The sequence below is a fragment of the Lacerta agilis genome, chromosome 1, assembly GCF_009819535.1.
Source record: "Lacerta agilis isolate rLacAgi1 chromosome 1, rLacAgi1.pri, whole genome shotgun sequence".
NCBI classification, from domain to species: domain Eukaryota; kingdom Metazoa; phylum Chordata; class Lepidosauria; order Squamata; family Lacertidae; genus Lacerta; species Lacerta agilis.
The window spans coordinates 112752717-112894491 of record NC_046312.1 but is presented as its reverse complement, the minus strand read 5'-3'; the positions used below and the strand labels follow the sequence as shown (position 1 = coordinate 112894491).

Below are 141775 nucleotides of genomic sequence, written 5' to 3'. Positions count from 1 at the left end.
AGTCATTCTCTGCCTAGATTTTTCTCTCCAACCTCCTTCACCCCTTTTAAAACGTTGCCCTGATATATATATATATATATATATATATATATATAACTCTTTTGGTAAAAACAAACAAACAAAAACGAAGGCCTGGATTGCAAAGGCAAATAGCGAGAGCCGCCATTCTCCTCGCCCTCCTCCAACTCCCCTTCCAGCCACCCTCCGTCCCTTGTGTAAAGTTACCTGCCTCTCCGTTTCCTCCTCTCTCTCTTTCTCTCTCGGTTCGGAGAGATTCCGGGGAGCAGCCAATCTCTCTTAGCGCCGAGAGGGACTCGGGGGGCCGCGATTCGCCGGCCCTTCCTCTCGGAAACTCTCTCTCCGGCGAGAACTTTGATGGTAATATAATGACGCCGAGGGCAAACGAAGATAAAGCCGGCTGTCATTAGCATCCTGGGAGCACCTCCTCGAGAGGTACAGTGCCCAACCTTTTTTTTTTTTCCCTCCCCACCCGAGGAAAGCCTTGCTGCCGGGGGGTTTCCCTTCTCTCCCCACCCCCTGTGAGATTCTGCTAAAGTTTATATTTCTGGCTGGGGTGGAATCCGATGGAAATGTCTCAACCGCGATACAGTAACACCTCCGCCACACACACCTAGAAAAATGCACTCTTCTTTCAAACAGAGGGGTGCCTGGTGCTTGATCTGATACGAAAAAGCTTCCTTTGAAAAGAAACAGGGCACGCCAATGTTAAGGCCCGATCCAAACTAAACGAGGCTGCAGTCCTGCTGCATACTCACCGAGGGTTAAGCCCCATAGGACTGACAGGGGCTTTACTTCCGAGTAGATGCGCATAGGCTTGCGCTCTGAAGCGCTTTCAAATCCAGTTGATTCCAACAGTGCAGAGCTAAGCAAGTCCGCCATTAGAATGTGTTTAATTTCTGACTTAGATGTGCTTTTAATGTGCACGATGTTGACCCATTTTTCCCAGATGTTGGGTGTACCCTGGATAAAGTCCAGGGCTCTTTAGCCAGAGGGCAAGTAAAGGGCATTGGTGCTCTCACTTACGCGACCCTGATGCGATCCACTTTCAGTGTGCTTAGGATGGTGATGCCACGGATTTCTGAAGAACACCTGGATCCTACATAATAATTTCCCCTAAAGTGACTCAGAAGTGTGTGTGTGTGTGTATGTGTGTGTGTGTGTGTGTGTGTGTGTGAGAGAGAGAGAGAGAGAGAGAGAGAGAGAGAGAGAGAGAGAGAGAGAGAGTGTAGTTGGTCGAAGGTCCTCTTAAAGACTTAATGGAATATTAATATTAAAATGATTCTACACGTAACCGTCAGATTTATTTTTTAAAAATATCCAAACCCCCCCAGCTCTGTTAGTTCCTGTGTTAAGGCTGTTGTTGCAAAAGGAAAGAAGGCCCAGTGCGCACCGTACCTTTAAAACACATATTTAAAGCACATTCCTCCCATCTCACAAAGAATCCTGGGAACTGTAGTTTGTTAAGCGTGCTAGGAATGTCAGCTCTGTGGTGGGCAAACTACAGTTCCCATGATTATATTTTTGGAGGGCTGTGTGCTTTAAATATAATGGTGCGCAGGCAGTCAAAGAGCCCAGCGGCACCTTAACGTTTATGACGTCATAAGCTTTCGTAGACTCCAGAAGCCAGAGGACTCTGAGCCATGAAAATTTCCTCCACAGCCAGTGTGTTGGCATTTGCGGTGCCACAAGACTCTTTAACCATAGAATTGTAGAGTTGGAAGGGGCCACCAGGGTTATCTAGTCCAACTCCCTGTAGTGCCCAATGTGGGGCTCGAACCCACGACCCTGACATTAGGAGTCTCTTGCTCAATTACTGACTGAGCTATCTTAGTTGCTCTTGCTGGGTTTCTTCCCCTTCCCAGGTCAACTCTTCGAGATCGGTTGAGGCTCTCTAAGGGGGTCTGTTGTTCATTAAACCCCATCCAACCAATTAAGGCGAGCCTTCGGTGGTTCCCCGAAGTGCGAATTTCGCTGTAGAAGCCTGGGTGCGTATTACAACAGGAAAGGATGAAAATGGCAAACAAATTGGAAACAGAGCATGCGCTCCGGCTTGTCCGAAGAGGCATTTGAGAACAGGATCTCCTATTACTGAGCAACATTTAAAGGTGTAAAAATCGCATTTCTGTGCGATTCTCTATTGCTACTATTACAAACCCCTCCCTTTCTCAAAAACACACAAGGAAGCAGAAGCGGATAACGGTGCGGTTAGGAATTAACCTCTTCCTGTCTGATTGACCAAATGCCCCTATCCTGACAAGCGTCCCAGAGCCCACCCGGTGACTAAACTACGACGACAGCAGCATTCTGCTCTCTGTCAGTCACTCTCCCGTTTTAAACTGGAGCAGAAACCAGTTCCGAGTTGTTGTTTTTCTGAGTCCACACAACTCTCCCTCCCTCCCTCTCGTTTGCTGGGATCCTATAAAAATTCCACAGAACTTGGGATCCGCCAAATTTCCGCGTGAACGCTCTTGACTGTACACTAGGCCTTCGAGTTTTGCATATCAGAGGATCGCCAGCAAAAGAAACCCTAAACCTAATAATAATAATAATAATAATAATAATAATAATAATAATAATAATATAAGAGCGATGCTGGCCTCTCTAAACAGACAAGAAACACCGTTTGGCTCTGGGGTGGAGAAGACATGCATATCGATCTCCGAGGAAGCTTCAGCCACCGCGTAGGAGTGAGTAACCAACCAGTTATAAAATGGGAAGCGGAAATCTGCGGGCGGCTTTATTGCTGTCGTTTGGCGCCCCCATCCGTTTTCTCAGCGGCGTTAACACGCGCGATATAATTATTTTGTTTCTTCTCCCGCACCCCCTTTCCTTCGCCATCCCAAAATCTGCAGAAAACCGACATCTTCAGCACCCTCTCCTAGAATCACGAAGCCCTCCCCCCCACACACACCTCCAAATTGATTTCCAACCTAGTTGTCTCCTGGCCCCTTCTCCTTTCGAGGAAAATAGTTGCGGTGCCGAGCGCCGTGCGCGTGTTTCGAACTGAGACCCTTCAGCCAAAGGAGGGCTGCAATCGTCTGGACTCCCCAACTCCCCTTTATTAGTGTTATTTTATATTTTGCACCTTTTAAAGAATAGCAGTCCTCGAGTTTATGTGAGACCCCTTTCAAAGTTTGGCTCTCTTCTCGTGAGAGGGGAAAGTTTAGTGCGCGCCGTAAAAGGCAGTTTAATAATCATCAGCTAAGTAGATATTGCGTAACGACGCCGACCGCAGCCAATGGCAGGTGGTCATTACTCTCCAGAAAGAAAGCAAAATAATACTAATAAAGTCGTTATTTGATGTTTTATATTCCTAGACAACTCGATTAATGGGCTCGAAGGCTCTTTAGAACTATTCTTCGTTTAGGAAACTATTTCTGGGGGTTTAAAGTTGTTGCTCTTGTTGTGTGTGTGTGTGTGTGTGTGTGTTTCAAGACATTTTAGAAAGGGGGAATGTTAGCAGACAAATGTACAGGGCTAGTTTTACTTGCACCGTGTTGACTCAGTTGTCCTTATAAGTTTTATGTAGCTGCTACGGCCTGAAGCCAAGCTTTAAAATCCCCCCGCTTCTAAAAAAAATTGAATCCTGAGACATCAAAGAATAAGCGACCCTTGTTTGTTAACTTTTAATTGAGGAGGTCTCATCCGACTTAATTGAAATGGAGCGCAGGTTTCAAGTGGGACCGAAAGCCCCAGCAGCTTTTAAAGAGTCGAAGTGTTCATAGGAAGGGAGGCTGAGTAAATATTTGTTTTCCCGTCTTTACTGCGGGTCCTTTGAGGTGAACTGCCTAGCGTTGCTGCTGGAGCAGGTAATAAACAGGGCGTCCCCGCAGAGGAGTCTCCTCCACACAGAAGCCTGTCTTGGAAGTTCTGGCTATGTTTACATCTGTCTAGACCCTCCAATGCCAGACCGTCTGGGATGAACTTGGTTTCACCGCGAGTGTCAGCAAGAACAGGACGGGTCAAACAGGGGGTCAAGCTCGCTTGGGTTTCTCTCAACCTTGGGAGGAGGGCGATAGGTCAGGTGCTCCTCCGCCCCCACCCGGAAGAGGAGAAATCCGCGCCCTCTCTGTGCTATTATAGGGTGCTCGTAGGGTTTTTAACATTCACCCTTCCAGGGTCCTGAAAGCGTTCAGATTACAATATGTTTCTGCTTTCTCGTTTCACCAGCGGGGCCGCAGCTGTTGCATCTGACTGACCTACGGTTCTCAATTTATTCGCCAGGGGCTGCGCGTACAGGAGCGCCAGTGCGGGTATGTAGAGGCAACACCCGCACCAACCACGGCACGCTCACAAACACGTATAGGCGCAAAGACTGCACAACAGTTATGAAGGACGGTGGTATAGGGAGGAACACCGGAGCAGACACTTTGTTTAATTAAATAAGCATATAAAACAGACGCATACAAGTATCATATTTATTTATGTTTGCATATGCATATGTGTGCGTGTGTATGAATGAGAGAAGTAGATGAGATATATTATAAATATGATAAATTTGGGGAATCCAGAAACCAATAGAATTCGCATCTGAGACAAGGACCACACGCAAACCTCTCCCACCGCCTCTCCAGCCACCCGGCCTGTCTGGCACCCCTCCCCTGACTTTCTCCACACACACACACACACACACCTCTTATTTCTCTTCGTGCATCTGATGGCGAATGCTGCCCTGCCTAGGAAAGCCACCATGAAACTTCTGAAGCCCGAAGAGGCTTTTGCTTTCTTCAACACTCTGATAAAAAAGGTAAAGGTAAAAGGTACCCCTGACCATTAGGTCCAGTCGCGGACGACTCTGGGGTTGCGGCGCTCATCTCGTACAATACAAAAAAGAAAAAGAAAAAACAACACACCCAATCATAATGCAAGAGCAAAGACTCCAAGTGGAAGGCCGGCCAAGGTAATCCAGTTGATTCCCTGTCCTTGTCTCTCGTCTAATTAGAGGTAAGGGTTAGTTGTGGATGCACACGCGAATATCTATCCTGCAATGCCTGGAGAAGAGGTTAAGGTTTGGTCGACTTATTGGAAGACAAAGGATAGAGAATAATTTCTAGCATTCCCCACCGCCCCGAGAACCCTCTTCCTCTTCTTCCTCTTGCAGTAACCGAGGTAAACTTTGAGGCTTCACGTTTCCTGCTAGCAGGACAGTCGAGCACAAACCGGCGTCCACCAACACTCCAAACCCTTACAGGAGAACTTGTAGGGCCATCTAGTGGTCAGGTTTGGGTACTTCCGGCTTCCAGTGGAATGGTTGGATGAAGGTCCGACTTCAAATAAGAGTCTTCCACCTTATTTTAAGGAAATAAGCGGTAGATATGTATTTGTGCGTGTGTGCATGTACACAGACACAGAGAAAGAGAAAGAGAGACGGAGAGTGTGTGTTGAAGAACTGATGCCCAGGAGTTTTCAGGACTTCTGCGGAAACTTAAAACTGAAATTCGATCAGGGGTGCCAACTTGAATAAAACATGGGGGGGGGGGCAGTTAAGCCCCGCCCCACATAATCGATCGCACACCCCATTCCAATGCCAATGCCGATCAACTTTGGGGGGCCCTGGCCTCTCTCAAATATTTTATTTGGCCCTTAGGAGTTGGTTCCTATGAATCCGATACACAGTTACCTGTGAGAAAGCCCCACTGAACTCAATTAAGTTTACTTCTAAGTAGACGTATATGGGGCTGCACGATTATGTTGTTGTTCAGTCGTTCAGTCGTGTCCGACTCTTCGTGACCCCATGATTATGCTTCTCTATTAACGCGTTCTGTAATAACAGGCATTATCATTGGTTTGCGTGCGATCCGCAAACATTCAGATCCATATCCATGGGAGGTTTTCCTGTTGACTTCTGTAGGACTGGGATCACACTATGTCTTGCAACGCTTATAGATGGAAACCGGTATTAATCAGCAAACATTTTAGCTGAATTATACTAAGGTGGGAATAACTGTATGGCGGGGGAGAAGGCTGCGATCCTATGCACACGGACACGCACACACAAACCCTTTAAGAACTAAAACGTTAAAGAAGAGCCCTACAGGATCAGGCCCGGCGTCCTGCGTTCTCACAGTGACCACCAGATACCTATGCGAAGCCGGCAAGCAGGACACAAGCACAAGAGCGCTCTCCTCTCTGACTCTTCGGCTGATATACACAATAACGCTGCCTCGTTAAATGGCATCAGCGTTCTGGGCCAGAGTCCGCTTTATCAGATGTATGGAATGTTGCCCAAAGTTCTCAAGTGAATGCGTACACGTGGGTGCACTTGGGAACAAGCCCCATAGTACTCAGTCGGACATACTTATGAAGTGAGCATGCATAGAAGGGGGGGGGATATTGCCAGTATCTGCTGCTTCCCGTCACTTCTTCCAGTTCAGTCGGAGTGACCTACCTTAACTGCTAACTTCACGATTTGCGGGCGGACTTCAGTTTGAGGTCACAGTCAGGACGCGCCGTTTTTTTCTAAGAGAGGCTGAAGAGGGCGCTGACCTCTCCCCTTGAAATGAAGCGGCCCTTTGGCTGGACAGTAACCTGGGTTGATCCACTCTTGATATGGCACAACCCCAACAAGCAAAATGGGATTTGTGAAGTTAGGTGGCTTCAATTTTGGAAACCATCCCTAAGTTCTCTTGAATTTAGCTGGGAGAGATCAAAACGCTTGAGAGACTTGCCCATTAAAAACCAGCGGGTCTTGACACCAATGCGTCTTACACCGTTTTACACCGTCAGTTTTGCCATGCACTCCTAGTCTGGTGGTACACCTAGAAACGGTCGGTGTGGACGCGCCTGCCTTAAAAAACAACAACAACAACAACAACAACAACAACAACAACAACAACAACAACAACACAGAGATTTATTCCTTTCTTTAAAAATCAGGATTGCCTACAGCCGCTTGCTTTGGCACAAAACTTACTGAAGTCATCGCAGCCTTCTTCTTAGCAGAGAAGTATAGGATCGCGCCGTAAGTAATAATTCAAACATTGTAATACATATGTAGCGGCAACATATCAGCGACACAAGAGCGCTCGCTTTTCTTCTTTTCATTTTTAAAGTTGTCTGTCCAATATAGTACAATTCAGTTACACCTCAGCGGGCTGGAAGTTTATGGAAATAGAGGTAGTGAAAATCCTAACCACTTCAGAGGGAGAATTCTGCACTGGATTGTAAATAAGCAAGCTCATAAGCAAGCAAGCAAGCAAGCAAGCAAGCAAGCAAACAAACAAACAAACAAACAAACAAACAACGAGTGGGGTAAAGCAACCAGATATTTACAATAGTTCCTCCTCCTCTACCCCCCTTCCTTTCCCTTGCTTACTGCATTATTGAGGGCAACCCATCCTTTCTCATAGGGGAGTTTGTAGTGGTTAAGAGTGGTAGTCTCGTAATCTGGGGAACCGGGTTCGCGTCTCCGCTCCTCCACATGCAGCTGCTTGGTGACCTTGGGCTAGTCACACTTCTTTGAAGTCTCTCAGCCCCACTCACCTCACAGAGTATTTGTTGTGGGGGAGGAAGGGAAAGGAGAATGTTAGCCGCTTTGAGACTCCTTCGGGTAGTGATAAAGTGGGATATCAAATCCAAACTCTTCTTCTTCTTCTTCTCAGCCGTTTTGCCCAAGTAGGACACAAAATTTGGTCGGGGTGGATTCCCTGAATCAGATTTGCTGAATAAACGGAATGACCTTCCTGCGCTGCTGATGATAGCCACTTTCACCCAAGTAATAAATATATTTGAAAAGTCCCATTGACATAATTCCCAAACTAACTTATCCGCAATGCATTTTAAGACGCGGATGATCGAAATTAAGGTCAGGACCTTTCATAAAGAAGATGAATTGGCAGCGGGGAGGACATTCGATCCTCACTTGCGCACGAGGTTATCTGGCTCGGGTTTTTGTTGCGTGTCCCACCAAGAGGCTGCGCTTCCGGGTCCACTCACTTGGAAACGGGTCAATTTAAATGGAGCCATTGGGAACTTGTGCTTAGGAGATAAAAGCTGAGGGATGTGATTGGGGGTGGGTCGCCGAAAGACTTAAAACAGCCTTTAATTAGGAAATGGCTCTGCATAGCGATTAGATTAGGTCGCTGAAGATATTTGGGAGGGAAAATGAGGTAATTTCTCCTCGAAGCACAAATCACAACTTCTTCGCGGGTGTGTGTGTGTGTGTGTTTCTCCTTTCCTAGGAAGCCCCCTCGTTCCTTTCACTACGTCCCCAACAAAATCGTTTCTTCTGATGCCTGCGCCATTTGCAAATGGAAAATGTAAGGCAGATATGATGTCAGCTGCACACAGGTTGACTTAATGCCAAGGGGGAGAGGGAGGGGAACGGAAAGGGATTCCCGAAAGGGGGTGTTGCAAACGGAATAAAGCTCCGCCAGTATGCCCTGGTGCCTCTTCAAATATGCCAGTCTTGTTAGACAAGTTGTTTTCCGAGCATTGCCGCCTCCTCGTAATCTCAGCCAGCCATCCCCATTCTTTGTGCGCGCAGAACCATAGGTCAGCACGACCCGGCCTGTCATTCTACAGCAGCAACCTGCGGATCATTGCAGCGGCTGTTGGCTCCTCTGGAATGAGCCTCAGCCCCAGTCGGAGCAACAGGTTTTCCTCAAATGTGAATGGCGGCTGGGTACTTTCCATACCTACCTTACAAAGTTCGTTTGGCTGGTTGACCTCATTGTTTTGATTCCCACTCGCGGTCTCCCGCACCCCCGTGGTCAGACCAGTGGCGTAGTGTGGGTTGTCAGCACCCGGGGCAAGGCAAGTAATTTGCGCCCCCTAACCCGTGGATTTTAGCACTCGAGTCTCTTCCACTAGATTAGTTAAAGAAACCCTTACCCCCTAAGCACATGTATTGTTTGTTATGAAAATACTGATGTAATTAAAGTAAAATGCATCTAAATACAAGTTTATTTTCAAACACTTTATTGAGTGCGAACCGTCAGACCCTCAGTTCTCCCCACACCTCACAAAGCTACCTTATCACCTCACTGGAATGGATAAGGTCAAGCCGTGTTCGGGGCTTGTGGAATACAGTAGATGGTTCCCCAAAATAGTGTGGGTGCGGGGAAAGGCTCCCCCACCACGACATCTGGCAGCGACTATCTCTCCTGCAATGAAAAAACACTGAAGAACGTATACCAAAATGATAAGACACGACCCAGCCACAATTTAACGCTCTGGGAAGCCTAATGATTCCACTGGAGGAAAGTTACCCCCTCCAAGGAAGACTGCAGTCCTTATGCCCCTAGGAGGAAGCACCATTGAACACAATGGGAAATATTTAAGTCCTAGTAAATATTGCCACCGAGTAAGGCGTCTGAATCCTTTACAAAGGCGGCATCGTGTCCGGAATATATTTATCCTACTTCTTACTCAAATGTTGAGGAGGATTGCAACTGTGTTACATAAACAACTTTATCCTAACCACATACATCCAGGCAAGCCGTTGAAAGGCTGCAGCTTGAATTTGGTGGCAACCTTATTCTGTTCCGATATTTCTATTTATTTCGGGATATAAATGTTTCCTTAACTGTATGCAATTAAGAAAGAAAAGAGGGGAGGGGGATGGAGTTCAGCCGAGTAGATTAAAAAAAAAAATTTTTTTCACGTCGTGCCCTTAGTAACCACTTCCTAATTACCGACTCCTTTACACGTCCTGGAAACAAATAGAAATCGGGTTTAGGCAGGAGTGAACTTTGTGACCTTTGTCAGTTTCACTTACTGGCGCGCTCCGTTGATTAGGAGGATCGGCAGTCAGTGAAGTTAAGCGATCGAGACTTAATGAACGTGAACTTGTGTTTGCTCCCAGCCGGTTGCTGTTGTCGTTATTGGCACTGCTTTTGTCATTCCTCGCTCTTGCCTCGGAAACTGCCAAGAGTTATTAGGAGGGTTGCAAACCATGGCGAATAGACCTCTCGTGACCCGCCCGGCCGGTTTCTGCTTCCATATGCCGAGTGATTCTCAGAAGCCGCGGGGGCAGGTTTCTTTTCTCCTCCTGTTGCACAATACGGCCTCTTTCCCTCGGCACGAATTCTTTTCGGATCGGAAGCCGAACCAAGCGCCTGTCCACCCACACCCTTTGCCGGAGTCGTGGTCCTTTCGCAGTCCTATTTTAGCCTTTCTGCTTGGATATAAATATCTCTTTCCACTCAGGGGGAAAGGAGCCATCCCCCTTTTCCTTACAATGGTTTAAGCACTTTTAAGACATGTTTTAAGGATTGAGTGTCCTTTCAAAGCATTTTGCCATATTCCGGGGATTTCTTTCTTTCTTTCTTTCTTTCTTTCTTTCTTTCTTTCTTTCTTTCTTTCTCTTTCTTCCTACCTTCCTATTCTATAGCCTGCTGATAAGGTAAAAATAAGCAAGGGGATTTATTCGATTCTGTGCGCATCTAACACCCCAGACCTGCAACTGCGCCATGGATCTCCCGTAGGATCTGCAGCTTAAAGAGCGGACTTTAGGAAGATCCCCGGCAACTCCGAAAAGCCAAGGGGACGAAGTAAAGTTGCAAAGGTTAGATTTACCGGGATTTACTCGCGGGTAACCATGCCTAGGATCACAGCTGAAGCACAGCAGCTCGATCCTACGAATTTTGTCTCTGGAGTAAAAAGTCCTGAGGAGGTTTGCAGCCACGTAGGTCGGACGAGTAGAAGCTGACACCGAGTTCAACGGGGCTTGCTCCCATGTAACTTTCTGAGAATCGAGGTGTAAGAAAGGCGTAAACAGAGCCCTACCTCGCTCTTACATCGCAGAAATAAACAGAGAGCTGCGGCACTGTTTTCACTGTATGAAACCGGTGCGCACACTCGCATTTTAACTTTCCTGAGCTCCAGTGTCTGCTTAGCAGCAGGGAGATTCTCCTTAATCTTCACCCTCTTGAAAGCTGCACTAAAGAAGCCCGACGAAGAGACTTGTGACACCTAGAAGACAACTCTTTCGTTGCTTTTAGCTCCAAGAGACCCAGGGCTGAACCCATCTGGAAACTAAGCAAACTCACCGGTTCCTTACAACCCAGTGATTCAAATCCAAAGCCCAAGAAAGTGAATCTTAGCTTTTGCTTGCTAATGCAGGGATACAGCGGGCTGAGAGCTAGACCTGCTGCCGTTTGTGCCTGTGCAATACAGTGTTGCTGCGCAGAGATATGGCTATCATACAAAATACATGTATAATGCTATACGAATTAATGTATAATGTCTTCTCACGCCTATACACGTTCTCGTGGTCTTAACAATTCAGCTCGAAAGTACTTAGTGAAACAAATTGGGGGACGGGGAATTAATGAAATCGGTGCGACTTACTTCGGTGCAAACTGGGGTCGGCTTCAAATCGTGGCGCATTTCGGACAGGTTACGCTTCAGGAAACTCTGGTAAGCACCTGTACCATTAAAACCCCATTGAAGAGTACAGTTTGGGTCGAGGCATCAGAGGAAAGCAGAACTAGGACAGGTAAGCTGTCGTTGAGAACATTTCCCCCCTCAAATTACCGCCTGGTATCTTAGCTGGCCTGGGCGACCTGGAGCTGAGAACCATATCCACATAACATTTAAAGGCAGCGTAGATAGGGTTTCTTTTTCCCGTCTCAGTCTCCTCCTTTATCTATGAACAGATAATTCTACAGAGGTCCTATCCAGGGCTGAAGTGTGTGCGCGCGCGCGTGCGTTCTGATATTCTGTAAACAGGATCCCAAACTGGAATTTCTCCTTGTGAACTGATTCGAAATTGATGTCAGCCCCCTCACCCCCCCCCGCCCGAGGTTGTCAAAGAGAAGGACGGAGGGGGAGGGGCGTCGGCATTTATTAATATTTCAGTCTTATTCAAGCCGCTCTTTTGCTGCCCCCTCCTATTAATCCTCCTCTTCTCCACCCCCACCTCCCAAAAATAGAACAAAACCCCTTATCTGAGAAGCGTAACTACCTAGGGAAACGAAGTTTAGAGAGGGAGAAGAGAGGAGGTGGGAGGGAGGGAGGGGTGATCTCTCTCTCTCTCTCTCTCTCTCTCTCTCTCTCTCTCTCTCTCTCTCTCTCTGGCTCAGTTTCCCGGTGGCCGGGTTACGATCACGTGGGCGTGAGGAGCCAATGGGGGCTCCCTGCTGGCCCTCCCTGCGAAGTCAGGCGCCGCGTCCCCCCTCCCAGCGTGGCCTTAGTTTTTATAAACCATCCCGAGCTGGGGGCGAGCGAGGCCGCCCCGTCCAGCGCTCCGTCCCAGGCAGCAGTCGCCCCGGCTACGGTGGCTTGGCGCGCCATGAGCTGCTGGGGGTCGCCGCCGCCGCTGGGCCGAGGCGAGGAGGAGGGAGACCAGGAAGAGGAGAAGGAGAAGCAGCAGCGGCGGCGTCCCCGCCTTCAGAGAGGCTCTTCGGCGCAGGCAGCATGAGCCGCGCAGGCAGCGGCTGGGAGATGGAGGCGCTGCGGACAGACGCCGGCGGCGGCGGGAGCAGCAGCGGCCGAGGCCAGTGCCGCAATTTCCTATCGCCGTCGGTCTTCGGGGCGCCGCCGCCGCCGTCGGGTCGAGCTGCTGGTCCCGCCACCTCCTCGGGCTTCCCCTACGAGCGCTCGGGCTCGTCGGCCGGGGCGCGCTCTTCGTCGTCGTCGTCCGAGGCGGCCCCTTCCAAGGACTGCTCAAGCGGTGGTCCCCCGACGGCCACGGCCGCGGCCGCCGCGGCCGCCGCTCTAGGCTACCACCCGGGCTACCACCCCTTCGGCAACGGCTACTACAGCTGCCTGCAGCAGAACGCCGCGCTCAAAGCCTCCCCGCACGCCGCCTTCCCCGTGGAGAAGTACATGGACGTGGCCGGCTTGGCGAGCACCAGCGTTCCGTCGGGCAGCGACGTTTCCTCGCGAGCCAAGGAGGTATCTTTCTATCAGGGCTACGCTGCTGCTGCCGCCGCCGCCAGCCCTTACCAGCATGTGCCCGCCGGCTACCTGGACATGGTCTCCACCTTCGGCTCGGCAGCGGGCGGCGAGCCCAGGCACGAGACGTACATCTCCATGGAGGGCTACCAGTCGTGGACATTGGCCAACGGGTGGAACGGCCAGGTGTACTGCGCCAAAGACCAGGCCCAGGGCTCTCACTTTTGGAAGTCCTCCTTCCCAGGTACGGCACGGCCAGGTGGTGATCACAACAGCAGGAGGAGGAGGAGTAGGAAAAGGTCAACCGGACAGGAAGCTGACATCTGGGAGAAGTAGCTGCCTACCTAAAACCACAGGGAGGGGAGGGGAAGGAGGAGAGGAGGGGAAAGGAGGGGAAAGTTCCTCCAGCTGGTTAGCTATACGCTAGACCTACCAGGAGCCAGAGAACGGCCTGCTCTCTTTTGCAACTCCCAGAGACCCTCAAGGAAGCCCCACAGAAAGCCGTGGAGCGGCTCCCATAAGCGTCTGAGCTCTCCATGCTCTCACGTCTTTGCTCCTGGGGCTGCAGGGGTCTTCGGCACGCCTAGCCTATAATCGCCTTTACTCTCAAAAGAACTTCCTATCCAGTAACTTAGTCTTAGGCTGTAGAGAATTCTGTTGAACTCAGTGAGCATTATCTTCCCAGGAAGCCTGTTCGACGGCCGGCTTTTATTTGTACACCCTCGCAAGGGTCCTCTGAAACCTGCGATTCTCCTACCCACTTTCCAGGGAGAATAGCAGACCCATTGAGCTCAATGGGATTTACTTCTGGGTAGGATTGTACTATTAGTGCAATCGTTGTCATTATGGTGGAAACATTTCCTTTCCCCAAACACCCCAGACCTAAAACCCAAATCCAGGAAGGTCCCTTTGGCTTGCATTGGGGTGTGTGTGTGTGTGTGTGTGTTTTTAACTTCCAGAAAAGGCATCGGAACGAGTTCCACTAAAATACTTGCCATTTATTTCTGAGCAGACTTGGTGAGGATCTCAGCCCTGCAGCCTGATCCGAGGCGTATTTTCTCGGAAGTAAAGCCGCCCTTTACGTTACTCTCTCAGAAAGTCCCTCGCGGGGCTTTTTGCAGCCTTCATTCAGCTTTAAAATAAAATCAGATCCGCTGGAAAGGAATCGGAGGGACTGAAAGCCGGAGAGGAAATGAGGATTTGAGGGAGGTGGGTGGGGGTGGGAGGCTTCTGGCCTTAATGAAGACGGGCCTCTCCGAGGCTGGCCGTGATTGTTTTACTATTGTTGGCTGCTGCAAACTTGCCCCAGAGCCCTCAAACCGCCGGGGGGGGGGGCCGCGGGCGCGGAGTATCCCGTGTCAACCATCGGCAGCCACATGCAAATCAAGCAAGGAAGATATTTAAAGTTGCAACTTAGAAACCTGTGTGTGTGTGTGAGAGAGAGAGAGAGAGAGAGAGAGAGAGAGAGAGAGAGAGCGCAAGTGTGCATTTCCCATTTGAACCATATGCACTTGAGGAGATAGAATAAACAAAATAAGAAATCTTCATTGAAATAGCTGCAAACCAGCTCTTGTGTTGCATTGTCTCCAAAGAGAGTTGTCGGACGTTAAGTTAAGGCATAAGTAGTAATGGTAATAATAATAATAATAATTGTGGTTTTTTTTAAATTTGCCCCTTGGTCTCCTCTTTCCGTAGGGGACGTTGCACTAAACCAGCCAGATATGTGTGTCTACCGGCGAGGGAGGAAGAAGCGCGTGCCTTACACGAAACTGCAGCTCAAGGAACTGGAGAGCGAGTACGCCGTGAACAAATTCATAAACAAGGACAAGAGGCGGAGGATATCAGCGGCCACCAACCTCTCGGAGAGACAAGTCACTATTTGGTTTCAGAACCGCAGGGTCAAGGACAAGAAGATAGTCTCCAAGCTGAAGGACAATGTCTCCTGATCCGTTTTGGGGGGATCTATCTCTATCTATAAATATATATATATATAAATATATATTAATTGCAAACCATCCACTATCGGCTCAAAAAAACTTTTGGAAAGACTTGAAATATATTTAATATTTTCCTCCATGGGGAGGGAGGAACCTTGTTGAAGTACTTAAGAAAAAAGGTTCGCAATTTCTTTTTCGGATTTACTTGCAAGTCTTAAATTTCCTCTCCCCCCCCTTTTTTTTTTTAAAAAGTCATTCTCCTTCATTGTATTTTGGTAGGTTCTGTTCCCTTCCCCCATCCCCCACACTCACGAGGCCTTCCTAAAAACCGCTAAACTAGCCTTAAGAATATACCAAGTGCTAAAAGGAGCTGGTGTGATTATAGATAGATAGATATAATCTATATATATCTATATATATAGTCTATCCTTATCATCAGTCTCCCTAATTTTCATAATGGACCAGAAGACAATAATTATGTGCACGGGAGTTGTGATGATGATGTCAGCGCCAAGGTAAATGAAGTCGAGGGTCTCTACTGACCTCTGACCTTAATGTGAAATTACTATTTTTTAAAAGAGGACTGCATTTTTCCTTCCACCTCCTTCAAAACCGATCCCCACTGAGCTTAAACCGGAATCAGGGGGTTCCAGTTTTGGAGACCTGCCGTTCTAGGCCCAAGCAAAGTTCATTTAGGGGAGTATACACTGTAGAAATGAGTTCGAAATTCCTCCCAAGTCCATCTGTTTAGAATGGGGCGGTTGTCAGGTTTATAAATAATCTTTTTGAAACAAACAAACAAACAAATCCCAAAATGCATTGTGATGAGGTTGCCCACCTCCCACACATTTGTTGCGGTTAGTGGGAGGGGGGGAAATAATCGGTCAGATTTCTTGCAGTCGTGAAAGGCAAGATCCGACCGAAAGGAAACCTACTTTACGCACGGCAAAGTTAGTTCCACTAAGTTTCGTGTTGGTTTGCTGCCACGTATGCTGGATTATTGGAACCAAACGGGGTTTTATAAGTGCTTTAAATTTTGGCCGGATCCTGCCTGCAATTTTGTTTGGGGGTGGTGCGTGTGTGCGCGCGCGTGTGTGTGAAGTGGAAGTGGTGATGTTGGGTTGCTTGCTGTTGCACTCGCATGCAGTCTGCAACCGAGGCTTAACACGTAAGCTATTTTTCATTATTGTCGTACTAAGAGCTAGGGCACCTCACGCGCTCGGCTGAATTCTCAACTTAGTACAGTGGCCTGGAGTTCCGGGGTTTTTAAACCAACTGTGCCTAATATGTTTAGTTTGTATAAAGGTGTGTATAAATCGATGCGTATTTTTATATAAATATCGGGGCGTTCTGTTAACTCTTCTGTTTTGTCTCCTTCTCCACAATCACACAAAAAAGCATTCGCTTTTAACCCTTCCTGGGAATGGGCAGGATTCTGCTCAGAGGAGTGGGAGCTTGGTGGGAGCTTTTGTTAACTACAGTACATGAAACGGGTGTTAGTGAAAGAAGCAATAAATGACGAAAAATAGGTTGTTGTTTTTTAAAGAGTCCCAGTACGTTAAGTAGTCCCAAGAGTTTGGTGTTTTATTTCGTCTCCCGGTTGCAACGAGAGTGCACAGCATCGAGCAAAAAATTCCAGGCGCCACGGAAAAGATACAGTGGCGACGTATCTCTTTTTCCAGGTGGGTTGTTGGGTCGCAGCAGATTTGCGCAAAGCCTCAAAGAAGGAAACTCGTTTGGCGCCCGCCTGGTTAGAGGAGAAAAGTTTGCTGTGTAGTGAATCTGAATCCGGCTCCCTGTTGCCGGTCTCCTTTCTTTAGGCTCGAGTAGGAAACGAAAGCCCTGCGACCCGCACTCCTTCCTGCTGCTCCCATACTTAACTACTTGGTAAAACTGAGACCTCGTGCTTCGCTCTGGATAATGCAGATCTTTAACTCACGGGCTGATAGCGTCGTTGAGGAAAGCGCCAGGGGCAGGGAGAGAGTGATCTGTTTCTTGAATGGACTTCAAGGGACTTAAGGCTACACAGCCCTCTGGAGCAGAAGCCCCTGAACTCATTTAATGATAAAGGATAATTGAATTCAGTGGGCGGGGCGGGGAAAAGGAACTAGGCCTACTGAACTTTGGCCCTTGCGTTTCAAAATCGTTTCCCATCCTGCTCCCAAACTCTTGTTCTTCGGCTAACTTTCGTTTTTTACTTGGTTAAAAGGTTTGATCTCACAAGCTGTTAGACATGTTCCTCCTACAGTACCCCGAATAAAATTTATTTATTTTCGATGCCCAGAGGGAAAGAAAACGACGTGTCTGTCTGTCTGTCTGTCTCTCTCTCTTTCTCTCTCCTCTCTCTGTGTGTGTGTTTGTCAGAAAGGGCCTTAAAAGAAAAGAAAAGAAAAGAAAAGAAAAGAAAAGAAAGAAAAGAAAAGAAAAGAAAAGAAAAAAAGAAAAGGGTCTGTTTTCAAATGAGCGGGTGTGATGTTGGGGTTTTGTCTTGTTTTTAAGTATCTAAAGCCATGCCAGTGTAATATGTCTTATCCTTCGGTTTATGCTGAAGTAATAGATGACTCTGAGCACATATGTGAAACACTTGAAATGCAAGTATTATATTTCAAGGGCCGTGTCCGTGTATTTCAGTTCACTACAAAGACGTGGGTCTTTGGAAATCTTCAACGTGTGCGCTGTCCCACTTCCTTCCCCGCGCCCTTGCGTTTTGGACGCCTTTCCTTGGGATGTGGGGTTTGGCGCTGGACGCAAATAGCTGCTTCTTAAAAAAAATATAAAAAAAAAAAAAGAGAAGAGAGAGAGAAGAGCATTTTTCTATGGTCATTTCCCCTTTTCCTCCCTATATTCTGTCCCCTCTCTCGATTTAAATCCCACCCAAAATAATAGTACACTCAACTAGAGCGGATGAAAAGTTTTCCAAGGCCTAAACAAAGGTGTGTGGGGTTTTTTTTAAAATGTTAATGCAGACAGGTAAACATACTCCTGAAATAAGTTGCTTGCAAAAGATTATACTGATGGAATAAATATGTGTTGTGCTATATCACGTTGTATATGAACATAACGTAACAAAAGTTGCACTAGAGAATTATATTAGGCCGATGCAGCTTTTATTGTAACCCAGCAACTCCTCCACTGTGGTCCGTAAGACTCTGTCCAACTCTGTCATGCTTCTTGAATCCACCCTGCGTAGCATATGATCCGGACGTTCTTACTTTGACTGGATACCGTCCATGTTACGTAGCAGCAGTTGGTGGAGGTGAGTCTGGGAAGGTTAGGTATTCGTAGTGGAAGTAAATAATACAATAGTGGTTTGTTTGTTTTTAATTTCTGGTATCTCCTCCTTTGGAGGGTGTACAAAAAAATTCGTAACGTTTTCACTCATACACACACACACACAAAAACACAAATACTCATACGCAAATGAAATCACTGCTCGGCGTGCTGAGTTTTGAAATCTCCTCTTATGCAACGATAGTGTTAACTCTGCCGCCTTGTTGTCACTGAAAACACAAATAAATCCAGACCTGTTTTCGTACTGCGCTAACTCACCTCCTTAACATCCAGAATTGAGTTGCAATTTCTGTGGGAAGAAGCTCCATTGAGGTCATGGAACTGACTTTCAAACAACTTTTGGGGTGCTAAAGTGATTCGCTCTCTACTCATGCCATGGCGCTACTGTAAATGCAAGCCGTAGCTGGGGGGTGGGGTCCTAAAATCACTTTAGGCTGCTAACCGCCCCCCCCCCTGCACACAAGGCTTTCGGGAATTAATGAGTGCCATTCAATTCGGCGCGGCTCGCTCCTGAGTGGGCATGTATAAGGTGGCCCTCTTCTCAGAATCACCCCGCAGGAAGCGCTGGGACGACTCTAGTCCAGAGTAAATGTCCAGAGTAAATGTGGGGAGGGCTGCCTTGTGCTGCGCAAATGCGGAGGGAACCCTGGGGAATGTACTTTGAACTGGCTGCTGAATCAACAGCGTCGAAAGGGCTACCCGCACCCACTTTGCTCATAAAGGAACCGAAAGTGTACCAAATGCCAAATTTAATTAGAAAGGCTGGCGGGAGAGAGCTGGAGGCGAGGGACGCTAACGGGTTAAATTATATTAACGGGTTAAATCTCTATTCCCCACCCCCCCACGAAAGCTAGTACAGTACTGTACAAAATTAAGGCCTCTCTCCGAGCATTGTGCTTCGGCTGCTAAGAGAACACAGCGTGCTTTTTACTCCAGAGAAATTCCTTTGACTTGAATGGGTCTACTCACGAGTTTAAGCGTGGACTGCAGTGCTAAAGTGCAATTCGGGATTATCAGGGGCGCCAAATCTAGCAACTCTTGGCATCGTTTCCAGTTCCTTAAAAATTGGCTGAAGTCTTAACTATCTGGAGTAACTTTTGTGTTAAGTGTGTGGGCAGCTAGCACCTAAGCGGAGGCAGCGGGGGGGGGGGAGCCGTCCGAAAATGCACGGTCGTTTTGCTTGTAATCGGGAATTGTGGACAATATTTTGTAGGGCAAATTACACAAAGACCGCCATCGCGGCTGCGTGGGGTTAGTTGCGGGTTTCCTGCAGCTGCTTAAGCGAGACCGTTCAATGTGTAGAACAATACTGCCATCTGCTGGACAATTGCAGCATAGCCCTGGGAGCCGAGGAGAAACTCTATTCGCAACATTCCAAGTACTGTAATGTATGAACACAACTTTCATGTCGTAATTGAAAGGATAGGCCCGTAAAATGAAAGCGGGAAAGGGGGAAGATGGATTCCTGTGGAATGTTCGCGCTTGGTTTCCTGGATAGCCAACACATTTTAAACTGTAATATTAAAATAAACACTCCAAACAGCCCAATTATGAGACTCTTCTTTCTGAAGCCTCAGCTCAGATAACTGAGGCTCTTAGGCAGCTGTAACTGGAAGTGGCCCATTTGATTCATTGAGAATTACTTCCGAATATGGTCAGGAATATGGCTGGGCCATGATCCTAACCAGGTTAGGAAATAAAATAGCTTTACTCTGGTGCGTGCTGTTTTTCCTGAGAATGTCAGTCTAATTTTGCAATCTGCGGGTTTGCTTACAACTATAGTTAACATTTCACTAATATTGTTATTTCATCCAAGTCCTTGGATCTACCTATATTCCCTTCACATATTATGCCTGAATTGGTTAGCTAAGAGTTTACTGATTCCTTAAGGGTTTTGCTTTTTCAGACCTATAAAAATAGTTTGAAGAGTGAGTCACTTTTCCTTCTGGCAGCGGACTGGGTAGTTCATTAGCATGTGCACTGGGGGGGATTTTTATTTGGCTTTTGATTATTTAATTTCTATACTGCTAAATATATTAAAAATACATCTAAGCGGTGTACAAAAAACTGAAGCAACAACAAAATATTACAAAAATGCACAGCTACGTATAAAAACGTTACCTTAATAATACTAATACATGCACATGAATATCAATTCATTTTCCTTCTGACACATCACCCCTCTCAGCCCCCGGGTTCTCATCCAGGGTCCAAACAAACTCTTAGCTCACCCTCAAAAGTCTCATGAGAAGAATTCCTGGAGACTGCAGACATCACGCTTCTATCTTACTTGGTATTTATGGGCAGCCCCAGAGTTGATGGGGCTTCCTCAAGCTGCCCCATAGCTGTGTCCTCCACATCTGTAGTCTCCACACCCAGTTCCAGGTGCAGCAGTTCGTTGAGTTTCCCAGGGCGAAGGGGTCCAAAGGATGGGGGAAAGGGCCCCCTCTATAACTACAGCAGGCATGGCCAGACTTGGCTCTCGAGATGTTTTGGGACTACAATTCCCATCATCCATGACCACTGTTAGCTAGGGATGATGGGAGTTGTAGTCCCAAAACATCTGGAGGGCCAAGTTTGGCCATGCCTGAACTACAGCTCTTTCTTCACCCTCTGTCCTTTCCTCTTCCATGAATGTGTGTGTGTGTGTACAAAAGGTGGGGGGGGGGAATAAAGAACCTCCTTCACCCACCCCTTTGAGTCAGTTTGATCGCTAGTTCACTGAACTTGGAAACTAAAAAAGCAAAGTGGAAGGGAGGCTGCAATCTTATACACCCTTTCCATGAGACTTATTTCTGAGGAGACAGGAATAGGACTGCATTGTCCTACTACACTGGAAATGACTGTTATTTTCCACTGATTCTGAGTCCATACCTTTAGGATTGTCAAGTCTGTTTACAGGAAGTAAGCCCTGCTGAATCCTAACCATGTCTACTCAGAAGTCAATAGCAGTTACTCCCAGGTAAATGGGGTTAGGATTGCAACCTTACTCTCTCCTGCCTAACATTTAAATTTTGGGACATAAGGTCCTCTAAAAGTCAGTGGGATTTATTTATCATAAAACAATGTAGAGGGTCACATTGGGTGCCTGTGATTTCTGTTCAATAAAGGGGGCCACATTTGTGGATTTATTTTGTGTGTCTGTGTCCGTCCCCCCCCCAAAAAAAACCATCCAAGGTCCAATAGTTAGACTAGAGGAATATGGAACAGAGTGCCTCTGGGCATGTGTTTTGCTCATAATTTTGCGGTGCGTATGCACTACATCTTGGAAGTAAGTAACTGGTAAACGTGATTAGGGTCAGATTATGGACCAGATAAGGCGGCATATTTTTGAGGTAAGAAGTTCTGCCGGACTGTAAACTTGCCAGTTATATAGAACTCTTCGTAATGCAGAAGCAGAATTAATTTTCAGTTTACACGTTGAGTCAGTTTACACACGATTGAGTGAGATGGTTTATGCGCAAATTAAGTAACCTACAGTTTAGGACCTCAGATTATGAGGAGCCTTCAAGCAGGCAGTCTCAGCGACAGAGTAAGGGTGCTTGTTTTGCACGTGGTGCAATTGATCACTGCATAAATAAATGTCCTGTGCATAAAAACAAACTTCACTTCTGCAAATCTGAGTTGCACATAGACTCCCAACACAAATAGGCTTGCTGCAAGGTATGTAATTTGGTTTGATAGTTATCTTTTAGCTGCATCCTCACTGCTGTACCGGTATATATTCAAATATAAGGTTTTCTTATTTCTATTGTCCTTTCTGCTACAATGATCCACATTTTGAGGGTAATGCTCTGGGGCCTCTTAATATTGACATCATTTCACCGCCTCTTAACACCCAGCCCTTTCTGTTTCCCTTCTGATAGAGTGGCTCTATCTATCTAATAAACACACGTCTCTCCTGGGACTGAACCATGACTACTTCTGAATATGTTCAACATTGCACTGTGAGTGTATGGTAATAGTCTCCCTTGCTTCGCGATTTCTCGAGAGTGTAATTAACTTGTTTTAATTACGAGTTCATCAGTATTTTCTCATCGGCATTTCCAATCTAGAGGCCGCCGACACGACGCACCCGAAATCAAACATCCTAATTTATTTCAATGGGAAAGGCTTAGTGGTGACAGCCTTACGCACACTTATTCGGGAGTGGCAATGTGACTTCAGCACTGCTAAGGACTTTCTTTATTATCACTCAGTCCATTGGCTAATTTCCATGCCGTTCTATGGCCCACCTTTCTTCCGCCGTGAGCCCAAACACGAGACGTGAGGTTGCCAGGAGGTCTCCCAGCTGGGCATAGACCAGACCTACTCAGCAAACTGAGTGCCTCTCGCCTACCTTCCGAACATCGCCCTCGGATTCCCACGAATAACTCCCGCGGTTATTCATGGGAGTCAAAGGAAGCAAAGTTTGGTCAATTCGGTACCAAAATATAACACGCATAGACATGAAGTTTAAATAGAAGAATTAAGACTGCGCCCTTTTGCGCCTATGGAACTCAGTGGGTATTACTTCTCAGTAGACCTGCGAGGAACTGCGCCGTTCCATGGATTTGGCCTCCTTTGTTTTGAGCAAGGATAGATGGGATGGACGTTGATAGAGTACGTAAGACAGGGGTGAGTGCGCCTTTTTGTACCTGTGTATTTAAGGCATAGGTGGAAATTTCCTATTTCTGTAAGCGTAACGAGGGGTGGAAGAATTGCTGTCCATTAAGGCTGTAACCCTACACACTTCTTGAAAACCGTGATGGCCTGCTACTGAGAAAACACGCATAGGATTGCACTATCAATTCCTGAAGTTTCAAATCATAGCTAAGCAACACGGACCACTTGCTACTGTGGCAATATCTTCGACGGGTTTCAGGGACTCGTCATTTTCTTGGACAGCGAGCCCTCTCCGGGCCAAGCTTCTCTGATGTGAAGGCGGCAGAAGCGCAAGGCAGCAATGGCTTTGGCATAAATTCCCATGGAATAAAGTGGGATTTAGTCACGGATAAGAGATCAGTGGAAGCGTTTAGGAGAATATCTTAGAGGGCACAATAGTCAACTTAACCTACAAGTAGGAATGAACATATGAGCAGCAGATAATACTAAATAAAGGAAGATTTGAGACGACGGAAATGGGTGGAATAATAGAATATGCAGCCGACAAAGGTTTACCTATAATGCCATGGAGAGATAGACTGGAAGTCCGAGGATAAGGGATAAATGATGGATATTGAATTATGTATATACAAGTTGCAATAACGCACAAACAAACAAAAAATTAAAAACGAATGAAGTGGGATTTATTTTCAAGAATACATTGAAAGAGCCGGGCTGCATAGCCATAGTTTTAAATGTGCACATCTATATGAAAATCTGAGAACATTATTTATATGTTATATCTGTTCTGCCCTTTAAAATAAATTTATGTGATTGATTGCACCCCCTCCTTGCACCAGAGGGTTATCTGTTGCTCTGTCTACCTAGCATTAAATAGAGAGGAATTAAAATACACACACACACACACACACACACACACACAAACAAACAGACGCACGTTTTCTTAAGTAGCAGAACAGTAATAAGTTGTCTTTTAGAGTAAGGTTTTTGCCAGAAACTTCTGAGCTCTGTCCCCCGTTGGATGAGACCTGCTGGAGAAAGCCCAACCCCCCCCAAGTTAATAAGAGAAACTCAATTGGTAGACATAAGTCAAACAATAAAAATTAAATGTAGTGGCGAGCAATATCCTCCGGCGGTGCCTGTGTGGTCTGGTGTGGTCTGCAGCATCATGTGGGGAATAATGATTTAAAGATTTATTTCAAAGCCGAGGGATTTTGTTTTGTTTTGCTGCTCTCTGGCGGGGGTGCTCTTCGGCTGGGGGTGCCTCGCCATCAAAGCAGAGAGGAAAGAGCCGCGCCTGTGATCTCCAAGGGAAAATCCAAGAGAACTTTGACCAATAAGATAATACAACATAAGGAATTAAATCTTCCAGGTTCACCATGTTAGGGTTGGTTTTTTAAAAAATTAAAAAATAAATAAAACAAGCAGACAACAACAACAACAACAACAACAGGACAAGGAGGAACCAATGCTCTCTCTCGCTCTCCAAAAGCTGAACGCGCTAAAAGTTTGAAATTCATAATATCGCAGGCTGGGATCCTTACGCAGTTCAGAAATGCATCTTGGAGGCCGAAATGCTGTCTGTCTGTAACCGGGCTTACATTATTTTGATGCCTGTTTTGGTGCCTGAGGCGAAATGTCCGAATTGTCCCAGATTTGAATTATTTCCCCCAAGTGTTCAGTCAGCCTCTAGGTAGGGCCCTCCTGGACTCCAGATCCCTTGGTCAGCAAGGGACCATCACTCGAAGGCCACCGGCCACAGCCACGAAGCTGGAGAGCGTCTGCGTCTTCGACGGCTAGGTCGATTCCAGCAGCCAGAATCAGGGCGTCTGCGGACAGGGGACAAATCCAGCCCGGTATTCCTTGCGAATCTGTTTCTGACACTTCTTAAGGGTAACCCTCGCATTCCGTTTTTAAACGCGCCACATTTAAATGAGACCGGTCTGGTGACAAATGGCTGCTGCGGTCGACTTGGGGACAATTTTTTTTTAAAAAAAGGCGTTTCCCAAAAACAACATCGAGTCTCCCTTATAGAGCCGTCACAAAGTTTTCTTAAGTAAAAATATACCTGCCTCAAATGGCTAATGAGGAATAGTGTCCTTCCTTTCTGGTCCATTGACGGTACGGTCCAAACAGCCAAAAGCAGATCTGCTTCGGGATGGGTGAGGTGGAGATTCAGCCTCAAACGCCAAAGTCCCCCAGTCATTTGTTGTTGCTGCTCCTGCCTCCCAAAGGAAGATATATTGAAGGCCCCTTCCAGCTTCACCACTTCTAACCAAGATTCGTGTGTGTGTGTGTGTGTGTGTGTGTGTGTGTAATTGCCATGCAAATTAGCACTGTCCATTAGGCAGTCATTACTTAAAAGGCTCGCCATAGCCGCCGTTACGCATATCCGCGCCGAACCGTTAGCAGGTTCCTCCTTTTCCTTCCAGCGAAGCGAAGCGTTAATTTCAAAGCAAGCAGGCCTCGATCTTCGCAGAAGACCTTCCTTAGCAGACCCGCTCCTTTGAGGGAGCTACTTTCTCCGTAAGCCAAAGTCAGTCCCAAGGAAATGGATGGGAGGAACTTCCAGAGACACCTTATCACCCCGAAGGCTTGGAAGTGAGTTAGGTAAGGTTCCATGAGAACACAGGAAAAATTGAGCTCCCTTCCCTTTCAGCGCAATAAATTTTTTCCAGCAATTGTAATTTTTTAAAATGTATGTTCGTTTTATATATTATATCATATATATATGCAGTTTATTGTAAGGAATGGCGTATGAGAAGGAGCAAGAACTCGCTTTTGATGGAAATCCTGCTAGAAAGACGCCAAAAGTTGTAATTTTAAAATGGGGGGAACTTGTACTCTCCCCTGGGTATGAAGGGATAAGTTTCATTAAAATAAACAGATCTCCCCCTCCCTCCCCCCAAAAACCCTAATGTGTTCATTCGATTTCACAGATAAATATGACACTTGTCCCTGCATTCAGTATACAGGTAGAACGTATTAATATTGTACATAATATATCAGTAATGGGAACTGTTAATTCATAATTCAGAACTGCCGAAATTGCATTGTGCCTGTGATCCTACGCATGCTTACCTAGGAGCAAACCTCATTGAACTCAGTACGCCTTACTCCTGAGTAAAGATTGCACCGCACGTTTACAGAAATACCTTAGAGTCACGCGGTTTGTCAAGTTCAAATCCTCATGTATCCGTGAGGGACTGCGGCTCATTCCACTTCCTGCTCCCTCACAACACAGGAGGCAAAATATGTGCGGAATAGCGCGTATGAAATAACAAAACAATTTCCTTGCCGAAGCAGCACGTCCCCACCTTTGTATATACATTGAGGTACTGTACTTAGACAAAGTTAATCAAGGCAAGTTTGTATATTATTTATGCAAATAACAAATATGCAAGTGTGTGCGTGTGTGTAATATACACACACACACACACACACACACACGGTCTTAATTAATTCTTGGAAGGATAAATTATGGTGACGGAAGCCATGATGGAGGTTATAATGCAAACCCGACTAATTTGCGCCTGCCAGGGAGGGAGCAGAGAAAGGAGCGATCCTGCAGGTTGAAGCCCTGAAACGGGGGAGGGGGGGTCTTCTAAAACTTTGCCACCAGGGCATTCCCCGTCCACTTGCCCTCGGGCGTTCCGTGACTGGAGTCTGCCATCTTTCCCCCCCCGCTCCCCCCTCCCTCCTCCTCCTCTCCTCCTCTCTCCTCCTCCTCCGCTGCACTGGGGTCCATCTCCTTCTTTCGAGAAGTTCTCCTGCAACTTTCGCGAAGGAGGCTAGAGGCGCTTGAAATGCCCGGCTTGGAAGCACCCCCGGGCGAAGAAGGAGTCCTCTTCTTCCTATCGTTCCACGCGCACCGCCCTGAATGAAGACGGAGGAAGCGCACGTCCTTCGCGTTGGAAAATGTGCGATCGGAGCCTGTGCCGGCCGGGCTACGTGGGCTCCCTCCTGAACTTGCCCTCTGCCGCCGACTCCTTTTACTTCCCCAACCTGCGAGCTAATGGAAGCCACCAGCTGGCCGCCTCGTTACCCGCGCTCTCCTACCAGAGGAGCCCATCGCGTGGACTTGCGCCAGCTCCTGCCCAGCTCAGCCCTCCAGCCACGTACTCAGCGGCTCGTCGCAGCCTCCGTCTTACCTCGCCGCAGCCACTGGTTCCCTCCCCGGCGTCAGCCTCAATCCCAGCGGCAGCAAAGCCGCCTTGGACGGCCACCACCCCAAGTACTCCGCCCACGAAGCCTCTCCCAAGCAGGACGAGAGAGGCAGGCAGAGCAGGGATGCTTTGGCAGACGACTCGAGTTGCGGGAGAATGGTGAGGATGGCGGGCGGCGGCGGCGGCGGCGACTCAGGCCAAAGGGCTCAGGTATGAGCCGAGAAGCCTGCCCAGCGCACCAGCGTCTCTTTTGAACGCGGATTCTTCCGCCTCGGCTTTATTAAGGAGGACCTCAAGCACGCCATCAACTTGAACCTGACACTCCCGCCCGCAGCAACCCAGCCAAACCTCAGACCTCCTCTGCAGGACGGTATGTGCCTTCTTGCTGCTAGAGGACCCAACCCAACCCTACCCTGCCAATAAAACCCCAGTCCCTGAGCCTTCACAAATGTTGCACCCAAACTCCGGTATACTCGGTGAGATTACTTCCACGATAAAGCTGTTAGGCCTATCTGCCTCACCAATTTCATTTCCATGAACATCTGAGTAGGATCGCAGCCACCAACACCCTAGGCCTGCTCCTGCGTCGGGAGTAAGTCCCTCTGGGTTCAGTGCTCCGGATGGGACTTGTGCAAATTCGGACTGCAGCGCATCACTTCGGTCCCACCCCAAAGCGCATAATCCTACAGGTTTAAATCCTAGAGGATTAAAAACTGCCTTGCTTTCTTGAATTAGGCTTCCCCACCTCCTTGCCATAATTAGGCGCAGCTTCCTCCGCGCTTGCGTGACACCACCCAGAGCAACGGGGACCCAGCTCGGTCAAGCAAGCGCGCCAAGCAAGAACGAACCAAACACAAACCCCTTCTCCATGTGTCTTGTTTGTCTGTTGCAGGTTTGCCCTGGTGCCCCACGCCAGGGAGGTCGAGGAAGAAACGGAAGCCCTACACGAAGCAACAGATCACCGAGCTGGAGAGCGAGTTCCTCCTCAGCGAGTTCATCAACCGGCAGAAGCGGAAAGAGCTGTCCAACAGACTGAATCTGAGCGACCAGCAAGTGAAGATTTGGTTCCAGAACCGGCGGATGAAGAAGAAGCGCGTGGTGATGCGCGAGCAGGCGCTCTCGCTCTACTAGAGACGCCGCCCAGGGAGGGGGGCGTCTTGGGGCTGGCTCTGTTCCTCCCTGTTAATCATGAACTTGCCTCTTGGAGCGGCTGTCTACCGGCTCAGCAGAGGAGCAGCAAAGCGACGCGAAACGAAGCGAAGCGAAACCACTACGGATTCCAGGAGAAAACGCAGGCAAAATCTGGAGCGGAGCGTTGACAGGGTCTAGCCCAAGCAGTCAGATTCGCTCTTCCCGCCCCCCCCCCCCCCCCATCAACCTGCTTGGCTTTGTAAATCTGCAAAAGCCTCACTTCTTGGCTGAAGGGGAAAGGGAGTAACTATAATAAAAAATGTGTGGTGTCAGCTCTCCCCACCCCACCCCCACCCCGTCTGCTTCTTTCTTTTGTTATGTTCTTTAACATTCATTTCACCCTCACCAAGACTTCAGTTTGTGGGAAGAAACGCGTCGAACGCACCTCCCGCCGCCTGGAACTGCGTGAAAGCAAAGGGAGAATATTGTGTGTGACTCTGGCTGAATGGGAAAGGCCCTGAAATTGTTGCATTGGCAGGTAATCCGTGTATTGCTCCAGCTACTTTGCAGTAGGATGCAGGGCGTGCGTGCGGGGGGGGGGGAACTGTGGTGTGGGGTTGTTTTACCAAAATCACAAAACAAGGAAGCGTTGGAACATTTTTTTTTCTAAAGCGGTTCACAATAAAATGTATTATTTTGAAATAGCTACACACAGACACGCACACATATGCGCACACAAGTGTGTATTGCGACAAAGGCACGTGACCTCGCAGCCAAGGTTTGGCTGTCATCTTCCTCGGTTACTTCGCAAGGCATTCCAGCGTTTTGGCCTCGTTGCCTGAGCCCCCTCCGTGGTCTCTGGATTACACGAACAACCCCTCCCCCACTTTTGGAACCCTGATTGTTAGATAAAAGTGTGTGTGTGTGGGGGGTGCAGACAGAGAGAGATGGGAGGTAGATGGGAGCAGAAGCTGGAAAGATCTTCGCGTTTCTACCAGGAATGGAGGTGACAAAACCGCGGCTGTGTCTGCTTGCCCTGAAGCAAAAAAAATAAATCTGTGTGAATTGAAAATGCTCGAGGGGTGTTAGGCTGTTAGGATCCCTGGATCGTTAGTATTTCTCGTGCAGATTTTGGTGGGGAGCGGTGAAGATGTTACGGGGGTCTTATTTTGCGCGTGGCGGTGGGTGGGGAGGGCGGAGGAAGCCGTCTTTCCTAGTGGATCCCGTTCAGGGTTCTTTGTCCCTTGACAGCGAGGAGTGGCTTCTCGACTGTTCTTGCCTTATTGCTTCGGTTTCGAGGCGCAGGCATTGTCGCTTGGTCTCTCACTCCACGACTGCTGCACTGGCACGGAAGGCGCCTCCGCCACAAGCAAACGGAGTGCATACTTGTGCATGCGCGCGCGTGTGCTAATAACCAACGTCCACGCGCCTCCCGTTGCAATCGCTTCCAGAAGGGCCGCCCTGCTAGTCTGTCGCGGGGAGGAGGGGAAACAGAGCGACACCTTAAAAACGACCGTCTGCACTGTATGCTTTAGTTGAGATGCCTGCGTTGCAGGGGGGGTTGGGCTAGATGACCGTCGGGCTCCCTCCAGCTCTGCAATTCTATGACCACCTTTTTCTTAAGGCAGTCCACTTTCTTAACCGTTCGCCAGATACAACACCCAATGGGATCCTATGTCCCAAGAAATTTCACCACCAACGGTATGTAGGACATTGGGCGAAGTAGACCGTACTCCACAGAAACTTCTGTCTTGCCAAATCGTCTGGACTGTTGTCTTAACGGTGTCACGGACGGGTCTCTTTGTTCTCCATCTGCCTCCCGCCATGCCTGAGGCGCACCTTTGGCACCCAGTCTCCTGCTCCTTCTGATTTTTCTTTCTTTCTTTCTTTCTTTCTTTCTTTCTTTCTTTCTTTCTTTCTTTCTTTCTTTCTTTCTTTCTTTCTTTCTTTCTTTCTTTCTTTCTTTTTGGCCTAAGTCTGAACACGACCTAGGCCCGCATATCCAACCCATCTTCGCTTCCTTTCCCTACCACCCACCCTCCGACACTCTGTCTGCCATTTGCGGTTGTTTCTGTTTTGTTCTGCTTCCCCCCCCACCACACCACAAAACCGCCCCTCGCCCCTCTCGCCGGCTGCCTTGGCTCAGCGCTCTTGTCTCCTCTGCTTGCAGCCTTCCTTCCTCTTTAGCTTGACTTTGGCCTTGTCCAAGCCTTCACGCAAATAAAGGGAGGGAAGGACACAAGGAATCAAGGATGCGACTCAATCGGAATATCCTCTGCTCCATCTCGGCCGCCTGTTTCCAGCCCCTGCTTTCACAAACACTCACACCACAGGACACCACACAGCACAAAACAAAACAAAACTCCTCTCCAAGCCAGCAAGTTTTTAAGCACAACTGGCCAGGATCTACTTTTACACCGTGATTCTATAGGCCCACAAGGAAACTATGGAAGCTTATTTGAGTGGAGGTGTGGTATAATTTCGTATTAATCTGATAACTCTGTGTAATAATAGTTTTCTAAGAGGAAGAGCAGAGCGAGAAAGTATTTTTGCAATTCAGACGCCTCGAATGGGGAAGGAAATATAGTTTCCCAACAAAGGATAAAATGAAATCTGTTTTCCCTGATCTCCAAATTAAACCCTGGATCAATTATTTGTTTTGATCCTTCACGTTTCCAGATCTCTCCAGAGCTAAAAGCGGGGCATTCATTCACACACACACCGCTCAAATGAGGAATTTTAAACGACGTTCATGTTTATTGTCTACATTTTCAGTATTAACAAGACGTTTGAACTTCACTTCCTTCAGATGCTTCCCAGCCTGGCATGGTTTTGAGCCTAGATGTTACTTAACTGTAGATGGCCGCTAGCAGTTTTTCAGACGTGTTAAACAATTTCCATTATGCAAAGAAAAATATGAGGTATTGACAGTGCATTATTGTCTTAAAAACGATTATCTACAATTCCCTTTGTTTTGAGAAATCTGAGGCGGTAAGCACGGTTAAGAAGGAATCGCTATTTTAAATATCTGAATACTGCTATAGAGGAAAAAGCTAACAGATAATATTTTTAAAAATATTTAAAATAGGATAAATATTAATGATGCCTCATAATAACAATGATGGTTATGGAATGACTGGGAGATAATGGTTCTTTTTTCAATTATATGGTCGACTCCTTTCCATCTCTATTACCATTTTTTTTTTCCCGTTGGACAACCGAGGCCACAACAGAGCTGATTAGGTAATCAAGGTATTGTTTGGTTTTCTAAGTCGCTAAATAAATGTTTATAAATGCAGATTGAATTAATGAAAATCAATCCTACGAATACAACCAACTTCTTTCCATGTTGAGTTCTTTTCGCTAGCATCCACAGGCGATTTATCTCGCAAATAGCACATCTGACCCAAAAGCGAAGGGTCCTCTTTTTTATTATTATAATTGTTATTTTGCTCTTTCTTTCACTAACTCCTTGCAAACGCCGAGCTCAACGGTTGTGCAAGATTGCAACATTAGCAGCGGAAATATTGAAATGACAATGCATTCTTTATTAAGTTCAATTGGTTTCCATTTGTGGATGATATGGAACTTCCAATTAGTCTGTGTGAAGTGAAATAAAATGAGCGAGAGAGAGAAGCAGTATCAGTATATGCACATTATATGTAGTGTGTCCATGTATTTATTTTTTTATTAAGCCACCGAAATAAATATTCCTAGTATTTACGTGTCCAAACAACAACAGCTGTTGGTTCCGAGGCGTACAAACACTCAAGACACGCAATGGTCGGTAAACTGCTCCAAAAATGCCGATCACTGGAGAAGCGCATTGCGACAGATACTATTCGCTCGGTGTCATGGCCGCTCTAGGTAGGTCGACATCATATATGCCTGTATATGTGATTGTAGCTAGGGAAAAATCATAGGGACGGGGTAGGTCGGGGCTATCTTGCAGATATATATATAGACAGGGTCCTAGACATTAAATTCGGAACAGTTATAGCTGCTGTGGATAAAAACCTGAAAATGGCGATAACCACACATGAGTTAGCTTTGTACCGTATATGGCGCATCCTTACATGCCGATCAGCTGCAATTTACACGCTGTCGGAATCCATAGGTAAATTGCCCATGATGGATTCCGAATGGGATTTGCACCCGGTTCCGATCCTAAGTACGTTTTTCTCGGAAGCAAGTCCTCTTACAGCAGGAATCAATGCGCGCTCAGGAGGCGTGTGAGCTCCCGTCGGAATCAGGACATCTTCCTCGGAGGTAAAAGTGCGTAGGATTGCAGCATTACTTGGCCTAGAGCTTAATCTTGCATTTATTATTTATTTATTATTTAAATGCTTGGTGAGGGGCACCTCAGTGAAAGCCCCCATCCTTGACCGAAAGGATAGAGGAAAGTCGTTTTCGCTGCCTATTGTCTTTCTGTTGATCGTAGGCTACACAGAAAGAAACGGTGCTACTGTAAATGACCCGCATTCAGCGCTGGTTTGTGTGTGTGTACGTGTGTGTGTGTGTTTATGGTGGTGTGGCGTGTATGTAGTGTGATGCGATTTGGAGGGTGGGGTGTGTGTAGAAAATAAGGTTCTCTCTCTCCACCCCTACACACACACACACACACACCACACACACACACACACACACCATGATTGTATGGCTTCATTAGCCACACACATGTCCACATACATCTTCCTCCTAGAGTCAATCCCCAAATCCGCATCTTGTTGGCGTCGCGGGGACGAGTCCTTCGCTCTGATAGGCTAAGCCGGGGGTGCTTTTTGCAATGCCTGGGAGTTTGATAAGGCAAAAGGAACGTCCCTCTGATTGTTTTAAATGGCTCTGGGCGCTTTTGTGTTTCCTAAAAGAGCATAAATAATTAAAGTTTGGCAGGGAGGAAAAGCTTTCTTGCAGAACTGTAGTGGCCATAAATGAAATGACTCAGAATCGCTTCTCCAGTCAGTTTTTACGAGAGCTGCCAGACAGTGTCTGTTCACGTTCTCCAGATACTAGGGGCGCCATAACAAAGTTAAGGTCAAGTTAGTGTCTTATCTTGGGTGGCACAAAAATACAGCACCTTCTCTCCGGGCGGACCAGGCATATTTTCCTTCCTCTCTCTTCCGCCCCGACACCGTTATGCCAGCCGTCTTAATTTTTCACGGAGGCTTCTTTGGAGATGTCACTCGCAGTGGAAAACCGGCTAGTTCCAGGAGGCAACGACGACAGACCTTGCAAGACGCCGAACGGTAAAGCCACCCTTCTGTGCTATGTTGCGCGTTGCGAGGCGGGCGCGGGGTGGGGTCGGGTGTTGGTTTGCTTGTTCCCGGGTTTGAAATGCTACCGCGCCCGATAGAACAAGGCGACCCATTTTGAAGACGCGTCTGTGGAAAAGTCCCAGATTTCTCTTCGCGTCTTAATCAGGGTAGGAATCCTTGAGCAACTCAAGGACACCAGATTCCTCTCTTTTGTTGTGGCTTGTTTAATAGGCATTTCCAGACTGTAAGTGGTCTTTTGCAAGAATCGTGGAGGGCGTCTTTTTTTCCTCTCTCTTCCCGACCCCCCCTTTTCGTTTCCTTTTCCTTATTAACAAACGACCACCGTGTCCTTGAACTTGGAATGGTGGAAACTAGTTGCCTCCTATCCAGATATGCAGCTGATTCAAGGGTTTTTGAAAAGGAGAGGAGAGGTGGGGGTGGAAGTCGACAGGATGCTGGTTATTAGCTGTATGTTGATTTCCTGTGGTGTGGTTACTGGGGGGGGGGGCGTGGATGGGGGGGGCGATTAAGTGGGGAAATCGTTCTGCTTTTGGAATCGTCCTGCTTTTCCCGCATGATGCTGAGGCGCTTGGTCTGGAGGATATCTTGGAGACAACCGCGCAAGCGAGGAAGCCTTTGCCTGGCTCCATTGCGATAGGAGACGCAGGGGCCATTTTAGCTGCGCACTCAACATTTGGGAGGGGAGGGGAGTCCATTCATTGCAGCAAAACCTAAAACCAAGCATGAGCATTCGAAAGAAAGGAGATGGGTCTGTGTCTGGCTAAATGGACATTGGGTGGCGCGGCTGGTTTATGACCGGATCTGTTGCGCTGGTTTGGTGTGAGCTTGTGGTGGTGATTCGTGGATGGGCGTCATACAAGCAAGGCAACCATGGTTAAATGCTGGACGCTCGAAGGAGATCTGGATACCGTTTGGGCATATGATCTTCCCCTTCCTTCTCCTTCCCCACCCCTTTTCTTTTCTTTTCTTTTTAATTAGGAAAGAGGTTCATATATGGGGGAGCTGGAACTTGGCTTGGTGAGGCTTTAGAGATGAAGGTATTTCTCCTGCCTGCTCAGCTTCCTTCCTAGAGCTAAGTGCAAAAGAGGGCTTAGGACTTGTGAGTCACTGCGGATGTCAATCAGGAGGCGCCCTTGTACAAGATACTTGTTCATTTTGGGGTTTATCGAGGACATCAAACGAATTTGTGTCGTTATATATCCATATAAGCCTCTTATTAACGTAAAACAATATAACAAAGTAAATAATAAGAAGAAGAATATCTCGTACTCTCTTCCTATTTGGGAGGTGTATTTTTGTGTGTGTGTGTGTTACACACATATCTTCACACACACACACACACAACACACACACACACACACACAGCTCCGAACCTACACCTATTTAGCGGCTCGAAAGCCCACACTGAACTAAGGCTTTTAAACCCGTCTAACTACGATTAGCCTCGTTGTTTTAATTCGCCTTCGTGCTTCTAAAGGATTGAATGTATAGGACGTTACAAGGTTGAGACCGGAATGCGTGTTGTTGGTTTTTTAATTTAAAAAAATCATTTCCCCCACTTCAGAAGGTCATATTAGATGGCCTGAAATCCAATTTCTTTCGGGGTTTTTTGGTTTCTTTTTCGTGCTCCTGGCTACGGTTCATAAGAGAAAATAAATTCCATCTCATTTTACTATCAGTATCTTGGATAATAATCTTAGATGTCGTCTTTATCTTATTTTATTAATAGCCCTCAGAAGTTGGGGAGTGGGAGAGGACGGGAAATAGACATGGATTTCCAGCTTGTTGTCTTTAGTAAGGCGACGGTGTTCTGGTACTGTTTCGACTAGGAGGGGGAAAAAAGTTGTGGGGTTAAACTTGACATTGTACTACAGCCAAAGAAAGAACGCGGGAGGAAAGAACCGGTCTTTTGTTATTACCTGTTGTCAGAAGAAATGTGTGCCTCTTCTTCAGTGGGGATTCTCGGTGTGTATCTGATTTAATGTGTCCTCGCTCATTTCATGCGCCTTGAATGTGTAGAAGGAGAAGGAAAGGGCAAGGGGGAGCCATTTCAACCGCACAACCGCGAGGTGAAGGTGCTATGTGCGGGTTCTGTGTTTCGGAATTTAATTCTCAAATACTGTGTTTCCCCCCCCCCCCCGTCCCTTCCCCCTTCAAGTGACATTGAAGCTGGGGTGTGTTTCCTGCGTGGATCTGATTGTTGCTTTTCAGAAAGAAGCGCCTGTTCTGGGGCAGTTGCCCCACCCTAAGATGTCTGATGCAGCCTAGGATTCTGTCAGTCTAACTGGGGCTCGGAAACGAGGCTCACACTTCGATGAAACGGGGGTGGCGGTGGAAGTTGATACCAGTATATAAGACTCTGCATCGATTAGACAGATAGACCTAGTCCCCATTCCATATTACCTCCCTCCCTCCCTCTTTCGCTCTCTCTTTCTTTCTTCCCGGTACAAAATGATATAGTGATCTAGGGAAGGCACCCAAGCAACAGAATTCCGAGTTGGAAAAACTACGTTATATAAATGAAGCAGATAAGAGGGAGGGAATTTTCTGCTCGGTGGGGAAACGTCCTGGTTTTGCTACATAATACCCTAGCAAGCTAGCTAGCAAGCAGTGTGTGTGTGTGTGTGTGTGTGAGAGAGAGAGAGAGAGAGAGAGAAAGCAGCAATCTCCTACATGCTTTCTTTTTTTCTAATAAGGAGAAAGGATGCCCCAATCAGGGCAAATATTGGCAGTTGCTTTGCAAAGTTTGGAAAGCGAGAAATATTCTCCCTGAACACCTTATTGGCCCTTAAGCCTTTCCTGACTGCATTTCCCGTGACTGTTTGTTCTTGTCCTTTTTATAGAAATACAAACTATTCCTGTTGTGTCTCAAACCAGGACATGGTGTCATAGGCTTTGCGTGCCTGACTCTCTTCCAGTTCTGTGGAGGATTTTGCTAGGATATATGGGTCTGGGCTGTGCATGTGAGATGTATGCGCTCAGGAATCTGGGCAAAGGATGGCATTCCCAGGTGATTTGCTGCCCTACCTATAGCTCATCGAGCCTCCTGGTTGGGGAAGGGGGGGTGAAACGGGGGAGGAGGAGGGGGAGGTGGGAGGTGTGTGTGTGTGGAGGTGGGGGAGAGAGAGAAAGAGCTGGAAAAGGTCCTATTTGTCCAAACCTGTGCCTGTTTTGCGCGTGAGAGAGAGATAGAGTGCGCGCGCGTGTGTGTGAGCGAGAGAACTGGGAAGCTCTCGGAAGAAGGGGATTCTTGGAGAGAAGAAACCTCTGGCGAAGGCAGGCGGGCGAAAAGGGGAGCCGTTCCTAGATATAAGGACATTTCTACCATCGCCTGCCGTCACGTGACATAATTACCACTCGAATCAATCAAGATGAATTGCACGTCAGCACACGGTGGGATTTTTCCCCCCTTGGTGGTGGCTGCTCCTGCCCAAAGCCTCGCGCGCAGATAGATGGGGCTCCTCCGGCTCCCACGCGCTGGCTCGGCTGCTGCTGCTGCTGCCGCCGCTGCCTGCTCGCCCTCGCCCAGAGGCAGCAGCAGCTGGAGGAGGAGAAGACATGAGTGACTTTGACGACTGCGGCAGCCACGGGGCCTCCAGCATGTACCTCCCCGGGTGCGCCGCCGCCGCCGCCTATTACGTCTCCTCCTCGGATTTCTCCGGCAAGCCCGCGTTCCTGTCCCAGTCGCCCTCCTGTCAAATGAGTTTCCCTTACGCCTCCAACCTGCCTCCCCATGTGCAACCGGTGCGCGAAGCGGCGGCGGCGGCTTTCAGGGACTACGCGGGAGGCGGCGGCGGCGGCGCAGGCGGAGGCAGCAAGTGGCCCTACCGAGGCGGCAGCTACGCGCCCAGCAGCTACTACGAGGAGGTGATGCACGGCAGGGACTTTCTGCAGCCGGCCACCCGCAGGACAGACGTGCTCTTCAAGGCAGATCCCGTGTGCGGAGCCCACCACCACCACGGGGCCGCCGCCGCTTCCGCAGCTGCTGCGGCCGCCGCCGCCGCTGCCGCCAACTTCTACAGCGCAGTGGGCAGGAACGGGATCCTCCCGCAGGGCTTTGACCAGTTTTACGAGGCGGCGCATGGCGGCGGCGGAGGCGGAGGAGGAGGCACCCCCTACCCGGAGCCAGAGGGCGACAAGGGCGACCTCAAGCTCCCCAGCAACACTTGTGGCAAAGCTTCCCCGCTGCCAGGCCAGGAAAAGAAATTGACAAGTGAGGGCAACGCCGAGTCCCCCGTCGGGGGGAGGCCAGACCGGACAAGAGCAGCAGCAGCAACAGCAGCAGCAGCAGCAGCAACACCACTTCAGGTAAGAAGAGGCGCCCAATCCGCAGCACCACACGATCAGCACCGCTTTTCGGAGCTGTTGATTATTTATTTATTTATTTGTTAAGTTGGGAAGGCGGGGAGCGAAAGGAAAGCCAAAAATTGAGAGGGGTGGGGTGGAGGGAGGATGGGGTGATGTGGGTGGGTGGGAGAGAGAAAGAGGGAGGGAGGGAGCAGGAGGCCACCACTTTGTCAAGCCCGGGGATTTTTTTTATGTGAGATTTTATAAGCATCCGAAGGGCTTTTATATATCCTATAAGGTTTCCCTCACGTTGTAAAGCGTGTTTACGATAGGAAACCCATGAGGGTGACTTACAGATATTCTTGGAGGAGGATGTTAATTGTGACGAAATGTGATGGGGAGGCTGACAGCTCCCAAAGTTTTAAATTCAGTGGGGATCATGTCTGGGCTGGACTTGGGACTGACATTCGAGAGAGGCAGGATTCTTTTCCACAAACCATTTTACTGAGGAAGGGAGGGGGGGAAACCAGGGTCCCAACTGAACGCGTTGAGGTGCACTTTGCAAAGTCAGTTTCAAACAATTCCACACATACCCTTCTCTCAGTCCTGTAAATGGAGTTGGGTAGTATAAGTTTGGGATTATGTCCATGATGATGATGGTGGTGATGATGATTATCATCTTTTCTTCTTCCACCCACACCTTCAAAAACCACTTGAGGCAGAAAACTCCCTGGATGTTTCAGTGGTCGGTTTCCCAGGGTTTAAGGAAATAGTTACAGTAAGTCCTTAGGAAGTGTAGCTCTGCTTGAAAGTGTTCTGAGTGGGACAACATATGTCAGCTTCTTAATTTCTTCGTTCTTAATTTTCCCCTTCTGTCTCCCACCCCGCTTCCATCATCATCATCATCAATATTATTATTATTATTATTATTATTATTATTATTATTATTATTATTATTATTATTATTGGTTGTGATTTTTTCCCCCTTTCCTGAATGTCCAGCACTTCCCCAGCGATCCCGGAAAAAGAGATGCCCTTACACGAAATACCAGATAAGAGAACTGGAACGGGAATTTTTCTTCAACGTGTACATAAACAAGAGAAAGACTCCAGCTGTCTAGAATGCTGAACCTCACGGATCGACAAGTCAAAATATGGTTCCAAAATCGACGGATGAAAGAAAAGAAACTGAACAGAGATCGACTGCAGTATTTCACGGGAAATCCCTTGTTTTGAGAGGACTAAGCGGGATGGGGAAGGAGGCGAAGAAGATCTCCCTCCCTGGTCCAACCTGCCGCCTGAGTGCAAAAAAATTAATAATGTAATAATAATCAAAACAATAATAATCAAGAGGTTTACACGACATCCACCCTGCGGACAAGTTCCCTTTATTGTTATTTTTATTGTTTTTATTTCACCCATGCTCAACAGATCTGGTTCTTCCAAACAGCCCTTGTGTCCACGAGAGGTGTTGGGGCGCTTGGCGGAGAGGAATCCTCCAAAGGGGGACAAGAACTCGAGAGGGTAAATCCAACAGTCCATTCTAACCTTGTTGTGTGTTGTTGGAGTTTTGGGTTTGGGGGTTGTCGTTTTGTCTGGGTTTCCACTCCCTTTCCATCCTCTTTTTCTTTTTTTTTGGGGGGGGGGTAAAACTACCCACCGTGTTGCTTTTCCCCCTCTCCACCTCCTTCTCATTAGTTCCTGGCGGAGGCCACTACTAGACCTCGAATGTAGATGGTAGTTAAGAAAGAAGCGCGTTATGAAACAGCCGCGTTGGGCCCGCTTCTGTTGGGTCTGAGATGGGAGAGAGTGACTCCTCTCTCAGCTTCCCCATTTCTTTCGTTGTCGTTGTCGAAAAGGTGGTAATGTGCATTCGGTATGTACCTATATGCACACCAGTGTAGAGAGATATATCTGGTTTCCATTGCATTTTTTTTTTTTTGGAGGGGGGTTGTTTTTAAAAAGAAGCAGCACGGGACACTGTCTTGCTCATGTGAACAAATGGTTCCTACCGGTAGTAAGGTTGAAGTTGCGTTTTCCGCGTGCGTTATCAGCAGTGCCATCTCTGAAGGTCCATAGTCGGGTCCCTGCTGGTGCCAAGTGAAATCGACTAATAGCTGAGAGTGTGGTCCGACCCACCGTTACGTGTCCCCGTCTCCCGCCCCTACATTTCAATGAAAAAAAAAACCTGTTCGTTCTCTGTTTCTTCTCTATAATGAGAATAATTTTAATAACAAAATAACAAAAACAGGAGCAACGTCCCCGGCGGGCTTACCCAGGTTTTGTTATTTTTAGTGGGGAACTCAACATGTCAGCCTGGGGGGGAAATATGTATGGCATTTGAATAAGTGGGAGTTAAAAGGTGTTGCTTTTAAAACTCTGTCTGGATCATACCCTGTATTTTAAAAATGCGCTATATATATATAGTAAAGCACATCCTGACCCGACTTATAGTGGATAACAAATCCACGGTAGTACAAAGTTCTAATGAACTTTTGGGGAGGCGAAGCAAACTAGCATAGCGACTTAGTGTGGGGTTCCAGTCGAAACGCAACTTCCCACTCCAAAACTTGAACTTAATTAAGGATGGGTGACTGGTACTGGGATAAGGAGGGCAAATCTTTTAAAAGATGTCTCCTGATCTTCCACCCTATATTCACACACACACACACACACTGAGGAACGGGGGAAGTAATCTAATTAGCCACCAAGCTGCCCACTCTTCATTATCATTATTATTCTTATAATTATTACTATTTTTCCGAGTAGGGTTTGGTGGAGGTCCTCGCCTCTACTTTTATATTGCGCGACCTAGCTAGGCTGTTTACAAAACCTTGAACTGTCTAGACAACACCATAAAAGCTCAGGGTCTAAACAGCTTAATTGGGTTATATTGTACACCTTCTGGTGGCAGAAAAAGAGATTTCCGCAATGAGCAATAAAGGAGACGAGTGAGAAAAGAATTTGGCTTAAAAAAAAGGGAGGAGCAGGGCGGGGGAGGGGAGGGAGAAGCGGTGGGTCCATTTTGCATCAATTAAAGGCCAAGCTGGACGGATAAAATGAGAGCGAAACATATAAAACAAACGTTAAGCGTAGAGGCTGCAGGTAGGCATGGCCAAAAATTAAAACTTGAAACTCTTAAGCAAGGAAAACATAAGTGTCTGCCTTTGAACTTCCAAAATGTCAAGGTCATCACCTTTAACCTTTCTGAATAATTAGGAGCCTTAAAGGTTCCTCTCTTATTTTCAACCACCACCCACTCTCTCTGTGTGCCTCTCCCCCCCCCGTTTCTTACTTCCTCCCCCCTCTCTCTGGCTTCTCTCTCTCTCTCTCTCTCTCTCTCTCTCTCTCTCTCCTCTCTCTCTCTCTCTCTCTCTCTCTCTCTCTCTCTCGTACAGCCACCCACACCACCCACCCACACCCACAAACACACTTCTTACTGCATAGCTATCCACACCCGCGAATCCATCACGTAGGTCTTTGAAGCACTTCGACTTCCATTAGGAAACAGTTCATTTCATCAGTTCTTGCCAGGGGTATTTGCAGAACGTTTCTCCAGACTAACAGCTTATTTGCTGTGAAACCTTTTCTAATTCCTCATGAAACCATATTTAGAATTCTGTCCCTAGCTGGCACCCCCGCTCCGCAAGGCATAAGCCACCATTTCTTCCCAAATTTTTATTTTTACTGTTTGGTAGTGACATACATACAGAAATCAGGTCAATACATTTTTTAAAAAATTCCCAACAGATAAATAAATAAATAAATAAAGTCAAAGCAACAGTTACAACTCAGTGCCACTAAAATAAATGAGAATTCGTTCATGGAATTCAATGTAACGCAGATTATCCGGGGGAAAAGAATTGACTTGTGATTTGGAGCCCAAAGGACGTCCCAATAATTCAATTCATAGTCTCAAGGCCCCCTGAAAAAATATCCTCTTAACGTTATAGGAAAATATTGTGTGCTTTCCTGATGCCTTAAACTATTTTATTAAAAAGGGGGTGACTTACCTTATCATTTATTCTTCAATCAGGAATGTACCAAAAAGGCGAAACAATTCAAATTCACCAACTACAGTTGTCATAAGACAACTCTGTTGGGTTTTTTCTTCGAAAAAAGCTTTAACATATAGGAATAGAAATATAAAAGCATTTTTTCGAAGGAAAGAACCCAACAGAATAATGTCTCAAAAATGGAAGAAGAAAGCATGCAGGGTTTTTTGTTTTTTTTTTTCAAATAAAAAATTCCCCGCATGCTGGACTGCTAAATTCCACAAGAGGGCGCGCTAATATTCCAGAATGTCTAATTGTCCTGATGTTCAAGTGTATTTCCACCCCCGTCCCCAATCACCCTGCTACTAATAAAATATCTAATATATAAGCAACTATAAGTTTTCAGGGCTTGGGAAATGAGAAAATAGAGCATAAACAGGATTTATTAAACAAGTAACTCATGACCATGACATGAACAAGACGTATTTCAATTTTAAAAAATTATTTTGGGTCATAATCTTTTACAATATGATGCATAAGAATTTTTTCAAAACTAGTAATTTTTTAAGGACGGGTAGTTTATCTCCTGGATTTCCTCAACAGAACGAAATTCTAATTGTTTCTTTCTCAGCGCAATCATAGCGCCCAAAGATACCAATGTGATGAAAGCCAGCTTATATTTAGTTCGAGATTTTTTTTTATTGAAAAGACCAACGCAGGCAGATAGTTCAATGTTAAAAAAGAATGTATACTTTTAATTAGTGGGGAAATGGGCTGCTGAGGTTTTTTTGGGGGGGGGGGGGCAAGACTGCCTTTTTTTCCTAAAGGTTAGCTTTATTTACCGGAGAAGAGTCGGGTATTTTGCTTATGGTGGTTATCATTTCGTCACCTTGACCCGATATTGTGAAACTAATTTTCATTCTCCGAAGAAAGAATACAAACGGAGAGAGAATTTTGTATTCCAAGGACCTCTATAATGTTTTAAACAAATCCTGAACCCCCTCCACAAAAATGGCAACTGATTTGGGAGATCTCATCTTAGTTGTCTCCGAAAACGCACTTTTAGGTAAAAAACACCAAAGATCAGAGGTGGCTTCCTCCGCCTTTCTCCTTCTGCATAATATGGAGTCGAAATTTGGCATTGCGTAATCCAATAAACTAGACACATTAAAAGTCATCCCTACCAAATGAATGTTGGGCGCATTGTTTTCCAGTGGATTTTTAAAATATTTTGTATAAAAAGGAGTTCATTGTTACTCCAGTTACCTAGAATAGCCTTTCCGCCTGAAATAAACGGAAATGAAATGTTTTTTTTTTTAATCATTATGTTGAAACACAAATGAAATTAATATTTGGCATTTAAGATCCATAATAAACGGGATGGTGTAAGATTAATCTATTTTGGGAAAGAATAATGTAGAAAAGGTTAATGTTTGGTTGGGGCTCCCCCCCCCCACTGTTAAATTAACGCACGCCTTGTAAGACACCGCATGAAGACTAAACCACAGGGTTAGAATTCTCCCTCACCCCTCCCCTCCCCTCCCATTTATATTAAGACCTGGTTTTAAAAATAAAAAATGTAACATTGTGGTTGGGGCTATATGCGTATTATATATACTCTGCTCATTAAATTAGTTGGATATTTAAAAATCTCGCCTTTGTTCTTTGTGGAACCTTCACGCACGTGTGATGGACCTGGGGAGGTTAGGGGATGGGGTTTCATTTTTGTTATGATTCTCAGCAATTTCCCAAAGCCTTTTCGATCAGAGAGTGTTAAGATGGGGCAGAAAACGTTGGCAATTAAAAAAATACAAAAGTCTGTCTATCTGTCTGTCTGTCTGTCTGTCTGTCTGTCTGTCTGTCTGTCTGTCTATCTTTCTATCTGTCTATCTGTCTATCTATCCCTCCATCCAAGGTTGCCAAATCTGCGAAAGCTTATGCCGTATTGATGCTTCTATGTTTTAAATAACTGTAACTCAAGACTACGGCCAATGCTATTGTATACAGTACTAAGTCTCTCCGGAGCTTCTAATTAATTGAGAGAGTAGAGGATGTGTGCTGTAATGACATTAACCTGGCCAGACCCTTCTAGTAAAGGCTGCGAGCGCCTGAAATTGAACTCGTGCTTTTGTGCACAAAAGACTTATGATAAACAATGGACAAAACGTGAATCCTCTTCAGGGAAGTTTCGTTTATAACGTGAATCAGCTGATAACATCTATAGATATCTATAGACCTAGATAGCTATAGAGATGCATATAATATCTGCAGAGCAAAAATAAGGGTCTGCGTGCTGTTGACTTCTCCCTCATATCTCATGCAGTATAGTTAATATTAGCTAAATTATGCTCTGTACATTACCAAGAGCGATGGTCTTATCTCCCTCTTCTTTTTTAATCTAAATATTTGGGACGTTGTCCATGCTCCGCATAACAACGTGAGGCTCAGGAAGCAGAATCGTTTAATTGCTGTGTTATGATGGGACGAAAAGCCAAGATATTGTATGGCACTAATTTCCTTTCTTAATTAAAAGGAATACCTTTCAGCGCCTCTGCTCTGCAATGGTATGGAATGAAATAAACTGAATCGATGTGTAAACGCCTCCAGATTAAATAATACTTAGATGAAAGGAGGAAGGCTTCCAGGGTGCCTGTCTGAATGCCAGTCTTTTGAACAATATTTGTCCGTCCAATTCAGAGCCCACAGCTGCAAAATATCTGCCCCCCACTTTTGGGTAGGCTCCTTCCCCTCCCCCATCCCTTTAATAATAATAAGAGAATAAAACAAATTGCAGTTAGAAGAGTAAAAGGTAGGAGGAATATCTTTTAATACGTCCCTACATGCATACCAAAACAAAGCCCAAAAAGGGCATCAAACGGCCAGGCACAAAATCTCGAATAAATCTGAAGGATTAAAATTAAAGTTTTAAAGTATCGACTTTTCCTCTCGGGTTTTATTTTCTATTATTTATTAAGACAGAAAAGGGGGATGTCAACATATATTTTACTGCAAATAGTAATCGAGTTATAAATGGAGCTTTTTTCGGGGGGCTTCACCCCCTTTGAAGAAAAAATATGGGACAGTAAAAGAGGAAAAACCTTTGCATTAATGTAGATTGTATATCTCATTTATGGCACAATATTGATTTATTTATTAATGTTAATTACTACAATTCCATCTTAATATGATTTAAAACTGAAGTGGCGTTAAACACACAAGGTCTGAGTAACCCATTTCCCAACGAGATGTTTATTCAACCTTTAGATGTGTCACACAAATTTTAAGATTTTCCGTTTTCGGTTCCATTTCCCCACCCCACACACACTTTAATATATTTGCCCAAGCCTGCTCAAATTATTTCCCCCCTTACTCTTTTTGTTTTTTATTAAAAGTAGTAATTGGTGATGATCAATGGATTGCTTCAGAACTGGAGAGCCTTAACCGTACACATGGTTTATCTAACAAAATAATTGGAGGTCATTAGATGGCGGCATTCGTATCTTGCGCCTCAAATCTAGCGAAATGTCCTAACTCTAAAGGGAGGACTCGGAGTCAGTTCATTAAACAACACACACCCCTGAGATGGAGAACAGGGGGGAAAGTCTGGCTTGCTTTAACGTTACAACTGGGCAACATATAGTCAAAATAAAATAAAGAGGATGTGGCCATTGGGAGGTTTCTAGGGCGCTTCTAAAAGTGTAAATAAGGATTAAGGAAGGCCGTTTGAAGGTGGATTCTTCTTCTTCTTATTTTAAAAAAACCTGATTAGATTTCCACAGTCAAGTCTTAAAATGCAGACCAGGAAAATAGTATTGGGGGTTGCTTTAAACTCGGTGGATTGTCTGGCGTCTTGTTTTGAGGGGAGAGGGAAAGAGAGGGGGGGGAAGGAAGGGAAATTGCTGGAAAGCACATAAAAAGCCGGCCCCCAAAGAGGGAGCGTCGTGACCTCCACTTTTGTTTGTTCCCCAGCTCAGACAAAATCTTAGCAATGGCTCTGATAATGATCTTAAATTGGAGAAAAGGAGGAGGTGTGTGTTTGTGGGGGGAGAGAGAAACAAAAATCCTCTCTCATACACTGGGACCACCACCACCACGTCCTTGCGGTGCTGTGTCCCTTATTTCTAAGCCCCTGTCCAGGACAAGGGCATGGCTTATGGACCCACAATTTAAAGGGGTCCATGAAGAAAGAGAGAAAATGTTTATCAGGGGTGGTGGGGGTGGTGGAATGTAGCTTATTTTACGAAGGTAAGCTGGAGACTCCCCGACAAACACAGAAGCCATACAGAGAGAGCGAGACAGAGGGAGAGAAGAGAGGCTGGAGCCGTAAAACCCACCGGCTCTTAACCTGACAATGATGTTGTATTTGAACAGCTGCGATCAGCTTTCTCAAAAAGGGTCTGTCTCATTGCCACAGCGAGATTTTAAACTGGGGTGAGGGGGTTGTTTTCGGCAAATGGATTGGGGAGGAGGAAGAAGAAGAAGAAGAAGAAGAAGAAGAAGAAGAAGAAGAAGAAGAAGAAGAAGAAGAAGAAGAAGAAGAAGAAGAAGAAGAAAAGTGAAGCAACCCCCCCAAAAAAGTGCTAAAGACATAAGGGTGAAAAAACCAGGACGGAAAATTAAGCTTCTTGCAGTGGGTTCTTGGAGCTTCTTTGAGAGGCCGTGGGTGCCTTTTCAAAGGGTCTGTTTTGGTTTCCCCGAGGTTCTTATTTCAAAGGAGAGAAAGGAGGGTTTGCTGATAGGGGTGAGCTCAAGGCCTGGAATAAATACTGTATATGGACTCAAGGCAACATTTAACCTCAAGTAGATGGTTCCTGTGTGGCGTGCGTGTGACATTTTATGAATAAAGAGACACCTTTGGAGTAAAAACACACTGCCAAACAAGCGGGGAGGAGAGGGAAAATGTGAATGTTTTTAAAGTCCCGAAGGTGAGAGGTGGGGGCGAGAACAGTCCTTCATTTCAAGGATATGTGTCCCCCTGCGTTTCAAGAAAAGGGAGTGATGCGGGTATAAATATAAGGAAAAGAAAGAATGAACATCGAATTGGGGAAACCTATTTTGAAAGAAGCGTCCAAATTTCTCCATAGGTAGAGTTGCCCACGATTCCGGTGGTCAAGAACTGGGGAGTGGTGGACTCAGGTGTTTATTATCGCCCTTTTAAATAGATATGAAGTTGGGTAATGAAATATTGTAAGAAGCCAGCAGATTCCGTTGTGGGATGCGGGCTACCGCGTTGTGAGTGCATATGTGGGGTTTTTTTGTGTGTGAAGTTCAGCAACATCGTCTACAAAAAACTTTACCTTTTCTCTGGTGCTATTTTCGTGGGCAAAGAGAATTTCTTCACATGTGTACTATGAGAAAGGACCGTCATTTTATTTATTTATTATTTTATTTTAGGAATCTGGTGGAGCTATAAAACCAAACTTATGACCCCCCAAAAAATTCTAGCTTTTAATATTTGACGATTTGTATTAAAACAAAAATTGACCTTCTTGGTTAGCAGCGGAGAGGAAAAATCAATAGTATAATTTTCAATAATTCATAACGCGAACACCATTATGCTAAATCTTAACTATTAATCTTATCCTTTACAAAGTCTCGATTGATTTGTTAATAAAATATCTTCCCGTGTGTGGCAACAGAGGGTATAACTCTTGAAAAAGCTTCAGAAGCAAGAAAATTACCAAGTGGTCCAAGAATGTAGATGAGAATTTTATTGATCGCCCTGATTCTTCTTAATCTGTATTAATAAATTCCACAACCTTTTGTACCTTGCACTTGTCAGGAACCAATGCTTTTACAAAATCCATAAAAGGTAACATTATTTCCAACGCTTACCACCACCCCTTTGTATCTCCCCCAAATTATGACACGTTTGGAGATCTCCTACACTTCAGATATAGTCAGCTGTCCACCCTAAAAAAAAACCCACCAACAACTTTTTTGGAACCTTTATGGTATGTTGTGGCTTTTGTTTTAGAAAGTATTTGATTATGAAGTGAAAGGAGGAAGTAGTGGAGAGAAGGATGTGTTGTCCAGGGCTGAGACTTAGGGACGTCTCTTCTGAGGACGTCAGTTGCCGCCAATTCATGTAACTTGAAGGAGATGTTGGGCAACCATGAGGACTGGAGATGGGGGAAACCACTTTTATCAATATTATCATCACCATTACTATTCACAGGTGGGGAAAATGAGAAGAAGACCCACATATTTCGCCTTGTAGGATTGCATGCGTCTCTCCCCCCCCCCCAATCTATCTCTGTGTCTGCGCGCGCCTCTGCGTCCATCTCCCACCCCTTTCTTCTGATTAAGCCAGCGAGGGATTTTCCTGAAGTACCTGTCTCAAATATATATATATTTATATATATATGCAAAGGGGCACATGGCTCAGGATCAGCCTGAATTCGGACAGTAACTGCTTTGTGTTGTTAAAAACAAACAAACAAACAAAACACCCAGCAGCAACAACGAAAGAGTTGCGAGATTTGTGTGGGGTGTGTGTGTGTGGGGGGGGTCAGATCAGTTCAACGCATTTCCTTGTTTTAAATCAGCGCAGTGCGCCAGGTCTGGCTTTGCAAAAGGACAAAAAAGAAAGGGGGGGGGGAGGAAGGGAAAAAAAAACCAGGGGAAAAGGTTGCTACTAATATTGCTGCCGCCGCCGCCGCCGCCGCCGCCGGTGCTCCCTGTCTTGGAGGAGCGCGCGCACTTTCTCCTCGACGTTCTAGATGTCGCTGTTGACCACCTTTGCGCCGCAGCCCGGAGTGTCCCGCGGAGCACGTGACCGGCGGGGAGGTAGCGGCTCAAGGCCATTTTCAAATCTCATTGGCTTAGCTGTCATGTGGTTGTGCAGAGGCATCCACAATTACACAGGGAATGTTTTCGTAGAGATGTCAGCCTACAAAGGACACAATCTCTCTTCTTCAAATTCCTCCCCAAAATGTCCTTTCCCAACAGCTCTCCTGCCGCCAACACTTTCCTAGTCGATTCCTTGATCAGTGCCTGCAGGAGCGATAGTTTCTATTCCAACAGCGCCAGTATGTACATGCCACCTAGCACAGACATTGGGACTTATGGGATGCAAACCTGTGGACTTCTACCGTCTCTGGCCAAGAGAGAGGTCAACCATCAAAATATGGGTATGAATGTACACCCTTATATACCTCAAGTAGACAACTGGACTGATCCGAACAGGTCCTGCCGAATAGAGCAACCTGTTACTCAGCAGGTCCCCACCTGCTCCTTCACGACAAATATTAAGGAAGAAACCAATTGCTGCATGTATTCTGATAAGCGCTCCAAGCTGGTGTCTTCGTCCGACGTCCCTTCTTACCAGAGGCTGGTCTCTGACTCGTGCTCCATTGAAAACCCCGAGGTCCCCGTCCCAGGATATTTCAGGCTGAGCCAGACCTACGCCACTGGGAAAACCCAAGAGTACCATAACAGCCCCGAAACGAGTTCAACTGTCATGTTGCAGTTAAACCCTCGCGGCGCTTCCAAACCGCAGATAGCTTCGCAACTTCCGATGGAGAAGAAAATGAATGAGAACCACAACAGCGGCAACGCCGCCACCTCCACCAACACCAACACCAACACCAGCAGCAGCAGCAGCAGCCACCATTCAGACAACTCTGCCAAAGTCTCTCAAGTGGAAAGTCCCGAGTCTAAGTCCACGCTGCAAGACGACAGAAGCTGCCTGGCTGAAGCCTCCGTTTCCAGCCCAGAAACCCAAGAGAAGGAAAGCAAAGGTCGGTATGATCGCAGAAGTTGGCGGCTGTGGGGGGGGGGGGGCAGATACCCGAACGTGGTGGCAGACTAACTTGGGCACGCCAGTCTCGTAAACCACAGGAGCTAATGCTTTAAGCTCAGCCATAACTGCTCAGCAGAAAGGGTCCCCTCCTCTCCCCTCTTTCTGCTGCTGCAGGTGCTGGGGTTTGTTATTTTTGCAATTGGAAAAACAAAAAGAAAATAGAAGGGAATAGATGCCTTAGGACATGGCCACAATGTTGGTGACATCCATCTTTTCATGCCTTTGAATCCCAGAGATTCAGCCAGGAAAAAAAGGTGTTTTCGTTTCTCTTTTTGCCAAGGCTGCTGCGTTATAACTGCTTCAGCAGCTCCTTCAGATTATAGAGATTCTTAAATTACACCCACTGTTACTTCCCAGCCCCCTTGGTCAAATTGGGATCAAATATTTCCTGTGGATCTTCTCTGTGAAGAGCACAGTCGATTGCTAAGCGTGGTAATAAAAAGTTGTGGGGGTTGTTGTTTTTCTTTTGACGAGATAAAATAAAAAAAAATAGGGAGGTGCCGCAGAGCCCATATAAAGTGTGAGGAGAACAAGGCAAGGCCCTTTCTTCGAAGGAAGTCTAAATTTGGGATAAGGTACTATAGATAACCACGTTTGGGTCTCCTAATTTCACTAGGCTTTGAAGGTTGTTATGAAATAATGGAAGGAACTGCATTGTTTATTTCAAGATGGGGGAGGACCACAGGGGCTTCGTTTGGAGAGGGGAGAATATGGTGGAAGAGCGGGGCGGGGGCCCCTCAGAAACCATGCCTTTAGTAAAAATTAACTTGTCAATCTCTACTGTGCATTTGTTATTCGTAGTAAGCGCAGAACAATACAGACCATGATTATTAAGCCCAGGTCTGGCATTTGCATCTAATAGGAGACGGGGAATTAAAAGTGGAACGATAAATACAGTTGATTTTTAGGTATTCGCCCCCCTCCATATTGGTGTTAGTTGAGGACTAAAAAGCCCACTTTTGGGTGTTTGCTTAATTTCATGAGTAATGCAGATGGATCTCTTTCAACATGACTGGGGATAGTACTGTTTTTAACCGAGGCATTTCCCAAACAAGTGGCTTTATAAAGGCGTGGGTTGGTTTGTACAGTTCACATCCACTAAAATGCGAACCACTGGGAAGAGGACAGTGTTCATATTGCTTTCCCAGTGTGAAATATGTGGATTAGCAGGGAGAATGCATAGAGCTAATGTGTGGGAAAGCTGCAGAAATAACCCAGAGAATGGGAAATAATGTTGCTGCTGCCACTGTTTAACTCGAATGTGGACACCATTTTTTGTATCATTATCATTATAAAAAAAAACCGCCCTGCCCCAATATACACACCTCCGTTAGCAATGTTTAATACCCACAAGCCACCATATCTGCCAGACACAATGGATGTAGTAGGTTCATGGCCAAGGGTACTCTATAACAGACTGAGGTGTTTTCTTTTTTCTTTTTCTTTCTTATTTTCCCTTCCTTCCTTCTTTCCTTCTCCTTTGATGTTGCTAGAGGAAATCAAGTCTGATACTCCAACCAGCAATTGGTTAACTGCAAAGAGTGGCAGAAAGAAGAGGTGTCCCTATACTAAACATCAAACACTGGAATTAGAGAAAGAGTTCTTGTTCAATATGTATCTCACTCGAGAGCGCCGCCTAGAGATCAGTAAGAGCGTAAACCTCACTGACAGGCAGGTCAAGATATGGTTTCAAAACCGCAGAATGAAGCTCAAGAAGATGAGCAGAGAGAACCGGATCCGAGAACTGACCGCCAATCTGACCTTCTCATAAACCGGTTCAACTGGGGGCTTGAAAGGATTGAGACCCGGGCTCAGTTACCACCAGTTGGTATATATAAATATATATATATATATAATAAATATATATATGTAGGAAAGACTTTGGGGGGAACAGAGACAGAGATGGGGGGGACAAAAGCAGACCCCTTTCATTTCCCATTTTTTTTATTTCTGATAGAATGTGACCTTTTGTCATTCTTTTTAGTGCTGCAAGTGTTTATGTATGTTCCTACGACATATATATATATATATATATATATATATATATATATATATATATATATATATATATATGGAGCCTAGCACGTGTAATTTATTATTATTATTCTCATCGTAATGCAGGGTAAACACTGATTCAATATGATCATTTGGTCTTAACTTATTGGAGCTGTTGATTATCCAGAGAATGTGACTTTTTCCATGTTGTTTTTTTTTTTTTAACTCACCACGTGGTATTTATGTGGGGGCTGTTACACGGGCCACGCCATTTTGAGTAGACGACAATACTTTTAATAATTATTTAAAAGAAAGAAAAAAATAAGCATTTTTTTTTCTTCCTTGAGAGGTGTGGGGAGGGGGGAGGCAAAGACAGTGAGAGTGAGAGAGCGAGAGTGAGAGATAAAGGAATTTTAAAAAAGCACATTTTAAGATGTAACACTCCCCTTTCTCCCGTGTGCGTCAAACTTGTCCTTCGTGCGTGCAATGGAATCCTTCGTTCTTCCTCAACTGTAGACATTTTTTTCCCTCTCTCTTCCCCTTGTGGTGCATACGTGGAATCGTAGTGGTATAACAAGCAATATGTCTTCTTCTTCTTCTTCTTTTTCCTACGCCTTCTTCTTTGTGCATGAACTATTCGCATGTATAATGCAATAAACTCTGTAAAGTTCACGAGGCTCCTTTGGTTGGTCTTTCCAAATCCAAATCAAAACCGAACCAGAAAACGCCACCACGACGGAGAGCCCATTTCGCAGCTTCTCCTTGCCATTCCCTTGCGCTCAAAGACACTCTCTCCCTCCCGCGCACCCCACCATCACCCCACACCCCCAAACCCTCCTACTAGTGTGGGAGCTCGTAGATTTAAAAAAAAGGGGGGATTAGATTTTTCAGTGTCAGCCACTCCTAATAATACCTTTAGCAATTGCTAGGGTCGTGAGGAAATGGCCTAGGGCGTCGGGAACAGACAGCCTTGACAAGGGAGCGCCAAAACGCTAGTGAAATGTTATGACCGAAAGTGGACACCTTTATCCCATCCAATCATAAACGGTAAGTTGACTTTTAGGAAGGAAAACAGAAGCCGTAACGAGCCTTCGCCCAGAGCCCCGATTGCCAGCTTAAATGTGCTCTGATTGCAAATCCTTACTGCAGTTTGTATATATCGTTACAAATACAGCTTGCGAGATAAATTCGGTTGTTTTATTCCATTTCACCTCCCTTGCTTTTCATGCACCCTAGACACAATTATTATTATTATTATTATTATTATTATTAGCTTCCTACTTGCAGTGTTGTAAAAAAATAAAAGAAGAAAGAAGCCATATTGCCTAATCTCTGTCTACAGAGCATTTCCCCCACTTTTGACTCTAAACGCTCACACGTTTTGGTTTCCTGACAATCCTGGGTTATTTTGCTTTGTGTGTGTGTTTGTTTTCTGTGGTTCCTTCGTTGTAGCCTACATCAGGATAACGAAGTTCACGACTCTCCGCAACGCCCTCCTCCGACATCGCTGCGAAATCTTGCTCACAGCCACTTTATCTTGGGAAAGGGGTTAGGAAGGCGGGGTGGGGGTCGGGTGGGGAGATCCGAAGCAGAAAGTCCCTTAAAAGGAGTTTGCAAATGAACATGACTCCCGGCTGAAGTCCAAATACTTGGGAATGCTTTCACCTGAAAGAAAGAAAGAAAGAAAAAAAGGGGGGGCCTTGAGAAATTGCGGCCTCAGCTTCTGGAGAAATGAGCTCGTAACTAACAACAAATGCCCCTCCTTGACTTCCAAATCAGGAAATTGCCTCTAACATGTTGGAAATATTTTCTTGCCTAATGACACCCAGACAGTTCATGAAAGAACGAGTGACATCACATCTCTCCAACCCGACCCCAGTGTTTTGGTTAATTGTCTGATAAAGTTGTTCTTATATAGATAGATGCTTTTTGGGGTACTGATTTATCAATAGTAAGCTGTGTGTATCTAAATTCAAAGGGAGTACAGAAGATGTCATGTATGTATGCAGGCGCGCGCACAAAACCTATGTATGTATTTGTAGCCTATATAGTCATGTACACAGATGATAGGTATACTCTCTCTGTCTTTGCTAACACCAGGTCGTTGGGTATTTGTGAGATGTTATGCAGAGCTGTGACTTTGTGTTTTCGTCTTGTAATATCCATAACTTCAGTATAAAAGCGTCTCTCCCTCACTGAGAAACCTACAGATATTTGGAGGTTTTTTTTGCCCCTTTCCTTTTTACTCGCTCTCAATAAACACTCAGTGATGTTGCCGTGAGAAAAATGGCACTTAGGGCTATGATTCAAATTCGTTTTCCTCTGAAAGTGAATCCAGCTGGAATCGAGGGCAATGGCTTCCACATCCTTATGTTGTTTTGAACTGGTATGTGAGCATGAACATTGAGTGTATGTAGACACACAGAGAAAGAGAGAGAGAGGTAAGGAAGTGGGCGTGAGTTCCATCGCACATAAAGAAAACAGTAAGTTACAATAAATAAAACCCAAAGAGACCAAAGAGTGAGAGAGGTGGATTCCTACAAATCTGGTCCCAGCGTCCAGAGAACCACCAGATATGTAGGGCAGTCCTGTCTGCTTCCCTCGCTGCGTTTCTCGTCTTCCTTTGTTTTCTTCCAAGCAAAGATTTGGATTTGAAGTAGCCCTGCACGTTCTTTCATCAGTCAATCATATTAGGCTTTCTCAGAATCAAACAGCAGAAGAAGAAGAAGAAGAAGAAGAAGAAGAAGAAGAAGAAGAAGAAGAAGAAGAAGAAGAAGAAGAAGAAGAAGAAGAAGGGGGAAAAGAGGAATGATAATAAATGGCTCAGTTGGCTTCAAATCCTCGGCGTAGCTTTCGCTTCAGGTTCAAAACCCACCCTGGATACAGTACTTGGTCTCTGCGAGTAAATAATAAAGGTGGTTGAACCAAATTGAATCTCCTTGACTTCTATGGTGGGTTGGGGGTTGGCGGAGGAGGAGTTTGTGCTTACTAGGAAATATCCAGGAAATAAAATTAAGGAATGGAAGGTGTTGAGGTGGGGGGGGGGGGGGAGAGGGATAAGTTCTAGCCCCTAGTGCCTCGAGTTTGACATTCTCGCAGAATGTTTGCAAAGCAGGCTCGATTTACAATGAGATCTTGTCCAAAGGGCTGCGGCGTTTTGGGGCTCGTTCATTCATTCATTCATTCATTCATTCCGTGCATTTTAGCCTCCCAAACTCTGGAGTACCTTGGAAGTAATGACAACGCCCCCGTTTGAATCCAAAGTTTGAAAACTGTAGTAAAGACTGGTGGAGAGAGAGAGAGAGAGAGAGAGAGAGATTTTCTCGTGTGCCATCAGTCCATTTTATTAGAAGGACACATTAATCTATAATCAAATGCACCTCATAAAATTTTTATTGAAAGGCATAAAATCATTGCGGAGAGGTCTTCCACCTGTTTTAAAACAACACAATGGGCAGCTCTTTCCTTCCTCTCTCTCTCTCTCTCTCTTTTCACTCATTCAATTCTGCCCCTGTGTTGCTGTTTTTCCTTTCCTTTTTTTTCCTTTTAAAGGAAACGACACCAAGAGCTGTTCTGGAAAATGGCCCTCTCCTGCATTGTTGCGCTTTCTTTTCTTTTCTTTTTTACTGTAACATTTCCCTGTTTTATGAGGAGTCGTTACACACTCTCAGTTTTTGGCAGGGTTTGTTTTCACAGGCGGGGATCTCGCTGGGCTCCCCCTCCCCATCTCTCTCTCTCTCTCTCTCTCTCTCTCTCTCTCTCTCTCTCTCTCTTATTATGATTTCAATGGGGGTTTTCCTCGGCAGCTTCCAAAGACAAGGACAAGCCAAGCCTTCGCAGAACTTCCGTGCTTGAGGCTGATGGCAGAGGAATGAATGGCAGGAATCTCTCAAAGGAGGCGAACAAATAGTCCCCGAACTTGCTTCTGCTAGTAGCGCGCCACGCCCGCTTGGAGTCCTGCTAAGGCAAGAGAGTGGAAGGATTCCCTCTCTCTCTCTCTGCCTGTATACAATTACACGTTTTGGAGACTAGTGTTTTCCTTAGAGGATGGGAATGAGGGTTTTTTTGTTTTGTTTTGTTTTTTAAGGCGGTAGGAGGTTGTTGTCTTAGCTTGTTGCCTTCTTGGGTTTTTTCCTTTTCCTTCTTTCCCCACCACACCAACTCCGCTTGAATCACAGCAACCCCTTCAGTTTAGCGGATTGATTTACTTGGAGTATTGGTAAATATGATCACGTGGGCGGAGGGACCAATGGCTGAGCCCGGCCGCCTGCAAAATACTACGATTGTTCTCCGGGCCAGGCGATCATCTACAGTTAACAGAGTAACCTTTTTTGCCTTCCCCCCATCATATGCCCTGCTACGGAGGGAGCCTCCAAAAAATGTCGACCGGCGGCACCCTCAGTAACTACTATGTCGATTCCCTCATAGGCCACGACAGCGAGGAAGTGTACGGTGGCGGCGTCGGAGGAGCAGGAGCAGCAGGAGGAGGCGTCGGCGGCATCGGAGGGGCTGCCCGGTTCCTGCAGGGAGGTCACCATGCGACCCCCAGGCCACCCTCAGGTGTGGTGGCCGAGGGCTCGGATTTCTCCTCCTGCAGCTTCGCGCCCAAGTCGGCCGTCTTCCCAGCCTCGTGGCCCGCCGTGCACCCTCAGCCTCCTGCGCCCATGCCCGGCATTTACCACCCTTACATGCCCCAGCCGCACTTAGGCGGACCGGGCGAGGGCGGCGGAGGCGGCGGAGGCAGATACGTGCGCTCCTGGATTGAGCCCTTCGCCTCTTTCCCCAGCAGCCCCGGCAACGGCGGCGGAGGCAACAGCAACGTCTCCGCCGCTGGTGCCGCGGCTGCTGCAGCAGCGGCGACCAGCATCGCCTCCAACGGCGCCGGCGGTGGCTCCTCCAGCGCGCGCCACTATGGGATCGTCAAGCCGGAGAGCGGGGCAGCAGCCGCCGCCGCCGCCGCCGGTCCGGTGGGGCCCTCTCCTTCCTCCTCCTCCTCTGCCACCATCTCCTCTTCCTCCTCGTCTTGCAGCTCCGATTCTCCTTCCAAAAGAACTGAGTGCGCGCCGTCTAGGGAGCCCTCGGGGGTCAATGGGCCCGAGTACACGTGCAATTCCTTCCTGGCAGAGCCCCGCGAGAAGGCGACGGCGGCAGCAACAGTGAGCAACGGTTCTTCTCACCCGGTTGCGGCCGCCGTAGCTGCAGCCACCAGCAATATCACCAGCAGCAACAGCAGCAGCAGCAGCAGTACCGCCACCCCGGCCAAGCCAGCGTCTGGTTGCAGCCGCAATGCTAGCCCCAGCAGCGATCTGAAGGAGGAGAAGCCTCAGCAGCAACTTGACCCAAGTAAGTTTAAAAAAAAAAAAAAAATCCCAGCCAGAGAGAGAAAGAAAAGAAATTGCACCCGCTTTGATTTATTGCCCCAACCTGTAAGGCTCCAATGTGCAAAACCGATAGTTTTACTAACCTATAAAAACGTCTAGACGCCTACTCGAGCGCAAGCGGCAACAAGCACCCATAAAAAAGGCTCCCCATAACCACCTACGGCCATCAAGAAGACATCATTTGTACAGTAAACAGACCGGGCCATTCAAGGTTTTATGATAATTCCTCCTCAATTGTGAAAAGAGCAGGCATCCTCCGTTAAATTAATTTAACGACCTCCCCTACTTCAATGCCTGTCCCTCTTCTCCCTCAGAACCCTGACCTTCTCTCCCCCCCCCCTTCTTGCTCTCCCTTCTCCAGATAACCCCGCCGCGAACTGGATTCACGCTCGTTCCACGAGGAAAAAGCGTTGCCCTTACACAAAATTCCAAACTCTGGAACTGGAAAAGGAATTCCTCTTTAATATGTACCTCACCCGCGACCGCCGTTACGAAGTGGCTAGGATTTTAAACCTGACCGAGAGACAGGTTAAAATATGGTTTCAGAACCGAAGAATGAAAATGAAAAAGATGAACAAGGAAAAAGGAAATAAAGGGGACTAGCGCCTTGAGGGTGTCCGTGCGTGCGTGCGTTTGTGGAAATGTGCTGGGCTTTCTTATGAAGATACACACAAAAGTATCGATATTAATTATTATTGTCATTATTAATATTAATATTAATATTATGTTGCCAGGTCCACTGGCTCGAAACTTCCTATTGATCTGGTGGGTTTATTCTTTAGATAGCAGTAATGTGGTCGATGTCAGGTATTTTGGAAAGGAAAGGGTTCGGTGTGGAGAATGTATTTGGTAAAAGTTGCTTCTTTCCCCGCGCCTCCAAGTTTGGTTTTAAGATATTGTGAGTGCACGTTAGGTTTTTTTTTTGGGGGGGGAGCTTTATCTAAATACTAAATGTTTGACATGCTACTTCCAAGTAACCCTAGACTAGAGAGAGAGAGAGAGAGAGAGAGAGAGAGAGAGAGAGAGAGTGGCGGGGTTGTAAGGTGGGGGGACAGTCGGTTTTCCAAACTGAAGGCAAAGGCGGCGATGAAGACGATAATATTGAATGACTGCGAGGATTACCTTGATGGCAATAGTGCGTTTACCTCGGACTTTCAAAAACGTAAAAGCGGAGAGGGGGGAGGGGAGAACTCCAGACCCATCATCGCTTTTCTTCTGCAGATTATGCATAGCAACAGTCTTGCCAGATCGAGGCTGTGAAATGTTTTTTTTTTTTAATATAAAATATTTTTATTATCTCCCCCCTGGCTGCCCGTTTCATCCTCTCCAGTGCACTGTATTAAAAGCGGTACTTGAAACAGTATTAACTTCCACAGGCCCCCGCAGTTCTGCGGCTTAACAGTTCTGAGCACCCGTCCCCATTGCCTGAAGGCCTGGAACTCTACCTAAGGACTTAATTTTTTAAATAATAATAATAATAATAATAATAATAATAATAATGTAATTGTCATAGGTTATTATAATAAAGGCTGAGCTGGTGAAATAACAGTAATAATAAAATTCCCAACGTTTGGGTGACTGGGAAGATGGGTTTTTTTTGCGTGTGCTGGGGAATGACATGTGCAAACGCGCCCGCGGTTTGCCTTTGACTTCTGTCTACAGAATGTAAATAAACAGACAGCGCCTGGCTATAAACGAAACCGCCGCCCCCTCCAAAAAGAGAGAGAGAGAAAGAAAAGAGAGAAAAGGGAAAAAAAGAGAAAAACCCAGTCTTTCTGCGCTCTCTTTTCTGTTTTAAAGAAGCCTTGCCTATAACCCGCAGGAAGCCATCTGCAGACGAAGGGACGCTTCCTCTGTTCCTAGAGAGGCAGGAGGTCTCCATCGACACAGGTTCATCATTCTCCACTCCTGAATACTATTATACAAATCGTGGACACGAAGGAAGGGTTTCAGCAGGTCAACTGTATAACAGCTAGTATAGAAGCAGGCCTGCATGACCCCCGCCCGCCCTGCTTCCTTTCCTTCCCCACTCCTCCTTGATATCTTTTCTATTTGAACCTGACTTGCTCCCAAATCTCTCCCCACACCTCTGCCATCAACCGAGCAAAAGAACTGGTCTTTAAGCAACGATCTAAATATGCGGAGATACATACTAGGGCAGGTCGAGAGCGTTTGCCCCGGGTTCATAGCCTGTACGACCTTCTTTCCCGAGAATATTTCCTGATTGCAATTGTGAGTGGTGGATGGCGGTGCGTGGCTCGAACTTTGTTGTCTTTCTTCAAAAAATAAATAAATCCCAAACATACCCAAAACCGAAAGGTTCATGTAGCAATTTCTGGGGTAGGGGGTGGAGTGGGGTGGGGTGGGGATCTGTAGGGACAACATAGGGCAAAACCCGCTGTCCTCAAATAAGACTGAAGTTGGTTCATAATTATGACACCATGTCGCCCATTCAAACTCTTGAACCTTAAAGACACTCCATAGATAGACATGGTGATAAGCTCTGTCGGTATTTGTCAAGAGCTGCTTCAGTATACGTCCTTTTCGATCATACCGTTATCGGCACATATCACCAGATATACGCGCGTTATGTGTGTGTGTGCGCGCATATGTGGATTTCTGATAAGCACTTTGAAGCCACCCTGATGTAGAGATTTCAGCACATGCATAACTCCTCGATGGAAATAAATGGAACGTCCAAGTGTTAAACTTTAGCTGTGTGTACATTGTATTTAAACTTTAGCTGTGTGTACATTGTATTTAAATACACCAACACACACACACACACACACACAATGCACATTGAGGGGTGGGCGGCAGGCTTCTAGGATATTTTAGAGAAGGAGAGAAGCATTGTTCTGATGTGAGACACCATTTTAATTAAGCGTCTCGAGGAAAACATGGCCTCTCAAGCCATTTGAAAGAAGATTTAAGGTGAAGGGAAACAGGCACAGAGACCTGGGGGTCTGTAGATGCTATCACTTCCCCCTTCCCCTCAGAAAGACCCACAGCGATTAAGGCCTAGGAAAAGGTGTTGCCTTGCTTCCCCATTCATTGTCAACCCTATACCTATAATTCTTTTTAAAACAGGAAGAACCGAGGCGTAATAAAACCATTGAGAAGGCTAGACGTCTGGACCTAATGAGTTTACGATATGAGATGGCGCTTTTCTCTCTTTGAGACCATCTTATTTTGATGTTTGCGTTTGTTAGGATAGAACACCGATGCAGACAAAACCAGGTCTTAAAATCCGTACTATAAATTTCAATATGTCACCCCGGCTGGGCGAGACGGCAGTTTGGACGCCGCTGAAGACTGAAAAGTGGGGAGATTAAGACCAATTCGGCTGGGTATGCCAATGGACCTGGAAGTAGCCATATATTAGAAAGTCAGGGATTCTTTTGAAAACAAAAAAACAAAAAAGACGAAGAGCTTATAGGAGGAACCTTGGTGTGCAAAAAGGGCAAGAGCAACAACACCCGTAAAGGTTAGGGCAATACATAGACCTTGAAACGGGCGACACTTAAGCGTTGGCCGGAATGCGACCGAATCTAAACTTGCCGAGGTTTGAACCCAAGTCCACGTTTATTTATTTCAAAATGCCACTGCAGCCCAGTTTATGTAGCTGGATTTGCTTGGAAACATGGAAATGATGCCATACCCGAACCACTAGCCCTCCCCTTCCAATAAGCCGAGTAACATTTACTTAAGAGTCCGTTTCTTTTTGGATATGTTGAGTGTCACAATAAAGCAGAAACGTGGATGTTGTCATGATTCCAAGTGTAAGCGCGTAAGCCGAAACTGACCAGCACTCCGATGGGGAAAGGTAGAAATAAAATGACATAGGCAAGTTCAAGGCAGGAAGGTTTCTGAGCTTGAAATCGAAGAATAGAACAGAAGCAGACAGACAAAACAAGAGGTTTGGTTTTTATGCAAGCTGCATTGGAACAGCAATGTGCTTCCTCGTTCGTGCTTTCACTTAATCTGACTTCATTAGGCTTAAGAAGTCGTTTCTTTGGTTAAGCAAAATTCCTATGATTAAAGTCATGTGGTCTTGATAACAAATGGCAGCATTGTGTATTTATTGTATAAACATTTCCCCGTCATTCAAGATGTAGGACTTATTTGTAAATATGAAGGATATTTCTCATTCTTTGTGACAATTGCACGCTCCTTGGAATTTTTTTTTTGCATGACTTTAATCGTCTTTAGCCAACGAAAAAGAAATATTTTATTAGAAACAACAACCAAGTGTTCCTTGCAAATATCTTTCTTTCACATTCATTGTAGAAAAAGCATAAACATGTGGCCTCAACCCGGGTTGCCGAACAAGATTTCATCTCACCACTAGAGGGCGGTGTTGCTCCATATTCTGATAATTTTCTGTATTCGGCCAGGATTATTTGTTTATTTAAAATATGTAGAGGCTGTTTCTTTTAATCAATGAATTTTGTGTTTGTAGCTAAAAATAAACGAACATGACCGTTCTTTACTATGATCTAACTAATTAAGTGGCGAGATGTACGCAGTCAGCACCTGAAAAAGTATCCACCCGTATAAATTTGCCAGTGACACCAAATTTAATTTCTGCAAACTATGGGCGTGTAAAATAGAAGCGCGGGGGGGGGGCTATTTGTGTCTACAGGCGAAATCAATTCATTATTTTCATTTTCAGAATTTATACAAAAAGTTCGACGCGAACACGTCATTTCAATTATAAATATGTATGCGTATAGAAAGCACGTTTTACATAAAAGGAAGAATTAATGCTGATCCAACATCTTATGGCCGCAGCTTGTTTTCTGATTGTTATTCTAACCACCACCAGAAAGTGTTCTATATTCAGGAAGGTACTCTTTTTTCAAACCCAGGAAATATAGAGTCCGATTAGGTTTATGGGACCTCTCTTTTTCTAAAAGAGACTCAGCTGCAACGAAAGGGTTTTCCATTGCATTGCCATTAAACTTGTATTTGATTTCCTCACACACACACACCCATACCTCCTACCACCTAGGTAGGATTTCAGAATCTAAAAAGATGCGCACACAATTATGCATCTTAACAAAACATCTCTAAAGGGTGTTATCTGATATGCTTAATAAACAGAAAGGGGTTTTCTTTAGACTAAATAGGAGAAAATGAATTCACTGGAGAATTTGGATCTCCCCTGTATCCCAAGAGACCACGCCAAGAAAGCGCTGGATTTGGTCTTTCATTCCGCGCTTCAACATTTGCTCTGATGAATCTGAAATAGTTACAACTGAGGAGACCAGGTAACTCCACTCGAGCAAACTCTACACTGTCAACACTGGAGAAAAGCTTATAAGGCCCGGATCTATTTCTGCAGATAAAAATGATTCCATCTGTATCAGTAGGGTGCCTGTTTTACTGCATAGACGGGAACGTATTTTCACAGCGTAAGTAGCAGAGTTTGGTTTATCTAAGATCCAGCACAGCAGTGATTAAGCAATACTGCAACCTTCTTTCCTCAACACAACTGGATGGGGAAGCTTCCTCAAAACGCTCTTCTTCCTCTCGCATCTCCCAAGTTACACTCCAATGTTCGATTCCTTAAATTATTGTGGAATTTTCTTTTCCCTACCCCTATGTCTTTTGTTATTAAAGTTAAATACATTTTAATCATTATTAATAATAAAATGTGTATACCGCCTTTCACCCGAAGATCACAAGGCGGTTCGTGAATAAACGTGGCGGGCGGGGGATAGATGCTAGAATTTGTGAAGAAGAAGAAGAACTTATTGTGAGAGGACAACGACAAAGAGACATATCATGTAACCACAAGAATTTTATTGAACTCACACCAGACTGTCGTCTCTGTCTTCTCACGCTTCTCTGTCTCTGTGTGTGGTTAATAATAATATTAATATTAATAATATTAATAGCCTCCGCTCCGCCCCTTTCTCCCTTCCACAAAAAATGAGGGCAAACGCTACTGCATCTCGGAATCTGTCCACACTATTGCATTCCACACGGGGAATGTTCAGCCGCTTTGGTTCTAACCACAGGGAAACTGCTCCCCGCACCCGAAAAGAAAGGTCGTGTGTATTCGAATTCCTACATCGGATCTAACAGGCTGAACCACCCCCGTCCCTTTCACCAGATTCCTCGGTCCACCCCAAGTGTCAGGGGGAAACAGGAAAGTCCCGCGCGCCTTTCTCGGGTGGCTCCCCAAAACCAAGAAAAGAGGAGCCAGCCTTGGCCCTCCCGCTCTGGAAAGGAAGGCGCTTAAATGCGGGCAGCGGCCTGTACTGTCCGGGGAGTTGGGGGAAAGGCTACTGCGGCGCGATCCCTCTGTCCTCCTCTTCCTCAGCCTCTTCCCTCTCCCAGTCCCTTCCACTTCGGAAAACATTCCTTTATTTGGGATTCCGGCCCCGCCAGCTATGCTAATGCTCGCCGGTGTTGCACCCCATACTCGTTCACTCAATGCCATCCACCCGCCACTTTCCCTCGCTTGGCTTGGCTTGGCTAATGACGTCCACCAAGGGTGAAATGATGGAAAGCATATTCATGGACATGACTTCCATTAAGTATCAATTAATCCGGGATCTGCAGCCAGGCGCGCAGTGCGTCAAGGGTAAATGGGCATCGCGTTTGAAATCGGCCTGCTAGCCTGAGCTGGCATTCCATCCCCTCGGCCTCATTTATTTTACTTATACTTATTTACTTGCTCACCTAATGGAAATCCACATTCCATTGAGATCAATGGCAAAAACACCCACTGATTTCGCCTAGTTTTGCTGCCCAACATCTCCGCCCTTTGCCTGGGCCTCCCCCTGCCCTTGCCCCCTCCATCCTTTGATGGTTTATGACCTTCTGGGCCTGGACTTTACCAATACCATTGGATTTGAGCGCAGGAACAACACCCTCCCTTCTCCAATGCCGGTGGATAATGGCTTTATGGGGGTGGGGGTGGGCAGCGGCACCACTGCTCAGGGCTTGCCTAAAAGCCGTGCCCTTTGATTCCGGAAGTGGAAGCTCTGGTCCCCTATCACCCCTGGTGTGTGTGGGAGTTGGGTCAAAACTCTGTACACGTCCAGAGACACGTGTCCTCCTTTATGATGTCTTCATGTCTCAGGGCTCTAAGGATCTAATGATGGCTTATGCGACAACCCCGCTCCCCCAGCCGAGGAGAGAACTATAGAACTTTTTTTAGAAGACATCTGAAGACAGCCCTGCATAGGGAAGTTGTTCAATGTTCAACGTTTTTATTATGTTTTTAGTATGTTGGAAGCCTCCCAGAGTAGCAGTCAGATGGGCAGGGTAAAAAATAATAAAATAAAATAAAATAAAATAAAATAAAATAAAATAAAATAAAATAAAATAAAATAAAATAAAATAAAATGATGTCCCTATTTTCATCGGAGAAACGTTGAAGGGTATGCTTCAAGGCTTGGCCTAGGAATAGTCTCATTAAAAAAATAAAAGTAGAAATTACAGCAGGGGTTGTCACCATACCAGCCAAACCACATCTACTCCCTCCCCACCACCCCAAGCTGGACTCCACTAGACCTCTCAATCCAACAGCCCAGTGCTAATGCCCTGATCTTTCCTACTTTCTTTCTGCTTGGTGAGTTTTCGAGAAAATATGCATACGGCTGAGGGTGTGGAGGCTGAAGCGGGTGGGGGTGGGGAGAGAAAGGAAGGGAGGGAGGGAGGGAGGGAGGGAGGGAGGGAGGGAGGGAGGGAGAAAGAAAGAAAGAAAGAAAGAAAGAAAGAAAGAAAGAAAGAAAGAAAGAAAGAAAGAAAGAAAGAAAGAAAGAGAGGCCGCTTGCCTGAACAGCCGGTGGGGCAAGCTTTGGCTGCATGGATGGCTGCATGGGGCTGCTGAGTTGTTATTTATTTATTTATTTCCCCGGGCTCGTTTTCTGCCTCCGGGAGGTGAGTGTAAACCGAAGCCAACAGGCTCTCCTGCCTTGCCCTGAACTCCGGCCCATGTGAGTGTGTGGCTGCGGCGGCGGCGGCGGAGCTGCCTGTGTGTGCCTAATAGGAAATAGTAAAAGCAGTGAGGCAGGTCAGTCAGTCGGGCAGCGATTAGATCCCAGCTCCGGACCTCCCCAGCGCTGCCGTCCGCAGTGGTGGCAGCGGCGGCCCGGCTGAGTAAAGTAGGAGTAAGGAAGGAGCAGTGAGGCAGTGGTTCGTGGGCTTCGGCTGGCCCAGCTGCTGCTGCTGCTGCTCCTCCTTCTCTTGCTGCTGCTGGTGGTGGCGCCTCCGCTCGCCGCCCCCCCTGCCGCCGCCCTCCGATGAGCTCCTACTTCGTCAATCCGCTCTACTCCAAGTACAAAGCGGCGGCGGCGGCGGCGGCAGCTGCGGCGGCAGGAGCAGCAGCAGCAGCAGGAGGAGGGGGCGAGCAGCCCATCAATCCCGCTTACTACGACTGTCACTTTGCGCCCGCCGCGGCCGCGGCCGCCCTGCTCTACGGGAACAGCGCGGCTGCAGCGGCCGCCGCCGCCGCCGCTGCCTCGGGCTTCCCCCCTCCGCAGCCCCCACCTGGGCCTGGCTCGGGCGGCAGCGGCCCGGATTACTACCATCACCAGCAGCACCACGGGCACCACGGGCACCTAGCCGGAGCAAGCCCCTCAGCCTACCACCACCACCAGCAGCCGCCGCCTCCTCTGGCCCCGCAGGGCCCCTGCGCCGGCCTGCCTTGTCCGGGAGAGCCTGCCAAGTTTTACGGATACGATAACTTACAGAGACAGCCGATTTTTACGACACACCAAGAGGCCGAGCTGGTCCAGTATCCTGACTGTAAATCGTCCAGTGCTAATATTGGCGAGGACCCAGAGCACTTAAATCAGGGCGCGTCTCCTTCTCCAATGTTCCCCTGGATGAGACCACAAGGTTGGATGCGAGCGAAACCCCCCGCTTCCCTTTGCCTTTGGCGCCGCGGCAACCCAGTCGCTGCGTCCTTTCTTTCTTCTCTTTCTCCCTTTCCCCTCCTGCCCATAGCTGTCAACTTTCCCCCTTTTTTTAAAAAGGGAAATTCCCTTATTCCGAATAGGATTCCTCGCAAGAAAAGGGAAAAGTTGACAGCTATGCGAGTCCTGCCTTTGTTACAACAACCCCATTTTCCCTCTGTGCGTCTCATGCTTTTTCTCTCCACAACAAATTACAACCCAGCATCTACCCCTAAATTCAGATCCCCGCTTCTCTCTCTCTCTCTCTCTCTCACCTATAACTGACATGCAATTATTGCTTTGCCGTTATAACTTCCAGGTTCCAGCACACTTTCCACGATTCCCTCCACCCCCTCCGATAATCAACCCCACCACGTACTGGAGGCCGTTAAGCCACAAACGTTACGAATCGTGGGATGAAACAAAAAAACAAACAGTTAGACCAGTCTTCAGAAAATAGTCTTGTTTCAGAGGGGTGCTGCGAAGCAAACAACCCTAGAGCAGATAACTCGGAGTACTTTGATTTAAAGGGGATTCCTTAACCACCTCCCTGGAGAGGAAGCCCTGCTGAGTGCAGTGGGATTTATTTCTGGATAAACGTGCCTGTGCTAAATTTGTTCGCTGGAATACAGCTGGATCGAATATACTTGCCTCAGCCTCTGGTCATGCAGTGGAAAGTACATCCCACGGAGTTAGATGACATTTATTCCCTAGGGCGTCACGAAGACCCCCCGTGGGACTTATTTCCTAGTAAACCAGTTTAGGATTTTCTCCAGATCTCTAAGCACGCGTCTTGTGCGGGGTGGGGGGCGTTCTACTTGCTTTCAGTTTATTTGAGGGGGGGGGTTCGTTTCGTTTTAAAGAAACGCTGTGCTTTTTTTTGTTTTTGTTTTGTTTTGTTTCGTCTCAAATAGCAGCTCCTGGTAGGCGAAGAGGGAGACAGACCTACAGCCGCTTCCAGACTCTCGAGCTGGAGAAAGAGTTCCTTTTTAACCCCTACCTGACCAGGAAAAGGCGGATCGAGGTCTCCCATGCCCTCGGACTCACGGAGAGGCAGGTCAAGATCTGGTTTCAGAACAGGAGGATGAAGTGGAAAAAGGAGAACAACAAAGACAAGTTCCCAGCCGGCAGGCAGGAGGGGAAGGAAGGAGAGGAGGCCAAGACAGAAGCCCAGGAGGACCTTCTAGAAGAAGGAGCAGAAGGCCCGACGAATTGAAGGTTCTCCTTAGCGAAAGACAATGCCTGGGAGAGCGGGCGCGCGAGAGCACCAGCGGCCTCTCCTCCCGGCCTTCACGGGTCTTACTCAGGCACCTTTTTCACAAGGGCCCGACCTTGTCTGTTTGTTTGTTTTTTAAAGCTACCTTATGATGTTTCTATACTTAGGTGAGAGTTTTATTTTATTTGTTACTGCACCCGGGGCGCCCTAAGCGGAGTCCCAGCTGGCTGCTGCTGCTGCTGCTGCATCTTTCTCCATTTCGAACTTCACGTGGAATTTGATACCGAAAAATATATAGCGATTTTGTACGCGTCCCCTCCTCGGTCTTTTCCTTCCTTCCTTTCTGTCTTTTGGTGCTCTCCTCTCCTGTCCCCAAGCACAGAAAAGCCAAAACCCAACCCAAATGCTCGAATCAAGCAAGTGCACTTGTAATCTCAAACTTTCCTTCCAACTTCTTTCTTGTAAAGTAAATTAATTCAGACATTATAATGATTTTTTTTTTTTTTTTTGCTGGGGTGTGGGAAAGGAGGGAGGAGAAGAAGGAGATATTTTAATGGCACATTGATACTGAATGATCGGTAATTGATCGAAATAAAGCAAAAGTGATTCCACTGTAATATCCATGGTCAGGTTTCTTCCTACTTTCCTGTTGTTGGCTGATTGGTTTGTTTTTAATAAAAACGACAGCGACAACCTCTCTGTGGAGCCCTAAAGTGCAGCAAGACTTAGAAAACGTAGGTCAAATGACCCCAAGCAAACTTGCGTGGTTTTGCTGAGGGAATAGCCCAACCATCCAACAGCTATGAGGCCGAGGCGTTCAAGGATACAGCGTTCGCTGTTGCCTGCATTGACTGCACGAAGGTTTTCCCTTCGGCGCTCAGCGGGCAGGATTTGGGTACAGCTCCAGCGCGCAGATTCATTACGCATTTGCTGCAGCATTCCCCGAGTTACATTAGCCTTATGGTAGCTACTGAAAAAATGAAAAAGTATCCGAGCGTTTAGTTATCTGCTATGGGAGGCTTATTCGGCTCTCTGTGGAAAACATCTGCCCTGTACACATGAAGTGGAGTCCTACTGTTTCTCAGTGCACTTGCTTCCACAGACGTGTGTGTTTCAGGTAAATCAGGTTTTCAACCGGGTTTCTTTCCAGGAAGCATGTTTTAGGCTTGACCCTTGGAAGTGGTTGCATTGCCAAGTACAGGAAGATGAAGAAGGCCGGATCAGGTCGTTCAGGTAGCAATCTTAGACTTGGAAGTAAACCCCACTCAACCCAACGGGGCTTACTTCTGAGTAGACGTGCCTAGGATTGTGCTACAAGGCACCTGATGTTTCCATCCCGAGTATGGCACGGCCCCAATCCAGTTTAAAATGAGTCATAAATAAATTCAATACGAAGCAATGGAGCAATGTTGGTCTCAGTGGGGGGGGGGCTTAAGGGGGCAGCCAGCTTTCTCTGCGCTGGGTCCCAGAGGCTGCAGTCCTATGGAAACTTGCGAGTAAGCTGCAGTGAGCACAGTGTGACACCCATCAAAGCAAGGAGGTTTAAAATGAATGGAAAGTCCTAGTCTGGTGTTGCAGAAACCTTCCCCTCCCATCCCCTTCATAAGGGAGCAGTCTACCATATTACTAGATAAACAACACGAGATGCCTCTTTCCATTTCTGCATGCCTTGCTTGATGTAAACTGCTCAGACCGCTGCTGAAGGAACTATAGCGGGCTAGCTAGATGCAGCAAGACGATTCCCCCCGCCCCCCCCATTATGCTATGTCATTCGTACAACACCCATGCGTATGTCTAGTCTGGGTTGGAAGTGAAGAGGAAGTTTGATTAGTAGCATTATTTTTTCAACTGACCACCTAAAACTTTAAGGATTTACGAGAGGTGCCTGTGCTATATTTATAAAAAAAAACTTGCCGTTCTTACTACTAACACTATGGCTGAATTATTATTATTATTTTTAAAATCATGTATGCAGCAGTGACTGTCTTCATGTTATTCCCATCGTTTGGAGAGGTGCAATTCCTCATCCTCATCTTGGTCAGACTTTAGCTGCTGAGATAATTAGTGTTTACAGGAGTAATAAAAATCACCCTGAGCAGTAGGCTTTCACAGGCTGTCTGTGCCATACATACAGCAGCAATGTAAGGCAGGAGGACGGTATTATCCCCACAGTAAAAAGGAGATGAGACTGAGAGGTATTAGTGGCTGCGATGGGATTGGAACGAGGTATGAGATAACTGCAGGGATGGGATGCCGCTCCAGAAGCCAAATCTGAAATCGCTGCAGATGGATGAAACTTGCGGGGGGGACACACACACACCGCTATTTGGGTTCATTAGTTCATAGAATCCCAAGATATAACAGGCCTATGCGATGTTAATGCCTATAATCCCAGGATGAAGATCAGAGTGCTTAAGCGCTATAAATAAGGCACCTGTGCAAGAGTACTTAATTCATCGCTGGATTGTGGCCCGCGTGTGCAGTACACTTGCGATCAGAACTCCATTGATTCCAGTGGAGTCCAGGTGTGCCAGCATTCTATGGATTTTGTCCAATGTCTGTGGTAGGTTTGTTGTTATAGCTGTTATTCAGCAGAAAACGGGCAATCTAAGACTATCAAAGCATGGAAGTCCTGCAAATGACTGAAAACACTGCACGGATAGCAAAATAACAAAAAACCTATCCCAGGTTCTGAATAACGCGTGAGATTGCCACTGGTTTACACATTTTTTTACACATTAGCTTTATTAGCTTTATTTTCGACATTTTCTCCCCAGTAAAAAAAAATGAAAACAAATAACACACACACACACCGCTTTGTTGGTGAGAAAACTAAGGGAGGGCTGATTTTATTTCTCGGCTTTTGGGTGATCATGCCTGCCCTTAATGGTATCAAATCCCATTCACTTCAACGGGATTTATTAAGGACTTTCACACAAGGGCGCTGGCTTGAAGCCTCTATCTCCAATCAGGTAATCATATCTCCACATCAAAGTGCAAGGAAACCACCAGAATTCTCCTGGCAATTTCAAAAGGTGGCTTCTCAATATTAAATCATGCAGATAATTAAAAGGTAGAGCCTCCCCACGCAAGAAACCTCAAATTGTCTGTTGCTGGAAATAACGGCCTTCAAATGGTGTGGGGAGATCCCCCCCCCGCAGCCCCCAGAAACCACACACAGAGGCCTAAGAGGAATTGTGTATGAAGTGGCCCATATATGCAAAAGAAGCCACACTTCATCAAAAATTAGTAGGATAAGAATTCGACTTCAGTTAGTTACAACTAAGTGCAGTTCTGTTGCTTTTCCACGGGACCAAATCCTGTTGATGGGTGATAACCATTGTAGACAGAAACCCCGAAAGACCCCAAAGGGCAGGAAATCAGCAACCTCTTGGTAGCTCCTTTTATATGTAACATGTAGAACAACAGAGTTCTCAAAACTGAGAGGCATTACATTTGCATCAGTCCTTCATCATCGTTTTGGTACCCTGTCCACCACTTCATCGAGTCTTTTTCTCGCTGCAAGGGGTGTTAACTCGGACCACTTTTATCAGCCAAAATTAGGTCTCTGTAAGTCCTAAGGACTTCTCCGTGTGTGTGTGTGTGTGTGTGTGTCAGTTAGAACTGAAATGTGTTGAAGTCCTGTGGCTGAATCGCTCCCATTGTTCTTATTATCAGTCTTGGAGACAGTCAATAGTTTCTTGTTTGCTCATATCAAAGCTCCTGAAACAAATTCACTTTGCTATCCTGCTCCCAATCTTTAAAGAGAGGGTGAAGTGGAATAAGGCGAAATGAGTGAATAGATACTAGGTCAAAGTATCCCTTTCTCTCTCACCCTCCGGGTGTGCGTATGTATGTGTTTGTGTGTATCTAACCGTATGTATGTGTTTGTGTGTTCTCATCTAACCAGAATCCGGAGGATTTAGCCTTAACTAGAAGATTCCCCCATAGACATACACACAAACACATACATACGCACACCCGGAGGGTGAGAGAGAAAGGGTCTTGTTCATTTTGTTTTGCTTGCTTTGTGCATTTATGTGTTACCATTCGCTCTGGTCTAATTATTTCCTTAGTATATATGTACATTTCAGCAGTTATGTTAGCTATGAAATCAGCTAGCTAAGAAGAAAGCAGAATACAGCCTACTTTCAGCGCCTATAATTTTCGGGGCTCTTTTCGAATTCAGAAAATAGCCCCTCCCCGCCGGAAACGCCTTCCTTGGCCACCGCATTCCTCTACAAGCGCCATAGTGGGCTGGGAACCCGTTCACGTAGAGGAACTGCGGCAAAAACTGTGAGGCAAAACAATTTGGTGCATTGATTTGCATAAATGCGGCAAAACGTCTCAGTGGTCAGTCTGGGATCGGTATGCGGGTCTAAGACAAGCGAACTTCCAGAAACCTATATAGAAGGGATGGTGGTTTTTATTTTATTTTAAATGTAAATATACAAGTTAAATATTTGCAGACATTATTGGTAAAGTAGCAGTACCTTTGCAAGGAAGAGCAAAGCCTTAGTTCAATTGAGCCCTAGCGGAGGGAGAGGTCATTTTGAGCATCTTAAACCATAAACCCTTTCAACTAGAAAAAAGGTATTATCCGATATTTATCCAACGCTAATTCCAAAACTGGATTAAAATGTCTGAAGACAATTGATTTTGGAGAAGGGAAATCCGAATATTTGCTGCACACATTCTCCTGAATACATTTATATGTAAGTGCACATTGTAACGCAGTATGCTTTATAATGTATTTAATCAATATATTAACATCCACAATTCATCATGAATGACGAATCTAATTAATACCATCAAACATAACACTGTCCTAGAGTTTGTCGATCCTGATTATTTACGAGGAAGCGGCCATTTTGGAATCGGGTGGAATTCATGCTTGCGGAGTCGCTATATGCGGTCCTTCTAGGCAAGAAACCCACATCTTAGATATTTAAACGGGCCCCAATGACATAGCAGACTTGGAAGCAAATCTCAAGTGAGTCTGAACCTGTCAGGCCGCCCGGAACGTCGCTTTCGAACAGAAGGCGCTTAAACCCAAATCCCACATAAATGGCCATAAATAATTGGATGAATTTGCCAGTTATTAAAGGCGGCCTTTGGGTTACGGAGGGAAGCAACAAAAACCAAGTAAACAGAGTTTGGATCCCTTACTTCCGTGGGATCCACACAACAGACAGCGACAAATTTTCCCACCACTTCCAGCCTATCTTCAGCGGAAGAAAGTGAATCGCACTGAACATCCAAATAATGCAATTTGTACACACATTTGCTCAGCTGTAAATGCGCAGCAGAGTCCGGGGGGGGGGCTTACTTCTCACTCAGTGAGTACCCTTAAGTGTGCAGTCAGTCATTCCCAATTGCTGCATGAAAGAGAACGGAACCAGAATAAACGTCCCTGTAACATGTGTGGACAAAATACTGGGTGTATTTATGTCGGTTGAGATTTAAAATTGAAGAAGGGGAGGCCGATTTAAACACGGGAGGCAGGCTTTGTCTCCCTCGCCCACCCTTCCTTCCATGTCTCGAATTCTTTTGCCATCGCAGATCCGGCAGAACGTCTGGTTACTCCTTCAGAGCGCAGAACTCCCAGCGCGTTCTAGAACGTTACAAATCAATGGATCAGCAGCCAAGGGTGGCTTTTGTCTCTCTCGTCAACGTTCCATCCGCAGCCGGGGCCGGAAAAGCTTCTGGAGAGGCTTTTTTCCTGCAACAAGGAAGAGACGCTCATTAACTCGCACAAGCGGGTGGTTTTTATTTGCTACTACAAACGGAGCTTTCAGGAGCTCCGGAACGTGACGAGCCTTTGGAGTAAAGTAGATTCGAGATTTGCAGGAGCTGAGTTTCACTGGGATGTTCCCCATTCCCAACCCCTTCAGCCTTCCCAGCGCAGGGCGAGGAGGGTCGGAGTGAGGCAGTGCAATTCTAAAGCCCAGCGGCCTAGACATAATGTACACCTTAGCAAAAGGGGCCTTGTCTGCTGCTGGACTTCCTCCCACCCCCGCAGCAAATGGACTTCTATGCGCTTTTATGTTGCTCACAGGCAAGGCGTAGGGGGTGGGTTCAGGCCCCTATGTTTGGACTAAACGCTTCCGAATCGAATCAGGGCCTCTACTCAGCAGCATTTGGCCTCCGGGCGGGGTAAGGGGGCTGTTGACTGGACTGCGTCAATCATTCAGACGATTCCCACCGATCTGCTGCTCCCTGAGACAGGCCAAGGAAACAGAAAGGTGGTGGTGAGCCTTGGTAGCGTGTAAAGACAAACAGCGGAGAGAGAAAGCAGAAAGAAATAAACCCAGGAAAACAAAACCCGCGGTTTGTAGCAGCCTGGGTTAAAAAAAAACCAACCCGCAAGGAATTGCAGTAAATTCCTTTTTGTTTGAAGAGAATTTACAACTCGTAATAGACCTTTTATGACCTATTTGGGCACGTGATTGGCTGCGCCTGGTCATGTGCGAGCGCTGATGACTTTCACGGCCTCCCCCCTCCTTTTCCTTTCCTGATTTCCCCGGCGAATCCCCCCCCCTTTTTTGCATTCTGTCTTTCCCACAGCCTCAACCCTTCTTTTTCTAACCTTTGTCTCCGATAAGGTGCATTGCGCTCGCTATGATATTTGAGTACCGATCCAGTCCGGTCCAAGGGTTTTAAAAACAACACGCGCTCGCACACACACACGCGCGCACACGCAAACGCCCACCCTCCTCCGCTGCTACCCTGCCAGTTTCCAGTCATAGCAGAGACGCGGAGTGCGGTGAAGGGTTAGGGTGGGCGGGGAGGGACTGGGAGGGGGGGCAGAGCTCCCTTGTCTTTGCCAGCAAGGCAGCTTGTTTATCTAGCGAGCTCTCTTTCCTCCCAGCCCTACCTGCCTGCCTGCCTGTCTTGCCTGCCTCCTTTGGCTTTTCCGATCGGGATGGGATTCGGATTGCTACCGAACGCGACCCCTAATGGATTACAGGGATGCGGCTGGGCTCCACGCCCTTCCACCGGGGCAGCGAACGGGTAAGGGATTTTTCAGCTCTCTTTTTCCACCACCACCACCTCCTCCTCCTCCTCCTTCCCCCCATTTTATTCCTGACTCGTCTCCATCGCTGCAGGGCTTCCTACTTTCGCTCAGGCGCCGGAGAATGACTCCTTAAGTCATAAAAGAAAGTGGGCAAGGCGGGCGCCCATCACTGCAAGCGCCTGTGGTTTTTTCTTCGCCCAAGCTGAGGCAACAGAGGCGAGGAGGTGCGATGGGTTAGGCTTGGAAGCGCTTCGCCGCCTTCTGCTGCCACCTGTCTGGCTTTTGAGGCTTCCATGCCACGGAGAACAAGGCGGAGGAGGCACTCTCCGCCACCCCCACTAGCGTGGCTCGCTAGTGAAATTGAATGCCTCTGAGGTTGGGGAGGCAAGAGTAGGTTTGGAAGCAAGAGGAAATGCCGAAGCAGAATTTAAAAAAAAATCCCCAAACAAAAACTATTAGCAAAATTATTTGGACCGAGATGTCCTGCAATTTCTTTTTGTGCGCTGTTGCCTCCCCACCCCACCCCCTTTAGTGGTTTTTCTTAACAGCAGGATTCCATCCTCATGCCTCTCATTGTCAACAGGTGGTGTGTGTGTGTGTGTGTGTGTGTGTCCCCATCCGGGTCACTAATAATGAGCAAAGCTGAGCGCTCCTTGGCCCAAATTTGCTGCAGGGAGACGGACTTACGATCTGTGGTTTCTTCTGTGCTGAGGAGTCCGACTTTTCATCCGATTAATCCTACCAAGATGACTGGGAGGGCGGGGAGGGGGGAATCCTAAATAGAAAACAAGACCCTGTTTTGGAATTTTAGTTGTAAAGTGAAGGCCAAATGTTTGCAGTCGTGAAAACATCAGGGGATTGTTAAAACTGTACTTTGCGGGAGGGATGGCGAGGAATGGTTGTGTCATACTGTCGGATATATATAACAGTTTTGGAATGGATCGAGCAGCGGCTAGATGGTTTTTTTCTAGGGCGGTCAAAACACTTCCTAGTGTGCATTGTCATAAAGAGCAGACGCATGTGGCATGTTCCACGGTAGCTACGCGTGGAAGGTTTAAGCAGACACCAATATGGCTGCAATGTAGCAGGTACTTACTCTTATGCAGCAAGACAGCGACTTCTGGAGTAAAGGCGTTGCGAATTATTGTGGTCTAGAGGGAGGATGACATCACCGTGGTGCTCAGACTTTTCAAAAATATATTTTATATCGATCAGGCCTAATTGAACCAAGGGAGATTATCTGTCTGTCTTTCTGGCTGTGAACGGGGTGACATGAGGATTCAATACGTTTATTTTCATAGCAACAATTATGGGAAGGGGAATAATACATATAGCTCAAGGCAGTCCAATCTTATCCATGTTTACTTGGCAGTGAATAAATTCCTTACAGTGGGAATTAATTGTTAAGTAAATATGGCATAAAATATTGGCAGACTATATTTCCCCTATAACTTTGTTGTTGTTATTGTTGTTATGTAGCCTTAAGCGTCTTTATTTCTATTTAAAATGTTATGCTGAATTATTACCACATTTATTTATTTATTTTTAAAGGAGAGCTGTTGTCCGGTCTAGGCAAATCATTGGTCTATTATCTCTTCCGGAATGTATTTTATTATGTTATTGTGTTACTGAAAACTGGTTTGCATAATATGATTTATACATGCATTAAATATATTAATGTAATGTTGCTTTTACAAGAGTTTTGTTTAAGGGCCGTACTGCTATGCATAAATAATTGATCACCCCACAATTTAAAATAACTTTCCGGTGAGAGGAATAAATTTCAATTTTGCTAATGCACTCAAATTTTATTCTGTAAAGGATGACTACTTGCGTATACCGGTATCCTTTTTGCGACTTATTGGAAGTCAACACATAATCACTCGAATCCGGTTTCCCCTCTTTTTTCGATCAAGTCTACAGAATGTGGAGTTCTGGATTTCTAGCCATCAGTCTAGGGAAAGTTATTGGGCTGGGTGTTGGGTGGGAGTAATACACCATCACAATCTTGCAAGGCGGTTGCTGATTACAGTTTAATGGCTACAGTTTATAGCAGAAAGTCGCAAACCACCCTAAATAAAAATAATCATGTGTACATATATAAGTCCGCCCACTTCCCCCTCTGGTATATTGCTTCTCCCTTTCCCTCCCTCCCAGTTAGACTGCATTTATTGTAGCTAAGTTGTAGACACGTTGATTGGTTTGTTTGCCTTTGCATTCTTAAAATCTTAATTTCCACATCTTTTTTTAACTATAAGATCTACTAACCCATCGTAGATCCGTTACCCAATATAAAGTACTTGGATTTAAAGAAATAAAATAAAACAAAACAAAACCAAATCACGTATGCTGGATGACTGTTCTTTTTACAGAATATATTCATGTTCTTCGACTTAAAGTGCCAGAGTGCTTGGTGCTGAAAAACCCAGACTCTTGATTCTAAATACATTCGATTCATTGAAAGAAAGGGGCACTGATTTCAGCACATTTTCGCACCTTAAACCGCAATTTTAGGCATACAGCTTTAGGCTCGACGACCCTACCATTTTGAATTCCACTGAGTTTCATGAGAGTTTTCCCCCAAGCTCACTGAAATAAAATTAATTGGGGGGTATTGTATTTGGGGCTGCTCATTTCATTTCCCCCTAAAAATGCAAAGGGTTCATAAATAGACACGTTAGGACTGCCCTCAAGAAAGGAGAATTCATCCAGTGGTCAAACGTGGATAGTTTAATCACTTCTCGGTGCAAATGCAGAACAAGGCAACAATTTGTGTAAGGAAAAATAATCTCAGAAATGGTCATGTTCTTAGTGAAGAAGAACCCACCCGTTCATATGTTGCTTAGATCTTTTGCACATTGATGGTGGGTTCAGTGCCCTTAAATACCCACTCACCCAAAGCTCTAAAAATCTAATCGTGGTGTGTGTGTGTGTGTGTGTTCACACACCCCAGTGAACTATATTTCTCAGGGGCTGCTGTATGAGTGCTTGGAGCTGGGGGTGGGAGAGAGAATCCGAACAAAGACAGTATTTCACTCTTTGGTTGGCAGGCAGCTGTTAAAGGTATTTACAGCTCTACTGCATTGCGGCACTGAATGCTGCTACTGCTAGTGTTAAGAGCTAAAAAACAGGAAGTGAGTGCGGAGTGGTGAGGGGGAGAGGAAAAAGGAATCGCCATAAACAGTTCATTTGGTCAATGGGACAGAGCTTAAGACAGAAAATAACACCACATTTGGGATAAATATCTCCCTAAAAATCCTTATGCCGAATGGCTTTTGAAAACCTGCCTTTTCCTAAAGAGGAAGTATAGTTTAATTGGATGCGAGGGAGACAATCTCCCCTTTCAAAATCTTCCAAAAAGGAAGCTGAGGGCAGCAAACATGAAACATGTGTGAGTTAAAGTGTTGGGGGGGGGGAGGTGCGTGGGGAGGACACAAATACTTGCATGATCTCAGCATGGGAAGGGGGGAAATGGGTTGAGGGGCTTTCATTAAAAAAAAAAGGTGGAAGTGAGAGGAGGGGCCAAGCACTTTAAGGAGAAGGAAAAGCAAAGCATTGTTTGAGACTAAGCTCTTTGTGGCGATAGCTAAAGCTTTCTTTGGAGAACATTATTGCCCTCTCTTGTTTGCAGACATAAAAGTGAACGATGGATGGGTAGCTGTATCAAGGTAGGGTTGCGGGTTTTGGGTTGGCTCCTAGGATAGTCATCAGTTTTTTTTCCCAAACTGACAGCAATCTGCGCTTTGGGAATGAATCAGCCGAGCTTTGAGATTTAAGAAGAATAAGAATCGGAGACCTTTTTTTATGTTGGACCGTTTCAAAGCACCACCAGGAAGACATAGACCTAATAATGCGGAGGCAGAAGCTATGTGGGGTTAAGAACAAGGTCGGCGAAGTTCCTTTAAATCCATGTGGCTTCCAGGCTGCAGTCACCGGGTTTCATGGAGCAGCCCTTAGCCACAATCCGGCACAAGGGTAGGCCTGGGTTAAAACTCTTGGATGCCAGACCGATTGTACTAGATCTTTAGCTAGAAAGAGATAATGGGCCATCAATGCTGGCTTGTTGGTTTGTTGTCTCTCTCTGTCTGGCCGACTGACTCTGAAATCGGCCAAGCAACAGGCCTCTCTTCACTGAGCAGAACAGAGAACTCCCACACTGTTAGTCACCAACCGTGCCTGGACGCATTGCTATTGAGGCCAATGGTTGTGCTCAAGGAACCAGCCAAGGATCAGGAAGGATGTTAAGAGCCTGGGGTCTCGCCTTGAGTGGTGTCTGAGGCTCGTTTTGCCTTTGAAACGTTGCCAACCTACTCTGCCTTCCTGTTTGCTAGTCGCTCGTTATGTTCCTTCTTATTGTGTCCTTCTGCATTCCTGTGCTGGACGCAGAAAGGCCTGGCTAGCGCAATCTCCCTCATGCAGCCTCAGATCTCCGTCCACACTGCCAGCTTCCTTTTCTCGCATCCCTTTAAACAACCTCCACATATTCTCAGCTGCTTTTCTCATACCCTCAGCCTGGGCCCAGAACAAAACAGCTCAGCTCCACGTTTCCTGTGCAGCACCGTCTTGGAGCAAACTTATTCAGAGGCGGGGGTGTGGGGGTGTGTATGCGCGCGCGCGTGCCAGGCGTGCTTTTCAGTTTCAGCTGTTAAATAAATAGCTCTTTTAATATTGACTTAAAGCGGGATGCCTCCCCTTCTTCATAATCAAAACATTGTTTAATATTATGTATACATGCTTTATGTAAGAAGATCCCTTGAGAGTGAAGCCTGCAACCGTGCAAGCGCGCGCAAAATCGCATGACTACGCTCAGGATGGTAGGAACCTTTTAGAGTCTCAAGGGACACTATCTACACAGTAATCAGAAGGCCTTCTGCACACCTGATATTTGAGTCGACGGGTGCCACAAAGGTGCGGTTCATCCTTGTCGTTATTTCCCAGAAGGGATTCCCTACTCCTTCTAATTTCCTTTCCTCTCCCCCTCTCCCTAATCCTCTTCTATCTGATTTGGGAGCAGATGTCACATGGAGACCCTGCCCCTCTCCTCCCTCCCCCTCCCCGCCCACCAGTCCCTGTGATGTGAGGAGTCACTTTGTCGTCTGGCCGCTCGTCCAGGAGAAGGCGCTGTAGGACAAGCCTCGCAGCCCTGTGCATCTTAAGACCTGCCATCAGCCAGTGATCGGCTGCAGTGACTCTGCTGATCTATTACACGGCAGGGACCCGCAATCTGCAAGGGCAGCCCAGAAATTAACCCACCCCGCGCAAGCAGGTTCGAGGAAGAAAATGATCACGAAATTCTAGATCTCTGTGACACTTTCTTGCCCTCCGCAACCCAAGCAATTGTCACAAGAGATCAAATGGGGGGGGGAAATAGTCCCTTTACTTGGCCTCATGCTTAAACTACACGTTTAACCAGTTTCACATTTGGGAAGTTGTAATTTCATGAGAGGCTAAGGCATCCTTGATTCTCAGCATTCTGGAAAGCAAGCTACAACCGTTTTAAGGAAGGGGCGGAGCCTAAATAGTTTCGGAACGCTCTACATTTCTTGACCCTGATAGAACCATAGTGTTGGAAGGGAATATTGAAGCTATCCAGTCCAATCTCCTGGTCAGTGCAGTATCTGCAGTGCAGGATTCTGTGACAGGATCCCTGCCAGATGGCAGTCCACCCTCTACTTAAAGACCTCCAGCAGGGGCTACCCCAGATGCTACCACCTCTGGAGGCAGCCCATTGCACTCTTGAACAGCACTTGCCATCTTAATGTTTAGATAAAAACTACTGTACTTCCTTGCCATTTCCACCCATGAGTTCTAGTCTGGCCCTCTGAACCAACAGAGGACAGGCCTGCTCCAGATCTTCTGCATGACAGTCCTTCAGATATTTGAAGGCTGTGATCATTAATTCTCTTTTCTCCGGACTAAAACTAGACAACTTTTCCTATGGTTCCTCATGAGACTTGGATACCATGGTACTCACCATCCTATTCCCCTTTCTCTGGCCATGCTCCATTTTGTCATTACTCCAGTTATAGCCTGACCAGCATGGAATATCGTGGAACTATTGCTTTTTTTATCTGGACATTATGCTTCTTTTAATATATCCTAATATTGCATTTAGGTTTTTTCGTTTTTTTTTTAGCAACTGCATTATACTGCTTATGTTTAGCTTATGATCAACTTATTGATCCTTTATTGATCCTTTCTCTATGTACTGCTGCCAAGGTAGGCTGCTTCGATCCTATATTTGTGTCTTTCATTCTTGGTACACAAATACAGGACTTTACTTCTATCTCTGTTGAATTTCACTTGGCTAATTCTGGACCAACATTTGAAACTGGAAGCCAGCTGCACTCTACTCAAAGAAGTTGTATTATTAACAGGGCAATCTTACGGATCCAGAAATGAGTAATAGTCAGTTCAGAGCATCTTACTCTCAAGTAAATGGGAATAGGATTGCAGCCTAAATCTCACTGAGTTTGCGAGACTGAGATGGAAGGCTATAATCCTACATACACTGCATTGAGAGTAGATCCCAATGAAAGTTACTTTTGAGTAACTATGATAGGATCAGTCAGAGTTGAGATCTTAAGGGTAGATCTGCCAAGGCAAGCTACTGAGGTCAATGGAGAGCTACATATTTGTTCGTCTGCTAGGCCTTCATGCACTTCACAGCCTGATCCTATCTATGTTCACTTGAAAGTAAATCCCAAAGAATTCAAGGGTGCAAAGGACTGCCCCACAAGTAGTGCTCATATTCCATCCCTTCTTTTCAGTCTTACGCACATACCTGTGGGTGCAGCCAGTCAGCCAGACCTCTTTAGACCAGACAAAAGACATATTACAGCTACCTATTAAAAACCACAGTTGAAATGGCCCATAATCATCACACTACACTCCCCGGGTCTCCCACAGACCAGTGCCATTTAAAATACCATCAGCCAGCCTCCTCACCCTCAAGTGCAGTCCCTGTTTATGGGGCTGTATAGACAGCCTTTTGTACCATAGCAAACAAGTGGTCACAGCTAGTTACTTCAGGGGACCATCATCTGTCTGATCTTTGATGTTGTTGTTCTTCTCCTGCTTCCTTTGCTTTCCCTTTGATCTCTGATGGCCCCTAAAATGGTAGCCATTCCTCTCAAAAGTCTCTTACTTCTAACAGGGCTGAAAGCATCCAGTCCATTGGCTTGTGGTCTTCCCAATTGTATGTGATAAAAGCAAATTGCATGTCTAGCTTTTTATTTCTGTCTGCCATCCCTACCCCCGCAACTCCCAACCTCATTCACTGGACTCTTTCAAGGTTCACCTTCCACAGTCATGACACAAGTACTTGGCCTAGATTGACCTTCTGTGCCACACAACCATCTCTCCCCCCCCCCCATCTGTTTCTCTGTCTCCCTGTCTCACATTGGCATGTGCAATAGATATGCAATGCCCTCCTCTTCACACTTGTGGTCTCCATCCATGGTGCCATCTTCTTCTTTCCTGAGTCAGACCATCTGCCTTCATAACACAAACTTATACAACACAATACTATACACAGGGAAAGGCTATGGCTCAGTGGCAGAACATCTGCTTTGCATGCAGAAGATCATTGGCATCTCCAAGAAGGGCTAGGAATGTCCCCCGCCACTCCCAGGCAGTGTACCCAATACTGAGCTAGGTGGATCAATGGAATGACTCAATATAAAGCAGCTTCCTGCATTCCTATGTCTATTCAGAAGTAAGTTAGACTAAGTTCAATGGGGCTTACTTCAGGGTGCATAGGACTGCAGCCCCATGATCTTTAAAATGTCACATCTCACACTAAGTTGGCTTTCTTTCTTCATTTATTTGGGTAGGCACTGCACAACTATCTTTCTAGCTATGTGAAACTCTCCATGTTCAGACAGCATACTTCCAAGTACCAGGTATTGGACCAGGTGCCTATGAGACATGTCAAAATTTTAATCCCTTGGTTGAGTTTTCATAGCCTGGTTACTGTTGAAAACATAATTTTTTAGTCTAACAGAGCAATGCAGTTCATTTGTCCTCAGAAAGTGGTCTTGATCAACATGAATGGCTACCACAGTCAATACATGATTCTACAGTATATTGAAGAAATGCAAGGTTCCTTGCCATGTGACAGGGTGATCAAAACAAATTCTTGTTGGTCAAACACACTACATTTTGAAGTTATGAATTTAAAAGAGGCTTAGACAAATTCATGACGAAGAAGGCTGCCAACGGTTACCGGTCACTGCCTTCACTGTCAGAGGCATCATCATCATCATCATCATAATTTATTATTTGTACCCCGCCCATCTGACTGGTTTGCCCCATACACTTTGGGTGGTTTCCAGCATATATAAAAACATAGTAAATCATTAAACCTTAAAAAGCTCCCCTATACTGTACAGGGCTTTTGTATATGGGTTCTTCTGAATATCAGTTGCTTGGAATTGCAGGTGGGCAAAGTGCTCTCATGCTCTAATCCTGTTTGCTGGTTTCCCACATGCATCTGGTTGGCCACCTTGAGAACAGGATGCTGGACTAGATGGGCCAATTGACCTGATCCAACAGGCTTGCATTATGTTCTTATGTCTCTTATGCTGCCTTCTTATCAAAAGTTCTTGGAATGAGAAAGAGCTCTATGAAGTCCCAAACCTGCCTAATATTTTCCAATGAAGAAAGGTTACCTGTGTCCTTCTTCTGGCTACAGAATCCTGCCCAATCAGCCATGCACATTCGATCAGAGGCTAACCCAATTGCCTCAAATGAACCTATTCCCATATCATTCCTGTCGTGGGTCACCATCCTAGGAATTGAAACCCATTGAGTTTACTTCTTAGTAGCTAAGATTGGGTTGGCAGCACACCTTTTTAAGGCGAATGTGTATAGCTGATGAAATCAGATTGTAGAATTTAAATCAGGGGAATGACAGCTACCTGAGGTGAAATCAGGTCCTACAAAGGGCAAAGGAAGCAAAAGACGCTTCAGTGGGACTTTCACTCAACTCATCCCTCTTTGCAGCTGTAGAAGTTCTTCAGAGGCAGCAAAGGATCTCAGAGTCATGGGTTACACCACGTTGGGCAAAAACAATTCCTGCATTGCAGGTTATTGTACTAGATGACCCTCGTGGTCCCTTCCAATTCTACAATTCTATGGTGCTATGAATGCACACTTTGGATTTGGGGTGATATCTAGCGTTACTCAAGAGTAGACAGTTTGAAACCACATCATTAGAGTCAAGTAAGTTAAGAGCATTGATTTCAGTGGTTCTACTCGGAGTATGACTTAGTTGGCTACATCCCCTCTTTGCTACCCACCGCTCGCAAAAGAAGAGCAGGTTTTAAAGCTGAGGTGCAAAATCTGAAGTTTCTGACAGCAGTTAAAACCAAATGACTTATTTTCCAGGTAAGATGTATTCGGGATGGAGCTACCGAGTGGTAAATAAATGTATCATTCTCTTGAATAACTCTTACTTTGAGTCATGTTTACATTAATTGCAAGTTATTAGCTTGACTCGAGTTTGACTCGATCTTGTGTTCATATCCCGGGGGGGGGGGTGAGGGGCTTCTGTTCTGCTTCCTTGCAGAGAATCCAGATAAAAGCGAAGTTATTCTCTCCTTTGCGCGCGCCTTGTCTGGGGCCAGGACTTTTGAAGGCTCCGCATAGCACTAACCCGCTTTGAACCGAGCCATTTTGCAAACTTCTAATTTTTCACCTGAGAACGCTCCCAGTTTTCCCTCTCTGCTGATGTATCCTTGACCACATTTAATGAAAGGCCACGTCATCTCCTCCTACAGCTCATTTGCCTTATTTCCTCCTTTCTGTGGTTTCGGGGCATTAAACCCCTTGCCAATTTCCAGTGGATGCATTTATCCTAAATTGTATGGGCTAGCGCCAAGGAGCTGAAACCGACTTCTTATGCACTTATCGTTTTGAGAAATAACCAAGTAATCTGTGCTGGCATTTTGATCACGGTCCAGTACGAGTTTATTTTGATTTAGTGCAAAGTTTGTACAGAAGAAGAAGAAAGGGGACACACACACACACACACACGGAGGAATCTATTTCTGGCCGTATTTCTTCCTGCCTGTTAAAGAAGGCTTTGCACCTGTGAACTGGACCCCGCCGTTCCTAATCTGATTTTCTATGCTCATTTCCGTACTAGGTGCATATATCGTCACCAGTGAAGCCTATGTTATCTTTGATGACCGCTTAAAAAATGGCAGGTCATTTCCTTAGTTGTGGCACTCAATGTAAAATGTGTGTTTTTTCCTGTTTCTTTTCATTTTTTTGCGGATTAAAACTTTTTACTAGCTTCGTGATGTGCTTCCTATAACTTTGAGAAAACAGAAACACGTCTAAATGCTATTTTATACTCACAAAGCATTTGATTTGAGGCCAGTCTCCAGGGCTGGAAAACAGAACTTTTTGGTGAGCCAGGATTGTCTCTCAACATGTGCAGAGCACATTTGTTTAATCACTGAGGAACAACTAAACAGTACAAGTATGAGTTTAGGAAGTGGTGATTCTAGGGCAGCGAGTGAGTTTCAAAGGGATTTGAAACCCAGCGCCTCTAATTTTAGCATTGAAGGTAGGACAGGCGCACAGGCCTGCCATTGGATACAAGGAGGCAGCAGCTGATTTTGGATGGCATGAAGGTTCAGCAAATTGTTTATTTAAAATATTTACATTGTTGCTGTTATTGCAAGGGTGTGTGTGCTTGCGGAGTTTCCTGATTCAGGTCCAAAAAAACAAAGCTGGTCTTGGGTATTAAGTAATTTCACTGGGATGGGGGAGTGGGAACTGGCAAAATGCTGCTGTGCAGACCAGGCAGGAAGATATCTTGGGCTAACCCTAAATGAAGGTGTTCTGCAGTGCCTTGTATGGGAGACCTAGACTGAGTGACCAATCTCTGTGTTGTGCAAAAAACAGGAGACAAACCAGCTGCTAGCCTTGTGTATTAGATAATTGATCTTACTGGCTTTGTATTCGCAGACTGTACCACTTGACTCTTCTACTTATCACAGTTCTATTGTACCGTTTGACTCTGTTCTACTTATCACAGAAAGTAGCAAACTTTCTTTTGGGTCCTAGCATTTCAGGCTGCAGGCAGGAATTCACATGGAGCAATACTGCTTCCTACAAACAACATTATTGGAATTGGGGGGGGGGGAACAATGTAGATTTTTTGGAGAAAGTTACTACACAGGTTTTGGGTGGAGGGTATGGAGGTATGTTCAATCACTTGAGCCCCCATGTGATTGGGACTCTAAAGTAGTACAGCCCAGACACAGTTTGAGCATTGTGGCAAGAACTTGGCCTATTGAGTAAAGCAGGAACCAAGCGCCTCAGGTGTCCATGTGTCCACTTAGAACAGGGGTGGCCAACGTGGTGTCCTCAATGTGTTATGAATGAGAACTCCTATCATCTATGACCCTTGGCCATGCTGGCTGGGGATTATGGGAGCTGTAGCCCAAAATATATGGAGAGCAGCACCTTGGGCACCCTGGCTTTGAACTTTGATGTCATGGGACCTGGACCACAGCTTGAAGGATTTTTGTTTGCAGAAGGGACAAAATACTATTTTTTTTAAAGTGGTCGGGACACACTATCCAAATGAAGATCAGGAAAGAGGGCCACCATTTAGAATCTATGTCCAATAGTAGAAACCTTAGTGCAAATGTCAATAATACGTTCTCAGAACAAATCCTCATCTTCAGGACTGAACACAGAATCAATAACCAAGGTAAGAGGAAGTACCTGAATGGAAACTGTATTCTAAACTTGTGTCATTGAAACCAGGCACACTGAGAACAATTTTAGTCCTTCTCACAGTTGCGCTGCTTAAGTCGAGTTGTAGGACTCTACCCCAAGAGAGGTAATTAGGATACTAGTGCAAGTCACTGGAGCTTCAATTCAGTTTGATAGCTAAACTAAAGCAGCTCAACTAAACGTCAGACGCAAGCCTTTTTAAGCACACTTTTCTGAAGGCAAGTTCCATCAAAATTAAAGTCTAATCAATCAATAATGTCCGTTAATGCCCATGATCCACATGGATCGTGTTTAAACTGTCTTTAATTCAAGTATTCCTGATTACCAATTTTGGGGATTTAACAGGGGGGCTGATTTACAAGGCAGCCTTGTGGCGGCTTACTGATCCGAATCCGTGCCCCATAAATATTTGCTTGTGTTTTTTTCTTTTTGTGTTCCCCGTCCCTTGGAAAAAGTTTCTATAATTTTGTCCCGTTTGGCTTATCTGTGTCTTCATTTGCTTTGGAAAGCTGAGCAGACTTTCGCTTGGATTGGAAGGATATTTTTTATTTTTTTCTAAAATGGTATATTTATACCATTTGAACAACATCTTAGAAAACTACGAGAGCCCGAAATTCTGAACACGTATTCCACGGTATTACCGAAGGTGTCACGTAAAGCAAAATTGGGATTTGAGTGTGGCTACTTTTTCAACATAAGTGGTTGGTAAGCCTGTTAAACCAAGAGACCTAATTTATGTTTTGAGTCTCTGCACACATTGCAGTGAAATAACACCCTTCCACCACACATGAAAATCCCTCTTAATTCCCCCCTCCCATGGGGAGATTTACTATTTTAAAGTAGGCTAATGTATATACAGGGGTGGGTGTGAGAGAACGTTAGTTTAAAATAGTATGTAAACTTCAAAACCACTTTGCCTGAACTAGATGCAGGGAAGTTGTGCTGGTCCGAGTAACCTTAAAAAGAATCTAGCCTTTCCAGCAGGTGAACGTAAGTTGCATTTGTTCCTAAGAATCCTGGCCTCCCCTGGAGGATATGACAAAAGTCCTGCTCACCTAAATGACTTCGGATACCTTCCTCTGAGGCTGAACCTTACAGCCTTACAGCGACGCAGGCACACACATGCTTTGGAGTCATTTTCATAAATCATTTCCCTGTAATAATAAGATCAATTCGCATGGCAGGAGAGCCAAGTGGAGGGCGGGGCCTTCTCCATTCAAACATTTCTGCTCTGCTCATTTTAAATGTCAGAAGGTACTTGCTTTTCTCTTGCCTTGCCGTTTTATCTTATTTGTTTCATTTTGGAGTATTGTTTACAAAAAAAAAAAAAAATTCGTCAATTGACCTACACAACTGGAAAAGCATTTATCCCGGCCACCCCCAGTTTTATATCTGTATATCTATACAGATTCTTTCTCATACTCTCTCTCACACACACAACTTTGCATGCAAAAGGTTATACCTTCCCAGGGACATTTGACTTCCGGTGTCTCAGAATTTTAGTTTCTTTAAAATCCAATTTGACTTACTCACCCGCTCCTTCTCTCCCCACCTCTCTCTGCTCCCTCCTACCTTTCCTTCACACCAGACTACTTTTTATTGCTTTATGACTCCCCTCCTTAAAGCTTCAGCTATCAAAGTTTTCGGGAGGCGGCGGAGGGGGACGACGACACGAATGGGCTGAGCTGTTTTGTCACTTTTACAAGTCCCGTGTATCTCCTTGCGCTGTGAAGCAGTTTGGTTAGTGTGAAGGGGCCCAGAAGAGGTCGCCTGATAAAGAGTTGCTGAACTGTGTTGCTAGATCCATTCTGGATCTCACGGTGGCCAGCCAGATCCCTCTTGGAAGCTCCCAAGCAGGAGCTGAAAATGATGGCCTTCCTCTCTCTTTTGCGCCCACCCAACGTCTGGTGCGCTGCTCCTGCACATGGAGGTTTTGCTATCGGTCAGTTCTCCACCTCACCACCCCAGCACTTTCCGTAGCTGCTTAGCAAACAGACATAGATAAACACGTTCTTCCTGTGACAAACCCTAGACAACAGAACCATTTATCCTGTACAACGGCACCATTCCCTGCAAAGTTGTGTGTGCATCGCAGCCGTCTGGATGATCGCGTAACCCGAGTGTCTGGGGCCTGACCATAGAGACGAGGCTGGGCGTGGGCTAGCTGGGAGGATCCCACAAACTTGATGGCCTTTGGTGTTGCTTAAAATCGTCCTTCCCGCCCTCCCTCCCTCCCACCACTCCACATGCATATTCATTCAAATAAATTTTGAATCTGTACTCACAGCGAAATTCACACGTTCCTTTCCTCATTAAAGGGGAGATCTAAACTGCCACTGGGGCCTGTCCTCGCACAACTCGTTATTATTATTTCTAATTTTTAAAAAAGAGCCTGGCCTAAACGCTACAGACACGCAAGGCCTCCAGTGCCTTGCCCTCGCTATTTTGGACTACTTTAAATTTCATAGAACGCAGGGTGTGTGGGGTTACCCCCTTTCCCCCCTTCTCTTTCACCCCCCTTCCTTCCAGGCTCTCTTTATATAAGTGAATAAAAGTTTAAAGCTAGAGGTTATTTATTGTTCCGTCGAGATAAGTCCTGAGTGGTTCTTTCGAAGCACGTGATTCCAATAAACTTTGTTTTATGGCTTGAGAGTTGACAAGCCAAAATATAATTCCCACCATAAATTAGTTTAAGAGCATACAAGTGCAGATGCTTTAGTTCCTGGGAGCAGTGACAGGGAAAGTGTTAGGCAGGAGACCTCTGCCTGAAACCAAGCGCCCAGGACCTTTGCTTCTTTCTCCCGGGGTTACCTTCCTCTTCCCTTTGGCAAAGCTCACAGTAAGTCTCTTCTTGCGCTCCATATGTGACCGAGTCCCTCTCTCCAGTGACCGTGTCTCTGAGTGTTCCCTGGAACTTTATATGAATGAAAAGATCAGATCCAGGGAAGCCCGGAAGTATTATAGGAGTAGCATTTCCTTCGGATTTGCTCCAAGTTTTTAAGAGAGCTGTCAGTAAATCGCACGTCGACGGTTTTAATTTTAATTTTGTAAAAGAAACCAACCTCGGTTTAAGCCGGTAGATCCTTCATTAAGTGTTTAATTTGCAGAGATTTCAAGGGCACTGCGTTCTGGCTGTTATTCTAGAAGGAGAGTGAAGGGGGGAACGGAAAGAGAGATAAGACGATACATCGATGGAATGATTGCTCCCTGCTTTAAGCTGGTCTGGGTGTCTGAAGACCTTCTCAGGGATAGCGCAAGCAAAAGTGAAGGGGGTGTTTTGCAAAATAGCTCAACCTTGGTTGTTTCTCTTTGAAAACATTGTTTAAATAGTCTCTCTCTCTCTCTCTCTCTCTCTCTCTCTCTCTCTCTCTCTCTCTCTCTCTCTCTCTCCACGTGGGTGATAATGTAGAATTTATTTGTTACAATAAGAGAAGAAAGACACAGACAGAAAAAGGGAAATCTGTTTAAGTAAACAGTAAAATAGATGTCCTATAATAATGATGATATTTACAAGTTCATGTTGGGAGAATGGTATGGATTTTTAAGCAAGCGGGTTACTGACTAAATACTGGCCATGGTGCTTCAGGGATTCACTACGCTGGTAAGGTTTCTGTCACTTTGGGATTAACCCAGTTGGAGGAAGAATCCTTTATATCTTTATCATATAAAACATTTTATAGATACATAGTCGAAACTAGTAGTAAGGATGGCCGTATACAATTACATGATAACTCTGACTGAAATGTTTAATTTGGCTGGCTTTTATTACAAAAACAATTTAACAAAAGAGGCAAATCAGCAATGGGGGGGAAGTGTGTTTATTTGTCACCTTTATAGGCATGCCTGCCTGAGTCCTTAACATTCTCATATCTAAATTGAGATGCAATGCATGCATTCCCCCCGCCCCCCCGAACTATGATCAGTATCATCTATACATGGAAAAAATAACAATACGAAATAGTTTTGTTTATTTTCTTTCTCCTCTTTCCCCCCCTTGCAACAGGTTCGGGACAATGGAAGGGCGTCTACAGTAAGTGCACTTTTTTCCTCTCCTTATCGTGTGTGCAAAATTTGCTGGGGCTTCCAAACATCGCCTTGTAAACGTTTGAGTTTGTAAACAGAGATGGTGTGTTTCTGATGTTCCTGCAAGGCTGTTTTGTACTGGACGGCTCGTGGGGCTTCAAGCTTGCTCTCTCTCTCTCTCTCCCTCACCCATCCTCCTGCGGTCCGTGGCTGCAGATCACAGCAAACGCTGATTGTGCAGTTTCTGGGGCGATAATTGCAGGTGCAAGGTGCCCATCTTGCGCCTCTCTTAAGCTCTTTCCTGCAAATGAGCAGGATTAGCATTTTAACAGGATAAAGTAATGCCGCGTTTCCCTGTGCAAATGTTGAATCTATCATGTACCAGGGCAAGCTCTTCTACTGGTTGGCTCCTCTTTTGGTGGACATCCAAAATACGGATTGCGCTTGCCCTCTCGGTACTGCAGCCTTTGAGGATGAACTAATGTTCCAACGAGGAGTTATGCGCTCTAAATGCTGTTGTATCTCCTCCCCTTTTATTTTGGTCATAAAGGCCTGCTGCTTGCAATGGAAAGGTGCACTCCTAGTCAATACGCATAGGATCGCAACCAAGGCTGTGTTAATGACGTTATTCTTAGGTGTCAGTGAAGTGTTGCCGAGATAGAGCGGTTGACATTTATACGAAATACTGGAAGAAAACAGATACAGATAATATTGCTGTCTGAACTTAGGGGAAACAGGGGGTAAAAATAATACAAGAGGGAGGGCTGGATTTCAATAAAGTGGAAAGGAAGAAAGGCTATGATTAGTTCAATGGTTGCAAGTATATGTGGCATAATTGTATGTGGAGCATGAGTTCTAGCCTGCTGTCCTGGGATACAATACATTACCTCCCTATTTAGAAAAAAGGGGAAAGCAATATAACCATATGTTACTCAACCTCTAAAAGCGATTATTTCCGGCACAGCATCTTTCTGTCTCCTTTATGCTTTCCTTCCTTAGCTCTGAGCCATTTACTTTGCTAATTTTAAATCCCAGCCTGATATATCGATCTGCCCGTTTTAAAATCACAATATTGTGCTGTGTATGGCTTTAAACCACTAAGAGGGTGCCTGGGATTTCCCCCTACTGAAACTCTCCCCCTTTTTTTTGCCCTTGCCTCAGTTTTCTTTGGCCAGCCTTAAAACTTAACAAGAAAATAAGCACCACCCTTTCATTTTCTATCCTTCCTCCCTTCCTTCTTCTTCTTCTTTTAAAAAATATTCCTTAAACTTAGCTGCAGCATACTGATTATGAACCAGAATACAAAAACGGCCTGGTGGATCAAAAGAATTTGTACGGGCAGTTGAGCACGAGGTGAATGTTTAACGCTTTTGTTCATCAATAACTCCTTTGGCTTTGACCTGTCTGAGCAAGTCGCGCAATAAGGTGAAACACAGGTCACAGCGTCTAACAAATATGAAAATCTGGGCTATTGCACAAAATATTCGAACGTTTCTTTTTTTTTAAAAAAATGTTTTGTTTTGTTTAAATTAAAGAAAGCTCTTTCTCCGATTAGTCCCAGGCCACCCCTTAATTCTGCTTTCCCCGAGAAGTAACATATTTGAAAACGTATATTCTGTAGAATTGGACCGTTTTGCATTTCTTGCTTAAATACTTACTCATCAAAGGGAGCAAGAGTGGGGAGTACCCACGCATTCTTCTCATTAGAAATAAGAATGCCTCTTTAGCCAACTCAGAGAGCAGGTACTGATTCAGAAATCCGTAAAGTGATCCACTTGCTCTTCCATTTCTGCCCCAAGGAGACCACCTTCTGGAAAGAAAAAGCCACCCCTAATTCCATGAAAAGGAGCAGGTCGTTGCTTAAAAAGCCATTTGCTCACAGATGCATATATATAATATATATGCATATGCGCATACATGTCTATAGATACACACATATACATATATGCACACACACTCAGACACGTACATATATTCCCATTCACTCTCCCTCTGATTTATCCCAAGTTGGTTGGTTTGCTTAGAATACCCAACAGAGGGAGAATGGAAGGGAGCTGACCGCAGGACAACACAGAGGAACCGGGTCAGCCACAATGCATGAACTTTTGGAATCCTGTGTATTGCCGTCGACAAAGTAGAAATAATGAAACGCTGTGATATGTTTGTAAATGATTTAAGCTGACCTCTTGCCCTGCCCTTCACCATCAACACTACTGCATGAAAACCAAAGGACAGTGGTGTGGGGTTTTTTTCTTTTCTTTTTATAAGGCTCAGATACTCTCCGCAGTTAGGAGAATATTCAGCTTGATGGTAGTGGCATAAAGGTAAAAATGCAAAAATTGAAATAATTCCATTTAGTTGTTTTCAGAAACGAATAGTTAGCTTTCTCCTATATAAAGGTCCCTTTGCGCAAAAACTTTTATTATGGGATTATAAAGTGGATTGTTTTGATCAACATCATGTTATTGACAAAAAAGAAATTAGCTGACAGCATTTCTTTTTATTGAAAGTGTACGGTTATTATTTGAATTGTGTTTTTTTTAAGTGCAAATGCTTTAAATGCTGAAGAATCCAGAACGATTGTCACGTAGATTATCTGAAAATCCCGTTGTGAGAACTCGTTACATCTTGAAAAAGAACAAAGTCACAAAAATGACACTTTTTTGGTATGCTTTCCTATGAAATCATTATATTTTTCAAATCCATAATTTCAGACCTTTACCCCAACAGAGAGTAGTATGAATTCCTCGGGAGCGAGCCAGAGGGATCAGAACGCTACAGTGACGCTGCCTTTGTTACCCACCCTCTGTAGACGAAAGCAAAATGTTATTACGTTGTCTATATATACCCTGTAGAACCGAATTTGTGTGGTGTTTACATAGTCACAGATTCGATTCTAGGGGAATATATGGTCGATGCAAAAACTTCACCTTTCTGCAAATGGTTATAAGTTATAAACATAGAAGATGCTCAAAGACACATGCATGTTGGATGCTATTGTCTCACTCTGGTATACTAGGACATTAAAAAAAATAGTTCTATATTTATTGCTTATTCTTTTTTAAAAAAATTATAACAGTTATTTATATCTCACCATAAAACTGTTCGTATTAATATAATTAGTTTGCAAAGAATTTGTGAAAATGCTAATTGGCCAGTTAATACGTGCTTGCAGATAATAACAAAGGGTGGCTAAAGTAACTTTGATAATACCGATTTCTGTATTCGTTCCCATTCCCCAATTTTCTCCAGATTTTTATGTTAACGTTGGACGCCAATAGAAACAGTCGCCTCGTTTTCTTGTACTCTGAAAGAAGGCTATGAACAATTTGAATATTGGAATTATCTTATTAAACTTTTTTTAAAAAAAACAACAGCCATTTTTTAAAAAAACAGCCATTAAAAAAAATTAGGTTGAACTTTAGAGATCTCAGGATAGTTTCTTATCTGTATGGAGTTTACAAAAACAGATTGTTTCGACACTTGCAATGTAAATTCGAAGCTAGTTACTTATTGCCTAATTTTGTTCTGCCCAACTAGATGCTGGTAACTTTTGGTTGACCCCTGCCAAACAAAGGCAGAGGAGATCCATTGTACATCATATTGCCCTCTTGTTTGATGTCTTCTTCTGATTTTCTGTCCTTTCCCTGGTTTTCAACGCTTCCTTCGCTCCCCTTGGCTGAATTTAACTCTTTGGCTCTTGATTGCTGAAATGTAACCAACTAATGTTTTCATATGATCCCCGAAATTGTAAACTAAAGGGCACCAAAGGTTAAGAAAGTCAGATGAGACAAAAGGCTTTGATTTACCTGGGGGAGGGGGGGAAGAGGGCAGATGGGGTTGGGGCGTGGGTGTCAGGGAGACGGCCATCTATTGATGAATCGTGTTTTATGGCATTCATATCTCCTTTTGGAGGGGGGGGGAACCACGCGAATCATCAGACACCATGTGGGTCCACTTGATTATCCGTATATTATTTAGTGAAATTTGTGGAAATTATGAGGTGCACACACAAATCCGGTGATAAACCTCTCTGCCTCCTGATTGGCTGAGCAGGTCACATGGGCGCCTAACTTTATTCAGTTGACAGCAAGTAGGAGGGCTCTCTGGAAGGAGAAAAAAAGACAACACGAGAAAAATTAGTATTTTCTACCTTCCGAAATTAATGGCCATGAGTTCGTATATGGTGAACTCTAAGTATGTGGACCCCAAATTCCCCCCTTGCGAGGAATATCTGCAGAACAGCTACCTTGCTGAGCAAAGCGCAGACTATTACGGTGCCTCGCAAGGCTCTGACTTCCAGCACCAGGGAATCTATCCACGGTCAAACTACAGCGAGCAGCCCTACGGTTGTAGCAATGCCCAGGGCTCGGCAGTGCAGCCGCGGGGTCACGGGCAGGAGCAATCCGGCCCAGCGAACCACTTCCCCGGGCAGGCTGAGCACTGTCCCCCGCCTCCAATGCCCGCCACGAGGACCTGCAACCAGCAGCCCAGCCTCAAAAGCCCCAACGGGTCATCGCCACCAACAGCAGCAGGAGCAATGAAGCAGCCAGCGGTGGTTTACCCTTGGATGAAGAAAGTCCACGTTAACTCAGGTAAGCATCCCCTTCTGCCACCCACCTCCCCCACTCCACTCCACTCCACCCCACTCCGCCTCCCCCTTCTTGATTCATTACCCCACCCCACCCCTCCAAAGTCCTTTCCAGGCTTCGCGACGCGGGTTGAAATCGAGGTAGCCAATTACACTCGCCATAAATTTTTATGGCCGAGGACATAGGCCTCTTGGTCATGTGGTTGTGGGCATGAGAATATTCCATTTCAGAAAGATGCTAGAGATATTTAAAGGTCCGCTGTTTCTATGAGAGAAGGAGGGGGTTAGTGTGTGTGTGTGTGTGTGTGTGTGTGTGTGTGTGTGAGAGAGAGAGAGAGAGAGAGAGAGAGAGAGAGAGGAAGAAAGCATGCCCATCTGTTATTAGCAAATGTAATGGTGTATATAACGGCCACATGGTTACCAGAGACTCCTTTCTCTCTCTCTCTCTTCCTTAACGCCTAATGAGAAAGTCAAGATTAGGCTGTGGGTTTGCTGCTGCTGCTGCTGCTGCTGTTGTTTTGGAGGGTTGGTTGTTAAGTCCTGCCTGTGATTTTGTCTCTCCCCGCTCAGTGAATCCTAATTACACCGGAGGAGAACCGAAGCGCTCCAGGACAGCCTACACGAGGCAGCAAGTCCTCGAACTGGAGAAGGAATTCCACTTCAACCGGTACCTGACTCGGCGCCGGCGGATCGAAATCGCCCACACGTTGTGTCTCTCCGAACGCCAGATCAAGATCTGGTTCCAGAACAGGAGGATGAAGTGGAAAAAAGACCACAAACTGCCCAACACCAAGGGCCGGTCCTCTAGCTCTTCCTCGGCCCCCAGCCAACACTCACAGACTGTCTCCAAGGAGCATCAGACTGACTTGACGACTTTGTAGGGAACTTGGAAGATGGTCCGTTTCAGACCCGGTTGAATCGGAACTGAACTGTCCAGGATACACAAACAAACAAATATACAAACAAGCACCCAAACAAACGCACATGCCGGCTAAGCAGAAACCTGCACGTAGCAGCCAACAACTCCCAAATTGTCCTCATCCTGCTTTAAGGTACTGAAGACAAACCCAACGATATTATGGACTTCGTAGGAATAATGCAAAACAGCACAACCATTCACACTCAAACAAACTCTGCATCCAGGTGGTGAGAAAGTGATAATTATAAATATAAATATATATATGTATAGGCTACAGAAAGAGAGAGAGAGAGAGAAAGAGAGATAAAAAATATTTTTAAAATAAAACTCCTCTGCCGGCACACAGCTATTGCACCATTACAAACGGAACTGTATTGTGTTGTTTCGTCTGGGATCTCCAAGGAGAGAGGTTTTTTTGGGTGGCGGTGGAATTGATTCACTTAATTTCGTTATTTCTTCCTCCCCACCCCCTACCCCAATGCCATTCCGGGTTGTGCATTTGGGTAAATCCTAAACTGAAGTCTCTGAAAACCTGTGAACTCTTCCCCTCGTCCCCCGCTCTTCTCCGCTGAGTTACCGTTAATTTTTTTTTGTTTGTTTCTTAAGGGGAGGGGGAAGCGTTTCCATTCTTCTAACTTTTCAGAAATATTTAATACAAATATGATGTGAAACGGGTTATTTTATTGTTATTTTTTGTACTGTATTAGCGTATTTATTTATTTCTTGTTTAGGAAAAAGAAAATGTTTAGAGAGACAAACCAAAAAGAGAGAGAGAGAGAACGCAAGCGTGTACTCTTCCTGCCTTTCAATGTTATTCAGTGTTTCTATCTCCCATAAAAATAGAGATCTTTCTCTTCCCCCCCCCAACACCTCACTCCCTGGCCCCCCTTTTTTAATTCTTCTGTATATAGACAAATATTTTCTAGCTTTTAGAGACGAGGAGCAAAGCATTATTATCGTTTTTAAATGAAATGGATTAAAAACGTTTCCTTTTGTTCACGCGTTATACTTTGAGCCAAGGCGGGGTTGAAGGGAGGGGTGTTGTGTGGGAGGAGGGACAGGGCAAATTATAAACAAAAGGAAACCAAAACGGGGGAAATGAAGTGAATATTCCAAGGGATTTGTGATATCAGGGGAAAAAAGCAAACAAACTAAGTGGCATGGTGTTTACTATTACTATAATGTTTTGAATTAAACCACCGTGTTGGTTTTTCAAAGCAAAACAGACGAAGCAAAAGCCCAGGAATGAACTGCATGTTTGGGATGGAAATGCTTGTGTTTCTTTTTTACTCACACCCAAATGGGAAATATTGGATCTGTTTTTAATATAATTTCAGAGGAAGCTGGTAGGCTTAGTGAGGGAAGAATATGCTCTAATAGCATACCTCGGCATGCATTCATGCCTTTTATACTATTGTGTAGATCAACCCAGATTTGGCGGAAAGTATCTGAACCAATGCAAGCCTTTCATAAACGATGCTAATACTGCCGTCCCTTCCAATTACAACTTTGGATAGGAACGAAGTAAATATAACACGCCCCCCCCCCCTAATCAGTAGGCTAAGTTTCGGACTATTGGAAAAAGAAGAAAGGTAGATGAGCTTGTTTGTCAAGTTCGCATCCCTCTTAAATGAACAGCCACCGTCCAGGCATGTTGATTTCAACGGGAATTGTAGCACAACCCTAGACCTGCCTACTCAGAAGTAAGCCCCGCAGAATTCAATAAGGCTGACTCTCAGGTAAGGGTGCATAGGATCGCCAGCCCACTCAGCCTACCGAGTGTTGCAAGAGAATTCTGATTTCAAAAAATTGACATTTCTGTGTTCTAGAATGGGATCTTAGCGTGGTCTGTATTGTTTTCTCCATGCCAAAGAGCCACATTGGGTTCATCTTATAATCGCGTAGCCCCAGTTCTGAAGGCTTTCCTTGGGAAAAAGCGATGGGAAGGGAGGGGAGAAGAGAAGAGAAGAGAGATGGATGTGTCTAAATAATAGGACGAGAGGCACATATTTAATGTAGTGGATCATAGAAGTCACCGCAGTTTGGCAGTTCCTTTTGTGCTTTCTTTCCACCAAAGTAAGCAAGCAGGCTTATTTGGAAGACAGTCCTTAGACGATCAGTAGGGCTTACTTTGAGGTATTTAGGATCGGGGTCTTAGAAGGCTGTGCTCTTTTGTGTTGGGTCCTGAGCCCCTTCTTTGTTCTCTCTCTCATCTCTCTTTTTAGTTGAGTCTACTTCTCAGACTCTTACAGGGGCTCCCCTTGAATATCTGCCCGTCCGTGATATTAAAGATGGATATTCCTGCATTCACCGCGCGTCATTGTCTATGACAAAAAGCGCCCAGTTCATACATAGTGGAGACGTCTTCTTTTCTGACGCCTTCACGTTGAGAGGCTGAAAAGGTATTTTACTGAAGTTCGGGCTAAATTGTAGAAACAGGTTCATCCAGAGGACACGTTTTCCCCCCTTCGATTCGCCGTATTTCAGCCGGGAGGAATGACCTCTGAACCCTTAACCTCTTGGACCTGGAGTTCCCCTTCCTTTTTTGCTGGCACCGAAAAAAGTACCAGGAGAAAAACAGGGCTTGTTGTCCAGACATGGCCTCAAATTTGGAGATCTAAACCCTAAAAACATTTTTATTTTTTAAAAAAGTGGGGGGGGGAAGCATCCTCCCTAACCCCGGATTTTCACTGTGCTCAGATTTCATCAAGTCCCTTTCGAAATCGTCCTCTCAACAGAAGCTCTAGATTAGATTGATTTAAGAACAGGGAAACCAACCATTGTTTACATCTGGCCTGTGTTGAGTCGTTTGGTCCCATGGAAGCGTGTTGTTTGGGGAAAACCCTAGCTTCCTTACAGTCTAGCCCAAGGCAAGACTGCCTGAGCTTAGTAAACGTCTGATCCCAGGGCACGTTGATTCGGAAGAAAATCCTGCGTTCAGTGGGGTATTCTCTAGTAACCGCGCAGAGTAATATCTTAGAAAGTAAGTAAGGTTGTTGGTGGTGGGGATAATCTGAGAAAGGGGAGGGAAAGAGAAAATGGATTTCCTTTGTGTGTCTGCGCTCTCTCCATCCTGAACACGTTTCACTGGGAAGTTCTGGTCCATCGACTTTATTGGCCTTAAACGTGCTCAGGATTGCGTTCGCGAATCCTTTGTATATTTACTCAGAAGTAGGTGTCACTGATTTCAATGGGGCTCAATCTATGGCAAATATCGTCACGCTGCCGCTCAAGGTTGGTTTAGCAAAAGGAAATAGGCAGTAATGTTCCACTGCTTGCAAGGAAACAATCCCTATTAAACCCAGTGGAACTTGCTTCCGAGTAAACATGTTTCCAGTGGGGCTGTCAGTAGGACAAATTTGACTTCACAATGTAGCTCATCCATCCCCAACCCAAATGACGTGAACTGAAGAACGTGTGAAGAAGAAAGGGGTGGGGGCAGAACTCAGCCAAAGTCCTTTTGTAATGTAAATGTCCTCTGGACAAATGTTTGGTTCAAACTCTTAAAGTTGTGTTAGGGGGAAAAAATCTGCTTTGAGCTCTTTCTTCTTCTTCTTGAAGTCTTAAATCTTGGTCGCAGTGATGTTGGTCCACTCTTGAAAGAGAATGATGGAAGTGGGAGAGTATCAAAGGGTTTCTTGCTTGATGTAAACATTTGGCCAAAAATGATTTTAAAAGAAAACTACGCACTCAACCTCACCATCCCATTCATTTCCTACAAACTCTTCTCACTTTTCTGGGGGTTGAGTGGAGTTGTTGATGAAAGTAATTATAATGAGGGTACTTGTTTTGAACTATGCAGAGATCGTCCTGCTACCACACTGAAGATTCTAGGGGAGTCTTTTCTTTTCCCCTTAGAAACACGAAGTTGTATATTATTACCACGACCTCTGTGATTAAGCTGCGTTGTCTCTACGGCAGTTGTGACCCTGAGATGTTTTCTAGACTTTGCCAATGTTTTTTTGCTGCCTCTGATTAAAGAACTATTTATACAAATTGTTTTCCGTCTAAGTCCTTTCTAAGCATACATGTTTGACACGCACACAGGGAAATAAATACTGGTATTCTATTGTACCTCGATCAAAAAAGTTTTGAATCGATAATGACCCAAGAGCAGGCATGATATCTTCTAATATCCTCCCTTGACATGTTTGCCATCTCATAGTAGAACTCCACAAACAGTAACTAATGAAGTATGCAGGAAGAACCTATCTTATCCTATCCTGTATTGTGAAGTAAGTATCGCTGATTTCAATAGGGCTTATTTCCAAGTAAGGGTGCAAAGGCTTGCTGCCTTACATTGGAAACCCAATTATGTTTATATTAAACCCATTGGGTTCCACAGGCTTACTTTCAAGTAAGTTTGCATAGGACCTTTTACAGTTCAACCCAAGCATATTGACTCAGAAGCAAATTTCACTTATCCCAGCTGCAGTTGCTTCCAAATAAATTTATTTAGCGACACAGTCAGATTTGGAATGAAACCTCACTGTTTTCAGTGGAGATTATGGCTGATTAATTGTGGATAGGGAAAGGGGGCATGTGTTTCAAAAGCTGTGGCAACCGCCATTTACATTTAAATGTGTTTTTTTTTAAATATTTCTATCCCGCCTTTTAGCAAGGCTCCCAGGATGGTTTACAAAAATAGGAGAAAGGAAGGGGGGAAAGAAAAATATATAATAGGTGACAGCATGTTAAAATAGGTTGTGACTTTGCTTCCTTTCATTCTCTTTTGCTAAGCCTTTAATATTATCATATATATTTGACAGTATCCTACTTATTTCAGTGGGACTTACTTCCAAGTTTTTGCCATGATCCCCAAAAACTTGTAACTAATTCCTTAAGTGCATATGCAGCTTGGGTGGCCTTTCTCAGACAGCAGGCCCTCCTCCAATCTCATAACAAGCTGATAGGAATTTTGAATGCATTTTGTATGTGTTTGTACGCAAACTCTCCCAACTTAAAAACAGCAATTTCCCTCCAGCTCAACAAAGCACCTAGGTGAGATTAATTAAGCTCTTTGGATCTGGTCCAGTGTGTTGAAGGTTAGAGTGCCAAATATTTCTAAACCCTTTTAGTCAATTCTTAGGGCATCAAGACTCAGTTTGAAAACCCATACCCACTTACCTTAGTTCTGAGTATAGTTGGTTTGTGGGTGGGTGGTTGTATTCTCGGTATTGATACACTGTAAGGCACACAAGTAGCCTGCAAGGGTAGGCCAATATCATTATTCCATGTCACAGATGGGAGCCTGAGGATGAAAGGTGATGGCATCCCTAAGGCCTCCTGAATACTATGGTACACACCACATCTCATATTTGATTGGCAAAAGATGCAAACGCACACACTCCCTCAGACTTAAAAAGTTTCGCTTCCCTGCTCTCAGGTGAATTGCTTCCCAGAAATGCATTCCTATACATGTCTTTTTAGAGGTAAGTTCCACTGGGTTCATTTGTACTTATTCCCAGGTAGTGCATGTGTTATAAGTAATGGATTTTAATAGGTGTTTTTTCCAGCTGAGAACCCAATGCCTGCTTACTTGGGTGGTATGTTTAATTGAATGCCACTGAACTCACTTGCTTGAGAGTAAACACACACAGAATTTGGCTATTAGAATTCCAGCAAAATTAACTAATAAGTGGGATTGATTCTCCAGGTGTCTTTTAGGACTGCAGTTTTAGACAAGAATCCACAAAACTGAGAGGTAACCTACATGTCACTGAAAAGTATGGCAGAACTCACCTTGGCTTTAATGGTTTTAATGGGGCTGGGACTAGTCTCACTCAATTGATGAACGGAGTAGTTCAAGAATTAATGTGGCTTAATAATGTGCTGGCAACACAGGAGTCCCAATCAAAAATGGAGACCTCCAACACATTGATATCAGTTGCCTTCTGTTTAAGAACACAAGTTTAAGAGCACAAGAATAGCTGATCAGACCAAAGCCCCACCTAGTCCAACATCCTGTTCTCACAGTGACCAACTGATATGACCTGGTTGCATCAGCACTCTCCCCACTTGAGATTCCCAGCAACTAGCATTCAGAGGCATACCTGCTATGACACCAATGACAGTAACATAGCACATGGTCATCTTGACTAGTAGCCCCTGATAGCCTTATCCCACATTATTGTTGCTGCGTTAACTGATAGAAGGTAAGGTCAATTGGACCCATCGTGCTTGTTTCTGTATTACTATATAGCAGGGTTTCCCAAACATGGGTCTCCAGCTGCTTTTGGACTACAACACCCATCATCCCTAGCTAGCAGGACCAGTGGTCAGGGATGATGGGAATTGTAGTCCAAAACAGCTGGAGACCCAAGTTTGGGAAAGCCTGCTGTATATGAATCAGAATCATTCTGTGGAGTAATAACCGTCCAGACTTGAAGTCCACACTCTGCAGATAGAAACATGCCTCCCCCTTTTTTTTGTTCCTAGGAACCTATTTTCTTATATTCCTTAGGAATCAATCTCTAGACGACTTGAGCACTCAGAAAGTTGCTGTAGACTTCTAACATGAAAGGCTCCTCCTTCCTTCCGACATAAACACCCCTGACAGCAATAAAGCATTTTTCTGTCTAGGAGGTCGATGGCGCTATTTTTATCGGATATATTTTGATTTGTCCCCCCCCCCCGCTCCCCCGCCTTTCCCCCCCTTTTACACATGTTGGCTTGTCTTCTCTTGGAAGAGCAGCCAAAGCTGGAGTCCAAAACCAAATCACCCAGCCTAGAAGAATGAAAACAAGGAACCCCCATCCATGTATTGGAACGAAGTATGATTTTTCCCTTTAGACAGGAGAGACTGATGAGGGATTGTTGTGTGTTTGTTTGTCAGCGCACCGCCACAGCCACGAGTGGTAAAGATTCAGGACACAAATTTACGCTGAAGGCTTCTCAGCTGCCTTGTGCTCCTCCCGTTGCCATCAATTCCAGTTTGTATATTGCCTCGCCGCTAGTCCTTATGGTGCGGAAGCAGGGCGGGGCGGGGCTGGGGGGGGGGAGAGGCAGGATCCAGAACAAATCCTCTCTACAGTATAGTAAACAGGGACTTTTCAATGGAGCGCCTCAAGTAGCTTCCATCGGCCATGTTTGCCAAAGCTCCCCCCCCCCCCCCGATTTCTTTTATTTTCTTTCGTGCGTATGTGTGTCAGGAAGATGGTGGTGGTGGAGGAGGGGGAGGAGGAGGAGAGGGTTAAATCTAACCATGTAGACCCAAATCATCTTTTGCTAGGGAAGAGTCACAGCAGACAGCCTCTCAAAGTGCAAGGAAGATGATAAGAATAGATTTTTCTCCAAGTCCTGACCACGTGATGGGCGAAATAATTAATTCAGCGCGTCCCTTAAGAAACACGGAGTCGTCATTAATCTGCCAAGCAAAGGACTCTATCAGACTTGAAAACTGAAGAGATCCCAAGAATATAATATACAAAGGGGCGCAGGCTCTTTCTATGCACACCTAGCTCTTTGGCTACAGCCGAAGGGGGGGAAATTACCAATAATAAAAGAAAGAAAGAAAGCGGAGCTTGGTAGGTACACATTTTCTTTCTTTCCTTTTATATTTCGAAATCCTTAATGAACTTAGCTGTCAAATGTTTGACAAATAGGGGCCCTTCTCCTCCTGATTTGCAACTCTGCCCTAGTCAGAAGCTGTACTAGGCAAATTGTGCTGGTGGAGAGACACCCCAATGTTTACTCTTTATTATGAGATATTCTGGTACTGAATAAGGAACGGATCTTTCTGTGTTCCACAGCAGAGGAAAGAGAGAGAGAGAGAGAGAGAGAGAGAGAGAGAGAGAGAGAGAGAGAGAGAGAGAAGGGAGGTCTGGCCAAAAGCTGCTTGTGTGGGGAAATGGGTGAAGATTTACTGGTTGTTTATATCTTACTGGGAACAATGATAGCTGTCAGGGCATCTGCTGCCCCATTCTTAAATGGTGAGAAAAGGCCCTGATCTTCTTTTCAAGCGAAGGTCGTAAATTTTTTTTCTCTTTGCGTCATAATAGAAGGCTATAAAACGGAGTTGAAATTTTACCCAAGGCAGACTTTAACCAAGAGATAATGAATTCTAAGGGCACTCCACCGCCGCCACCCTCCCGACCCGGCTAGGCTATATACTATGGTGCCGTCACACAAAGACGTGGGTGATTTCAGATGTTCTGTTTGGCAATATATTTGTGGGGAGGGGTGGCGTTCTGGAACCATTGGGGGGGGGTGGGATACCTGAAGATGGGGACAGTCCCACTGGAGTCTGCATATAGTATTTTGTAGAAGACCCCCAGCCAGTCTGGGTTTTGGTTTGTTTTGGGTGGCGGGGAAAAGACTCGCTTTAGCAAATGGGAATTTTGAACTGCAGTGCGTGTGCCTGTCTATGCATTTGTGTGTGTGCACATAGATAGAACTATACACGCAAATACATAGGCTCACTTACATATATGGGTGTGCATATCACAAAGGCAAGAGCTATCTTCCTAAGCCTTTTGCTGTTTGGAAATGCTTTGCTTTGTTTCTGGCAAGCGGTGTGGTCTTTCTTACGCGTTACTTGGAGAGCTTGTATAATAATAATAATAATAATAATAATAATAATAATAATAATAATACAGATTTTTTTATTACTTCCGCTGTGTGTCAGGACAAAGACAGAGTTTCCTGCGTTATGAATTATACATTCAAACAATAACACATTAATTCAGTTATTCAAAGATGACAAATGCTTTTGGTTTGGGATAGTGACTTAAGAATCAGATTTGCTCTTTTCGAATTCGTGCGCGCGCGCACACCCACACACCCACGAGCAAAGTTTATATATATCTTTCTGGTTTGTCCCAGAAAGAACCCCAAACTACACAAGAGACAGAGCAAGAGAGACAGACACACACACACACACAGAGAGAGAGAGAGGCAAAGAAACTCCGAACCTAAACGGAAAAGGCCCTTTAATGATAACGCTGATTCCTGCGTATCGCCCCGTATATTTTATCAGTTTGACAATTGCCGGGTTTATTGTTATAAATCATCGTAAGTAATTCCTGGAAGGGTGCGATGCTGATCGCCTGCGTTTGTGTGTGTGTGTGATGGAGGGGTGGTACGACGTGGAAGGGGGAGAAAGAGAAAGAAGGAGGCCCAGCAAGGACTGTAAATCTTTCCATTTTATTGCTCCATGAACATATGCTTGGACTGAAAAAGCCTTAGATCCTTTACCGAGGCACATCTCGGCCAAACTGGGAGTCCCCCTCACCTCCCGCCCTCTCGGTGAGCTTCACACTTGGCTTGCAGCGTTTTCAGCCTTAATTTCGTAGGGTTGTTGCTTGCTTGTTTGTTTTAGCCGCATAATTTATAGGTGGCCCTTCTGGAAGGTGCGATCTCCCCCCACCCCACCCCCGAAGATATTTAGAAGTTGCTTCTCCCGCTTTTTCTTCAGCATCCTTATTCCTTTTATCTCTGCTTGATTTTGTTAGTATGTGTTTCTCAGGTTAAATTATTTTTGCAACCAGCTTTCATTTCCGACGCCCACAGGTTTTACAGCTAGACTAAGAGACATCTGACAGGAAAGAGCAGAGAGCTCCCAATTCAGCTCATATGCTTCGTTCCCATTGGAACCATCGGAGGCAATGGGGTGCAATCCTGAGTACCTGGGATTTACCTGGAATTATGTCTCACATTCAGGAGCTTACTCCCCTGTAAGCATGCATGTAGTCAGACTCCAGAAATGCAAAAAACGCGGCTGGATCCTGCTCTCGCAGGTTTTAAGAGACAGCAGGTTCTCGAATATGAGTTTCTGCCTGAGCTTTGATAACAGGACTACAGTTTATCTCCTCTTCCACCACCCACCCACCCACCCCGTGTGTGTGTGTGTGTGTGTGTGTGTGTGTGTGTTTAAAAAAAGACTGGTTTGCAAAGTCAGGATAAAGCAGAGTAATTTAGATAAATGCTACCACACACTTATGGTGCGTATTGTAAGGTAATACATTACTGTCAGGTTCCCCATGCTTTGGATGGTAATGAAATCTTAGGAGATTCTAGATTAGGTTGGGCGCTTTTATAGCTCCAAGTTACTTTTAGAGACACCAGACAAAAGAGCTGTAATAGTAATAGTAATAATCATCATCATCATCATCATCATCATCATAGTAGTAACAACAACAACAACAACAACAACAACGCTGCGCAATAATCTGACTTGCTTCGGACATTATTTGTGTGACAAACTCGCGAGATGGCTGTATCTGAAGAAGGTTTCTACACAGACATAAATACAAGCGAGAGTTAGGATAGAGCAGGACAGAGATCAGATGCTTCCCCAACACCAGGAGCTTTCTATTAAGCAATGAGGACAAGGTTGATCTTCAACCTTCATCGTAGACCAAATCCAACTTTACCGAATTTGTTTGTCCCCTACAACAACAACAAAAAAGGTGAAAAGAACGAGATTATTCTATACAACGCAATGGTAACTAGGACAGAGTTACAGCCACCCTCTATCGTCAGTGGATTTTACAGAAATACCAAAGCAAGGCAAGCCCACACACCTTCCTTCATTATGAAACTATAATAATTATTTTGAGGAGCAATAGGGAACAAGCCCCACCCCTACTATTAACATGAGCCCCCCCCCCATTCGTTTTGATCTCGGGTTATTATAACCCTATAGAGATCCTGGAGCCAAATTTGCTGTGATGTTGGTTCAACTTGCCGCGAACACCCGACAAGGTCTGCAAACCCCCCTCCCCAACCTCAACCCCAATCTCTCCCTCCCTCCCGCCGCCGCCGCCCCCCACGCCCTCTCCTCCTCATCACCATCCCTACCTACTCTGTGAAATAGTTTGCTAAGGTGATGGAGCCAATGTGGATTTCTAAAGAGGGCTCTGAAAACTAAGCTGTGTGTGTTATGCCCCTGGGCACTTGGACGGTGAATGGACACCTTGAATAGAGCAGGTTATTACGACTCGCTCCCCGCCCCACCTAGGAAGGTTTGTGGGTGCCTTTGGCCCTGTGGGTTAGCCCACCCCAGCTCCGCAGCCACCTAGACCGAAGATACATGGGGGAGGATTTACAGAGGATAACCCGAGTGAAAGTTCCAGCCTTAATCAGAACCATCTTCTCTCTCAGGATCACGTGAACAAATATGCTTATATTTTAAGGCAGCGCCTGTATTTCTTATTACCGAAGGCTTCCTCGGCGGCTCTTTTTTTTTCCAGATAAAACATATATATAGCTATAATTGAAAAGATGATGCGTATGTGGCCTCATCGCTTGTTATTTACAAACAAAGCAAAGCGATAAGCTTGACCAGCTGGCTTTATTTTATTTTATTTATTCCATGGGGTTGATTGTGAAGGATTTTCGAAATTATTATTAAACCTAACGAACTCAGAATCCATTCGCCCTCTTTTATTGGAGCTGCAATCTTGGCTTGCACTTAAAAAAAAAATATTCTACCGGGAATACTGGTCTATGGAAATGCTCGAGCAGACCCGCAAGATCAGGTTTAGGAGTGTATTGTCTGCAGAACAAAGGAGGAAGGATATATCTTCCAAGCTGAAAGCGCGCAATTTGTGACCGAAGAGGACAGTTTTAGGATACAGGTAAGCGACTGCATGAGCTTGAACAAAGATGGATTCCTGAACCCCAGATCTCTTTTTTTTTCCTGCCCGCCCCCCACTCCCCACCACCACGGTAATGGGAGATGAAATAGAACGTGCTAGTAGTCTATAGAACTATATATATGCATGTATAGACGTAATAATAGGTTTTGTTGTTGTCGAGGCTGTAGCAGTAGTGGTAAACTTAGGGTTTTTCTGCGTTGCATTTCCCCAGCCCAAGACATCAAGTGCTGGGGTGACCTGGAAGTGGGGAAAAAGGATTTTCCATTAGGCACTTCAAAGGAAGACATATATTTGTGTTCAAGCAAGAAACCAAAAAAGTAACAGTTTGGGTTAGGATGGCAAGCATCCTATGTATTTCAATGGCTCTAGACTGCTCTGTTAGTCTCGGACTGTCAGACTCAATGGAATTGCCTCTCATTCACTGTGTGTGTGTGTGTGTGTGTGTGTAATATTTTAAACACAACTAGTGGAAATCGTGTCACTGCTTATTGCTTCTGGTGGCTCTTTCTGCTTATTGTTTCTGGTGACTCGCCCCTCATACTTCGCGTTTGTTTTACAATTAATCTGCCATCTTCTCCCGCAAGAAACAAACAAAAGCAAAATGCTTGGGGGACACACGGGACGACGACACTTGTTTGTCATACTTCTGATATATTTTTCATGGTTCCATCTACAGCGGCGTTTCCTAGGGTCTGTGTATCTGCCTGTGTGTATGAACCACCCCATAACTGAAAGAAATAAGAGCTACAACCCATCAAAGTTAGGCGCACCAATCACACATATGGTAAGGAACAGTGCAGCCGCATCTGCGCAGCCTGTTTACTCGGAAGTAAATCCCACTGAGCTCAACGGGACTTACTCCCTAGGTGCCTTTGGGACTGAAACACAGGTGTACTGAGCTCTGTGCTGGACTGCGGCCAATTGCCATCAAGCAGGGATCACATTATTAAAAAATATCGAGTGGGCAGATAGCTCATTTGTCTTTTACTCCGTTTCTTTACATCCCAAGAAACTCGATCCTGTTTAAAATCAGGGGCCTTAAAAGCCACTCCGGTTTTAAATTCACTTTGAGAGCAATCTTGCACATTGAACTCAATGCAGATCACTCCCAGGTAAGTAAGGAAAGGATTGCTGTCTTACTTGGATTTCAATTCAGATAATTTAAGTAGGGATTTACAACTAGCACTGCGAATAGCATCCCGGTATTATTGAATCCACAGCATTTTTACCTGGAAAAATCGAACTGATTTCATTGAAAACTTTCTGCATCGTAAAGGTGCAGCGTTCTGCTCATGCAGCCTAGTCTTAATGGACGTTTACTCAGACGTTAAGTCCAACTAAGTTCAGTGGGACTTGCTCCCTACCTAGGAGTTAATGCATAGCTTTCAGCTCATCGTATGATAATAGAGAAAAGGAATGTACAGACAGATAATCTTTTTGTCGCTCCCCCCCCCCCTCAAGTTTCCACCACCCCGCACATCCTACACATAGTGTTAATTCGTATTATTTTCGCCAAACAATGGAAAGGGGAAGAAAGCAGCACTTTGGTAAATGTTCTGCGCTGGTCTCGATCAGAAGAGGTTTCTAAGCAAGGAACTCCCCCCCCCCGCCCAATTCCACGCACCTTTAGAGTCCCTTTTGCCTCCAAGCTGCGGGCCTGACAAGTTAGTCCGCTGAATCCAATTACGACAAGAGGCATTTCATTTCCTTACGCGACGGAGGAGTCTCCTGCTTGGAACTTCACCTAAAATTTCAATCATCTCTCTATATCTTGGGGTGGGCGCGCGCTGGGGAATCCTCAGAGATCGTCCCTGGGGTCTCAGCAAATCCCTGACAGCCCTTGGGGAAGAGCTCAGGCTGAGGTCTCTGTTTCTGGAAGCCGTTTCTGCTCAGGAGGCGCCCAAGGCTGCGGCAGAAGACAGGAAACTTGGGCGACAATTTGCGCATCAAAACAAACCCCAAACCAGCATGTTAAACCTTTGCTTTTGCTTAATCTTTTTTGTTTTTGTTTTTTTTTGTTAAAGAGAGAGAGTTTCCAATCAGCATCTTTCTGCGTTGTCCTATTGCTGCTGTAGAAGGATTCAGAAGTCGATAATTAATTAGACACAAAATGAAAACTTACCACGTTAATCAACAGCGGGTAACAATGTCTGCCTTTTTTGTATGTGCAAATAATGATCCTTCAGCTCAGGAGCTTCTCTGATGCTGACCACCCCCCCCCCCTCAACTTAAGCTTTCTTCTTACACTGTACACACAAACACTCTCTCTCACAGACGCACTGCTTATTTCTAATGAACTGCGTTTTTAAACGGGTTAGGGCGGAAAAAAATAAGTAAAACCACTTAAAGTTGACGTCCGCCCACGTGGATGTATTATATAAGACGTTTGCTGGGCACAGGCCTTGGAAGACCAAAGACCTGGTTAGAGCATCGTGTGTGACCAGCCAGCTCCACTTCCCCACAAACTCCACTTTGTCGGCATAAATTAGAGGTGGCTCGGGGAAAGAGGGAAGGAAGGGGCTGCTTGCTTCCCAGTTGGGCTTGGAGAGGGATAAGAGAAGAAAAGTTGGAAGCTCGATTCCTTGCCAGCTCTTGGAGGGGGCTTCCGCTGGTTGTTCATTAAGTGGTGAGTTATTGCTATACAAGCCAAAGGTCATTTCAAAGGCTTATGCTTGTTAGATATTTCTCTTTATAATGACCCAGGCTTCATCGAGGAGGGATTTCCCCCCCCCCAAACTTGCCCTACCTACTAGCTCTGTTAATGTTCTTCAAAGTTCTTAGTTGGCAGATTTCCGATGCGAAATGGTAACGGTAGCCCCAAATTAAAGGCGCGAGCTGGTTTTCTGGGGTGGCTGGGTGGGTAAATCACTCTTTAGCATCAGCAAAATAATAATAATCTGCCTGCGTCCTGCATGGAGCAGCCCTCGTGTGAAAAGTGAAGAAGGGCTGCCAAGATTCTGGAAGGGGTGTGTGATGGCCGGGCTTTTCTCCCTGTGACATAGTACCCAAGCTCGCTACATCCATACATAATGCATGAGCCTTGGGTTATGGCGCGGGGGTCTCCCTGCTAGCTTTCCATTCTTCGGAGTAGAATGCTGTTGCCTTCAATCCTATTTTCCTTTCCTTAATACGCCTGATGCATATATGGCTTTTTGGGGCGAGGGGTGTACTGGAGCTGGAGTACACCAAGCCCGCTTTTTGTGGGTGCTTGTAAAGTTGCTGCTCACAACAACTACAATTTTTTGGGGGAGGTATTTCTTCTCCATTCTCACCCGGACACATAGAGATGCTATGGAGCCCTGTGCATGTGTGCGTGTGAAAAAAGATTTTGAAAGTTTGAGTTCTGCAATTCCTTATTTCCCCAAATGGTTAAATATTAAGGGGAGGGGGGGGAGGGGAGAGAGAAAGGCATATATGTGTGAGCGGATGCATGTGACTCTGATTCTCTGTAGATTTGCACACAGAGTATATCCAAAGCTCAAAAAGTTGCCCCAGCACTTTCGGTATAATATTTCAATAAAAAGAAAGTTAGACATTATTTTTAACAAAGAAAAAGGAACCCGCTTATAACCATAAAGTCAAAGAGGACTGCAGTCCCTTTGCGCATCTATCTGGGAGCATGTCCTATTGCATTATACATGTAAGAGTGAATAGCTCTGCCTAATATATACATTATTTATGATGCCCCTGGTTAAAAAAGCGGGGGGGGGGCTGGATCCATTGAGTTTTCCCCTTTGTTCCAGGTACATCTCCACGTTTTTTCCAAAGGAATCTGAAGATCCTATCAAAAGTGTTACAGATAAAATACAGTACAAGAAAAAACGTAACTGTGGTGAGTGGTGTTGTTGCTTTTTTTAGTATGGTTTCGGCTACATTTGTTACTTTTCCTTCTCCACGTGAGGTTTACCAGTAGATGATGGATTTTAAATGGAGCAGGAAGCGTATATTTGTGTGTGTGTGTGTGTGGGGGGGAATCCTGGCAGTTCATCCCCCTAGGAGCACTAATACACATGATATAATGTAACTGACAATCGATTTTCAAAAAAAATGTTAATATTCAGTGGCCTCAAACAAATACTTGGAGTACATAGATAAAAGGTTATTGCCACGGAGGTTTTTTTTTTTTTTTTTTTGCCTAAGCAGAATTGATATCCTATCATGCCGCTTCAGTAGATCATTATTAAAGATGGTGGTGGGCCAGGAAAATCCTTTGATGAAGCTGTACCAGAAGGATCCTGCTCGGTCCCACAAAACGCAGATGCCAGCGACCGTCTAAGGACATCAAATCAAACCCTGGAGGAAAATGTAGCCATGATTCCGCACTGCCGTTGAACCCTGTTGGGCTTTAACGTGCTCCGTTTTTTTAATGGATCATGCCACGTTCCCCCAACTCGAGCTTTACAACACAGTTACGCTCGATGTAGATTTACTCAAGGAGCTCTTAATATGCGAGCATACCTCATCTTTAGTGTTAAAATAGCTCTCTTCACAACACGACGTATCTTGCCCAAGGCTACAGATGAAGTATATGCTTATTATATACACTGTATATATATATGCCCTTCGAGCCAATGTACTGAGAAAGCATGACTATATTGTAAACTGCGAATTACTGGAAACAAACAGATGAACAGAAGGAAGAGGAGAAGCATCTACATAGCATCATAACGCATGAGCTCCTGTGTACAAGCTCATAACACCGAATATACACAATGCGTCTGCCAGCATGGCGGTGATAGCCAAAATGATCCAGTAGGACGGTGATAGAATATGGCAGTTATGGTCAATTTACATCCATCACCCATTTCTCTCTCCCCCTCCCTCGAAGAATAGCTCATTTCCTCAGGCTCTTTCCTGGCGGCCGCAGCAGATCACTCCGTTCAACCCTGCATTTCTTCCAAGCAAAGACCCGGAGAGTCCTTCCGTCCGTAGAAAACGGCTCCTTCTGGACTCCGAACATACTTTGAGGTTGCCACTGCACGGTGTGAATATCAGCCTTGCTTTAGAAGCGGGGAAAGCGCCAAAAGGACAACGGCTCGGCCCTTTTATATACTGATCTCCCCTCTCGTAGGCTGCAAGAGAAGGGAAATTTTCTGCAGACTGGGGCATTCTTTCGCCGTTCTCCCCTTCCTACGCAGCCTGTCTTTACACTCCGCCGTGCCCAGGTCTTTCCCCTCCCACCCCCACCAGCCCCCTTCTTTTACTTTTTCTTTTCTCCTTCTCCTACTTCTTCTTCCCCCCTTCGCTGCTTTCATTCCTTACTGAAGCGTTTACTGCCCTAGCGCCAGCAAGTCATAAATTTTGCTACACAGCACCGTGACAGGTGCATTGATATGCGCAGTGAGAACTCCGGCTGCTTATTAACCACTCCTCCGGCCTCCCTCTCCCTCTCTCTCTCTTACTGCTTTTTATTTATTCGGGATCATATTAGGTATTGATCCCCAGCAGAATTAAGTGTAGTGGACGCATTAGTAGAGGACTTGCTTCGTATGAATATGCGGGTTGGGGATCCGATCGAACGCAATTGTCAGCGCCCGGGAACTTGTCAGAAGCGGAGTTTGGGGGCTCTTCTGTGGCACGTGGTGTTTTGTGCGTGGTGGTGGTGGCGAGTGTATGAGAGAAGGGGGTAGGTAGCTGCTGAGACTCTCATTCTCCGCCCCCACGCCCCGTAGTCAGTTTGATTTGGAGAGATTATTCCTCGCAGTGGATTGAGAGCACTAGTAAGGGAACAATGGGATCCATTACTCTGCCTAATAGCACAACGGTTCAGACAAGGTTAACCTCTCTAGATGCTTGCAAAAGGAAATTCGAAACACGGGCACGGATATTTTGTGGCTTCCTTAGGCTCCGGAGCGTATTCTGCTCCTTGCTCTGCCTCCCACGCAGCTTGTAAAGCATTCGGGCCAAACCACTAAGTGCTTGGGTGTCACCTACGAAAAGATCCCCATTGCTTTTAGCGTATGACATCCTGGCAAAAGCAAAACGTGCCATTAGGGTTGTTGTTGTTGTTGTTGTTGTTTTAAAAGAGAGAGGGGAAGGAAAGGAAATAAGGAAAGAGGGAGAAAATGTGTGCGTGTGTGTGTGTGTAGATCTAAAAAGATGAGCCACCAAACAGTAGAGCATTGTCCATGTGATTTATGGCCCTTTGCCTCCTTGTTAGGTTCAAGCAGAGTTCACGAACAGTTGGTATTTCAGAAAAGAAATAAAGCTTCTCAGTTTTGCAGCAATATTCTCTCTGAAGGCTTCGTGCGCTATTTGGGAGAAACCTGGTTTTGGTGAATGAAGCAGGAGGCAGAGAGAAGGTGCTGGTTTGGAATAAACAAATACAATTCAGAGCAGACTACCCGTGAATTTGTAAATGGCTGAGGGTTGATATTTCTTATTCTAGATGATCATTCGTGAATAAATAAGTGATTCAACGTTATTAGATACATGGAAGGAAATATGTAACTCCTTATTGGTCTTTCTTCATTTTCGTTAAAAATAAAAAAAATCTGTATCCTTTCATGGCATTTTGCAACAAACAGTGTGTGTTTATAGATATAAATTTATTCCAGTGTTTGAGGATAAAACTTCATGCATCTGATGAAGGGGACCTTAAGACCAAGAAAGCTTTAGGCACAATAAATGTGTCAGCCTGAAAAGTCCCACGAGACTTTGATGTTTTTGTTGTAACAGACTAACACTGCTACCCCTTCTAGAAGTGCTCACTATATTTTAGATTTCTGAAGGAGGTGGAATGGATATATGGAATGTGTCTTAAATTGTATTTTATTTAAAGTTGCCTTTAAAAAAAAAAAAAAAACCACCACTCTTAGGTAAGGCAGTATTAATTTCAGCCTAGGAACCATTTATCATTTATCCTAAAAAGGTCTTTCCTCTGAGTGGACATGTACAGGATTACACTGTAAGGAACCTAACTGGAAGAACCAAAATGTGTCCAAACCAACCAACCAACCAACCCAACTATTGTTCTCCAATTTAAAATACAGGCACCTGGAATGTTTTGTAGGTCAAACTGTGGGTAGTAGATTATGACAAAGATGAGAAAACATAGTAATTAGGAATATTTTAATGATAAATATGTTGCGTGATAAATTAAGCTGTAGCTATGACATCCATAAGTGATTATTGGGGAGTCAGAAAACTTATAAGGTGAAAAGAAACATATCCTATAAATACAAACCATGCAAAACTGTTTTAAGGAGGCTGCTAGTGACATACATCAGTTTGTCTGGTATCGTTATCAGAACACTACATTTTGTGATCATAAGCTGATTTATTGAGATGTAAACATTCAGATTCACCAGTACTCAGTCAGCTCCCACAGAGATTTTAATTTCATAGGATTATTTGGGGAGCAAAAATGCAGGGGTTGAAAGCTGTAACCACACAATTAAATAATTGGAAATTGTGCCTTCAGGCTCAAAGGCTTATGAATTGCATCCTTTAGCAAACTTGCTTGATGAGTAAAGATACTTTAGTTAGGGGAAACTCCCATACAAACTCAGTAGAGATTCTAAATAAAACAGGGATAGGACTGGACTGTTCATCACTTACTTGTGAGTAAATTTAATTTGAATTAATTAGGTATTATCTCTGAGGAATACATTTATAAGTGAAGTGCTAGGAACCCAATGATCACTGATTGCAAATGACACTTTTCATCTTTGGAAATTAGGAGTTTCAGAAAATATTTCCTAGACATCTCAGTTATAAGCACTCTAATCAGATGTAAATTCAATGGATTGGCCTATTAAAAATATACTGTATGTTTCATACAAGGCATCCAAACTATACACTGATAAGCAATTATCTATTTATCTATTGAATTCTGCTCCAAAAAGCTTGGGTCTCCATACATTCCATCTCCAGAATTTCCCTATAAAGTAGTTTAGTTTGAGATATAGTGGCTGGCCCAAGTTACCCAAGGTGCCTCTGGGCTTAATGGAGAAAGGAACACAAGTTTTTCCAGTCTAAGCCCATAACTCTAAGCACCACACACATATTTTTATATTTTGACCCACAGATATGTCTAAGCATACTCATCAGAATCTAGAAAATGAGAAAAAGTGGCCTTTCCCCATAATTGAAGGACAATCCCTTCTTCCAACGCCCACAAAATGCAGGTTTTTATATACAGGAAATAGTGGAGATCTAATGCTACATAATACAGTAATAAGGGATATCCCCAACCAGGAATATTTCCTGCATGGTAACAAACAAACAAGAGACCCTTGCAGCGAAAAACCCCGCCCTGGAAATTGCTTCTCTCTACTTTAGATAGCTTTTGCGTCAAAACAATCTGCAAGAAACCTTAGTTGAAATATCTCTAAAGACTAGGAGCTAAGGTAGCTGACCTATGTATTTCTTCTTTATATTGCAAATGAAAGTTATTGAATGCCCTTAGTTACACTTTAACTTCGTAGAAATCTTCCCAGGAAAAACAAAGCAAAACACCAAGAGACAGGATTTACAATAGAGATGGAATTTTCTCTGGTTTTTCAGGTTCCAGTTCTGGTTCAATCCATCATGTCACTCCTGGCTCACAAATAGTCGCGCGCATGCGTGACTTGAGGAAAAAATAAAACCGCAAGGGTGGGGGAGTGAAGAGACAAAAAAGCAACAACAACAAAATGTTGGTTAATATTTATACCAAAATGGCACAGGGTTCGAATGTAGAGCACATAAAAAATGCCTCCGGGAAAATAAAGAGATGCATAATAATATGGGAGAAGAAAATAATATTGCATAAGTGTTTGGTTTTCGAGCACAGTAATAATATATATGCAAAAGCAGTAAGAATTTGAAGGCTAGAAATGAAATCACTTGAACAAACTTATTTTTGTAACAGCTGATCCAATGTAATTTAGCACACCAAGCTAAATGATAATTATTCCTTCTTTGCAAAAGACCTGTTCCTTTAAAAAACAAACACCCACACACATTACATTGGGAGTAACATCAGTTTATTGTAATACTAAAATAAAGTTTTGAAAAGCCATCCTTTAACACTCTGTTTTTGGGAAATCAGGGACAAACATTTCACTCCTCCTCATCCTAGCTGGACAAAGGGAACATTGTACGGAAGGATCTATGCCTTCCTAACTCCTCAGAGACTCGTTTATCCATTACTGTATTCGGCTTGGTTTGGGCATCTCTTTTAGTTGTCGAGTCACCCACCTCCTACACTGTTAGTTGGAGGCCGGTACAATTTATTTCAGAGTTGTACACTTCCAGCTGCCTGTGCTCTCCATCGAGGTGCAAGAGTTCAAAACCCATGCCACTGTAGTATAATGGCTCTGGACCGCTCCTTTTTGTACATCCGATTCTCGAAACTTATACCTGGAAGAGAAGAAAACCATTGATTCCAATGGATCGTGCACCCCAGTTAACTGTGTTTAAGAGCGGGGTGCATTGCTAATTGTTCTGGAGAGAAGGGAGAAATGATTGGTTGTATGGAAGCGAGGCCAATGGAGAAATGCACTACTGTATATTAGAGAGCGTGCAAAAATCGACCATGGGAATTGGCCACCCAGTTACTTTCTTGCTACGGGAGAGGGAGGCGCAGTGATGAGGAAGAGGGGGAGTCATATGATAGTCTGGGCTGGGCAGGATTTCCGACAAGGGACCAAGCGGAAGAGGCGATGCAAGGATACTGTATGAGGTTTGTTTACCACGTGGTGCATGTATGAAAGAAACCGTGGGGGATGGGGACGGTGTGCAGGGAAGAAATAAAGGCTACCGTTCTGTGTAGAGTTATGCTACTTCACTGTCCTTACGCAATTCCTGCTACAACAAAATGCTCTTCTAGGGCACTACGCTACAGCCGAACCACCCTTCAGAACCCTGGAAACAGGGGTGCCAACATGAATAAAATATTGGGGGGGGGGTTGCCTCACGTAAACCCCGACCCACATAATTGATCACATGACATGGCGCACATACACTGTTTAAATGACAATGTTTATCAGCTTTGGGAGGAGGGTTGACTCTCTCAAATATTTTATTGGGGGGCTGAAGGGACCTCCTCGGCCCCTAGAAGTAGGTTCATACGGACCCTTATTGGCAAGACAGAATGGGTACGAAGATCATGTGTATGCATGTGTGTGACAAAGCAACTTTTTTCCTGTGTTGGGGAGATCGCTCGAATCTCAGAACACAGCTGAACCACTATTTTTGTGAGCATTATAAATAAGTTTGCGCCTGTTCCGAGACAGCACTGGTTTTGTCCGTTTTGTGCACGCTTGAGAAGGGGCAAGGGGATGCACGGATTGCCTCTGGATTCCATCCAAGTGTACACGTGTGTGATTTTCATGGCGCGGTCAGTTCCACATGATCAGAAAGTGTGCAAGCTTGTGCGCTTGGCCCTAGTATAGATCATGAATGTATGGAGAATCTGTAGTGGTTCCCAGTTTGTGGAATGCTCTCCCCGGGGAGATTCGCCTGGTGCCTTCATTATATATTTTTAGGCGCCAGGCTAAAACGTTCCTATTCAACCAGGCCCTTGGCTGATTAATATTCTACAGCCTTTTAAATATGTCTATGGAAAGGTGGAGTTATTGTTTTGATGTCTTGGTTTAATTATTTACTCGCATTTTATCTTGTATTTTATTCTGTGAACCGCCCTGAGATCTTGCAGGAGGGCAGTGTATTAATTTGATTAATAAATAATTAATAAGACTTGTGAGAGCCTTGCCAAGTGAGGCCAGGGAAGTGTTTTATGAGGTACACTTGTGAACATATGACTGGCATATGTTTGTGTGTGTGATGTGAAGGTGAATTCAGAAGTTTGTGTGGTGTGTGATGGCGAAACTGGAACGGAGTGTGCGAGAAGGTGAAATTGGAATGGAGTGTCTGTGTGTGGTGTGAAGGTGGATTTGAAATGGGAAATGTGTGTGTGAAGGTGAAACTGCAATGGTGTGTGTGTTTGCGTAAGAGGGCAGTCGTTCCTGGGCCCTTGCACCCCTAGGAAGTTGTCAACGTGTGAGGAAACCACTTCGCACTTTCCCCCCAGGCGCGCCCTCTCCGCTCCCTCACTGACGGTTGTCTCTTGTCTCTTCAACCCCCACCCCCCACCCCGCTTCTCTCTCCTCCAGGTGGCTTCTGGGGCAGCGACTGGCCGAGGCCCGTGGCAAGAGGGAGGCCAGGCCGCGTGACGGGGTGGGCGGCGGCCCATGTTATTTGAGCGGGCTGCCGAGGCCTTGGCGACGGCGGAGCCCACCATGCAGAAGGCCGCCTACTACGACAACGCGGGCCTCTTCGGGGCCTACGGCGGCTACAGCAAAGCGGACGCCTACGGCTACCCGCCGGGCCCTCCTCAGCCCTACGCCCAGCCCGCCCTGGACACTGACTACCCAGGCTCGGCCTGCTCGCTCCAGGGAGCCGCCGCCGCCGCCATCCGGGCGCCTCCGGCCCACAAGAGCACCGAGCTGAGCGGCAGCTGCATGCGCCCCGCCGGAGGCGCCCAGGGAGTCCCTCAGCAGCCGCCGGGCCTAGCCGAGCAACAACAGCAGCAGCAGCAGCAGCAACCGCCGCCTCAGCAACAGGCTCCGCCCCCCGCGCTGCCGTCGCCCTCGCCGCCCAGCATCAACCCCGCCCACTCGGTTCCCGCCAAAAAGGGCAAAGGCGGGGCCAACGCCTCGGGCGGCTCCGCGGCCACTATTAGCAAGCAGATCTTCCCTTGGATGAAGGAGTCCCGCCAGAACTCCAAGCAGAAGAGCAGCTGCGCCCCCGCAGGTACCCAGTCGAGCTCCACCTCCTGTGACCTTCAAGGGGGTTTCCCTTGGTTGCTCCAGTTCAGACACACCGCGAATCAGAGAGCAAGAGGCAGGGAAGATAGAGCAGCAGGAGGAGAAGTCCTGCCAAGCGAGGGGGCTGTAGCCCCGCTTTGCATGGGGGGGGGGTCACAGGTTCGATTCCCGAGTGCCTCGCTCCGTGATGCTATGCAGAGCCGCTGCCAGTCAGGGTTTAGGCAATGTCAGGGGTGCCAATTTGAATAAAATATAGGAGGGAAGGCACCCATGTAAACCCTGCACTGCATAATAAATCACAAGATGCGGTGCACACACACCATTTGAATGGCAATGTCCATCAACTTGTGGAGGCAGCCCCCTCAAATATTTTATGGGGGGGGCAAAGGGACATTGGCTCTTACGAGTTTGCTCCCATGGACAATGCTGTGAGGTGGATTGACCCCGGTGTTCTGGGTTTGGGTTGGATGGACCCAACTGGTCACCTGAAGATCTCAGGGCGGTTCAGAAGCTACAAAAAAATAATAATAATAAAGTAAAAGCACAAAATACATTTTTAAAAAACCCTGGAAACAATAACAACAAAAGCCAAGCCTGGATAGTTCAGTTGGTGTGAGCATGGTGCTGATAATGCCAAGGTTGCAAGTTCAAACCATGTATCAGACAGCTGCTGGTCTTGCTAGTTAGGGATGATGGCAGTTGTAGTCCAACAACAGCTGGAGACCCAAGTTTGGGAAGCCCTGGTCTGGATGATTCTCAGGGTGCCTTCCAACTCTATGGGTCTATGAATCTAATCCCCTTCCCCTCCACCAGCACACCAAAGGCCCATCTAGACCAGCATGCTGCATCCTGCAGTGTCTAGCCAATGACAATGGGAAGCCTCCAAGCAGCACAGAGCAGCAAGAGCCTTCTTTCGCCACCTTCTCCAATAACTGGCAAACTGTTTCTGAATTTAGAGGTGGTGCAGAACCTTCATGGCTAGTAGTCATTAATGTGGGTGTACCTAGTCCCCCTTTTTAATGCCCCGCTCTGCCAGTATTGAAGGGAGGAGACCTATCTCTCTGTAACATCAGAGACCAGGCTGTGACGTTTATCTGACTCCCCCAGCCCTGCAAGATACAAGTGAGTTGGAGACATCTTGCTTGTCTCTGAGAGAGCCATGTAAACTGAATGACTTGTCTTGTCAACATTTATTTCCTTCCCCCCTCCAGCTGTCATTTGAACGTTCAGCCAGAGGGTGAATTCTTTGCGACTTCAAAGCCTACATTGATAATTTCATATAGAAATTGCACCAGTCTAAAGATTTCCTCCTTTAATATTGCCCTTCCCTTGCCCCTTCTCAAAGAGGTTAGTTACCCAAGTGCATTTAAGGGGTAAAGTCTCATTTAAATAGATGGGAATTGGTTTTCAGTAAGGATTTTAGTCTGGGGTAGGAAGAGGAGAATTAAATAAAAGTGCAAGGGTGGGGAATGGAATTTGGGAAACTCCCGCTCTTTTGTCATTTCAAAGTTTAGGCTCTCAAGGATCCCCACTGCAAAACACATTGCCAGAAGTCTTATTTTAAGAGGTGTCTTCTTTACTGAAAGTGTCATTTGTTTTAAGAACTATAAATATCGCTAAACATAATATCCAAAAAGTGTACCAAATGCAAATGCACAACACAATAAAAAATGAAAATCGATACAACATACAAGATCACCAATTTGCATTCCAAGTGTCCAGCTTTCTTCTGGCACATTGCAGTCACCCACAGACCCTCCATAGAGCTTCCTTCTTCCCACAATTCACACCATTTTGCAACTTATCCATGGTGCTTTATATCAGATTCTAGGAAAACCCTTCTTTTTCAGAAGTTGATCTGGGGAATCTATAAAGCCTGTAATGACTATCGTTACGCAAAAGGGAGGGAGAAACAATGAACCAATAAATCCCCGTCTTTATTCTAGCAGGCCGGTCTTTTCTCCAGATCCAGAGTGGACCGACCACCCTCCCTCTGTCCCTTTCTCCCTCCCTCCCTCCCTCCCTCACTTACTTACTTACTTACTTACTTACTTAGCGTTTAGACCACTCTTCATTCTAAAAAAAACGACAGAGCGATTTACAATAAGCACAATAAAGCAATAAAAGTATCAAATCAATTATAACTCCCCCATCACAAATAAGCAGCAGCGGTTCATCACCTTCTGAAACCTTCTGTCTCCAAGCGTGTGTGGCCTACTTTTGGCGACTCTGTCCTCTGAAACCATCTTGGTGGGAACATTTCTGACAAGGTGGAGACCCAAGCATTACTTCCCTTATTTGGCATGCAGGAAATTTACAGACTGTCTAAACCCAAGCAATGTCAAAGGTGTGTACAAAATGCAAACACGCCGTCTAACAAAACATGTGTTTATTATGCAGACACGCTGGTGTGGTCGCAAATCCAACCACTGCGACCTCCTCCCCTGTCTTAAAATGGCTGCTGCCAACTTTCCTGGGGAAAGGGAGCGTGGAGAGTTGTAAACCCGGATTCCCCCCCCCCTCCCGCGTGCCCGACGCTCTTCCTATGGGAATCCCCACTTCTGCTGTCCTGCTAGTTAGAGCACCACCTCAGAGCTAATAAACGTGCCTGATTTCCTCTTGTTAGCTGTACCAGAGGCGGCGGCGGCTGCTCCATTGTCTTCCAAGTTTGGAGGCCTGGGCCCTGCTCCTATTTGGGACCAGCCAAGAGAACCTTCCTGGGCTCTGTCAGGGATCGATCGATTTTTCCAATTAAGTTAGATGATTTACAACTCTCCCATCTGCAACTGTAACTTTCCTAACCCTCTGAGAACCCCGGAGTTGGGAGATCGAACCCCATTCTCATTGTAGACACTGGGCGATGGAGGGAAGGAGGGAGGGAGGGAGTGTTGTCCGCAGCTGAAAACCTCGGCTGTAGAACCTCCCGTCTCAATAAAATAAAATAAAATCCAATGAAATCGAAGGATTTGGGGGGAAAGTGTCGTTTGGATCACCCTGTCCCTAAATCAAGCCTCTCCCGTGCGCATATGAGGCAGCGACCCTCGCTAATTAATGGCAATTGTGCGCGGGGAGGACATATCCCGGTCCTTTTCTCGTCGTGTTTCAGTTGGCTTTGAATGTCCAGATTTATACTTTGGGGAAAGTGTGGAATGGTGGGGTGTGGGTGGGTTAGAATTTCAGGAGGAGAGGGACCTTCAGGAAAAAGAAGATCGTGAACAGCTGAAGATGTTCCACAAACAGAGGATAATACCAATTCGGGCAGGTCTCCCGCAGTGTGCACATGCGGCTAGATTCGAACTGCGTGATAATAGCGATTTGTGTGCCTCTTTCCCTCCGCGCCCCACAGAATTGGCACCTAGTCCTCTGCTGCCCCAGAGTGCCAAAGCATTTCCCCTCCCTTCCCCGTCCCTCCCTCCCCCAGCCGCTGCAATGTTAATACTCTCAGGCTTTGTAAATTAGCCAGCCAGCCAACCTCTTCTTCTTCTTTCTCTCCGTTTTGGACAGGAGAGAACTGCGAGGACAAAAGCCCCCCGGGCCCCGCTTCCAAGCGGGTCCGCACCGCCTATACCAGCGCGCAGCTAGTGGAGCTGGAGAAGGAGTTCCACTTCAACCGCTATCTGTGTCGCCCTCGCCGGGTCGAGATGGCCAACCTGCTGAACCTGACGGAGCGCCAGATCAAAATCTGGTTCCAGAACCGGAGGATGAAGTACAAAAAAGACCAAAAAGCGAAAGGAATTATGCACTCCCCGGTAGGGCAGTCCCCAGACCGGAGCCCGCCTTTGAGCGGGCCCAACCATGTAGGATACTCGAGCCAGCTGCCCACCGTCAACAGCTTGAGCTACGACGCCCCGTCGCCGACGTCCTTTGCCAAGTCGCAGCAAAACATGTACGGGCTGGCTGCTTACACGGCGCCTCTCAGCAGCTGCTTGCCCCAGCAGAAGAGATACCCAGGCGCCGAGTACGACCATCACGCCATGCAAGGCAACGGCGGCTTCGCCAACCCCAATTTGCAGGGCAGCCCCGTCTATGTCGGAGGGAACTTCGTTGATTCCATGCCAGCCTCTGGCCCCATGTTCAACATCGGCCACCTCTCTCATCCTTCATCTGCCAGCGTGGACTACAGCTGCGCTGCTCAGATCCCAGGCAACCATCACCATGGACCTTGTGACCCCCATCCCACGTACACAGATCTCACTTCTCACCACACATCTCAGGGAAGGATTCAAGAGGCGCCCAAACTGACGCATCTGTAGTAGACTGGAACGCATTCAGAAAGAAAGAGAGAGAGAGAGAGAGAGAGGAAGAGAGAGAGAGAAAGCGAGAGAGAGAGAGATTGAAATGCATTCGCGTTTAAATTACCTCACTTTGCCCCTGACGTTGCAGTATTACTTTGAGTATTATAGTGGGGGTTTTTTGTGTGTGTGTCCCTGGTAGAAGCTACCTATTTCTTGTTTTCTTTGGCGACCGAGTCCATGAAAATTATTTCCGCCCCACCCCGTTGTCCTCTTAAATGTTTTAGCCGTTTAAAAGCATGGCAGTGCAATATCCTTAACAAAAAAATTAACTAAATCTAAACATTCCCTCAAGGGAGTAATAATTGGTAACGATGTACTGGAAGGTAAGTTGTAGAAATCCATTAGAACTAGGCGAAAGTGAGTCCTGATGAGGCGTTTACAACATTTGGGACCAAAACGGAGACTTATTTCGAGAGTTATAATTTATAATATTTTTTCTCCAGCAATGTGAAAGATTGCTTTGGACTTAAATAAGATGTATTTATTATTTTAAGAGGGACCATTTTTTTTTGTTTCATTGATTATTTAATGCTGGTCTTCAGTGTATTTATGTGGATATTTGTAGAGTTTCTTCACACACCCTTTCCCCCTTAACTTGGGAAGATTGATTCAGGTCTTTGGTGACTATACATTTTCACCTATTTAGTATATTTGGTCTGAAATAGAAAGAGTAGTTTTGAACAGTTGTAACAGTGGCTGGTGTTTGTAGTTTATGTAAGGATTAAGCAAATTGTAAGTCATAGATTAATACAAAAACTGAAACATTACACAAAAGAGCCGATACATTTTTTATTTTAATATATATATATATATATATCACATGTTTATTTATTTCAGATTGTTTGGTATGGTTTTAGTTAGCATTAAAAGCTACCTTATATCTCATATATTGTTATATTCTGCTATATAGTGGCCAGTCAACTGTTTGGTCTTTGACCAACTTCTGCATACATAAATTGGTTCCTTCCTATCTGTTGCACACACCATTTCGTCTGGTTGCTTGTTGTTTATAATTTTAAAGTCTAAAATATGAAACACCTTCAGACTGACGTTTAGGAACAATATAATACTGTTGATGTAATTAGGATTTTCTTAGCAATTCAGGCTAAAACTGTTGTTTCAGTTATTATTTTTGTTATTATTATTATTATTATTTATATGATATGATATTTATGCTAACCATAAATCAATTTTGTACAAGTCACTGGAAACCCGAACTTACTTTTGCTGAACAGGGAGGGGAGGGAAAGAGAAGAAGAAGAAGAAGAAGAAGAAGAAGAAGAAGAAGAAGAAGAAGAAGAAGAAGAAGAAACTTTGAATGAAATATTGACAATCAAGTATCTACAAAGGAAAGACTGCATAGGGTTTAGGAGACGAAGTCCTTTTGAAATGCTCAGAATGGCTTTCGAGATAGGAAATTAGGTCTATCAATATTTAATATAGTCTTCTGTAGCAGACATTGGTACAATCCTTGTGTAAACTAATGTTTCTGCCCCAAGCCTAGAAGGGACAGGAAACACAAACATCCTCACCCCGCCCCACTCTTCCTCTTTATTTGTATGTTGCATTTAATCTCTTACTGGGTTTTATAAAGCTTTTCTCAACATGAAAGTGGCATTAGGTACACGTTAGAAGCGACACATGCCCATTAATTCAGAAGGAAGCATCTCTTATCGCTTTAAAAAGCACTCAGTTAAGATTCAGATCTTTTGAAGTCCCAACAGAACAGTAGCAAAACCTCACTTTTCAGTTTGACTAATAATGCAGCTCCATCTCTCCACATCCTATGATGGCAACTACTGCAATTCTTTTTGTGTGTGAGAGGTTTTTACTCCTACATTTGTGTCTGTCTAGGCAACGAGGATGGATATGGATATATATATATATATATATGGTAGAACATGTGTGTGCGCGTGCGCGTGCACACACACACACACACACACACACACTATTCACCTCGTTATCTTTTTTTAAAAAAATACCATGTTGTTAACTGAGAGAAGAGGGGGAAATGTATCGTTTTGTTAAATCTCACTTTTACCCGAGTGTTGTAGATCTGTAAACAAAACAGAATAAACAGCTTCAAATGAAGAAATATTTTAACCACTTCCAGATCTAAAGTGGCTTTCTATGGCAGTTTCTGTTTCTTCCAGCATTAAAATAATAATAATCACAATACAATAACTAATAATACGCACAACTGGTGAGCTGCTACAACAACAGCATAATGATTTTCTAATATGTCTTCCAGGGAATTCACGGCAACTGAATTGATAAATAAATAAATAGTGCATGTAGATTTTATTTTCGTGTTCCTCATGTGAGGGCATATTTCACATACTACTATAAATCAAAACAATGCACAAAGAGTCCAACCCTGTGGGCCCTTTATGGTCTAGTGTGTCACTCAGAAGGCATCCGCTGAGTCTGCTGGACTGGGAAGCCCAATGTGTTATCCACAGCTTAATGTTTTATGGGCTCGACTTCAAATGGTGCCTTGGCTGGCTTGCATTATTATTCCCTCTTAAAGTCAAGTAAAGGGGACACGATAATTTATAAGCATCGCTGGGAGGGATTATAAACTAACACACACACACACACACACACACACACACACACACACACACATTCTGTATATATGTAGAAAAATTGGGATAGCCTTACTCAAAATATTCATAGCACACAATTGGCATCTGCTCAATGGGGATTTGAACAGACTGTGCTATACATATATACATTATAGCCTTCATAAGTGAGTCTCGAAATCATACATTTCAGGGTTTGTGTAGGAGTATATTGTTAGAATTGGCATAGGCCTCCATTTAAAGCGTAACCCAATTACTGGACAGCGACGTCTCCCCTTGGCTCTATTTCTGGCTTTCCCTCCTTGACTCAGGAGGCCAGCCCCGGAGGAACACGCCGAGGCTAAGCAAATTACTTGGCCAGAAAGCCCCATTGATTAAATTGGCGCTTACTTCCAAGTAAACAGCTGTGGGATCCGTGCCCGAGAGCGAGAGAGAGAGAGGAAAGGAGGGACTCTTCATAGAAGTCAATGGCAACTCTCCCACGGATTTTAATGGCTCTGCTTTAAGCTCAAAGACGTTTCTGGCACAACGTTCCTTTGGCTTTCGCGCGCATTTTGGATCGTCATCAATGATATACAACCCGTTTCCACACCTAACATAAATCTTGCTCCATTTAGCTTCCTGAATTGCTGGGGTGTTATCTGAATCAAATAGAATATGCTGTAAGCAGGTCCAAGAATATTTCTCTTCCCCCCCCCCCGCACCCCTTTTACAAAGAGTCAACAGTCCTTCTCCCCAGGAGCATCTAAGCCCATGGCTTTTCAAGAACATCAGGCGGAAGGTTGCGGGGGCTTGCCTTTAAATGTAACTCATCTTCATTTTAGCTGCGCCAGATCACTGGCCAACGCCAAGAATGTGCTTTTGGAGGACGCCAACATTACCCCCTCCCGTTTTTTCAATGGTTAAGGTGAAAAGAAAGAAAAATAAGGAGTAGGCTACCCTGACAAACTCCCTTCTCCCTTCTTAAGGGGAAACAAAGTCTAAATTTTGAAATAGTCTTTCTCTGTTGCCCTTGATTTTATTGCATGGCGCGCCTTCGCTTTTAATTTAGACTTACCCACTGCATCCCAAAGTGGTAAACTCGATTGTGGCTTATTGTGGGCAGAAAGAGGCTATGGAGACAAGGGAAGATCCGCGTGAGTATGGATGTGTGCACGAGAGAGCGTGAGAATCAGGCCCTCCACACCCCCAGTTCTCTCTTTAGGGGTGCAATCCTAAGAGAGCTTTCTGGAATGCAATATTGGGTGAAGTCACCTGGGCTGACGTCTAAGTGAACTTGCTTAGGATCGGCCCCATAAGTCACCAAGTGGAGCCATTTGTTTTCCTCTTCATTCCCATCAGAACGGCACCCACCCACCACCCCACCTGAGTAGGCATTCCTACTCAGAAATAAGTACCATTTCGTGGTACTTACTCCCGGGTAAGAAGTGCGTATGGGACTGAACCTAAGGTTTTGACACCCAACGAGCAGCCAGCGCGGATTCGTAGCAGCCTCATGCCCGTCGATTCCGAGGCGATTCGAGGGATCCGGCTGTTCTAAACTGGGGAGGAAGGCAGAGCGAGGAGCAAACATTTAGACTAGATTTAGCTCCCCATTTTTATTCGCAGGTATCAGCCCCTCCGAATGGAAGGAGAGGGGCCTTCGGTCCTTTCACTGATCTCCCTCCTGTGCTTTGATGGGCTGATACTCCCACACTTAGGTAAAGAAACGAGGCGCTGCATCTTTCTCGGGTCTCCTTCCTCATTGGCTTGGAGTAAACCCTGTAGCTAAGCAACGTCCGTCGGATAGGACACCACTCGACGGGGTCAGTGGGGGATACGCTTTGCTGAAGCTATTTGCAAGGCGACGTGGATGATACAGCAGCCTACCCGCCGCTTAGGAGCTGCCTGCCTGCCTGCTTGCCTTCGCTCGTTGGCTCCTTCCCCCTCCCCTCCCTCTCTCCCTCTCCACTGTAACAGAGCTGTGTGCAAACAAAGGGGCCTGGTAGCCATTTTTGCACAGGAATAATAATGCAGAGGTCGCCAAAGGAACAAAGCAAAGAGGCGCCTCTTTGGTTTAGAGGTCCGCTTGCAAGGCACAAACGCGCGCATGGTTTATTTGCGGCGTAGCAAGTAGACGTTAAACTGGGAGGCCTCCCTTGGTGGTATGGAGGATCTTCAAAATATAAAAATAAAAGAAAGGAGCCGCCGGTGAAAATAACTTAAAACACACATAAGGCAGCTCTCCCTCTCTTTGCCCTCCAGAAGATAGTGCGCACTACAGGGTTGAAGTAGCCTTGACACGACCAATCCTATATAGGCTCCAATACTTGCTTACTCCTGTGTCTAAGCGTGCATTGTCCTGTTCACACTGTTCTAGCAGTAAGCCGCATTGAACCCAGTGAGTATACATGCATAGATTGTGTATTTCGTGCCTTTGTGTACTTACTTGAGACTAAGGGCTCCTGAACCCAGGAGGTCTTAATTCTGAGTGTACATGCCTAGGTTTGGGCTCTACAAAACATTTCAGATACTTGCCAAGGCTGATTAGTACCCGGTACTCCTTTCTGATTCATGGAAGGTTGCACTCAGGCGAACCCTTCCTTAGGATCAAGTCCGATTGAACTCCGCTAGGCTTCCTTCCTTCCTTCCTTCCTTCCTTCCTTCCTTCCTTCCTTCCTTCCTTCCTTCCTTCCTTCCTTCCTTCCTTGTCAAATACACAGGATCCGCCGATCCGGCTTGAGTAGCACCTAACTAGCATGAAACCGAGGAGGAGGAGTGTTGGAGAGGATCCTGCCTTTCGAATGCTTCTTCTTCCCAATGTCTTTTGGATCGGGTGGGTGTGAATGAGGACGTTAAAATCCATTAAAACAGGGATTCTATTGCTGGGTACAATCCAGTCAAATTTAAGCCCTCTTTCCCCTTTGGTTTGGTAAATCGAGGTTGTCTTATCTTATACTCTACATGTTTAGTCAGAAGCAAGCCCCCTGTTTTCATTGGGGCTTACTCCCAAGTAAATGTGCGTGTTAAGTCCCATTAAACATAGCAGGATAAACAGGTACAGGGAGATAGCTGGATATTTCTTCGATTTCTAGCATAATAAATAAATTGCAGCGCAATCCTATGCATGTTTACTCAATGAGTAAGTGGCAGCGTGTTCAGTTAGGAAGGCTGAATGATCGAGACGCAGATCAAGCCATCCGTTTATGAACGAAGGTGTATGATATAGCCTTTCTGAAATTTCACATCAATTGCAATGGTAACCGAATGTGCGGCATTATTTGCTCCATTTGTAAAATAGCTCTGCTTAAATAGACCCTGCAGCGTCTCCTCAGCCTTTCCAGAATTTATTCAGCTAGTCACGTGGCCGACCTCTTGGAAGAAAGGCGGCTTGAGAAATGAGCCTTTTAAAACCCGCTCCGATCCACCGCGGAGATAAACTGAAGTATCGCCGTGTCATTTAAGATGATTGACATCGCGATCCAAAACCTGGAAGTCAGTTTTACTAAAATCTAAGGGATATACAGTACTTCAAAGCAAAGTTGGCCTGGATCGGAATATCACTCGCTGGACTCAGGGCTAGTTCGAAGTGGCCTATACGCAGCCAGGCAACTTGGGAAAATATTAGTGGCATATACACTAATGGGACTTTGACAGGAGTCTTCATACTTTACATTACCGAACCAAATTCATTATTTGCAGCTAAAAGAGGTTTTCTGTAAAGGGTTCACAGGGGTTTACACCAGTAATATTATTTCTAAATGCTGTCTTGATTAACACTGGGAATAATAATTAGTTGCATGCAAATGACCACTGGTCCATCTGCACCTTAAATGTGGACTTCTTTCTGGATTTTTTTTCCACGTGCAAGTGCTGTGAGGGTAGTTCTCAGCCTTCTAATAAATCTCTTGATGCTGCCCCGGCAATAAAAATAAACAGGCAAGGAAACAAATCATAACGTTTTTATTGATTCAAAATACAAGTGACATATATCACCCCCAATTCACGTTTAAGACAACGTCCCCAGTAATGAATGCCCCTCCATGGTCGTTTAATCAGTAGAAACATCTATATTCATTAAATTCCCTTCTCAAAATAGCACTTCTTTTGAGGCATTAGGACACAGACACATGTGCACTATATGCGGTTAGGAGACACCCATATTTTTATTTTTTATTTTTTTAAAAAACGCAGTTATGTAGAAGGATGTTTCACTAGAATCGGTGCAACCCAAGTAACATCCTGCCTTAAACACAAAAGTAGAGGTCAGAAATAGGATCGGAGAATGCTCAGTTTGCTTGGGACAGGGAAACATAGAATCGGATAGAACCCCGAGGGTCATCTAGTTCAACCCCCTGCAATAGGAAGAATCCTGCCCTGGGTGGCTCAAACCACCAACCTTCTGGTGTAGCAGCCAGACGTACTAACCCACTGCGCCACAGAATACAAGCGCTGGGTGGTTTTCAGTTCCGTTCAGTATTGTAGTATTCTGGCTGTTCCAACCTGATCTTACGCGTAGTTACTCAGAAGCAGGTTCCATCGGAATCCAATATCATATGACTTATTGCCAAGTAAGCGTACAGTACTTAGCATCGAAACCTTGGTGGTTTGGGCACCCAATCGTCAATACCTTTCGTGGGAGATTTTCACCAAAAGCAATGGGGCTGAGCAGAGTGATTGAAAACGATCCACCCCAAGATATTTAGAATTCAATTGATTTCAACAACCAAACCCATAAAAGCAGCAGCCTTTGCTTGACAATAATTCCAAAATATTTGCGTCTATTAGGACCAACCAAAACGTCACAACATGGTGAGCTATATAGAAAGCTGCTCTCTTGAACTCAGGAGGGCATGCTTTTCCGTAGAGACGCGCGAGATTGTATCCAATGTTAGGGCCCATGGAGGGGGGGGGGAATGCACATGGCTAACCTGAGTTAATTTATTTCAGTGGGTCTGCTCTGTGTCAAAGTTACTTGACTCCCACTCAGGCATAGGATATGGGTGCCAAAGTGCTTCCCCCTGGCTGGATCCCATCCAGAAGTGAGTTTCGAAATGCTGGGGGCGGGGGCGGGGAATTGATATCACCCATCCTGAGCACGTTCCTCGGAAGTTAAGTCCCACTGGTGGCACTGACAGGGGCCTGTGTTCAGGACGGAGTCAACCTCAATCGCCTAAGAGAGCTCAGTCCAGACTTCAGTGCTAACCCCCACCCCCATCCCCACCCCAGCCCCCTTTGCCCTCGCCCGTCTCTCTGCTGTGTGCACGGTCTCTAGCTTGCCAGCTGCCTTCCATTCTTTTCTGTCCTGGATAGTCTGTGGAGCTAAGCCGGACCGCTGGTGATTTTTGGCACAGGGAGATTGCAGGAGGGAAGGGCACGGTACATTCGAGCAAATGGGGAGTAAAATACAAGAGAAAATAAATTCCAAGTCATTTAGCACAGTAGTAGTTTTTTGTTTTTTGTTTTTTGTTTTTTTTAGCATCTTGGAAGGAAGGCTGCCTTTGCCAAAGACTCTTTGAACTGCATTCATTTAGGCTGTGCCAAAGAGCTTCAGTCAAAGCTGAAAGGGCTGGATGTGCAAATAGTTGTAACCCTTCCCATAAAGTTATTTACGTAGGCGGAGGGGGAGGAGGAAAGAGTCTAATTGCGCGCTCGCGCGTATTTAAATCCTCCAAGTGAATGACTTATTTCTAAGCGGGGCTTCTTCGGTAATGAGGAATGGGAGGCATTTTATTTGTTTCCATTTTCCGCGCAGCAGAACCGCAGAGGTAAAACTTTTCCTAGACTGCACCACTTCAGGTTGCAGATGGGGTTTGTTTTGTTTTATTCCCGCACTCTTTTGAATGCATGCTTGAAGAATGCCTCCTCCCCGGTGTGGTGTAGACCAGGACAAACCTTAGCTGTTAGATTTCAGCGTTCCATTCTGCAGAACGTGGAAACCGAACCCCCCCCCCCTCCCAAACTCTACCGCGCAAGACCAAGATTACGCGCCGCTCCAGCCTTCGCGCGTATACCTATACTGTACTAGGAAGCAAGTTCCATTGTCGTATGTTGCTTTATTAGCACGGTGCCCACCCGGGTGCATAGGAACCAACTCCTAGGGGCGAGGTACCTTCGGCCCCCCAATAAATATTTGAGGGTGGCCGCCCCCAAAGTTAATGGACATCGCCATTCAAATAGGTCGCGAACGTCTTGTGATCGATGATGCGGGGCGGGGCTTACCTGCCCTCTCCCCCATATTTTATTCAAGTTGGCGCATCTGCCCGGGTGTACTCTCAATCAGGCTGGTAAAAAGATGGATTCCATCACCTCCTCATCCGTCCTTTCGGCCAATCTTTGGGGCCTCGTCACGTGGGGATCTGTCCTGGACTCCTGTGGGCATGGCATGAAGTGGTGGTGATTAATGAGTGCAGAGAGGACCATTGTCTAGTGCTTTGGGTATGGCAAAGCCATCGGTGCCAAGATGCCTTTGATCAGGGGCACCACAACACCACTTAATGTCAGGAGATGGAAATCTACCCATCCCGGTCCCAATCCGGATCAGCTACGTCAGGCATGCCCAAAGTCCGTTTCGGGGGCCTAATCCGGCCGCCGGTCGGTTTAATCCGACCCTTTGGTCGGCCCTCACGGCCCTTTACTTCATCAAATCTGGCCCTCTGAAAAAAGTTTGGACACACACCACTGAGCTACGTAGACTAGGCAAAACTCTCTCTTTTTTGCCAATTATTTTTTATTGATTTTCCATTTTTTAACCCAGTTATACAAATTATACATATATTTCCAAATTACAGTAATAGGCCTACAATTAATGCAAAGCAGAGTCAGCTGCTATACGAACCAAAAGAGCTCTGGATCCCAGATCCATTCATTTAAAACCCTGCCGTGCTGGTCTGTGGTGTGACCACACACAGAAGGAGAAGAAGAGGCTACAGTACTGTGCAGAGAAGAAATAAAGGCTACCGCCTTGTGTAGAGTTAGGCTACTTCACCGGGTCTTCCGCGCTTCCTGCTACAACAAAATTCTTTTCTAGAGAGCTACGCTAGAGCGTTGTGGCAGAACTACCCTCCTGACCCTTGGAAGCAGCGGTGCCAACTTGAATAAAATATGGGGGGGGGGAACCCTCGGGTAAGCCCCGCCCCACATAATCAATCGCATGACATGGGGCGCACACACCATTTAAATGGCAGTGTCCATCAACTTTTTTGGGGGGGAGAACTCCTCAAATATTTTAGGGGGGGGGCCAAAGGGACCTCGGCACTTAGGAGGTTGGCTTCTATGCTGGAAGGCAGGTTGATGTGGCACACGAAGTTTGTGCCACAATAAACGGGTTCAGGCTGCTCTTTTTTTATATAGCAGTCCACCGGTTAGGGTGGCAGTTGCAGTCACATCTCCCAAACCACAGTGGCAGAAACATTGCAGCTTTGAGAAAAGGAGGCCCCCGACCGTCTTTCACCAGGCTCCGTTTTGCCCTTCCAAGGCGCAGAAAACCAGCCTCCTTCCAAAAACCAAACAACCCCCCCCCAACCACACGCAGCACAATGGTTTTAAAAATAAATAAATCAAGAAGGTTCTGACTTGGAATGGCAAACGTTTGCCAGCAACAACACCAGGCCAGGCACACTCTTGAAAAGAGTCTCCTCCTCGCGCAATCCCAGGGCTCGAGAGCCCTGAAACCGAACCATAGCGCACAAGAGTGCGGGGTGGGGGTGGGGATCGCTCTTTCCACTCTAGCTTCACTTCGCGGCCCGAGGCGAGTTGGCGGAGGCTGCGCCTCTTTGTGCGACCACGTGGCAGGCACTGCGCTCATTTATTAACCCAGCGACGCCTCTGGAAAGGCTGTGAGAGCTTGGCCAGGTCTCCGCTACTTTGGGGGCCTCAGCTACTTTCATCAGGAGAGAGAGTGAATGGAAAGTTGATCGCCAACAAGCAACAAATCTCTTCCTTGGTTATTACCCAAGGGAAGCCGCGTTTTCCAGTGGGGAAGGAAGGAAGGAAGGCTGCGTGTTTCTTCCTTACTGCTGGGAGCAGGGCAGTCGCGGTGAGAGAGGAGGGCCAACGGGGCGGATTATTTTTTAAAGAATTTTTTTAGTTCCATGAAGAGTTCATCAATCACGCCGTGTGTGCACTTTTCACTCGACAGAAGCCCCTCCTCCTCCTCCTCCCGCTCCCCGGTCCGGGGCCAGCTGGGATTCAACCAGAAAGCACAGCCAGGAGGAGCCAGGGAGAAGCGAACGCGCCGTCTAATATGCACCTACTAATCGCTTGACTCCTGGGCTGCCAGCTGGCAGCAGCGAAGGCGCAACCGGATTTCTTCTGCTAACACAATAAGATGAAGCGGTGCGGGGTAGTGGGTGGTTCTGAAGAATGGGGAGAAATATCAGACTTAGACAAGCACCCAGGGAACTTTCCACCACTGTAAACTGCAAACCCCGGACAGCTTCTCAAGACTTGCTGAGTAGGGAGAAAACATAGCCTACTGAACGTAACCACAACCTGTTACAGGTTTGGTCTGCCATAGTCAAAAAATGAAAATAAAAAATAAAAAAATCCTTCCAGTAGCACCTAGAGACCAACTAAGTTTGTTCTTGGTATGAGCTTTCGTGTGAAGATGTGTGCATGCACACGAAAGCTCATACCAAGAACAAACATAGTTTGGTCTCTAAGGTGCTACTGGAAGGAATTTTTATTTTTTATTTTGTTGTAACCACAACCTGTACGTGTGTGGCCATGGGCATAGTCAGGATTTTTTTTTTTCGGGGGGTGGGGTGGTGGGGTGCAGCTTGGCTACGCCCATGCGTGTGACATAGCCCACTTTGCTTTGGCAAGGTCTGGATTTTCATGAAGAGTTTGGCTTCCCGAAACCATCGTGATGCTCACCAGACTAAGAGGAGGAAGTGGCTTGGCTGTTCTACCCCCAGCCTACAGTCCGCAGCCAAACAGGAGGAGCAAACAGTCTGGTGAACATGAGAGCTGCAGTACCTTGGTTCGTACACTGGGAGCGCTAGATACTCTGCCCTCCTTTCCTGCCTCTTCCTTTCCCACAAGTTGGAACTCTCAGCCGAATAAAGGATTATTGGTTTCATGATCCACGCTTCCATCTTTTCTAGGAAGAATGTGGTTTCAGGGTCTTTCTGTTTGGTATATAAAAGGCACATCTGGCTCCGCTAAGCCCCGAAGAAGAAACACCGTCCTAACCTTAGTCCACCACCCGATTTACTCAAAATACTTCTTATTTGGAATAATAATAAATACATATACTTATTTATTAACTTGTCCCACCTTTCTTCCAGGGAGCTCAAGGCAGTGTGCGTGGTTCTTCCCTCCCTCCATTTATCCTCACAACAACCCTATGAGATAGGGTAGACTCAAGGTCATCCACTGAACTTTATGGATGAGCAGGGATTTTTGAGCACTGGTTCTCCGAGTCCTAGTCCGTCACTCTCACCACGATACCACTCCTCCCTTAAATACAAATACCACATGAAGTACAGCTTCAACTAATAGCTGATATGAAATGTAGTGTCATTTCAAGCATGAAAGGCTTTCTCCCCTTTCAAAGATTTCCAGTCCACATCAACAAATCCACATGCCAAGAAACAAAATAAAAACAGGCTTTTTGGCCTATCATTCATTCATTAAAATGCCCATGAATATGCTTTTTCCAGAGAGACGGACATAATTTCTGCCCGCTCACCTTTCCAAAAGTTTGTATCATTTTAGGGGTTCAGCCCAACCCCACAGCCCCTCCCCATATGAAAACTAATACAGAACTATTCTAAGACCAATTATTCACATAAAGGTTTTGTTTTATTTATATTATAGGGGCATATACCTCAGCCTCAGCCACATTGGAATGTGAGGTGCCCAAAGCAGTTTAAATAATAAACCAGGAAAGCAACCAAGACAACAATAGGAGCTTTATCATTTATCTATCTATCTATCTATCTATCTATCTATCTATCTATCTATCATCTATCTCTAATCTACAGTGGTACCTCAGGTTAAGAATTAATTCGTTCTGGAGGTCAGTTCTTAACCTGAAACTGTTCTTAACCTGAGGTACCACTTTAGCTAATGGGGCCTCCCGTCGCCGTCGCCGTGTGATTTCTGTTCTCATCTGAAGCAAAGTTCTTAACCCAAGGTACTATTTCTGGGTTAGCGGAGTCTGTAACCTGAAGCGTCTGTAACCCGAGGTACCACACTACCTACCTACCTACCTACCTACCTACCTACCTACCTGCAAATCAATTAAATACAAAAGGCTATTGTTGCACGCCACCCCAATCTCCAAGTGGTGTGAATTCCAGGGGTTCCAAGTGATCATCTAGGGTTCACATTTCCTTTTGGGAATGAGGCACAAGAGACTGTGGTGTCTTTATGATATATGGTTAGTAAAGGTAAAGGTAAAGGGACCCCTGACCATTAAGTCCAGTTGTGTCCGACTCTGGGGTTGCGGCACTCATCTCGCATTACTGGCCGAGGGAGTTGGCGTACAGCTCCCAGGTCATGTGGCCAGCATGACTAAGCCACTTCTGGTGAACCAGAGCAGCGCACGGAAACCCGTTTACCTTCCCGCTGGAGCGGTACCTATTTATCTACTTGCACTTTGACGTGCTTTGACTGCTCGGTGGGCAGGAGTTGGGACCGAGCAACCGGAGCTCACCCCATCACACGGGGATTCGAACCGCAGACCCAGCAAGCCCTAGGCTCTGTGGTTTACCCACAGTTTTACTTACACTTAAATACAACCTGAGCCTATGATGGAAGGATTCCAGCATTAACAGCCCAAAGATTGTCCTGCTTCTCCCAGAGCTGCCAGCCTTGGATTCAAGCAGATATCACCCATGGCTCTCTCTCTGCCTTTCCAGCCTGAGTTCTCCTTCAATAAGAGCTGCAGGAGGAACCTCACTCTTTTTTCCACCTGGCCCAGAGCCCCCCTTTCCTTCGTTCTCTTAATGACCCACCTCCCAGGTTACATCTGAACGCAGGAAGCTATCTGGCTTGATTAGCTTCTAACATTTACTGGATCCAGGAATTTTGTGGAATCGTTTCACGGATCCGCCATGGATTCATATTTATTTGGTTATTTTATGAGTTTTTTAAGGTCTACTTTAGTATATTGCGCGTAAAAGTGAAGTGAAAGCATGATGATAGTGTGATTCTTTAACAGATTAATCCGCCTTTATTTTGTAGATCCGGTCATGTTCAAAGTTGTTATGAGCGTTAAACTTGCTTCCCGCCCTTTTGGAGGGCCGCAAGTGATTTTATATGGTTAAGTACTTATGATGATGTCACGTTTGTTCCCTATAAAGGCAGAGGCACCCCGCTTAGGCGAGAGTTGTTCACGTTCAGTTTGGGTTTAGGCACGTTCTTCTTAGTTTTTAGTTGGTTTTAGTTGAAGTCAGTTAGTTTAAGGGGCTAGGAGCGGGCTGGACGGGTTGGATGGTTTTTTCCTTAGTTAGAGTTAGATCGCGGAAGATCATTCGGTTTAGCCTTAGTTAGGTTTTCTTTAGGTTAGCTTAGGTAGGGCCCGCGGAAGATATTTCGGTTTTAGTTTATTTAGTTAGCCTCGCGGAAGATTGGCGCGCAGGGTCTTTAAGCTTGGAGAACTTAGCTTAGGGGACGAGCCTACGCGGGTTTGCCGAAGCCACAAAGATACAACCGGTGTCTGTCTTCCTTTGGGGCTAACGGGGGGAGTAAAGTAAAATTTTAATTTTCTGTAAATCGGTTCCCTATTCAAGTCAGGGTACAAATTTTATTTCACGAGGCAACGTTTTTAAAGAAGGCAACTAGGAACTCACACCATCAGTCTTCAATTGGCTTACTCTCATCCTTCAGACTGTGAGGCTTGGCCGGCGACCGTGCTCAAAAGCACGCGGAACGCTGGCCACTTTCCCCGCACTGGTACCTCGTGCATAACCAATCCAAGGCCGGCACGAGGACTCCAGCACCCATACCCCCGACAAGTGGTGCCCTCTCTGAGGCAAGCGTAGTCAAAAATCGCTTCCACGAAGACTCCGGTTGAGGCAACCTATCGGAAGTGGCTCGGAAACAGACGTTGAGAGGTGAGGTATAACGGCCCGTTTATCCAGGATTTCGCTGCAGTAGCGCGAATCCACCGCTTGCCCAAAGTAGTGTAATAAGTCGCGCAGCGTGTATTTTCCCCAAGGGGTCCCCGGGTAGAGCGGCAAGGAGTTTAGTGTAAGCCTACGGGCAGAGTAAGGTCTTCCCCAAAAGCCTACGGGTGGGAAGGGTTCTGGCAAAAGCCTACGGGTGCCAGGGTTTTCGGTCAAAGCCTACGGGTAGGGCCGGTGTCTCCGAAAAAGCCTACGGGTGGGGGGGAAAGGTTTTCTGGCAAAAGCCTACGGGTGCCAGGGTTTTCGGTCAAAGCCTACGGGTAGGGCCGGTGTCTCCCGAAAAAGCCTACGGGTGGGAGGAAAGGTTTCTGGCAAAAGCCTACGGGTGCCAGGTTTTTCGGTCAAAGCCTACGGGTAGGGCCGGTAGCCCCTAGTAGAAGCCCACGGGTGGGGGCGGAGGTTTTCTGGCTAAAGCCTACGGTGCCAGGTTTTTCGGTTAAAGCCTACGGGTAGAACCGGTGTCCCCTAGTAGAAGCCTACGGGTGGGGGAGGAAAGTTTTGGAAAGTGTTAAAAATGGGCTCCTCACTCTCAACTGCTCAAGTAAAATTTTGTGAAGATTTATTGTACCTTTTGAAAAGAAATGGTCACCTGTCTCTGAATCAGAAGTAGAGCTTTTAGTTAAAACCATTGGGGAAATTTGTCCCTGGGTCCCTAAGGGGAACGAAATTTAGCCTCATGGGAAAGGATCGGGTTAGAATTTATGGCCAACCCGACAAAATCGGAATTCCTGTACAATAGTATGGAGCAAAGTAGAAACTGCTTTCAACAAATCGCTCCAAGAAATGTTTTGCTTATGGAACAGTGAATCTGGGAAATACTGCTTTTAATAGTGCCCCTGTGCTGCCGCTTGCGGTGTGCCATTTTCGGCCCCCTCGCAGCAGCCAGTTCAGGCCCCGTTGTCGTACACGCACTCGCCCTTGTCCAATTTGTCATTGCCAGATTCATTGCCGCCTGTGCCGGTGCAGCAGACGCCTTCGCCTTTCAAGCCCCGCCGCGGACTGCCCCACCGCCAGTCGCTCAGCAGTCATCGCAGGCCTTTTACCAGCCAGCAATTTCAAGTCAGCAGCAGCCGCGGACCTCGCTCCAAGCAACGGTCCGCTTCCTCCATCACAAGCCGCGCTTTTGCCAGCGTTCCAGCAGCAGCAGCAGCAAGCAGCCTTTTTGGCCAGCAACCCTGCTGCCCTGCAGGCCGCGCTCAAGCCAGCAGCTCCAGTTTTGCAGCAAGCTGATTTCCAATCAACAGCAATCCAAGCTTCAATGCAGCAGCACAACAGCAATCTACCAACCCTTCAGCACCTCCAATGCCAATGCAGATTCCAAGACAAGAGCAAAGCCAAACAATGAAAATGCCCAGATGCCAGGACTTGCAGTACAGAGCCAACAACCTTATGCTCCAACTTCAAGTCACCATCTGTCTTCATCCAACTTCAAGTCAGCCATCTTGTCTTCATAGTCAGCCATCTTCAAGGCATCCAGATGTCAAGACTCTTTAGGCGCTCTAGTGGCTCATCATTTGGAAAGCATCAAGAAGATTTAAACTCACTGATGCCACCTACAGATCCAACAGCAATGCAACCCATCTGCAGAACTCAAGCTTTGGAAGCAGCTTTGGGACAAATAGACTTTAGTGCTGATCCAATGCACATCTTTCCAGTGATTCGTGCTAATGGAGGACAACCTGCAAGATCAAGCCATTCCTTTTGAAACACTACGTGAGCTGCGAAAAGCCATACGCGAAAATGGACTTCAAGCTCCTTATACTAGAAGTTTACTTGAAGGACTGTCCACTAGTAGACTTCTGCCATCTGATTGGAAGTTGATACTTCGCACCTTCCTGTCGCCTACAGATGCTCTTCTGTGCCTGCAAGAATGGAAAGAAGTAGCAGCCAGACGTGCAACGCCACTTGCCACAGAATATGCTCACAGGATCAGGACATTACTCAATCTCAATCAACAGCTAGCCATACCTGATGCTGCACTCGTCACCATAGCAGACATCGTGGTCAAAGCTTGGCGCAGATTACCCAATCGCACAGATGCCAGCTCCGTATCAGGATTCGCTGCAGTTAGGCAAGGTCCAAAGAGCCTTATGGGACTTCGTGGATCGCCTGATTGTTGCAGTGGAACGCCAGATAGAATCGTCATGCCAGAAAATGCTGACAAAACAACTTGCCTTTGAAAATGCTAATGATGACTGCAGAATGCCCTACAGCAGTTGCAGCTCGTCCAGATGCCACATTGACTGAGATGCTACGCGTCTGCCAGAATGTCGGTACCCACTCCTACAAAGCACAGCTCTTGGCAGCGGCGGTACAGATGCCACGTCAAGACAGCTCTACGCCAGTCAAGAAGTGCTATGGGTTGTGGAGGCGATGGGCATTTCCGGTCGCAGTGCACAACAACGCCAAGGCCTTGCCAAGCCGCCAGAGAGATGTCCCATCTGTCAGAAAGGATTTCATTGGGCGAACGATTGTCGTTTGAATCCACAAAATATATCACCTACCTCTCCCAGTTCAGGGAAACGGTTCGGCGGGCCGCGCCCCGGCCCCGGTAAAACAATAGGGTGCAAGTTCAAAAACATCATGAAGTCAACCATCCCAGAAAGGTAACAACACTACTCCTTATCCAGGTCATCAGGAAAAAAGGTGATCCAGAGAGATATCTACTCTTCAGATGTCCAGAGAAAAGAGTGACCTCATCAAGCATTCAGGTTCCTGAGGTTTCATCATCCTTACCTATTCAAAGGGTTCCAGTAGAGAACATAGCATTCAGTTCACCTTCTGCTGACTGCCCTTCAGTTCCAGCTGATGTCAACCCTGCTTCACAACAAGCATCACAGTCAAGTCTCTGATCGCAGAATTGCCCTCAACATTGAGAAAACATCCTACTGAGGTCAACCTCGCAGCACCTGAGCTTTACTCACCATTGAGTCAAGGTCAATCTGTCATTGAAGGACATTTGCCCTTGATGAAACAGCAGTGTTCAAGTTGTAACCCAGCTGATGATCACTTTCCATGTGGCCAAAGAATGCAAGTGAGTGAGACAGCTCCCTCTTGTGGAAGCTTAAACATCACTCCAGTTAACAATGTCCACACCTTTGTGTCACCTCCAGCTTTTAAGCTCAGCCCGCCACAATCAAACAACTATCAGGAACAACAACTTCTACTGCCTCGTGTCAAAGAAGAAGTTCCATCTGCCAGTTTGATGCACAACTGACTGAATGCCAACAGGTTCAACAGCTCAGCAACTTTTACCAACGGAAGAACCTCAAGTTTGTCAACTCAACGCCAAGCAGCTTCAGAGTTGCCAACTTCAGCAGTGCAAAAAACCCGAAGCCAAAAAGATGTCTTCAAACACTGCCAATGAAGAACAAGAAGAATCTTCTATCCCAGGTATACCACTCTTCTTAACAGAGGACTGTTACTTTTCAAATCCATGGTTTGCTCAGCAATTGCCAACATCCATTCGTGGTCCATTCCCAGACACTTCAATTTGCCTTATTTTGCCTAGGATGGATCGCCTCCCTGCCACAGTCACATTGACTGCAGGCCTAGTTCGAATCACAGATTCATCGCAGTTGCTGATTCCAGGATTTTCAACTGTTCTTGTGTCCTGACAAAAGGTTTGGAAATTGCCAGACTCTACTTGCTTACTTCTACGCCTACAGCTCCTGTAGACTCTTTGCCTCCTCAGGCAGCAATGGCGCTAATCAAATTACAGAAGAACGCCCTCATCTCGTCTTAGAAATGGGTGGACGAAAGATCAAGGGTCTTCTTGATACAGGCGCAGATGTTACAGTGATCGCCAGAAAAGATTGGCCTGACCAGTGGGCAACGACGGTCACCCAGGAAGTCTTTGGAGTCGGAGGTTTCGAACCCGCCCCCAGAGCGTGCATCCGATTACCTTCCAGTCAGACTCAGGCTCCATGGTGCAGCTCCGTCCACTGTCATGGATGTGCCTATCACCCTTTGGGTAGAGACTTATTGTCTAAAGCAAGAACTGTTGTCCATACACATTTTTGATGTGGGCCTTTGCATCAGCGCCAGTACATGCTCTTCCACTCACATGGAAGGAAGGACCCCCTGTATGGGTCGACCAATGGGCGCTGACGTCAGAAAAGCTCGCTGCAGCAGAGGCCCTAATCAAAGAGCTACTACACACCAGGATCACATGCAACCCCTTACTTTCCATCAGTACCTCATGGATAAAGCTCCACAGTCATTGGCCTTAGAGCGTTCCCTTGATAGTCTTAAAACT

At 45.7% G+C, this 141775-nt stretch overlaps 8 protein-coding genes and 1 long non-coding RNA gene across 15 annotated transcripts; 8 read left to right on the top strand and 1 right to left on the bottom strand.

Annotated features, from left to right (window-relative positions):
• The first annotated feature begins 12083 nt into the window (after window positions 1–12083).
• Window positions 12084–14943, top strand: HOXD13 (homeobox D13). Its single transcript, XM_033174018.1, has 2 exons — window positions 12084–13105; window positions 14557–14943. The coding sequence occupies exons 1-2, from the start codon at window positions 12091–12093 to the stop codon at window positions 14805–14807; spliced, it is 1266 nt and encodes a 421-aa protein (XP_033029909.1). The 5' UTR covers window positions 12084–12090; the 3' UTR covers window positions 14808–14943.
• An 11616-nt stretch (window positions 14944–26559) lies between these two features.
• HOXD12 (homeobox D12) lies at window positions 26560–28086 on the top strand. Its single transcript, XM_033174006.1, is given in 5 exon segments — window positions 26560–26760; window positions 26763–27019; window positions 27057–27140; window positions 27143–27230; window positions 27753–28086. Coding segments are annotated over 5 exon segments (816 nt in total). The 5' UTR covers window positions 26560–26612; the 3' UTR covers window positions 27992–28086.
• Window positions 28087–36404: 8318 nt separating this feature from the next.
• Window positions 36405–38742, top strand: HOXD11 (homeobox D11). Its single transcript, XM_033150139.1, is given in 3 exon segments — window positions 36405–37503; window positions 37506–37575; window positions 38533–38742. Coding segments are annotated over 3 exon segments (891 nt in total). The 5' UTR covers window positions 36405–36825; the 3' UTR covers window positions 38676–38742.
• A 9467-nt stretch (window positions 38743–48209) lies between these two features.
• On the top strand, window positions 48210–51396 carry HOXD10 (homeobox D10). The gene is made up of 2 exons (XM_033167630.1): window positions 48210–49291; window positions 50847–51396. The coding sequence occupies exons 1-2, from the start codon at window positions 48484–48486 to the stop codon at window positions 51122–51124; spliced, it is 1086 nt and encodes a 361-aa protein (XP_033023521.1). The 5' UTR covers window positions 48210–48483; the 3' UTR covers window positions 51125–51396.
• A 4097-nt stretch (window positions 51397–55493) lies between these two features.
• Window positions 55494–60158, top strand: HOXD9 (homeobox D9). Of its 2 annotated transcripts, none has more exons than XM_033167650.1 (2): window positions 55494–56691; window positions 59820–60158. In XM_033167650.1, the coding sequence occupies exons 1-2, from the start codon at window positions 55698–55700 to the stop codon at window positions 59834–59836; spliced, it is 1011 nt and encodes a 336-aa protein (XP_033023541.1). In that variant the 5' UTR covers window positions 55494–55697; the 3' UTR covers window positions 59837–60158. The 2 variants fall into 2 exon arrangements, with proteins under 2 accessions (XP_033023541.1, XP_033023533.1); XM_033167642.1 differs by lacking the exon at window positions 59820–60158 and adding an exon at window positions 57091–57340.
• Window positions 60159–64834: 4676 nt separating this feature from the next.
• Window positions 64835–67477, top strand: HOXD8 (homeobox D8). The gene is made up of 2 exons (XM_033167661.1): window positions 64835–65588; window positions 66559–67477. The coding sequence occupies exons 1-2, from the start codon at window positions 64991–64993 to the stop codon at window positions 66858–66860; spliced, it is 900 nt and encodes a 299-aa protein (XP_033023552.1). The 5' UTR covers window positions 64835–64990; the 3' UTR covers window positions 66861–67477.
• A 6176-nt stretch (window positions 67478–73653) lies between these two features.
• Window positions 73654–124222, top strand: HOXD3 (homeobox D3). 6 transcript variants are annotated; one of them, XM_033167584.1, is made up of 4 exons: window positions 73654–73874; window positions 89639–89665; window positions 117868–118507; window positions 122026–124222. In XM_033167584.1, exons 3-4 carry the CDS (start codon window positions 117946–117948, stop codon window positions 122772–122774), a joined length of 1311 nt encoding a protein of 436 aa, XP_033023475.1. In that variant the 5' UTR covers window positions 73654–73874; window positions 89639–89665; window positions 117868–117945; the 3' UTR covers window positions 122775–124222. The 6 variants fall into 6 exon arrangements, with proteins under 6 accessions (XP_033023475.1, XP_033023495.1, XP_033023481.1 ...); XM_033167590.1 differs by lacking the exon at window positions 73654–73874 and adding an exon at window positions 88225–88474; XM_033167604.1 differs by lacking the exon at window positions 89639–89665.
• Window positions 93566–95447, top strand: HOXD4 (homeobox D4). The gene is made up of 2 exons (XM_033167672.1): window positions 93566–94253; window positions 94820–95447. The coding sequence occupies exons 1-2, from the start codon at window positions 93824–93826 to the stop codon at window positions 95128–95130; spliced, it is 741 nt and encodes a 246-aa protein (XP_033023563.1). The 5' UTR covers window positions 93566–93823; the 3' UTR covers window positions 95131–95447.
• LOC117056971 lies at window positions 105339–108620 on the bottom strand. Its single transcript, XR_004427780.1, has 2 exons — window positions 108393–108620; window positions 105339–105557 (listed from the first exon to the last, which is right to left on the bottom strand). It is a non-coding gene; the product is annotated as an uncharacterized LOC117056971 (long non-coding RNA).
• Window positions 124223–141775: the final 17553 nt, after the last annotated feature.

Coding starts and splice junctions, on each gene's coding strand:
- HOXD13 (XM_033174018.1), top strand. CDS start 12,091: ATGGGGGCTCCCTGCTGGCCCTCCCTGCGAAGTCAGGCGCCGCGTCCC. Junction 13,106..14,556: donor TTGGAAGTCCTCCTTCCCAG/GTACGGCACGGC, acceptor CTCTTTCCGTAG/GGGACGTTGCACTAAACCAG.
- HOXD10 (XM_033167630.1), top strand. CDS start 48,484: ATGTCCTTTCCCAACAGCTCTCCTGCCGCCAACACTTTCCTAGTCGAT. Junction 49,292..50,846: donor CCAAGAGAAGGAAAGCAAAG/GTCGGTATGATC, acceptor TGATGTTGCTAG/AGGAAATCAAGTCTGATACT.
- HOXD9 (XM_033167642.1), top strand. CDS start 55,698: ATGCCCTGCTACGGAGGGAGCCTCCAAAAAATGTCGACCGGCGGCACC. Junction 56,692..57,090: donor TCAGCAGCAACTTGACCCAA/GTAAGTTTAAAA, acceptor TCCCTTCTCCAG/ATAACCCCGCCGCGAACTGG.
- HOXD8 (XM_033167661.1), top strand. CDS start 64,991: ATGAGCTCCTACTTCGTCAATCCGCTCTACTCCAAGTACAAAGCGGCG. Junction 65,589..66,558: donor CCCCTGGATGAGACCACAAG/GTTGGATGCGAG, acceptor CGTCTCAAATAG/CAGCTCCTGGTAGGCGAAGA.
- HOXD4 (XM_033167672.1), top strand. CDS start 93,824: ATGGCCATGAGTTCGTATATGGTGAACTCTAAGTATGTGGACCCCAAA. Junction 94,254..94,819: donor GAAAGTCCACGTTAACTCAG/GTAAGCATCCCC, acceptor CTCCCCGCTCAG/TGAATCCTAATTACACCGGA.
- HOXD3 (XM_033167604.1), top strand. CDS start 117,946: ATGTTATTTGAGCGGGCTGCCGAGGCCTTGGCGACGGCGGAGCCCACC. Junction 118,508..122,025: donor GAGCAGCTGCGCCCCCGCAG/GTACCCAGTCGA, acceptor CGTTTTGGACAG/GAGAGAACTGCGAGGACAAA.